The sequence below is a fragment of the Pagrus major genome, chromosome 4 (genome assembly GCF_040436345.1).
Source record: "Pagrus major chromosome 4, Pma_NU_1.0".
Taxonomy (NCBI): domain Eukaryota; kingdom Metazoa; phylum Chordata; class Actinopteri; order Spariformes; family Sparidae; genus Pagrus; species Pagrus major.
Genome location: NC_133218.1, coordinates 21,605,944 through 21,750,122, shown reverse-complemented (window position 1 = coordinate 21,750,122; position 144,179 = coordinate 21,605,944). Strand labels below are relative to the sequence as shown.

The 144,179-nt window shown below is 41.1% G+C and overlaps 6 protein-coding genes across 11 annotated transcripts; 5 read left to right on the top strand and 1 right to left on the bottom strand.

Annotated features, from left to right (window-relative positions):
* The first annotated feature begins 33,520 nt into the window (after positions 1-33,520).
* Positions 33,521-56,886, top strand: fam189a1 (family with sequence similarity 189 member A1). Its single transcript, XM_073464804.1, has 10 exons — positions 33,521-33,631; positions 37,094-37,225; positions 43,979-44,086; positions 46,634-46,794; positions 48,857-48,992; positions 51,449-51,527; positions 51,859-52,626; positions 53,590-53,661; positions 54,093-54,400; positions 56,145-56,886. Exons 1-10 carry the CDS (start codon positions 33,533-33,535, stop codon positions 56,340-56,342), a joined length of 2,061 nt encoding a protein of 686 aa, XP_073320905.1. The 5' UTR covers positions 33,521-33,532; the 3' UTR covers positions 56,343-56,886.
* Positions 56,887-57,957: 1,071 nt separating this feature from the next.
* On the top strand, positions 57,958-71,748 carry golm2 (golgi membrane protein 2). Of its 4 annotated transcripts, none has more exons than XM_073465156.1 (10): positions 57,958-59,059; positions 63,906-63,960; positions 64,117-64,219; positions 64,521-64,611; positions 64,815-64,938; positions 66,083-66,166; positions 66,709-66,987; positions 67,394-67,531; positions 69,514-69,681; positions 70,681-71,748. In XM_073465156.1, exons 1-10 carry the CDS (start codon positions 58,733-58,735, stop codon positions 70,755-70,757), a joined length of 1,446 nt encoding a protein of 481 aa, XP_073321257.1. In that variant the 5' UTR covers positions 57,958-58,732; the 3' UTR covers positions 70,758-71,748. The 4 variants fall into 4 exon arrangements, with proteins under 4 accessions (XP_073321257.1, XP_073321260.1, XP_073321258.1 ...); XM_073465157.1 differs by having other exon boundaries at positions 58,644-59,059; positions 66,086-66,166; positions 70,681-70,855; XM_073465159.1 differs by lacking the exon at positions 69,514-69,681 and having other exon boundaries at positions 57,983-59,059.
* A 58-nt stretch (positions 71,749-71,806) lies between these two features.
* On the top strand, positions 71,807-81,539 carry ctdspl2b (CTD (carboxy-terminal domain, RNA polymerase II, polypeptide A) small phosphatase like 2b). The gene is made up of 13 exons (XM_073464565.1): positions 71,807-72,120; positions 75,383-75,573; positions 76,580-76,718; positions 76,806-76,955; positions 77,233-77,481; positions 77,625-77,721; positions 78,380-78,491; positions 78,623-78,709; positions 78,908-78,970; positions 79,053-79,132; positions 79,324-79,450; positions 80,318-80,413; positions 80,558-81,539. The coding sequence occupies exons 2-13, from the start codon at positions 75,406-75,408 to the stop codon at positions 80,621-80,623; spliced, it is 1,434 nt and encodes a 477-aa protein (XP_073320666.1). The 5' UTR covers positions 71,807-72,120; positions 75,383-75,405; the 3' UTR covers positions 80,624-81,539.
* A 3,157-nt stretch (positions 81,540-84,696) lies between these two features.
* Positions 84,697-108,362, top strand: strc1 (stereocilin 1). The gene is made up of 29 exons (XM_073463842.1): positions 84,697-84,754; positions 87,409-88,101; positions 88,203-88,227; positions 88,764-90,105; positions 90,907-91,735; positions 92,268-92,329; positions 93,412-93,522; positions 93,636-93,790; positions 95,217-95,403; positions 96,210-96,325; positions 97,145-97,274; positions 97,391-97,573; positions 98,183-98,221; positions 98,307-98,477; positions 99,102-99,239; positions 100,639-100,700; positions 100,790-100,925; positions 101,020-101,108; positions 101,286-101,415; positions 101,501-101,697; positions 102,523-102,613; positions 102,917-103,088; positions 104,145-104,320; positions 104,463-104,618; positions 104,966-105,108; positions 105,219-105,367; positions 105,523-105,620; positions 105,750-105,900; positions 107,767-108,362. Exons 1-29 carry the CDS (start codon positions 84,697-84,699, stop codon positions 107,874-107,876), a joined length of 6,099 nt encoding a protein of 2,032 aa, XP_073319943.1. The 3' UTR covers positions 107,877-108,362.
* A 2,302-nt stretch (positions 108,363-110,664) lies between these two features.
* On the top strand, positions 110,665-116,926 carry eif3jb (eukaryotic translation initiation factor 3, subunit Jb). Its single transcript, XM_073464590.1, has 8 exons — positions 110,665-110,785; positions 110,935-111,023; positions 113,412-113,469; positions 113,583-113,686; positions 113,803-113,899; positions 115,172-115,342; positions 115,467-115,540; positions 115,714-116,926. The coding sequence occupies exons 1-8, from the start codon at positions 110,773-110,775 to the stop codon at positions 115,840-115,842; spliced, it is 735 nt and encodes a 244-aa protein (XP_073320691.1). The 5' UTR covers positions 110,665-110,772; the 3' UTR covers positions 115,843-116,926.
* An 85-nt stretch (positions 116,927-117,011) lies between these two features.
* Positions 117,012-130,066, bottom strand: cilp (cartilage intermediate layer protein, nucleotide pyrophosphohydrolase). Of its 3 annotated transcripts, none has more exons than XM_073464587.1 (10): positions 130,011-130,066; positions 129,548-129,637; positions 122,367-122,530; positions 121,634-121,687; positions 121,244-121,513; positions 120,908-121,087; positions 120,504-120,809; positions 120,271-120,379; positions 120,000-120,145; positions 117,012-119,644 (listed from the first exon to the last, which is right to left on the bottom strand). In XM_073464587.1, the coding sequence occupies exons 3-10, from the start codon at positions 122,434-122,436 to the stop codon at positions 117,285-117,287; spliced, it is 3,495 nt and encodes a 1,164-aa protein (XP_073320688.1). In that variant the 5' UTR covers positions 122,437-122,530; positions 129,548-129,637; positions 130,011-130,066; the 3' UTR covers positions 117,012-117,284. The 3 variants fall into 3 exon arrangements, with proteins under 3 accessions (XP_073320688.1, XP_073320690.1, XP_073320689.1); XM_073464589.1 differs by having other exon boundaries at positions 122,367-122,481; XM_073464588.1 differs by having other exon boundaries at positions 129,809-130,048.
* Between the last annotated feature and the right edge of the window lie 14,113 nt (positions 130,067-144,179).

The following is a 144,179-nucleotide window of genomic DNA, read 5'->3' as shown; positions in this document are numbered from 1 at the left end:
TGGTTTGAGGTTTTGGTTTTGTTATTTACCGTTTTATTTTGAAGCTCTGTCCTCATGTGTCATGTTTAGCTTTTCATTTGTTCCCTTTGTCTATTTTTCCCGCCCTTTCTGGTCCTCATCTGTGTGCTATCAGTTAATCACCCCTTGTGTATTTAAGTCCTTGTCTTCCACTTTCTCTTTGTCAGTTTGTCTGTCCTGTTTTGCCCTTGTGTTCCTGTGTCTCCCTGTCACATCTTCCACTCGTGTGTTTCCTGCTTTTCCTTCCTGATTCCCTGCGTTATTCCTGGTTTGTACTTTGCCTTTTGATTTGTACTTTGTTTGCTTTTGCTCTTGGTTTTCAACTGTTTTGTTGTCTTCCTTTTGTTGCTTCAATTTTTGGATTTTGGATAATCAGCTTCATGTTAATAAAGCTCGCTTTGTGTTCAAGTCACCTGCCTACCCGTGTGTCTTGCATTTGGGTTCCCCTTGCTTAATCGTGGCGACAGCTGAAAAAAGTGCCGATAATCGTTAAAATAACCCGGTTTTGTCGGTTGAAGCGTAAAACCAGCAGTGGTGTGTTGCCCTAAGTGTCACGCTGCCATCATCCGCGTCTCCTCCTGAAGATAAAGTCGGCCCATATATATGTAATCTTACATATACATGTAATCTATATGTAAAAATTGAACCTATCTGTGGTTTAAAGAAACAAATATCTGTTAGGATTTTAGAAAAAGCAGGTTGAAAAAACAAAAAGCGAGCTTTAATATAATAAAGCTGAAATTCATCAGTAACATCGGTGAAGTGAACTGTTTACACAGTGGATAATAAAAGATGCTCCACAGCCACAGTCTGTTCACCCTGCTGCCATCTGACAAAAGATACAGAAGTATCCGCTGCCGAACCACCAGACTACCACTAGACTACTGCAGCTTCATTCCCCAGGCCGTGAGACTCCTGAACTCATCTTCAACAACAACTCTAACATTATTTCATTTCAATACCTAAAGTAATAATGTGATCTCAAGTTGCATAATTATGTAAATCTCTGAGACTGTGACTATTCGGACACAATGATGGGAAGAGGTTCCCTCCAGCCTTGATTGTGCGTTGCTGCCTGAAGAGCACCCAGCCGAGGGGAAAGAGAGGCTCGTTATAGTGACACAACATCTCTGGACTCGTTGTCGCAGTGCCTGACACCGGTACAGAGGGGGTGAATGTTACCTGCAGTCACACAGGAGTAACACAAGCCTCTGTCTCCTGCTGCAGTTTTCACCAGCAATGAACAGAGCGGAGACAGCATAGAGACATTATTAGTGTAGCTGGATGTCAACTGCAGCTCTGACAGATCTGTCTCACTTCCTCTGTCCACAGGTGACAGTTTAGAAGTGGAGCTATTTGTTCTTAGGAAGCCACATTTCTATGTTGAGGCTTTTCTTTGCTTGTTTTAATTAACTGTGCAGCATATTATCTTCCTATCTGTATTACCCTAATAGTGCATATTGACAGACTGTATTGCTACACTATATTTAAAGACGACTAATGAAAGGCATCATTTGAAGTCAGTTTGATTTTCCCTGGTGCAGAATCAATAAGCTCTTATCTTTTCTTTCTTGTCGCTTGGTATAGGCATTTACATACAATGACAAGTGAATTTTGCACTTAACAGCCGTGGGCTGCTTCGGCAAAAATAGACCCAGCTTGTCAAGAATCAAGATAGTTGAATAATAAAAGAGACAAGTGATGTTGGACACTGGTTATTATAGCTGCAAATCATCCGGCAGGCACAACAGACAGCAACATAATACATTTCAGGTGTCTACTAGAAAATGTTTACATGCTTTCATGTTCAAAAAACACATTATTTCTCATACTGTCCATTGCTGGAGTACCTCTATTCTCCCTCCGTCTGAACGCTCTGCTTTAGTGCCTGTCTCTTTAAAGACCCCCCTCCTGAAACAACCTAGTTGCGAGAATACCCCAGATTTCTTTAGGTTCAATTTTCATCATTGTGTTGCATCATTTTATCTTGTGACAGCGTTGCACTTTGTTCTGGTTAGGTTTCGGCACTAAAACCATGTGGTTGGTGTGAGGAAAAGATTTCGTTTCGGATTAAAATACCTGTTTCGGTCGTCACAAACACGGCTGGAAATCGTCCTAAAATCACCTTAAAACATCCAGTGGTTCCACACTTACAGATGTTGAAATGCCATGGCAACATATCCTCATACGTAAAGAACAGAATAGGTTCATTCTCTGCGTTTCCAGAAATGACATATCACTGTTTCCATAACAACATGCAGTGTGCACAACGACACACATAGCGGACCCTCATTGTACGTTTTGCCAAGAAAACCAGTCGGTTAAGGTTGGGCAACAAAATTACTTGGTTTTGGTTGAAAGTGAATGAAAGTCCACTCCTTGTTAAAAGGTCCAGCATCCACGACCCATTCTCTATATGGCCTTGCGCCTCTATCACAGCTGTAACACCTAATGAAGCCACTAATTATACTTTGTTTTGACCTGCTTGTTTTTCTGACCTATATGATCGTTTCCCTGAGGAGGGCGCCCTGGCACGATATGAAAGTCAGGTCATAAACATATAATGTGAACCTGAAATGACACGTTTTGTAGAAATGTCAATGTAGTACGTTGTTCTACGTGCTTTATAATAAAAGAGACAGGAAATCTCACTTTCTACAATATGGGACCTTTAAAAGTCTTACTGTTACATGTTAATAAAATGATTTGCTTATTTGACGTTTGGCTTTTATGTATTTTTAATTGTTTTAGGATAACGATGATGGAGCTCTGTGCCCCTTCAAAAGCAATACTTGCCTGTTGGATACAGTTATTGCGGGTTATTAATATTTATGTAGAATTTTCTGCTAATTCTAAAACGACAAAAGAGCACAGGCTCGATCCTTTAATCCCGGTCTCTATCTATCTGGCTCATGTGTGTGTGTGTGTGTGTGTGCATGTGTGTGTGCTCAAATGAAATATTGACATCCCGTTTGCCGGGTCCTGTGAGAATCAAGGTGAGTGAAGAAGTGGAAGATTGACTAGAGAGTGGAAAGAGATGGAGAGGCAAATAGAAACGAGAAGGCTGGATAGCGAGCAGTGAAAGTGAGTGTGAGAGTGCAGAAATACACTGTGACTGTGTGGGCGCAGTGCAGGAGCAAGAAATACAGAGATGGAGTGTGATACGGGGAGAAATTGGAATGGGAAGGATGACAAAATTGCAAGAGAGGGAGTAGATATCAAGAAAGTCAGTGTAGAGAAGGAAGGAGGAGAGCAGGAAATGGGGAGAGCATGTTGGTGTTTAATGGAGGGTGAAAGGCAGAGAGAGACCACGGAGGAATAGAGCGCCGGAGGCTATGAGTACCCTTTGTTCACACACGTTTCGATCATACGCGGATTCACACCTACAGTAGCGAGGACTGTTAAAATGCAACACCACACACGCCCAGAGTGAAACGTGCTGAGAAAACCAATAAGTGCTTTTTTTTCAAAATCTAAATCTGATGTAATCAAGTGTTTTATTTTGTTTTTTAGACAAAAGACAAACACTAGAATTGTTTGGATTTAAATCAAACGGACGGATCGATAACAGGATGGGAGTAATCGATATGAGAGGGAGCCACAGACATCACGACAAGATGGGTCCAGATAGCTTGAATTGTTTCATTACGAGCTGCGGGGGAACTGGTTCCAGGTAGACGGAGCACAAAATCTAAAAGCAAATCAGAGCTAATGGAAAAACCTGGAGCACCACTAAGTCCTGAGAGACAGTCTGATGGAGTCACAATGGTAGTAACACAAGATTTTGTGTTTTCAACGAGTCCTCTAAGATGAACAACGCAACACTTTCTCCTGTAGATGCCCTCGAGAACGACACATCTGTTGCCCTGATCAGTCGAACGTCACCATGTCTCTGTGCCCTCCAGGAAGGTTACAAATCACTGTAGAAAATGACATCTGTTTTATGATGGGACAGCCCTGTGGTTAAGGTTTGGTTAGGTTAAGGTACAAGAGAACGACTTGGTTAGGTTTGGGGAAGATCATGGTTTTGATCAGTCAGTTATGGTAACAGTTGGGCTCTCTTCAGGTTAGAGCTTCCTGTTGTTCACTGGCTCATTTGTCAGCAATTCTCCTTGAAGTCAACACCGAGACCAGACGGTCTACTTTCAGCAGCCTTTGTGTTCGATTTCAGCCACTCGCTGTATGAAAAACTAAATGTGACGTGCTTAGTTTTTCTGTAGGTTGTGTAAGGAGTGAATCACCCTTGCAAGAGGCTGGGAACACGTAAGAATAGCTTGTACAATCCTTATCAACTGTGGAAAAATGTGGCATTGAATTCTCTATAACCACTTAAAACCACAGGATCACGTTGTTCACTTGTTCCCGGCTGAAGGGAAAAGAATCTGTAGACGACTGAGCTTGTGAACACGGAGATCAGTTGACAAAGAAATCCACATCCACGCTGAAACATGGGTGACAAATCTGATGACAGATGGGCTCAGAATTACCAAACAGGAGCGATAACTCCCACCTGATCTCTGCATTAGTCAGCCCATCATGTAGGAGATGATCTTTTCAGGGAGTATTTACCAGAGAAACCAAAGAAGAAGTGAATCCCATATTGAAAGTCTGTGTTTGTGTACCAGACGACAGTTTTGGTTTATCACAGCTTTGATTTTATTTGTATAGAGTTTGCCATCATTTTACTTGGTATTGATGAAACTGCACTGGCCCAAGTAGTTGCAGAGATCTGGGAACGTGGCAACAGATACAGTGAAGTGTGACGGAGCAAGAAACAAGTGGTCAGACAGTCATACTGCACAGACTATAAACAGATCAGCCGGATTATCCAAAACACTTAACTTGGAGGTGAAACTAAAAAGCGAGGTCTCCTGAAATGTTTGTAATGTCTGCTCACATACGGAAAGCATCCAAGATTTGTCTTCTGGATACAGTGAATGTCTGTACAAATGTCATGTCAATCGATCAAAAGGCTGTTTGGATGTTTTAGTCTGACCAAAAGTTTTAAATGACAGATTGACGATGCCGCCATCAGAGCTGAGTCACTAGCATGGCTAAAAATGGAGAAAGGCACATGGGAAATACTTTTAATGTCACGCTAGAACAGTGTACTTGTGTCATTAGATAGTAAGTTGAACATGATTTCAAATATGGATCAAAGGTCAAAGTACACTGTAAAAGAAATCACTCATCATTACCACAAAGGATTTACAACCCTAATCATCATTTCTCAGATCACAGACGTTATCTTGGTGAAGACACTGTCGTCAAAAGTACAATAATAATATCTCTTTAATTCATCATATGAATATGTGTCATATGAACATCTGTCCTTGTTTCCACTTACTTACAGCATCTGTTTTCTCATCCAGGTGCTGCTCTCTGGACTGATCGGAGTGGTGTCATGGAAGAGGCCGCTCTCGCTGGTGGTGAGTGTCCTCTGAACGCCCACACTCAGCTGCTACTCTGAACAAAGCAGTCATACTCAAGAGGGAGTTGTTCATTGTGATGATGGGATTGAGGGAGATGTGACGACGTGCGAGACACATACTTACATACTGAAAACAGATGCTTTTCCTCCGTAGCGTCACCACGTGTAGATTAGCATACACACCACGCGAGAGTACAAACCATGACAAAGACATTGTTAACTACTGTGTATGATTACCTGAGATGAGTACAAGTAGTCCTCAAACTGTCATCTCAGTTTATCGCCACAGTGCCGACAAATCCAAACCTTGTTTTTTGTCACACTGTTACTGTCTGCGAACACAGTCTCAACTTTGGGGCATGTTCAGGTAGTGTTAAAATCTCTGGATCACTGCTGCAGTGTTGTATGTTTTCACAGCCGCTGACCTGGAAACTACAGGAGCAAAGTCAGTTCTGAGTCCTGGCAGTTTTCACTTTTCTTGTGTCTACAAGACACAGATGAATAATTGTTGAGCACATAGCATCATTGTGGATAGAAACCTCTGTGCTGACATGTACACAGTGCATTCTCAACTCAGATCACAGGATGTTGGACCTGCGCCTCATATCTATAGGTTTCTTAAGGTGCAGAAACACTGAAGATATATGTGTAATTCGGAACAGGATACCTTAGCTCAACATTTGCTTTTACTTTTGGTCTTGCAGTGTTGCTTTACATCCAGTCCAGTCCACCCAGAGTCATTGCTCTGCCATAATACAGCCTGAAAACCTTGAATTGACTGTCAGGTAGGGCACGCTGTAGCCCACACTCCTTTTATCTGCACGTTTGATGCGTTGCATTACATAACTCCCTCTTTTTTTTCCTGCTTTACACTACAAAAAGACATACAGTGCATATGCAGTATGGTTGCACTGAAGACGATGATCTCTGCCTACTGATCTTTCAGTCTTTTAAAGCAGAGATCAGGATTGGTGTGCAGCACTAACAAGCTCCTGCCCAATTCTGTTTCAACCTTTCTTAATGCCATAAATAATCTCATCTCGTCTCTGCTGCTATACCACATCATGGTGGATCCTTTCCCTCTCACTGCATATCACTCGTCTCGCTCCCTTTAGTTTTATCACCTTGCTTCTATTCACATTTCCCCTTCCCCCCTTCGTTTCCTCGCCTTTGTGTAATGTTAGACCACAGAAAGAGATCTGAATCATCTCAGCTCTTGAGGATCAAAGGAAATATCCCATTATTGAGGTGTGAGTAGAAATTGGTCACACGTTATGCTCTGTAAAAGATTTAAATCCTCTTACCTCTCTTTCCTTAAAATGCATGACTAAATTACCGGAATAGTCTTCACCTGCCAGCGTGCAGAGATGTCAGTCTGTGGACACTGCTTCCTGTCGTTAGAGGGGTCTAACAGCTAATATCTGGTGGGGTTTTTGTTACTGTAGCATGTAATATTCAAGCTTTTCCATTTCTGGCCTCGACCCAGCGCTGACTGGCAGGTGACTAATACACCGCCTGGACGCTTTAAGTCCCGGTAACCATCTGCTCACTGTGGGTGGCCATCATGATTTGTAATAACTGGAGTTTCTCCAGTTTAAGTAAGCGTGTTGAAGACTTACTTATTTGAGGTTGGTTTCTTATATGATAAAACAAGGTCCAGAGGTTAAATGTATGATCACGGCTGTAAAATGATTTCAGAATTGAATGCTGAAAGGATCGCTCTATAAGTAGGTGGACAAAGGATTAATCTGCAACTATTTATTTTATAATTTTTTAAGTCATTCATCAGGCAAAAATGTGAAAGAAACTAAACAGTAATACAAAATTGGAGGACAAACCATAAAGTCATGGGGGGCAAATCAGGAACACAGGGAACATGAGGAACAGACATGGGATAAAAACAGAGGAACCAAGGAAGAGTAAAGGAAAAGTTGACTTTACTTTTAAAAAAAATGAGGAAACCAATTACCTCAGAATTATCAAGTACAGTAGATGATTAAATTTAAGTTGTACACGCTCAACAGTTTTAACAACTTGAAATTATTACTCTACTTTTGTTGGTAATTTTGAGGTAATTGGTTTCTTCAATTTTTTAAATTAAGATTTTGCAGTGTACCAAAATCTCTGCAGCTCACTAATTGACATGTTATGTCTCATTTGTTTTACCAATTAAGAAAAGTGAAGTGTAAAAACATATAGTGTGTGTGTGTTTTTACACCTCAGACTATTTCTTGGCCCGGTACAGCGACTTCCTGGTGTCACCGCTTGTTGCCTGGCAACCATATGGTGACGACAAGTGTTTAAGCTAATTTGCGGCTGACTGTGTACTGTGACGGGTAGAAGAAAAGGGTATTGGCAAGAAGGCAATGAAAATAAATGTATTTTTTATATTTTCTTTTATGGTTTAGTGCAATTAAATTGTTTTATTATTTCATGACATTTTATAGACTTATGATGATTAATTAAATGATCAAAAAACGCAACAACAGGCAAATCAATCACAAAAATAACCGTTACTTGCAGCCAGAAACCAAAGTATAAAATACTAAGATAGATTTCTGTATCATTCTGACCTCTTTATATGCATACCGTAGTATTAGAGTGGCAGATATGAGTTATAAATAGAAAAAGCGAGACAGGGCATAAAGAGGTGTGCAACATCGCTGGTTCTGACACATTGCAAGCAAGTCAGCGTATGACACCTATCACAGCGTTTGATGGTCGAAGGATGTTTTTAGGGACAAACAGATTGTGGGGAGAGAAGATGTTTTGAATATGAAATTCTGTCTACCTCAAACTCTGCTTGTAAACTCCACATCAAAGATGTGTTGAAGTATTGTGCTCAGCAGGCGAGGAAACACATGTTGAAGCAAGCGTCCACATATCTGAAATAGCTAATAAACATGGCAGTTTTCCATCCAGTCATGTCTGCTGCGTTAATACCACGGCAGATTTACCCGGTATCAGTCAGAGACAGGAGAAAGACAAGACTACCTGCAGTCTTCTGCTGTTTGTGACTGTGATGGATTATGTGTTTAGAGAGAGAGACAGAAAGACAGAGAGCGAGTTAGAGGGCAGTAAATCCTTGTTTGGCCTGTCGGGAAACTAGACGGTGATAGTCTGCAGTATGGAGAATTAGTCTGAGGAAGTCTCCACTGTTGTTATTAGTTTGTTTCTATATTTGTTTCTATAGGGGGAAAGGGAGCAGTTTTACCTGTAGTATCTTCACTCTATAGACAGAAACAACAAGGTAGTACCTGTCCAAAATAATATTATTGGCCAATTTAACTAACCTGTTTCTTCTCAGTCAGAAAAATATTCACACAACCTCAGTATAAGTCAAGTCTCCATTCATTTATTTTCTGTCACTGAAGTTGCAATTCATCAAAACAGTGACTAGAGTGACAACGACTCAAGTCCACATTACTGCTATAGACCCAGTATTTTAGTTTACACATATATCTGTTGGCCAGTTTCATTCATAAAATAAATATACACTCTGTAGTGAAGTGATTCTTCTCTGGACTGAAGTGTTGCACGGAGAGATTTAAATAATGGAGAGGTACAGCAGTCTTGAGGTGAAACGGTCACTGCACATGTGAGGTGTCAGACAGCAAGAGAGTCTAACGTGTGCAGCTATTTTACATTCATGTTTCCACAGGGATGGAGAACAAGTTGTCCTTTAGTGGCAGAGCACAGGGCTCTGTAGCTGAACAATGGTCTGACAGTCACACAGGGCTTCGCTGCACCACTGACTATGTTTGTGGGGACTGCCACTCTTTTTCATCAAGCTTTTCTGGTGGACAGTAGATTTATGTTCCCGTTTATCGAGCATACAGCAATGAGTGCTTCTGTTTATGTTACGTTTTGAGATGCACGTTTAAGCTAGGCTTTCAACATGGCTGTCAGTCAGTCCACCACTTTGACACTCATGGTGCCCAGAGGATGACTCCCACTGACTTTGATGATCCCTTGACTTGCCTTTTGAACATGCACTGTATGATTGCTGACTCAAAGCTCTTCTGTAGACTTTTAGACCAAGATTAGCTTGTATATGCCCTTTATTGAGCTGTGGGTAAACCTACTGGATATAGGCGATTGACTCTTTTCCCATTGCCAGTAGGCAAGTTTGCCTTTTGTTTTTTTTTGTTTTCTGGTGCGTCGCGTCTCGACATCACAGACGCGCCAAAAACAGGTAGCAGTAGAAAGCAGTGTGAAGGCGAGGAACAGTGGTACAATGAGTACTTCTTTTTATCTTTTCACTTCATACTCTCTTTCGAAGTCAATGTCGACTGAACGATGTTCAAGTGCTGCTTGAATGGAGACGGGTGGAAAATGAAGGCGTCCACCACAGCAGTCATATAACCTGGGAATGATTGCAGATCTGGATTTTTTTTTACTTTATTGTCTAAATCAGGTCGCTGTAATTTTTACATATGACAGACTCTATAAATGCATTCACCAGCTGGTTAGAGCTTGTGTAACAAGCAGAGGAAACATTGTCTTTACCATACTCTCTATACTCTAGACGTGTCAGAAAATTAATTCAAGTTCATTGCTGCTCTTGCCTTCCACCATAATGCATTAATCACCTGAGCTGCAAAGGTTTATCTCGACGCCAGCGAGTGTTCGACCTATACAGTACGCCCCGAGAATATTAAACCTGCTTCTCAGCTGGGAAAATCTCTTTTCAGTGCTCGCTTCTTTTTGCTCATTGTTTTCAATGGAATCGAGACCCTGATGTACGTTCCCAGGAGTGCTCCAAGCAAAGCACGTTTTCAGCTCTCATAACACCGTGGACTCCTTGACAATACCTTAATTATCGTAAACAATAGCCATGACCGGCGATTCTTGAACTGAGAACTGTCGGCTAAAACAGAAGCTTTCAGTTGTCAGAGAGGGAACATTTTTCATCTCTCCCAAAACAGCCACTTCGGTGTGGCGCGCTGATTTATCCATTAACCTTTTGATTGGCAGGTTGGACCCAGAGCATGTTTCTGACCTGATGCGAGGGATGTACACATCCTTCTGCTCATCCAGGCTTAGGACACTAAAACCAATCATTCATGTTTGATCTGTAAAGATTAGAGGCTGCCAACATGTGTTGTCACCCCCATATTTCTCACGCCATTTATCAATATTCCTGCAGCATTCTCCCATACTGCGCTCCTAGACTGGATAACATGCACATACTGTACATAAAGGACTGTTGCTATCAAAGTATATTTCAAATTATGAGCAAATATCAGTATATCTTATAATTTCTCTAAAAAAATTTAACTACTTTTGGTGTAGAAACAGCAGGTAAACCTTTATAAGCACAATCATACGCATTTAAAGGGGCAATATGTCAGAATTTCATTTTAAAAAAATATTAAAAAATTAACTAAATTATCAGCAGAATGTAAAGAAATCATTTTGATGTCACGATGTCTATGCATAGTGCAGAGATATACTGAAGTTAGCATGCTAACCAGCTAGCCCTGGCCCTAAGATCAAGTGTCACTTTAAGCTCCAAGTCCAGGCTGAGCTAACCAGCAGTTAGCTTTGTGACATACTGCCCCCTATTTGTTTGACAGGTTTGCCAATTCTTACACATTGCTCCTTTAATCACTAAAAAGGAGCAAAAACAGATGTTACCAGCCCTTTTCTGAGGAAAAATCAAAAATAGCATCATGCATATCCTGCCAGTCTTTACTAAATATTTTCTCTAAGTAAGGAAATCACTGCTGCAGGGTAACCAAGGCAACCCTGAGGCAACGCGTTATGCAAAGGGTTTTGATACAAATGTGAGGCTCTTAAGAATAATGCCTGAGTCTTTCAATTTGACGCACAGCCAGAGAAAGAAACAGTGATGTGGACACAGAGGGAGGTCATGATTGGTTTGCTGAGTTTAAAAATTGATCAAAACAAATACGTTGTGATAAAGATTTGAGTTCTAGGAGTAGGCGTAAAAACACAGGTTTTTTTTTAATGAATCGATTCTGGAATAAATGCTTGAAGATTGCAGATATAAATGAACGGCTGTAGAGAAATATTATGCGTGTGTGAGGACTGAGCAGTGCCAGGAGTGTTGACCCTTCTGGCATAAACGTGTGTGTGCGCATGTTTATCTCAGATCAGCGACCGAAAGAGGGTGTGTGATTTACAGTACCATTCCAGTGACATGCGGATGGCTGAAGATTTCCTGAGGATAAATCCCCCACAAACACACACACACAACTCGTGCCCACTGTATTGTCAAGAGAGCAGCAGCTTGCCTCTTCTTTTAAACAATCAAGACACCCCCCCCCCCCACACACACACACACATGCTCCCCACATCTCCAAATATCTAGCTAACGATACACACAAATCACATCACGTACACATCGTAACCGTAGACTTTCCATTACGATCACATAACTGCAGAAGGGCCAGCAGGACATCGGTGAAAGGTTTTATGAGGGGCTCTCTGTGACAGCCTGTGACCCTGACAGGCCATAAATATTACTGTAGCTGATGAAAGAGGGAGAGAAAGAGAGAGAGGGGGAGATGGCACACTGACTGATTGCGATGAGGAAACAGACGTCTCTACATACACTGGTGGAATAAAGATTTATAGTCAGACATCACAATAACAAAAAAAAAACAAGCGACACAGTTTGTGAGTGCCATTTTTTATCTTTCATTTAATGAAATGATTAACAGGATGTGCATCAGACCAGTATAGGTGGAGACAGTCCAACCCAGTTTTGCCCTCCAATACTTTTGCAGCATTTTTCATACAGACCTAAATGGACAAATTAATCCTCTAAGTAGGAGTGAAATTAGCCCATTAGCAGCCTCTCTTCCTGGCTCCGTGGCCTGCAGGGATTGGCTTGTGTGCATTTTTTTTCCCTGAGCCTGCCTAAGCTATAAGTGGTCTAACTTATTGCTCTGGGCCCCTGGTTTTTGGCCCCAGACAGACAATGTTGGACTCCTCCTTAATCCTAAATCATTTAGATGTTCCCCTCCCCTTGTTTGTTGGCTATTTCCATGAAAGCACACAGTCAGTTTAGTCGTGTGCGACTTCTAGAAAATTCATCGATACAAAACTGGGACTAGTGCTTTGTGCAAATAGATATGACTCAGTCACATGATAAAAGGGAGTATTTTAAAGAAGATGTTTGTGAACATGCAGTAAACAAGGGATGTTCCCTGGTTTATACGCCCACCACTATCATGCCCTCTGAGACTAGTATTATATCTTTAATTCATGAATAGCTTATGAGAAACAGAAGCTCTGTGATAAGAAGCTGCAGCTTTTAGTCTTTAGCGGTTTGGTTGTCTTTTGATCTTAATGATCCCACAGCGGATTATTTATAGTAGTGTTGTTCATATTACACTGTAAATATAAATTCAGAGGCGGGTGGTGACGTGATTGTACGGCTGTGCACGTGTGAGAAAATTATAGTTTGCAGCTGTATTTCTATTTTTTGCAAGTGTAGGAATATGATTTGCATGGAAAGATGATTATTAGTGTGGCGTTGTATTTTTTCTCTGAACATAAAGAGCACCGGTTTCATACAGTACATTCACACTTTATTATTGTACCTGCTTGCTGTCTTTAATAAAAAAAATACTTAAAAATATAGAAAAATATACATCAGCTGTTACCTTTTATCAATTTGAAAGTAAAAGATATGTAAATAAAGAAGGAGAGGAGCCAGTTTTTTTGTTTTTTTTATCAGTAATGACCATCGATAGCCTAGCAACTGTAATTGGGAACACCGGCTTGTCATGTTTTCAGCCTCTCCTGAGCCTGAAAAAGGAGCATAGATGAAAGAAAGAGATTAAAGTGATTCAAAATGAATGATTCAGAATTTGATCCATTCAGTTTAATAACATTTGGAAAGTCTAAAAGACTAAATTATTTTGTTCAATTTTAGTTAGTAGAGGGCTAATCAGAAGTTAGCCAGCTCGGCCGGTGGAAGTCTCTGATGGTCGTTATTATGGATCCCACCAGACTTCTTGTAAGACCCGCCCTACTCCACCTATGAATGTTTTCCTTCATTACACTTCTCTACACTTGACTAAAAGTTATTAACTCACACAGTAGTTGTTCTGATACAGTGGTGTATCTGTAGTTTCCCCAGTAAACGCACCAACTGGTTGTCCAATGGACTACAGGGCACGCACAGATGTGTGGTCATGGGAGAACAGCTGAGAACAGGCACTCGACGCGCTCCATCGATCTCCCTCCCTCTTGTTGTCCAGTGGACTGCCAGGGTCATCAAAATCTGTCAGACTTATTCAGTTTCGCGAAGTTATTGTGGTTTTTGTCACAAGAAAAAGACAGTAGGGCAGGTCTTACAAGAAGTCTGGTAGGATATATAATCATACCTCTGGTGCATTTGACTTTGAAAACCCAACTCACTTTGGTGAGTGACTCATACAAACCATGTGTCAGGATGCTCAATTTTTGCGTGGGATGTGTTAGCTTAAGCCTCCATCTTTCAGCAAAATTATAATACAGCGAGTGCTTATTTAAGACCTCTTTACACAGTTCTCTATTGAAATGGAGTGGACTGTCAATGGAGTCCATTATCCACCAACTTATGAAGCTAACCAACGCTAGCTTCACTTCGTCATTTCAGCTAGCAAAAATGAGAGGCTGCTATTGCCTGGTACTGTCTGAAATAAAGGACAATTTTTTTGAAACAATAATTTTATAAATTGATCACTGTAAACTGCTTGTATTTTTGGCTAGAAAGCAAGATAAATCCTATCCTAGCATATGTGGGCATGAGTGTCAGAATATGTCCCGAAATCCAATGCATTACTGTGGGTGAATCCAACAAAACACAAGGTAAATGTATACACATTATGTGTCAGTACCCGGCCAAAGCATCCAGTTTGTTATACACACACAAACTCACGTAAAGGAGTTCACACATCTATTGTACAGTGAAAAAGACAAGGATGAAAAGACTTGTTTTTCTACTCAGTCCAAAATATAACTCTTCTAAAATTTCAAATGCCATATTGACAGCATACGATTATAAAAATATCACAGCCGATGATAAATTCATTGCAGCCATTCAAAGCAGAGGCACACATACAAAATGATGCTTGTGCTCTCCGTTCAGCTTTTGTTAACCAGCACAAATAGTTCCCACTTGCTTCTCCCTCCCGTCACACTGGTGCCAATCTCTTTCTCCAGCAAACGCTTAGAACAGTGTGTGACATCGCAGTGATTGTGTTTTGGGCAAATAGAGGCATTAGAGGCAGGGTCCACCAGTTTATTCTCCACAGTTGACTGAACAACTAGTGCTCTGTGGTCACTTGTCAGGGACTCTAGACGTAATTGTGGTTTGCACACAATCATGTCAGCCATATTTCACAGCTGAGTGAGTTGATACTGCGGCATTACTGCAGCCACTACTTCACAGCCCTGGCAGGCCCGGCTTATAGCTCACCCAGTGCTTGGAGTCTGGGTACAGGAAGCCACCTTTCACAGACTTGTGACCTTTGGTGTCAGCAGGAAGCACATGGATGAAGCAAGGGCTGAGACAGTATAATGTAGGTATGCTTTAATCACAATAACCTGCACTGATTTTGGCTTGATCCAGACCTTACCCTGCAGATACCTTTATGCCAGCACTGTTTGATGGTGCAGCTCCCTCCAAAACCCCAAACTCCTCCTTATGTGCAAACATTTTTGGTATCATTGAAAATTCAGTCATTATCGACTCACCCTGATGCAGATGGAAAGTCTGGTGTAATTTTGTAGTAAAAAATCGGCTCCATATTAATCTGCCGTATTCCTCCGGAAGCCCCAAGATCCCAAGTTGATTTGAAAACACCCACGGTCAAGCTTGTGCACCCACTTCAGACAATGTGTGCAGTCACGCTTTGAGCTCAGCAGCTACAGTGAAGATTTTGGCTTTAAAAAGGGTGTAAATATTGTCAGGGTTGGATAGCACAAGAATACATTATACAGCTGTTCCTGCAGGCTAATAATTGAGGAGCAAACAACACTAACTACTGTTACTCTGGGAGGGCGGCTCACTATGATAAACCACATCAATCTTCATTGCCTCTTGATCACTGACAGGGGGAAATGAAAGCTGAAAGCCTGCGTGTGAATAAATATTAGAGCTGAGGTTTGTTTTTATCTGCCATGAATTGATTGTTCATGAAGAGTAAAGAAGAGCTCCCGTGAGACTGGTAAAAGCAGTACAGCAAACCTTCAAGCAATCCTGAAGCCATTGATTTCTATGACAAGTTAAAGTGTACAGTGATATCAGAGCAACTCGTATATCCTGAAATGGTTGATGCAATATACAATATATCATTATGATGTAGTTTTTAACCCCATTATTTTTAGAAAAGACAGCATACCTTGTTTTAAAACCTCCTCCAGGAGGGTTTTGCTTCATGTACTGCATGTGTCAGGCCTGTGCGTGTTCACATGTGGTTGTTAGAATGAACTAGAACAAAGATGGTGTGGAGGGAGCTCTCATCCTCTCTTTGGCATAACTGCTTACTGATGCTACTATTTGCTGCAGCTATCTTTGGCTGAAGCGATTAGCTGCCGTCATCAGCAGCAGGCGAAAATGTCTTACTCGGTGCATTGAGGATATATTTCAACCAAACCAGAGGTGGTTGCGTAAAGACAAATACGCCTTTTTTTGATGACGTGTTTTATGGCGAGTAAATGAGGCAGTTAAGCTCTTCTTAGTTTGGTAAAAGAGAGAAACTTTGATTCAGAAGGTGCACGTTTGTATTGTTCTGTTTGTAAGGAAAATGAATATAAAATATCCTTTTTCTTGATGTTGTTTACTTATTAGACAAAGTTGCAAACTCACCACTTTAACATCTCCCAGCTGAAAATGCAGGATCACCTCTTGAGGTACAAGGTAGTTTTATGGGACGGGACAGGCCAGGGCTAGCTGGTTAGCATGCTAACTTCAGTAGACATCTCTGCAACACAATACACAGATGTCTTTGACATAACAACACTGTTGTTTTTTCACACTCTGTTGATAATGTTAGTTTTATATATATATATATGTAGCATCTGTTATGGAGTTTCCTCGTAATTTAAACCATGTAAACTGTCAGGTATTGTGCAGCCAGCTTCCCATGTCAAAATATGTCCCCATAAGGGCAAAATCAAGTCTTAGCCCCAAAGAGCAAAAAGGGAATACCAGACTGAATCACAAAGTAATAACAAAATAGCCATCCAGTCTGAATTAGACAAAAGCACAAAATTACTTTGACCTATTGGGCAGGAACAGTCTCTTTCCTTTTGTAATTATTATCTTGAAATTATCAGGGGTGCAAACAGCAAGAGCAAAAGTCCATGGAATTTGCATATTAGGCGAGCACACGTTTCCTTCATCCTACATTTTGTATATAATCTAACATGTGAATCCCTTTAATAGACCGACGGTCTGAAAGCTGCCACCTCTACCAGCCATTCTGTGTAATTAGGGAGCTGTGAAGAGGCTCTGCTGTTGTTCCAGGCTCGAGGTTTCAGTCCCACAAAGGCGCAGCACGTGCAGACATACAGTACAGCCAGAGACATAAAGCCAGCACGCAGACATATGCCGTGATGTGCACATGCATCCACACATGAAGAATTCAGTCGCACTGACACACACAATTTCGGATCACCCTCTGTGTTTGCATTATGTGTGTGTGTGTGTGTCTGTCTGTGTGTCTGTGTGTGCGTCTTCTGTCTCCCGCTTCCTTAGAGGCCTGTTATCCTCTGACTTGACCCAGATGGAGAGGCTTTTGACGGAGATATAGCTTACTGCCAACAGAGATGGGCCCCGCAGGACCACCTGTCAGAAGCTGCTAAAGGAAAACAGAGGGACAGGAAGTGTGTGTAGCAGACAGACAGAGAGAGAGAGGGAGAGAGAGAGAAAGAGAGAGAGAGAGAGAGAGAGAGAGAGAGAGGGAGAGATGAAAACAAAAGTGCATACGTGTGTGAATGTGTGAGCGGAGTGTGAGGTGGTGTTTTGGGGTGGAGCGGCAGGGAACAAAGAACAAATCTGCAGGAGACTTTATTATACTTCCAACAGAAGGAAAACACTCAAAAATAGCGTTGGGACTGTATCACTCCCATTCACAGGTTCTCTGTAGGATTTTATGAGTTTTTTGTTAGATTTTCTTTCCTTTTGGTTTGTTTAACTGAGCTGACAGGAGACCAGAAGGAGGAGAAGCCCTGCAATGAGAGCCAGCCTGATGTGCTAAATCATGATTTTGTTTTTGTGCTCACGGGGAAAGTTTCATCCGTGCTAGTTTTAATAACTGCTCATTGGTATTTTATCTACACCACACTGTAGATAAAAGTGTCCTTGTTTCATCTGTGGTACAGTTTAACTGAATTGATATAGAAACATTAAAGGGACTTGGGGCAGGATCAAGAAATAAGACTCAATAGTGACTCGCCGGCCGTTGCGGCCGTTATTGTAACTGCAGCCATCAGCCGAGCCGCGTGGGAGCGCGCACGAGCTCTTCACAGCAGTGCAGCTGATGCCGTCTCAGCCCTGTTCGTCAGACGCTTGACGCTTGGTCAAGTGCCTTAATGTGATGCCAGACTTGTTTTGTATTTTCCAAGTCAATGTTATGACTGTAACTGAAAGTTGTTCAATAAAGTTTTTATAAAAAAAAAAAAAAAAGCTTGGTCAAGTGCCCCTCGCGTCGATACCTGACGCAGGAGGCTTCCCCCTTTGCGTTGGTCTTATCCGCTACACATGAAGCAGCCGGGAAGCTGCTCGCTGTGTGTAGCGACACACAAGCGCAGCGATTTACAGTCACGGTTGATGCAGTCTGAAGGCACGGGCGAAAGCAAAGACATATCGGAACCTCCCGGATAACAGGTTGGGCTTTCGGTCCCGTATATAAAAGGGATATATTTCTAAGTATTCGGTTTCGGACTAATTGACCATGGAAAATGCGCAGTCTGTAACTATTCAGTGTTACACAGTGGTGGACTAAGTTACATGTTAGCAGCTAACGCTACTTTGCACGTTAGGGCACCCCGAGTCCTCGGTGATCTCATATGATTTTCAAATCAAGCTCTAAACATGACCTGTACTGTTTTCTTACCTGGTTACTAGGAAATGAGCCATGTCGGCATCTGTTTTCAGTCCCAATTCAAGTTGAAGCTGCCTCCATGAGTCCAACACGTATCCGATGTGTATTCGGGTGCCAGCCCGGCTTTGCTCGTAATTTTGTTTCGACTCACGACATGCCGCTGATAAAACCTTTGTTTTCCTCTTAGTGCGACTTTTTAGTGGACTTTGTGTGATGGTGGGTCGTTTGCTGGCTGTAGCAGAATCCATTACTACCCAGACACTAGTTTGGGTCCGCTGCGTTTGTTTACTTCCTGTATCCAAGTCGAAAGCCGGTCGAGGACGCGCATTCAGTGTCATCCGACGTCACGTCCGCAGGACTGCGCGGGAAATTCGGGCCCGAATTGCAGTACATTATGCAGCACACAGCCTGTTCAGGGCAATGGAGAGATGCGAGGGTGGGCTCATTCTTTTTGGTTTTGAACGCTTCATCACCCATTAGTATTAAAAATCTTAAAATGCATGTTTACAATTTCACAGATCCTGCCCCAAGTTCCTTTAAATGTACAATATGTAACTTCTGCTGCTAGGGGGCTCTTTATCAAAACAAAAGAAAAGCTGTTGTGTGGAGGGCCGAGCGGAGCAGGAGGCACGAGAGTCTGGATTAGAGCCAGTCATGTTTAGCGACTTGACTGCAGCAGCAATCCGCAAAGCTGATCGGGTGTTTATCGACTATGACCGCACACACACACTCTTGGTGTGTGTCGTTCTCGCTTATGTTAGCTTAAGGCTAGTGTACAGTAAAGTAAACTGGCTGTTTGGGGCAGATAAACACTGCATGAGTAAAACAAATAAACACATGTGATGTGATGTGACTCGGGCAGAAATGTTAACAGATGAGGTAAAGTTTTATTCATCTTAAATTTCGTGTCATGCGCTGACTTCTAATACAGAATTGATGCATATTGTACTTTTCAGTAAAGAAAAAGCGTTCTCTTGTGGCAGGTTTCCATCTGAATGTAGCACAAACTTTAACCCTAATTTCAGAAAATGTTCAAAAGGCACTATCTCATCCGCTATTATGCATGATTATTATTATATCATAAAATTAATTTTGTAAATGATTTGCAGCACTAATTTTCAGTGTTTATTCACATTATTTTATAAATATCTGAATCATACCAAACAGAAAGCTGAAAGACAGTTTATTTCAATAAATCAGCATTACTGTGGAATTGTGGTAGAAAAGACTGAAGACCTCACGCTCCCTCCCTCGACATAAAGGCCCTTATTTCACTCAAGTTTCAACAGCAAGCTCACCCAGAGCTGTGTAATTAGGCATTTCCATGTCTCATCTTAAATGGTTTGGGGAAAAAAACTAGAAAGTAACATCTAAAAAGAAGATTTCTACCGTGAGAAAGTGGCACTTCTGTGATGTGTCCGTAGGCACAGAAACAAAAGCAGAGACAGAAGCTTTTGGGTTTGTTTTGATACATTTTCTTTGGTCCGTGGCCAAGAAAAAATATTTTTCCCATTGCTAGGCAACATCCTTCTTCATCTTTTCAACATCCTTTGTTAAAAATTAAATTTTTTTTTTTTTTGCTCAGTGTGGATGTTTTTCTGAATGTGCTCAAGTTGACTCTGTGTTTCTAGTAACGGAAATGTTAGAAGTTGACTGCAGACAAATGATTCTTAGTCGGGGTTTCTTTGTTGCAATGACAGCAAGTGTAGAGAGTTTCTCATCCAATCACAATGCAGCATCAGCAGGAAATATTGTATAATGACCTATGAACGTGTCTTGCTCAGGGACACTTCAGCAGGGTGGATGTCAGCCAACACGGAGGCGTCACCCCTCGTGCTCCTGTTGATGAGTGACCTCTCTAAGCCACCTCGCTGCCAGTCTGAATAAAGAGTGTGTGTTATTTCTTTGTGCAGCAGGCGAGCTGAAAGAGAGAGTATGTATGTGTGTGTGTGTGTGTGTGTGTGTGCTCCAGGAGTGTTTTCCCCTCTGGTCGCAGTTTGCCTGTCACCACTGGTCAGCTTGCATTAGCACTGCCACTCTTCGTCTCCCACTGCTCCTCAGATCAACTCCTCTCTTCTCTCACACCGTGTATCTGCCAAGAAGGCATTCGAATGAGAAAAAGAGTCTTTGCTAATAACCCGCTTAAAAAGCTGAAAGAGGGAAGAAGGGTGTGAATAAAGAAGCATCTTCGGAGCAGTGATTCTCAGCTCCCAGGGAAGTTTGCTGACATCACCCTCCAGTAGTTTTACTGTATTGTGTGAACTGTGTCAGATAAGAGGCTCGTCCTCAGGCGACGCGCTGCCGCTGATGCTGAGACTATGCTGGATTGTTACGATCTGTTATATCCTGATTGGATCATTCAGAAGTTGCTGGATTGCTGCAGGAGTTCATAACTTGGTTTACCATTTTATTGTTCCTCATTTTTGTGTTTGTCTACACGGTGTGGTTTGTGAAGTTCACTAATCCTCAACCAATCTTCTTTAGATCTAGAAACCTCCATTAAAGGGGCTCTGTGGAGCTTCTCTGTTGTGCTGGGAGGAGGTCGTTAGTTTAGATCAGTGGACTCCATTTCTAACATTAGCTACTGTTGCTCTCTGTTAACGAAGCCGAGGGGCACTGAGACGAGGCACATCCTTTGGACTGTCGTGGAAAATCCGACCCGAGTCCTTCACAAAGAAAAACACAGTCCAGCAGCAGTAAACAACTGTCGTCCACAGGCTCATACATGTAAATTGGTACAAACTGTTAGATAATGCCACTTTAAGTACTCATTTCAACCCAAACCATAATATTTTCCTCAACATAACCAAGTAGTTTTAGTGCCTCAACCGAACAAAAACATATTATATCTTTCACATCATAAAACTGAGTTTCATCAGTGATTCATAATGGGGCATCAAATCAGAAAACCCCTCCTTTTGTTTCTAGATGCCGTTTACAAACTACTTATTTTGTGATTTAGTTTGTCAGACGTATTGGTCATGGAAGGTGGATGGTTTTTAAAATGTTAGTAAGCTTTAAAAAATGTCATAGCATGCATCATACACAACCCAAGTAAAGTAAGTAAGTAAATTTCATAGATATGTTAAAATTATAGGTTTCTTTACGTTGCAACTTTGTGTTTCTTTAGGTTCAAAGTTCCCTTTTGCTTTTTTTAATGCTCTAGTTAGGTTTAGGCAAAAACAAACCCACTTGGTTTGAGTATGGAAAACATATTGTGTTGATTGCCACAGACACGGCTGGAGATGTCCCAAGTTCTTGTAAAAACTCAGATTTTGTCGCCACAAACACCGCAGGTAATTCTCTCCTTTTCCCTTAAAAATATCCAGTTGTGTCACACTTACAAATGTTGAAACACTGTGGTGCTTCGCCAAACTTATCCTGCGGTGTCACACTCGAACAAGGACTGCGGTCACTGGCTTAGAAGCCTTGTTGCCTGTAGCTCCACTAGTGGGGGAGGGAAGGGTAGTGGAGGATATGGAGGTTTCTACAAAACACGATATGATATGTTTGCAGTAATGTCAATAAGGTGCATAGCCTTTTATAGATAGAGATTTGAACGAATCTGTGGTTTGCAGAAACCTTAACTGCCAATGTTTTATCTTGGCAAATGGGCTGTCATACAGGAAGTCACATGTGAACCTGTTTTGTCCTCAGATCTACAGTAATACACCTTTGTTAAACAGGAAGCCTCACTTCGGCAGAGTTTTCAGTTACAGACAAAATCATTTCACAAAGAACAAGTTGTTGAATATCAGTGGTAATAACCCTGAGGTTTCACAGGGCACATTTTCACTTTGGAGCTGCTGCCCACATTTCTCTTTCTTCCTAAGTTTGCACTTCTTAGTCTGAAGTTTTAATCATTTTGTCCTACATGCTGAGAGTGGCAGTACAAATGTTTAGCACTTTTGTTATGCGAATATCAAATTTCACATTCTTATTTATACTTTGCCACTCTGTTTAGTACATTTATTGTATTGTTAGACCACATCTTAGAGTCTACAAGGCTATTTCTTTTTAAGCATCACATGTCCTTGTACAAAAGTGGATTTAGCTTAACTTTAAACCTGCAGGCAACTTCAAACTCTCCTATCTTGAATGTGAATCTTTTACTGACACAAGGAGAAGAACAATAATTTTATGATAATTGCAAATCATAAAAGAAATCTGGTTTATTTCTTGTGGTTATAACTTGAACTATATATACAGATGGCTTTTTATGGAGGCCCAATGATTTTAAACAATTTACAAATCCAATTATTATGTAATCACATAGATTAATTTGATAGGATTTCATTCCACCTTTCTGAATAAGGAAGCTATTTACTCCCCAAAATGATGAGATACAGTTCATTATTACTACTATTCTCATCACCGCCTGTACCTCCACTAAATCTAGTGTACACCTCTGCCTTAGCTTTGTTTTGTGTTTATCTTATTGTCCGTCAAAGTCGGGCTGTTGAGATGTATTCATTCTGCTCATGCAGTGACATTAAAGGAGCTGAATTGAATATGAATAAAAAGAAACAATATGAGATGCGGTTTTCTCCTCACTGTGAAAAAAAATGATGATCTACTCTGCTGCTCCCCCACACAGACTAAATGATGTCCCTCTTGAGGCAAATTGGGAAGCTTTTTGAATCCTGTTGTCTCCTTTTTCCCTCTTGATTCCTCTCCCCTGCATTTATATCTCTCTGCATATGAAAGCGCACACCTACGGTAACCATCTTTGATTCTGTATTTCTATCATCCACCTGCTCTTATTATGTGTAAAATGACAGGAAGTGACAGGTAAGGGATCGGACAAAGGGATGAGCGTGAGAGAGAGCCAAGCAGAGTGTGAAAGAGCACGGCTGGCTGGGTGAACAGGAACCTTTCGACTCGAGATAATGCCTGATGAATGATGTCCTCCCCTAAGGCCCTGAGAAGCAGGAAGTGTGGCTCCATATTAATTAGAATATGAATTGGATAGACCCCGTTATCTGATGGCTCATAGCAGTGAGAGCAGCATAATCCAGGCAGCAGCAGCAGTGGTATCAGAGGTGTTTCAGCAAATAGTCACAGCGCGGGTCACGTTGCTCTTCTTCAGTCATTGTGACCTTTTGCTGCTTAAAATAAAAAGCGAGACTTGTTGGATGTCAGTAGCTCGGCTTCTATATTTGCTTTTACAGATACAGATTTATTATATTTATGCAGAAAGACTCAAAAGATAACAGATACATACTACTGAAGCCTTCAGTAGAAGCCTGTATCTCAGTTCAATGCTGTTGACCCACAGATTACAAAACTGACTATTTCAATTTTATTTGAAATGTGCAAAACAGCGTGCAAAATACAGCATGTCTCAGGGGGTCTTTGACCCTTTAATAAATATTAAGCTGCACTGGAAATTTTATTTGAGTGTTGAAATGCTGAAAGATGAAGAGAAGCACAAGAACTGCCACTGACAGTGAGCAGCCAGCTAACATATCATATCTTACTGGTGCTACAGCTGCTGGCATAACTCTGGCTTAGACACTTATTTAATCACCCTTCTTTAAAAGTCTATGTGGTCTCATTTAGCCACTTGTTCGTGACTTTTTCTCAGGCACGGAAGCGCTTTATAATTCACGCCACTCACACATTTCCTGACTTATTTCATATCATGGAACAAAACTTGAAAATCGCATACCGTAATTCAGACATGTAATCGAAAACCCATGAAAAAAAGCTAATGACCTCAAGACGAGGGACCTGGAAGTGCAAAAATGTCATTAACAAACAAAAATTTGTTCATGTTTTAAAATTTTGACCAGATGATGGTGCTCGATGAGAAGTTGAGAGATCACTTGAGTTATTACAATTCATCCCGAGGGGGGCGTGAGTCTCTGTACTAAATGTTGTGGCAATCCATCAGCCATATCCAAGTCAACCTGCAGGTGGCGTTAGAGGAAACATCAGTAGACTTCATCATCTGGGAACCATGAATGTTTGTACAACATTTCATGGCAATTCATGCAATGTTGATTGTTTGGGGGATATTTCAGTTTGGAGCAAAGTGGTGGACCAACTGACCAACCGTCACTGCCACAGAGCCATAGTGCTGTGTGGCAGTGTGTCATGTATCAGATTTGACAGTGTTTTTACAATCGTTATCACTCACTTACAGAAACGTCATCCTTGATTTTCAATGAACTGTCATTCCTGCAGTCCTTTTGTGTGGCATGAGAGCCTGCTGGGACCAGGTTCATTATAGCCTGTCTCATTACAGCAGCCCCCACAGCCAAGAGCCCGGGGAGGTGGTGGTGGCAGTGAAGACAGAGCTCCTTGTTTTAGCTCTTAAGAAGTCACTGGTTGATTAAAACGTTGAGAAGTGGAGGTTAATCAGCCACTGACCCTCAGGGTGATACTGTCTTTCATGGTCTGTTTTAATCAATAAGTGTGAGCACTGGCACAGAGATGAACTCCTCCACCTCCTCAGTCAGAGCACCTCTACTTCCTTTATACATACTCCCTTTCTGGTTACCTATTATCTATCCTCTCCTCGTGGATGTCTAGGAGTCGAGGGCTAAAAGGGCAAAAGGTTGAATTCAAAAAAGTACTCTGACATGTACCTTGTAGTTCAACACGCCTGATGTAGGTCTCACATCTCATCTGCCAGGAAGAAGTGTTAGACTGCAACTTCCACATGATGTGTCTAACCACAGGAACTAATCCATCACATCCTGTAGAGATGCAGGCTGACATGCTGTCAACATGACTACACATCAAAGTCAAGAGGCGAGGTGTTTTTTTACACTTACAGTCAACTAAAAAACTAGAAATAACATCTGGTATTCTCTCCTGACCAACAATTAGATTTAGCCAGCAGCAAAACATTTTACGGCTACTTTTAAAGGGACAGTTCACTCAAAAGGACAGTTCCTCTGACCTGTGGTGCTATTTTTCCATCTGGATTGTTTCCGTGTCGTAGAGATATCTGCCTTCTCAGCACCGTCTCGTCTTAGAAATCATGATCCAGTTACAAGTACAAGCACGTCTCATCTCCACGGTCGATATCTCGAAAAGATGGCAACTCACAGTAAAACAATCTAGATGGATAAATAAGAGTAAAGGTAGGATGAGAAATGTGTGTTTTTGTTTTTTGCGTGATCTCTGCGAATGAAATTTGGAAGCGTTTTTTACTTCTAGGGACTTGTTTCTTCCTTCATCAGCGGCATACTGAGCAGAGCGGAGGGCTTGAGCAAGTGGAGGAACAAGTGACACACGTCAGGCAGGGTGTTTGCATGCGCTCACCTCTTCCTCTGGGTTGGGTTTTCAGGTACCATGACGCACATCCCACAAGAAACGTAGACACTGCCATTTCATTAGTGAACTATGAAATTGAGAGTTGGGGTGTTTGGGTTTCTGAATGCAGGTTGAAAGGGGATGTGTGCTCCTGTGATGAAGCTATTCCCCGGCAGGATTAGAGGTCTGTGGAAGTCGTTACGTCTGGTTTAGTGTGACGTCCCCTGGGTTCTGCTGCTGAGAGTTAGTATCAACACCTCCATTGTTTATTTGGACCGCCACTGAACTCCGGGTCACTCAACCTCGATCACAACTAATCCTGGTGATGTGGTCTGAAGACACACACACACACACACACACGCACACACTCACATTCATGCATAAATATACACCAGGGCCCGAGGAGGGAGCGGAGAGGTGGAAACTACCTCAGTTAGGGGAGGGAGCCAATGAGAAGCAGCTGTTACGGCGATGGATTTGCTTTCTCTCGAGTGTTTGTAATGTCAGCAGGAGGGACAACATTGTTATCTTTACTGATTGTGGCTTAATCCCCACCTTGTGTGCAATTTAACATTTTTACAGTCTGTTAAGTAGCGGAACAATTTAACAGACCTGTTTCTTCTTGATCAATATTCAGTAATGTTATTCTCATTGCCCTAAAAGTGTCTTTTGTTCACCGATGTTTCTGAGCTCTGCAGAGGCCTGAGGATTGATGTACAACAGTGGTTGAAACAGAATCGGAGGGTTTGTGATCTGCTGAGCGCAAGCGAAAACAAAACATTGCTTCCGACTCTCGTGGCTCAGGGATAATTGAAAATAAACAGCCTTGTGTGTCGCAGTGCTGCTGCAGACTAAATACTAATTTGTGCTGCAGACAAAAGGAACTAACAGTGTCTCAAATTCTGCTTTTGTGCAACTCCCCTCTGATAAAAACTGCCCAAAGGGTTAAACCCCAGCTGGATGTCATGATTTCTTCTCAAAGAGGCTTATTTGAATGTATCCCACAGAGCACTTACGGTTTACTACTTGGGTACTCTTCATTGTGAGTCCATATCTCATTGTCAGACCACATTAGCATTAACTACTGCTGCTGAACTGGACTTCTCCCCGACTGTAAAGTGATCTGCACCTGCCTGGTACCTGGTTTGGCAGAGTAGAAACAAAAGAGCTTCTTGATTTTGATTGCGGAGGAGTTGAGTTTTATATGCGCGCAACTAACAATGATTTTCTCGATTCTCTGGAGTCTGTTTTAGGTGAATACACTGAGCATGTTTCACTTATTGTGACATGACTTTATTTATGTAGAGACACGCTGAAAACCCACTGAAAGTGCAGATGTAGGGTTTTTACAAAGAATCACAATCATTAACATAATATTTCAGAGATTTAAAGGTGTGTATAGACCTTCAACTGAAAGGACACAAATTAGTTTGGGATAAAATCTTTTTACATGTAAATAGAGTGAATTATAGTTTTATTTCTTACATTTCTACCATGAACTCTTCCATAGTAATATTTTTGAGTGATTAAAAGTCATTATTAGCAAATGTTAAAGTCCCTGTTTCATGCCCTTTAGTGTTCTTTTATATTAATAAAAGCTTTATACTTTGTTAAAACAATATAATGCAACTTTTTCACTTGAAATATCAGCTTCAGAATCATGTTGATGGTACAGTGTCTTGTAATAGGGTGAATGGTGTCTCTATCACTTGTTTCTGCACTATGTAACTTCAGTGAGAGGGTAGGATCACAGCGTTACATACAAGTTTTCAACACATAACACTGTTATGACGTAATTTGTTTTGTTTGTATTTACATCTGACAAATTGTTACAGACCTGAGATTTGTATTTACGACAGTGGTGTTGCACTCAGAAACTGCGGGGGGCGCCAAATCGCACAAAATGCCAATGTCTACATAATGTTGCTTTAGATTCACAGCATAATAAGCTGAGTTTTCACTGACAAAGGATGCACGTGGGGTAAATACAGTATGCAGTATACAGTAAAACTGAATACAAAGGAAATCAGTAAAAATGTATCAAAGTAACCTTGACTCCAGAGAGATAAAGACCAAAGTGACATCTTTAAACGTCTTATTTTGTCAGACCAAAACCTAAATGTTTTTTACAATATCAAAGAGAATATTTGGTGATTTTGCTTAAAAACTGAACAGATTATTTAAATAGTTGCCAGTTTTCCATAAATATTCTAACGATGTAACTGTTCTGCTCTTGAACACCTTGTTTCTATTAAGTTAACTGGGAACGTAATTGTCCACATGATGAAAAATTAGCTTCATCACTCAACATTAAAAACAATATAAACGATTAATGAGCACAAACTACATCAACAAACAATATAACCCCAAATTTGTCTCAAGGAGCCGTACGATCTGTACAGCATACAAGACCTATCATTAGGAATACGCTGTTTTTGGTCCGGATATCCAACAGATTTCCTGGTTGTCACGCATGCTAAAAATGCACCACATCCACTTTAGAAGTAGCGATGTTTATGTGCTGTCTACGCTGCATATCATGCTGTGGCTTGCACGTTCGATGCATCTTTAATAAGCCTTTACCCTGTTGGAATTTCATCGTCTGCTTTACTCAGAGGCAGATAATCAGGGGAACTAATACATACGTGAAGGTTGTTACGCACAAGGTTATTTTTATCCATCTGTATTTTACTGAGTGCCTGAGTTTGTGATGCCGACAGCATCATAAAGTTTACTGTTAACACTGAATTAATGGACAAGGCTGCGTTGCATTGTGTTTTTGCTTTAAGCAGCTGAGTGCATGAATGTATCTTTTCTGCACATACACTTGAACTGTCATCCGCAAATATATTATCACCATAAGACTAGCGGACATATTGAGTGGATTTGCATATTGTCAGATTTGCACCACATATGATGCCTCCAGCACATGACATTTGTTTAATGTCTTGTTCTCGCCGACTACATGGCAGTTTCTGGCATATGTGCAAGCTTCAGACCAAATACTCCAAATAAAATATTCATACATGTCGGCTTAAAAACACTGCAGAAACTGTCAGCTGATGATAAATGAGCCAGACTTCTGTTCTTATTTCTCTTTAATATCTTTGTATTTCTTATTAGTTGGCTTATAATGAAACAACTAAAGTCTGTTGCTGTCGGCAGCTGCATCTGTCCAGTTTCCCCACTAAGATGCTTATCTTATCTCTGATTCTCTGAATAAACAAAAGGTGATGAATGAGCTTGGTTTTTTGTTGTTGTTGGTGGTGGCAGCACAGACAGATGGGGAGAGCTTAACAAAAGAAAGATGTGTTTGAATTACAGGCGTGCCAACATCTGTTTTGCTTGAGACTTTTTGTTTAGACAAATGTATTGAAAGTGAGCCGTGAATGTTGATGTTTAGAGTTTGTGTGAATTGTTGAATCGACATTGTTTTACATAGATTTTACAAATTCATTGAAACCAAAAAGAAAAGTTTGACAGATTACAGCTTTTTACATGAGATGACTGATACAGCTAGTAGCTGGTTAGCTCACCTGAGCTCAAAGACTGGAAACAGGAGGCAACATTCAGCCTGGCTATTTCCAAAATTAACTAAATCCAACTCTCAAGCTCAGTACTTGAAACTAGTTCAGATACCTTGTTTGTTTGATAAGACAAAGTGGTATAAATCCTCCAATCTAACTCGCTACCAGTGAGTTAAGGCTCATTTCCCAAAATTAATTACCCTGTGGAGTTTGCCTGTAAACAAAGTTGACATTTGCTTTCATAGAAAATGCCATTATTCGAATCCTTGGCACCTAAAAAGTATTTTAAATCCTGCATTGTTTACAACCCTGATTGCAAAGGGTCTTCGCTGTTCTTCTCAAAAGGCTGTAGGCAGGTAACTGTTCCCTGTCTACTGCTGCCAGCTGATTTTTAAATCCCCCGGCTGTGGGTCGACCACTTGACACGTCATCAGAATGTCAAGCTCCTGCTCTGCGCCGCCGGCTTCTCCATTCACACAAGCCCTTTTCACACAGAGACTCCGCATTATCTCCGCAGCGACGGCTTGCCAATTCTCCGCATTTGTTTGTTCACACAGAACCAAGCAGCTCCGGCGTAAAGCCGCACCAGTGTGTCAATTTATACAGCACTCAGGCGCTGCGGATCCAAAAGAGGCGTGGCGGTACACACCATGGCGTTGAGATCTGTGTGGTTTTTTCAACGCGTTTCCCCCGGTGTCCACCTGTTAATCTAAACATGTACCCGCTGACTGTTTATAATCATAAGGCTGCTGTTATAATGTGTTGTGATTGACACCATGCACACTGGAAAGTGACAAAGTTACGTTTGCTGCTCTAAATTACATAATCTACTGCTGTAGTCCTGCACTCTGTCAGTTCAAAACACAGTCCGCCTGTCGAGTGCAACAGCTTGATCCAGCATGTTGTGGTGGAGACAGGGCTCTATAAAGATGGGGGCACAACATCTCTCACATCTCTGATTTCCGGCTGCTTGGCGAGCTGAGTTCTACCTCGTCTATGTCACCTCCCTGCGACGGACATTAACCAGGAACAGCCTTAAATCCAAACTGGATCAGCAAGACTTGTATCCTGACTCCTGCTGCTCATAAACCAAACCCAATGCTGATTAAGTTATTTCTGCCACAGGCAATATGTGTCATGTGAAACCAGCCAAAAAATATTGCCCCTATAGCGCTACTGGTGGTCAAAAACACCACAGGGCACCTTTAATATTACACCCCCGTACATGTAGCCCACCTCTTCGGGGCACACAAGAACAAAATTCTCACCAGTCTGGTTTTTGTACTGTATACTGTATATGGCTCATCCAAAAATCATCCATTTTCTCTGCAGTTTGAAGAGGTACTGAGGCCGGATGAATAATAGGAAGAGGCAAAGCTAAAGCCAAATGATTTCCACCTCAGTGACAGTTATGGAGAATTACAGTGATCCACCTGAACCTTGGGTCTGCTATTGTAATCTATGAGTGTTTGTCATGGAGATGAATGCTGATTGTATTGTCCTCCACAGCGAGCGCTAAACGATGTGATGATGACATGCAGCGTAAATCTGCCTCGGCTGTTATAGCGACAGAGTGGCGTCACATGCGTGGCTTCTCGTGTGTGTGTGTGTGTGTTTTCCTCTTTGACATGCAGAGGGCAGCGCAGCAGTAATTAATGACTAGCTGCTAAATGGTGCTATGTGATCCTACATGGTAATGAGAAGGCATTGGTGCGGGGCCAGCCGTGACAATCAGCTCAGCAGGGAGAAAGCGTAGGGGACATCCGGCTTAACGCGGGCCTGAGGAGGACTGTTTGGGTATCGAGAGAATTTATTGTGTGACTGTTTCACCGTTGGTCTATAAAAACACAATTTAGTCAGAGTGTCTCTCTGAGTCAGCAGGCTAGTGGGGGCATCATCTCTGTTGTTTCATGGCTGTACACTTTTTATTGTAGCTGTAGTTTAGGGTAATTGGAAGATCTGACACAGATTTATGTGAGACTTATGCAAATTCACACACAAGAAAAAAATTAAATATCCCTTTAAAGCGGTGTGATATCATGGCAGAGCTCTCCGGCAGTCGCTGGAGCTGTGATGAAGAGAGATTGTTTTCTGCAGCTGGTTATTGTTTGAGATGCAGCATTGTGTCCGACTGGCTCATCTGGCAGAGAGGCTTCATTAAAATACAACTTATGGTCTTCGTGTCAGGGAAGCTTTTACTGTCATTGGTTTGTGCATTACAATATCCTCGCAGTGATAGTGATTGTGAGGGCATCATTTGTGTAACACGCTCCTGAAGAACTAATGAAGATGCTTTCCGCTTGTACACTTCAGCAGAGCAGCACTCTGAAAATGTTAACGAATGCTGACACACGGTGTAATCAATCGATGTTATTACAAAGTTCTGTTGCCCTCACAGATATATCAAGAGGTTACAGCGTTCCTCTGCAAACTCATCTTCACATTGAAGTGCACTCAGATTTGGTTGTTTCTTCCTGCATGAAAAGAAATAAATTCAAGTTGGCCGTAGAAACTTGTCTGAACAAGTGTAAAGAGATCTTTAAAGAGGATAGTTAAACACTGTCTTGAACTGTGATCACCGGCGTGGCAGCCTTCTCACCCGTAACTCATTTTGTGATGCAGTTTGAGAAAACGGGTGAATTTTTTGTAAAATCCTGCCAGATGAATCTATTTCTGGATCATGTGTTTCTGGACGTCATCTGTCATTGGTCAATGGGAAACATGAGGCAGGAAACATCTTCAGGCTTTTGAATATCTGTACTCGTAGTACATTAATACACAGGTCCTTCTCTAAATGAGTGTTGTTGAACTTGGACTTATGTCCCTTATACATTTTTGCAAAAATAGTAATGTCATGATGTTCCTGCAGTTTCGTCTGTGGCCACTATATGAAACCACTGAGTTCTCTTCCCGGATGCTTGATTACATTCTCATGCAGCGGATCAACCAGAGAAGCAGACAGCTCATATCACATTCAAATGAAATGCTAATTAATCAGATCTACACGTCTTCACCCCCAATGCACCATGGGACTACAGAGTCTTGTTCTGTCTGTCTCGCTGTCTATCTCCTCTCCTCCTCTGTCAATGTCTATTAATGACTGTCTCGTTCCCTTTTTTCTTCCCTTCATTTGTTGTCTGCATTTTTACTGTTTTCTTCTGCATTTCCTCGCTGCCATCCGAGCAGGTGCTCCTCAGGCTCGCCCATCAGCCTCTCAATCTTTCAATTTTCTGCCATGGTGAAAAGCACTTAAACTTATCGCTCCATCTGTTTATTACATGCCACCTCCACTACCTTCTCCACCCCCTTTTCCTTCTCTCCTCCTCTCCATCTGTGTATTTGTGTTCTCAACAACCTTTATATCCGTCAAACTCCGCCTGCTAGTGCCCTTTATGTCCTCTACCAACACTCCCCCGGGGTTTTTCTTTAACACTTTATAAATGCAAACTTTAAAAAATAGGCTATTATTGCAGTTCTTAATTAAATGGAGCCATTATGAGCTTGTGAAACTTGTTATGTCTCCACAAAACCAGGAGTGAGTTCAGAAAACGCCGGCGACTGGTTTGCAGCTTCCTGGATGGCTGGTTGTCCGTTTGAAATTCTATTTAAACTCTTTCTGTTACGCTTGACCTGTAAATGAAAGTACTGGAAATGGTAGCCATATTTCTGCTAACGGGATTGATATCCACGGGGCTGTCAGCTAGAAAAGAAAAAGACTCCTTTTCCCCGAGGAGAAGGGGGCTAAGGGAATATCTGGAGTGGAAGTGTATTAGGCCTAACCTGCCAGCTCTCTCAGCTTGAAGCAAAGAGAAATATAAGTCTCTGTTGAGACGAGTGTGTGTTCACGTGTGTGTTTCATACTGACTGAAAGACGTTAGCTGCTGTTCAGATGTCGAGGAAGATAGAAAATATTCACCACGGGTGGGGAGTTTCCCTCCATAGTTACTTGTGTCATCGGGTGAAAAGCTTCTGTGTAATTATGATTTCTCTCTCCTTCACACTCTGGAGGTCTGAGGAGAAACGGGTTATTGATTCCTCTTGACATCAGCGCTAATTTCCTCTTTGGTGATCTGTTGAAATCACTTTGAGTGACGAGTCATTAGCAAAGTACGCCCTGCCTCTGGTATCACAGCTGCTTTCAAAGATGTAAGAGTTGAAGCAGCTACATTTTCTCATGATCTTGTCCTTTTTCTTCTTCTCTGCCACAGATCACATTCTTCATGCTCCTGTCTGCAGTGTGTGTGATGCTCAACCTGGCGGGCTCCATCCTGTCCTGCCAGAACGCTCAGCTAGTCAACTCCCTAGAAGACTGTCAGCTGGTGAGACCAACACATGCACTCTCCACCTCTGTGCTGCACAGTCGAAAAAGCATGGACGAAATGATGCCAATCTAAAGTCATTCAGGCTGTCATTTTTTTGCGAACTTCCTATATCTCTCTGGCAGTGCAGTTGGCCGAAGTACAAAGGTTTTCTTGAATTGAATGTCTGAACCTGATGGATGCAATATGCCTCAGAAAACACATCCTTTTTCCCAGGAATAACTCAACGCCACACAGACTCTTCCCAGTCATATTATTGACTTTCCATGGGGCAGATTTACTTAAAGCTAATAAAATAAAGGGTAGAAAGAAGAAAAAGCATTGGAGCTAGCAATAATAATTGGATAGATTCAGAAACATGGTTTGGGTTAAAACGACTCTTTCACACCATTAGACATGTACTTTTTTCCCTGAGTCGCAAAGCTATGGCATTACAACATGTGATTGGTCAGTTTAAATTATGGCCCTGGAGCAACTTTAATGATGACGTACCAGTAAGTACTAACACGGCGATATCAGATGATGCTTCCCATTACTTATGAAGAGTTCATTTCCAAACACGTAAAAGCCACACTTACCTCAAAACCAGTTTGACTGATATTCCCTCAAGTGCACAAAAGAAATGAATTGGGAAAATAAATCAAAATGGTTGTTTTTACAAACCAATCCTGCATATATAATGAATAATATATAAAAAAAATCCTTTATGTTGAAAATACGTGGACATAAAGTCCAAAAAATCTGCAACAAAAACTTTTTTTTCCTGGTAATGTTGTTTTTATTTTTTGATGGCATGTCTGAGCAGCCTAACACGATATATATCATATCAGTAACAGATCATCAGTTACTCATGAAATGAGTCATAAGACCGTAAACAAAGACGAAAACAGCCAAAGGTCTGAAGTGTTTGTGGTTAATGAGTCGGATCACTTCAGAAGCTGTTGAAGACTTGTGTTGAATTGTTGTTGCAGTTTGATTTAACTGTGAAGCCAGTAACTTTGAAGTCAGTGAGTAATAGGCATGTGCTCATTATTGTCTGCATGCGAGTCCACATTTAAATTCATGAAGGTCGGCACATGTCAGACAGCACTTCTGTTCTGAGCAGCCTGTAGAACTGAGTCAACATCAAGAAGTAAACTGAACTATTTGTCTGTTGGTGACTAATGGCTCATGATTATCACATCCATCTCTGCCAGAATCAAAGATAGCTAAAACACAGATAAACAACTTTGAAAGAGTACTTCAGCTCCACTCCATAATGTTTGGAGACTCAAAAGAGACGGTTTTAAAAAAAAGAAGTGTGGTCAAAATCATCCATCATCAAAGCAGCAGAGACCGAGACTTCGACTGATGCAGCTTTCACACGTACAGGCTCATTAAAGGGGCCGGTTTATTTCAGAAGAAGTGCTTGTTTGATGGGCGAAAGTGCTTGTTCGCTGTCTGAATGCAGGGGGGGCTGTGTTCAAACACTTCGGTAACTTTCTGGAACAATTTGACATTCACAGCGACTTCACAGAACGACTGGGCGGTTGTGCTGAGGTGAGAGAGTTATCAGGGTTTGAACCTCTCTATCAAGCTCTTTGTTTATTCTTTACTCTTTCTGTCACTTTGCTTGTAGAATCAAGTGCAACACCCTGAGTAACTTTGAGGAAAGTGCTTCAAACGCCTTCATCCCGATATTTATAAGATATTAAATCTCGCCCCTCTCTGTGATGTGATTTGAAACAACTATAAACACTTTCACCTTTCTTTTCTCACATGAAACGACCGTTACTTTGAAGTACTCTTTCATAGTTGAGTGGAGTAGAAAACAACCATGTGCTTTGATTTCACAAGGTTATAATAGCCGGCGCAAATGTCAGATCCATTTACAGGTACATAAAGTTTAACCTTTCTTAACTTCACATTGTACCGCAGGGCAACTTTTGAGTTTTTGAGTAATTGTTTTTTGAGGTTCAATTCATGATGAATGGCAACCTGTCACAGTGTCCTTATGTGTAAACTTTGTCCCCTCAGTTACAAAATGCAACCAAAATGTCTATTTGTTAGACTGCCTTTTTCCTTGTAAATGGCCCTGTATTTCAAACATTATAACCCTAATTAACCCTAACCAGAAACGCCTCGTTAGTAGTCCCGCCTTTAATTGTGTGACCTTGTGACATCACCATGTCACACATTTGCATAATTTATGTCTGTATTCACGGTAGACGTGAAGCTAACTGGAGGCTCAAAACACAACAGAGCTGATAGGAGACACGGTGAGCGGTGCTGGCTCAAGTGTGTGTGAGCTGACCAATCAGAGCCGACCCAGGTACTCGGGAGGGGGGCCTTAAAGAGACAGGAGCTAAAACAGAGCGTTTCAGACAGAGGGGGAATACAGTGCTGCAGCACTGGACAGTATGAGAAAACGGATGTGTTTTTTATGCATTTAAGCATGTAAACCTGTTGTACTAGTAACCCAAAATAAAATTAATTAATATGTCTCCTTTAACTCTTCTAGCCAAAATCAATATAACTCCTGATGACACGAGGGTTGTTGTCTTAGATGTAATAGAGCTCCTCACGACCGAAAAGGACATTACGCAACTGTTTTCACAAGTTGAGTTGAATGCAATTGTGGAACTCATTGCTCTAACTGGGGCTTGAAACTGTTTTTCTCAAGTGCTTTCCATGAGATAGTTACATGCTCTCTACACTGGCATTTTCAGCAGCAGTATTAACATCCTGAAAAATAGGAGAATCCAGCACACTTCAAAAATAAGTGTATTAAGCGTTTCCTCCTTGCAGCTGGTGATCAGAGGTAGTTGGACACAGAACACTCGGTCTTCACATTTTCATAATGAGATGCTAAGCTGATTTTTTAAGCTGAATTTATATTGCCAGAGGTTTCTGTCTTTTTCATGACTGAAGAAGTCCCTTGTGATTCATCCAGTACCCAACCCACTAACCCGAACACTTCCACATTAGAAGCAGCTTTTCTCCCCACGCACGTGGGACCAGCCGAGTAGACCAACTTGCTTTATGCGGCTCCCCAGAGAGCCTCCCCCAGTCGTGACTGAAACGTTGGCGTTCCTCATCTCCTCTCCCCAATGTAATTAACCCATACTTGTTGGGTTCATGTCCTGCTTTCTCTCAATCTGGGACACATAGCAGAGGTATACTCTACCTCGATCCCTCCCTTGGAAGCTCCTCATGTCTCACAGCCTCTCTTCTTTTGTTGTACACTTACCATCAGCCATGTACATCTATTCGAATGTAACTCCTCACTGTGTCTCTTAAAAATATAGTTTATGTCAGCAATAAATGTTTCTATTTAGGACAATACATCAGTACACCAAGCTCAGGTCTGATCTGTGCGTGTGTCTTTGTGTCTGTGTGTGTGCGTGATGTGCGTGTGTTTTTTTTGTGTACGTGGCGTGCATGCATGAGTGTGGATGTGTGTTCCCCCCTCCTCCCCCCCAGCTCAAGTTTGACAGCGATGGAGTGTGTGTGTGCTGTGAGCTCCAACAGCAGAGTTCGAGCTGCAACAACCTGGGAGAGACGCTGAAACTGAATCCACTGAGGGACTGCAACACCATACGCCTCCGTCTCAAGGTGAGTGGGAGGAAGCGTGTATTTGTATTTTGAAGATAGAAGTTGGACTTAAGTTCAGACTGCAGCTAAAATTGGAATAATTTGTCAAATCCAGTCTTCAGAACTCTGACTTCTGTTACTGGTAGATGGTGCGTCGTGGTGAACCATATGTTCTGATCCCAAGAAAACAGCAGAGATGCCTCCTCTTGCTTTTTAGATCGCAGCAATATTTCATCGCTGTTCAAAAAGTTTCTGTTGTGGTAGACGTTGACTCATGCAGCCATGTTTCATGCTGCCGTCACTGCTGGTTTTAAACTTGCTCGCCAAGCAAGTGTTTCAAATCCATTAGAGAGCCAAGACTGAGAGACAACTTCAGAATATCAATTAACACAATTTACTGGCAGATTTTAACTTTCTGTCTTCTTAAACAAGCTACAGGCAACGTCAATTGGTCGGTGGACCCACTTCTTTGGTCCCTACTGAAATATCTCAACAAGTATTAGACGGATTGCCATCAAATTTTGTACAGACATATGAAAAGTCCAATTGGATGAACCCTAATGACTTTGGTTATCCCCTGACTTTTTTTTAGCCCTACCATGAAGCTGACTGCTGTTTCTCTGTTAAATATCTCAAAAACTATATGGTGGATTGTCGTGAACATTGGGGCCGACACTCATGTCCTCCTTACACCGTGTCCTAACTGCATGCAGGTGTGACGCGATGTAAACAACTCACGTAAAGCATGGGCAGGTTTGCTGAGCTGGCCTATATTTCTACATTTTTTTTTACATCAGCAAGTAGAGATGGTGTGTTTTCTAACCAGAAACTTTCAGCTCCCTGGCAATCTCCAGCCAGCCAGCCAGCACCTTATTGAAGGTTTCGTAGCAAAAGGAGATGAACTAGATATCTCATTTCAACTTCATGCATCAACTCTTCCTCATCCACGATGCTCTTTCAACATGAGTGAAAGTAAAGTCAGTAAAATCGAAATAGGGTGGCACGCTCAAAACAGTGCTTCATGCCGCGCTGCATCGTTCGCAGCCAGGTGGATAATCCAACAGGAAACAATGAAATCAAGCTGATTTTTTGCAGTTAAAACACGGTGTCTGGATGAATTTCTTCTAGTCATAAGGTCAAGTTCTAGGTTTGTCCAATTATGAGCAAACACCTGCAAAACATGGCATTCCCTTGACCCCCAGCTACACTTTGTTTTTAGTACTAATTAGCAAATGTTAGCATCCTGTTAGGAGTTGGGCTCAAACAATGGTCACCTTGAAAGCTTTTTATTTGGTCAAACTATAGATTAACATGGAAACCATGAGCTAATCATGGGGTGTGTGTAAAAGTTTATATGTGGATAACTGAAGTGTCCGCAGTGTGTGGCGTGATGAGAGAGAGAACCAAAGCATGGTCAGCAGCCATCTTAACACAGATGAGCCAGACAGTACAGGTGTGCCACATCTCCTCTGGTGACCCTGGTTTTCACTCCGCCTGAGGGCGTCCTCGGACATAACCTGACATAACCTGACATAAGTAAAAAAGACACACTCCACTAAAACAGAGGACAACCCCTGGGTCGTCACAATGCTAACACATTAAAAGTAGATGGTTAACATAGTAAACACTATACCTGCTTCACATCAGCATGTCAGATTTGTCGTCCTGACGTGCCTACAGCCTCAGAGAGCCGCTAGCACAGCTACAGACTCGAGCAGACTAGTCCTCTATCATCTCCAATGAGAATGAAAACCATTAACTTGAGTAACAGTCAGTAGTCATTAAAGAATAATTATCTTTAAATTGCTAAAATCATCATGTCTAAACTGATGTCGCCCGGTTTCCTCTCTCGCTGTGTAACATAACCCATGTGAGAACAGTCAAACGACGCAGAAAACACAGAAAAAAAGAGAAAGTGTTCAGTCTCAGATTAATTGGGCAGGAAGTGCAGAATGGCAACAGCATTTGTCTTTCCCCAAGAGGCAGACCTCTTAGTATGCAGTGTGTATCTAGCCTGGGCTGGCTGTAGTTTGCGAGTGCATGATCTCCGTAGATTATCTTGACTCAGAGTGTCAGCAGGAATGATGTACAGCCTGTGCTACTGTGCCTTTATTGGATAACGACAATCATATCCATTCATTTTATGTCCCTGATTGATTATAAAACATTGATAACCAAATAAAAGACTTCGCCGGATGAAGCATGCTCATGAAAGGAGGAAAGATCAAGCACATTTGTCATTTTGATCATGGCTCATTAAAAGAGATATGGGAATTGGTGCTGTAAACCTTTATTAAGAGCCAAAGTGGTCAGATGTGTTGAATTATGTCTAAGAGGAAGCTGTCACGCCCGAGTCTCCAGAGTCCTCGGCCATTTCAGATGGCTGTTAGGCTGTCGCTGGTCCTAATGAACTCATGATGCAGCTGCACATATAACGTCTCCGTCGCTGAAGCACTGGACGCAGTAATAGACCACCTTGAGTTCTTATTCACACTTTCTTTTAGGTAAAAAGTTTTGTTTTTAGCAAGCAATCAGCTCTTTCCTGGTTGCCGCCGATGTGTGCCTTCACTCCTTGCAGACACATTTAATTTCCATCCCGTTTCTCTCTTCATTTCAATGCGCACTGCCTGGGGGTGTAAACTATCACTGAGAGGGAGGATTCAGATAATTTGTGATTTCCTGTATAACCTTGCTGTGTAACTCACTAACCTGATTGGCTTGAGGCGAGGTATCTTTTAGAGGTTAAATATCTGGTGAACAGGCATGTTAAACAGTTTCCTTGGAGGTGTTATTACATTTCTTCTTGCCTTGTTGGATTTATTATGTCATTATGTACGTTGTCGTCACGAGGGAAATCAGAGAAATGCACCGTCTCACATCTGCACGACAGATGCATTCCCATAACAGTAGTGAGCTCAAATGAAGCCATCATTAATACTTCTTGTCTCACTTGAAGCTTTCAGTTTGACTTTGTGAACAGTTGCACACAGGTTGGTTTCTGTGTACTGCTGTGTGCAGTAATCTCAGACTTAACTCAGGAATAAGTCCTCACACTCTAACCTGCACAGCTGGATAGATAAATGATCGACTGTGAGCAAATTTCAGCTAGACAGCTCACATTATGTGTATGTAGTAAATGTACAGAGTTGATGTTTGGCGTCTAGTTCCTGATTTCTTCACTCCATCTAGTCACTTGTTATAAATCAATCGCTGCCTGTAGTTTGTGTGGAGTGTTTGGCATCTTTTGCTCCATCATCCCACATCAGAAGCTGTTCTGCCGATTGATTTTATTGAATTTGTGCGAAAAAATGTCTTACTGGTTGTTCAGCCTTGAGAATCTGTGATTCCCTCCATTTCATTGCATTTTCTGCTTATTTTTCTCCTCTCTCTCGTCCACACAGACTGACAATATCTTTCAACAGCGAATCAAGGACACACAAACAAATAATATATAAGTTAAATTTCCTATGTTATTTCGTGACAACACTGTGCTTATATTCAGGACAGGTTAAGGCAGAGAAACCACTTGGTTATGGTGAGGAAAAGATCATTTTTTTGCTTATCTGGCTGGAAAATGTCCCAACATCTCGTTAAAAATATTGACTTTTGCTGCCACAAGCATGGCTGGAAAATGTCCGGTATCCCACTTAAAATGTCCGGCAGTTTCATGCTTACAAATGATGAAGCACAGCGGTCTCTCACTTGGCGGCTATCTCGCCATCACCATCTCCTCCTCCTGCTGACTTCAGAGTCAGTCTCTACACATGTAATCTGAACGTGATGTGACGTGTTATGTAGAAATACACGTATGAAATGTACAAATTTAACATATCCATGGTTCACAGAAACAAACAATGCCAACATTGTACTGTGCTTGATCCACCTGGACAGCAGAACATAATTTTTCCAGCTCCAGGCTGTGAAGAAAAAGCATCATTTTTGCATATACTGTGATTGGACTATTTAAGTTCTGTAGGTATTAAGTGAAATTGTATGTATTAGAAAACCTTTTCCTTTACTCTTCATTTAATGCTTTATAGGGAGTGGCATCACAGAGCTACAACATCTGCTGCTTCCTGTCATTGGAAGTGAGAAAATCTCTGAAGGGCTTTGCCAACAGTCTGTACTGACCCCCTCGAAACTGCCGCAGGGCTTCCTGAGGGAAGTTTTGGCTTTTCTGTCAGATGCTGTAAAGAGCTGCTTGGGGATGCCAAAGAGAGCGGAGATGAGTACTGAGACCTGCACCGAGACTATCAACAGAAACTCAGGAGAAAAAAAAGGGTGCTGCCCTCTGCTTCTCCGAGCCTGTCGTACTTTAAGAAGCTGGAAGGAGCAGCTAGTGTGTAGTTTGTAGAACTTCACGGTTCGAGAGGCCAATTAAATCCTTTGCCCAGAGTGTTACACAATCTGCCTCTTTAAGGTTGTGGTCTGACTTGGCAGCAGGTGTCACTTCCCCGCCCGGTGCCACTATACTGTAGCATTCTTAACAGCAAAGGAGGAATCAAATAGCAGCTACTTGACGTAATGTTGACCATTTTTCAATGCACAACAGAGAATTTGAGTTTTATCACTTTGTTTCTCTTATCTTTAAGGCTTAACTGCGGTATAAAAAATGACTTGCAGAGGCCTCTGACTTTGGGTGAGGTATTTCATTACAGTGAACATCATAACTGCTTTTATTGGGACATTATGAATCTTTTATTGTGATCAACGTTATGTCGTAATTGCCTGGTAATAAACGTGTCTGTGCACACTGATTTGTCCATGTTGGATTTCTTTTCTTAAGTAGATTTCAAGCCTCCTCTAGTCAATTTCACCAAAGGCAATGATTTAATTTTATCAATATAAACCTGGCAATCAAGTGGCATAACTCTTCTCCAACAGAAGATGATTCATTCCCTTCATTTTTCCCAGATGTTGTGTCTTTACTATACTGCAATTCCCACTAAGCTAAAAGTAGTTACAATCTCCTTTCACTACTTCTTTTTAATGGCTGGTTGTGATTTTCTGTTTAAAAATGTCCTCCAGACTTTCCTCCTACACAAAACATGTTCCAAAACCGTTAGCTTCCAAGGCAAACATGTATTAGATGTATTTTATAATTGGCACTGCTCTACTTCAGCTTCACTGGTTCCAACTCATCTCTTCTTTAACTTCCAGCTCACACAGACTTGATCTCTGGCAGCTAGTTACTGGACATCAAACATGTTTGAAAAACAGCTGCAGGGCTGAACGTCTCAGATGCCAACTTGATCCATTTTATGTATCACAGACTTCAAAAGGAATGGAAGTGCGTAATGGGATCTGGTTGGCAAAAAAAAGTCAGCGCTTGCTTCGCATGAGGCTTCTGTATAAAGTCAACAAGTCTGACAACAACCTGCTTCCTGGTTGATCTGCGAGGGAGCGACGGCTGTCTTCTCCGCAGATGATCAGCAGACTAATACAAGTGGGGATTTGTAATGTCACTGGTAATCATGTGCCTCCTGAATCTGGTGAATAATCTGTGCGACAGGCTGGAAAACACTTGGTGTGGCAACTGGGGAGCTTCATTCATGAGCCTGTGTCCACAAAACAAAAAAGAGGTGCGGTGAGGTTTTGATTCCTCGGCTGAAAGCCTCTCCTGTTCTTGTCTTTGAGGAACATTTCACAGATATTTTGGGGGCAGCTCTGTGAATGCTGGTGTCATTTTGTTTTTGAGCGCCTGTGAGCATGTATAGTAGGTTTCTGTTTTGTAGATGGAGAATTTGGAAGGCGATTTGTTTCACGTCCTTTTGTTTTGCCATTTTTTGACAGTCTCACACTCTTTAATAACAATAGTTATGAAATGAAAACAAAAAGAAACCTATGAATTTTATAAAGAAAATAACCAGTATATATATTGTGATTATGTTCAAACATCAGAAGCCACTTTCTCACCAGATTAGCTGTGGTTCTTGGACTGATTTTCGTTCAGATGATGGCTACGGTCACACATACGCCAATATTCGCCTCCCCTTCACTTCTATTCTGTGCCAGTGAATGAAAACATTTGAATCCCGTGGTGAAGCAAATTCACATCAGAACAGTGTTGTGGTATCACTGATCCTGTGCTCTTCTTCTGGACAATTAATTCATCTAATACCGTAGCTTCATTTGTTAGATCACACAAAACTCTCACTTAAAGATGAGAAGAATAGCCCAAACAGCAGCATTGATGAGACTGCAGTCATCAGTCTTTTCTCTGATTCAGGATGCTTGGCTTGTATTTCACCAGCATGCACATTTATTTCTGCTGACAGATTCAATACCGGTTCGTCCTCTCTCTCTGTTCACTGCATTGCCAGAGTGTGACTGTGTATACAGTATGCCAGTGCTAAACCTTGGATGTTTATGAGGTTGTTTGCTGGGCTTGCACAGACATAATATTTCTTTTTATCAGCATTTAATGTCTTCAAATGTATTGTAGAAATGTTACCACTGCAGACTCTTCTGGGTGGAGGTATTTGTAGAAGTGTTCTCTCACTGCAGTAACATCCTGCCAGCTCTGCTAAACTTGGTTACCTTACTGGTGACGTCAGCGCTGTTTGTGTCACCTTCTTTTCTTTCTTTGTTTTCTCCTCTTTTTGTTCTCATAACACTCATCTTTAATGATCATAATATAAACTCTCCTCTCCTCCTCTGTCCTCTCCTCACCTTTTCTCCCCACCTTTGTCATTTCTCATATTTTTCCTCCTCCTTCCATCTTTTGTTCCCCGTTCCTCTAACAGTCTCCCCCTCTCCCCCTCTCTCCTTTAGGAGTTGCTGTTCAGCGTATGTGCCCTTAACGTCATCTCCACCATTGTGTGTGCTCTGGCCACGGCCATGTGCTGTATGCAGATGGTCTCAACTGATGTGCTGCAGATGGTGAGCGTGATGGAACAACAATAACTGACTTTATTTGCTTTTCAGTGACCAAAAAACCCAATTTCTCAGTCTGAAATGACTACCATCGGGTTAGATAAAGACCTGCTGCTCAGGAATTATGTGCCAACCTTTACCCGTTCTGAGATAGAGGAGAATAATGTTTGTATTTTTGGTTGAATCATCCTGCTTTGTAAACACACACAGTGAAGGTCAATTGCCACAGGACCTCTCCCCGTCTTCTGCTTCTCAAAAATATGTTGGATTTGAAGAAAACAGCTTCACAGCTCATTGGATTTTTTCCTCGAAGGTACACCATCCTCAGCCTGACCCTCTTTTGTCTTCTTATGTGGAACAATGAGACTATTACCAACAGCTAAATGCTTTCAGTCATGAGGGAAATTAACATGGCCAGGCTCCCTCTGTGTTTCACACCAACAATAGTTATTTCATGCCTCTAAACACATCAACAACTGGAAAGGTATGGAGCAATACTGCCAACACGATGCCAAATAGGAAATAGCTTTGCAGTAATACTTGATGCAGGAACCATTTACACATTTTATGGACTGTGCTGTGAGTGGTGTGCTTGATGAAACAAGTCTGGATATTGAAACTGGTGCTCTGGGCTGAATGTGAAGCTTGGTTTGAGAACATGTTACAGTGGCAGGACCTCAGCAGTAATTCATTTTGTAGCAAGTAGAATAAATTAAGTTGAACGCAGAGTGAAAATAGAAATATTACTTTAGTTTCATCTCCACTGAGTCATGAGTCAACAAAGTTTCACTCGTAAATCCAAGATGACCAGATGACTGCTGCAGATAATAATATGAGCTTTGGCTTTTCTTAACTCTCTTATATTTGAGTCAACTGGAAAAGTTCAACTTCTAAACCCTTTCATGCATCTTTTCCGCGGCAGTGGAAAGACATTTAGAAGTCATTTTTAAACATTTAAGCTGGAGAACCACGTCCCACCCGCCAGGTGGGGGAAACTAAAGCCATGTTCAAAATACCAGTCAAATTTGTATCCCTTTGTTATTTTAAGATATGGCATCAAATTCAAAATGGCAGAGGAAAGAGGAGATACCTCCTCAAGTACCTCTGGAATAACTGTAAAATCCTCTTATTCTGAGAAAACCAGTCAGGTAAAATGTATTTCCAAACTAAATAAGATATTAGAAATACCCTGACCCTTCTGTGACTGAGAAAATACATCTGTCTACTCCAGTTCAATCAATCAATCAAACTTTATTTATATAGCACCATTCAAATAAATCAAAATGCTTTTCAAAGTGCTTTTTACGTGATTGAAAAAAGATGTGATAATAAGAAAAGACTAATGCACACCAACTGCAATAAAATGAGTTCAATAATACTAAAAGATAAAAACAAATAATGATGCAGGGCATCTTCAGACAGTTTAGATCCACCTCATTTTGTATGTTTTATTTAAAAGTATGATATAATTTACACTTGAATAGTTTTAACTAAACAGCAATAATAAAGTTGTACAAGAAAAACATTATTAAAATCCACATAAAGGTATTTCTAACATCTCATTCAATTAATCATGAATGAAAAAGGAGATACCATGCCAGTGTTGTGTTTCAACTTCCCCGGTTAGCAGACAAAAAAAGTTAATACAGCCTATGTTTAAACAGCAATAACTACATAAATGAATACTGCTCTGACCTCTGGGACAGGACCAGAAGAATTAGATGATTAAGAAAGCAAAAATAAGTTCATCTGAAGCCGTTTGAATTATACTGCAATTAAAAATGACACATCATTCTCACGTTGGCATTAGGACTTAATTCACAGTGGTCCCTGCTTCAGTGGCCCACTTTCAGATTATCAGATATTATTCTCGGACTATCTTACTGTCTGGACCTGTAGATATAAATGCTCTTAATTTTTGGAATTGGGGGCAGGTGTATAGCACCTTTTAACAAAAAGGTAATTCAACGTGCTTGACATTAAGATAAACAGATAGAAAAGACAACGTAAAAAGACACATATAGGATTTTATAAAGGGTGGAAGAACATAGGACATGAAAATAAGTTGAAAAAGAATGAGAGAAATCAAACAGAACGAAATAAAAGGACAAAAGCACTGTGTCTTATCTCCAGCAGTTTCATATAGTTTCCGAGAGTGGCCTCGTTTCCCATTTACCACACGGGGTGTTAACCTTTTATTTAGCTCAGTAAATTTAGCCAAGTCAATAGCAGCCGTGGCAGCCTGGAGATTAAAAAGCAGGCTGGCTGGGACTGGAAAGTTGTCCCACTTAGAAAAGTCTGAGTGAGGAAAGCCTTCAAGAACTACTGGACGAGGTACCTCTGAGCAAGGCCCTCGACCTGCTGCAGTGAAGCCTCTTCAGTGACCAACAGCACTGATATGAATACATGTAACAGCTTGAAATAACAGCCTAGAGGTGTTCTGAGAAGACTAAATTTGCTGTCATGTCTCCCTGGGTAAATTATGATGAATAAACAACTACACACCGTGTGTACTAACGGCCTGATAACGACTGTGTTTGTGCTGTGTTTCAGTTTATGCCGCACAGAGCGCGAGCCCTAAATGCTGACTGCATGACCCCCCATGGAACCATCCTCCACCAAACACTGGACTTTGATGAGTTTATTCCTCCCATCCCCCCACCGCCGTACTACCCCCCAGAGTACACCTGCACCCCCTCAATGGATGGACAGAGGTGAGAGGCAAAACACTAAACTCATCAGCATCACATCTTTGCTCACCGCTACCAATGCATCATCTGGGATATGTGGATACTTTCAGGGAATACACAAATGCAAGTGTCATTTGCTAATTTGCTAAAAAATATAGTTATACAGCTTAAAATACCTTGTATTGTAGCCCAAAAGACTTTGGAAAGCCACTATTTCATGAATTTTTAATGACATTTCAGAGGAAAAGTCACAGCTGCTTATTACAGTATAATGCAAAATGATACAGTTCAGCTCTATTGTCTAGCATGTTGTATATTCAGCTTGTTATCAAGCTTGTAATTCCTCTATAGTCTCTTCAGGGCTGCTCTATGTGCCTTTACTGCTGTCGTCACTGTTGTTGCTGCTGTCACAATAATGCTGGCAAGATATTATCAATAATTAAATCAGGGCCATTGTAGTTTTTATTAATGCTGTTATGATCACAGTAATGATATATTATTATTGCTGTTATTTATTTTATTATTATTATTATTGTATCTTTGGCTAATTTCCTTTCCTCTCTTGTGTTTGTCGTCTCCTCTTGTTTCATTTTTGTTTTCTTCTGTGTGCTGTAAGGCACTTTGGATCGAGTGTTTTATAAATAATGTTGAGTCGAGTATATTTTCATATTGAAGGATAAGTTGACGCAAAAATGATAATTCGGTCATTATATCACCCCCATGCCGATGGAAAGTCAGGTGAATTTTCGTAGTCGAGAAAACATTTCTGGAGCTTCATAGCAGAACAGCGTTGCAGCATTCTCCTGAACAACGATTATAATAATGACTGAATTTTTATTTTTGGCTGAACATATCCTTTAATGACTAATGATGATGAATATCTGTGAGCACAGCCAAGCAACTATCAACAATCAATTATATGCAAACTGCAGTGCAAGAAAATCACAATATTGATTATGTTAAGTGAAGTTTGGTGAGTGCGAGACCGATCAAAGCACAACATGTTCTCCTTAAAACTACATCGTATCTGATATTTTATTCTTGTTAAATACATTTAGGGAACTTATTGGCGATCTACCTCACAGTTTTCTGCAATATGTTTTAAAAATAGAAGTCTTCCGGTTGCTGCAAGTGATCAGTAGATCAGGATGCTGTGCCTGCCTCCGTGCCGTCTCCTTGAACTGCATATATTCCTGCAAGAGGGATGAGTGGGAACTGACAGTCAGACTTGAGCTTGTATTGCAGTTTTTAGAGGCACATCGACCAAAGAAAAGAAACAAGACTTGGAGGAGCTGAAAGTATGAGGATTGTTGAGGATGTTTTTATTCGATCCTTCAACCAGATGTTGAATATACCGATGCCAAAAGTAACATTCGCATCCAAAGACAAATCCACATCCATCATACTAAGCAGCAGTGGCATGTGTCTGTTTGACTGTGACCATCACATGTGGTATTATCATCGACGGTCAGCTCAGAGCTTTTCCCTTTCGTTAAGCAGCTGTGGCAGCCCTGTTCTCAGCTGCTGTGAAAAGATCGGCTGACCCCTCCCTCATCGCTACCTCCATTTTCTTGCCAGAGAGAGGGCTGCTGATTTAGCCATTTGGCAGGAAGCCACATCTGTTTGTCAATTACGCCATAAATATATACAAGGCAGAGGAAGCATTTATGGCGTCCATGCCCGGGGCCAGGGATGTGTCATGACATCATCATGCCTCGGATGATTGGTGGAAACTCTCAGGCTGTATTTCATGCTCCGCCACTTTAGAGGAGAATGGGGTTGTAATTAAAAGATATGACCGCACGCATGGCTGCTTATTCTTAATTGGCACCATATGAAACAGTGGTGGTGCATGTGGAATAACACTCTACTCATACATATCGTCTGGAGTGGAGTGTTGGAGACAAGACGATACTTTTCAGGACTTCTTTCCTAATGTTATTAAAAGAAAATATATTGTATTTTTGACTCAGATATGATGGATTCTGTGACTGGCTCAGTGGAGAATCCACTTTTTCTATTCTAAAGATGTTTGGATTTTTTTGTTTTTTGATTCATTGAAACTTTTATGTTATGTCCCTGACAGAGGCCTGCACCTGGACTTCCCCCATTCTCCCTTCAGTGCCATCTATGGGGTACCCATCAACAGCCCAGGGACTCTGTACCCGACTGACCTGCCTCCTCCGTATGAGTCTGTGGTGGGTCAGACTCCTGCCAGCCAGGTGAGAAGAATCAGCAGGATCTGACTTTAAAACAACAGTTTCCACATGCCTTCTCTATGGACATCTGGGCGTTGACATTACATTAATTTCTTGAGACAGGAAGAGAGCAGGTCATTATGATTTTATGATTATGTGCAGTAGAATAATAATACTAAGAGTCTACAACCATGCCAGCAGCTTTTGTTGTGGTGATTTTCTTTTTTCCTTTGATCGGCCTTCAGTAACTTTAAATAAATAACCACTGTGGAAGCCGTGAGCAGCTCTTTCAGCAGCAGACTCTTACACCCACTGTGTAAGAAGGAGCGCTTCCGCAGATCATTTATCCCCACAGCCATCAGACTGTTCAACTCAAGCACTACATGAACAGTCACTTTCCACCCACTTGTTTGCTTTTGTAAATATCTTATTGTTTTTTGTAAATATCTTGTGTTTTTTTCTGTTTATTTTCTATTTAATATTTAATATTTCTATGCATATTTTTTTGATTCTACTTGTACTGTTGCACCTCGAGCTGTTGTAACATGTGAATTTCCCCGTTGTGGGATAAATAAAGACAATCTTATCTTATCTCATCTAACAAGCTCGTAGGAACCAAACACTGAGACACAGAAGAACCAAACTGACCACGTCATCAAGTAGTTTATTATTGGGATTGCAGAAAAGTAAAAGAACATTTTACAGGTCCACAAATTTCCTGGTAATTATATCAAATAATTAACGCATTTTTAAATGTCAATGTCAGTATTGACCTCAAAATTAACAAGAGCTTATTGGAAAATAGCAGAATATTATTATTTAATAATGTTGGGGTTATTTTCAAAGATGTTACTTACCATGTGATTACCATGAAATTTGTGGAAGTGTTGGACTGAGATGTTTCTGATTGGTTATGAATTTAAAACATGATCACATGCCATTACAATCTTACCAACTTGGAGGCGCTCTTGCACAGGGAGACTTTCTCATACAGAGTCATAGGATGCAATAATTATTTTCCCTGCCTCCGTTTGGCATACGCTGATGTTATTTCACTAACCCTAACCAATCATCTGTTCTCGTGCCTAAACCTAACTAACCTAACTAACCTAACCAACGAAGGCAACGAGTACTAGCCAATCAGAAGCAGAGCAGTCAGTCCTTTGCAGTCCTTGGGAAAAAAATTGGCTTATTGGACGCACTTGTCTGCCTAAAACTTTACACATACATACAACTCCTGAGAAGAAGGAAGCAAACTTCCCACCCTCTTTATTAAAATAAGCTAATCCTGCATCTAAATGGAAATAACACGGTGGCTCTGAGTAAGATCAACTCATTTAGGATATAAGATAAAAAACACAACTTCCTTAAACACTCTGTGAGATTGTACTTGTATACATCACTGCTTTGATCAAATGGTTATATCAGCATGCGTCACCTTTATAGTTCAAAGTGAAGGCAAAACTATGATTCTCTAATTAGCAGTGAAGTACAGCTGATGCTGATGTTCTTAGTTTTGCAGGTATTTGGTCACAAATCAAAGCAATGGAGAAGTTTTGATGAGATGGCCTTAAAAACAGGTGATTAAGGTTAAGCCCGAGTTACTTTAAAGTCTTAAATGTGAAGATTATATTATAGACCACAGGTTTTCAAATTAAACCAACTGTACCCATTCGTCAGATGTTCCTCTCTAAATGGTTTGCATTTCTTTTCACCTGTGTCAAAAGGGAATTGCTTCTGTGTTTGATTCTGCTTTTGTGTCTTTATGTTGAGATGTTGCCTCCAAAAGGCAAAAAAAAAAAAATCACAGCAGCATCATCAGACTTACTGAGGCGGTCTCCCTCGACTGTCATGTCGAGCTGATCGGAGCTTTTTTCTCAGGCTGAGGCTTTGCTGCATCGCATTGTTCAAAGCTAAAAATAACTTTATAATGTGCAAAGCAAATCCTTTTATCTTCCGTTATATTCTCAGCATCATTTAACACCTTAGGCTTTTCATCCATTATTTCCATTATACATGTTAAATCCATAGTCTTCTTTATATCCACTCTGAACAGCGACCTTCAGATTGCAAACAGCTGAAGGTTTTCTCAGTAATTGATTAGCAGCTGTAAATAACATGATGGAAGCCGGCATTGATCGATGGATTGGCTGAGAGAACAGTCAGAGGCCTGAAGAAACTCAGCTGGTGACCCTGCACAACGTGATATGAACATGTATATACCTTTAAAAGCACATTAGTAGCTCAAATTAACATTCTTAGTCATCTTTAAATTATTGTTTTCTCGCCCTCTATACCTGCCGTTCAAGCTGAGAGATGTTTATGAGTGTGCTGTGGTCTTATAGAGCCCTCTACAGACCAAACTGTGGTGTTGAAGGATTAGAGGCACACAGCAGCTTTAATGCAGCACTTCTTTATCTGCTCAATTCACCTTATTCTAACAGTCCTCTACCCCTCTGCTAATACTTGTCTCTTTACAGGTCACCACCAGCATAGAGCAACAGGCCACTGAATCCAGTCTGTGTGAGAGAAACACTACTGCAGGACTCAGCACTCAGGGTAAAGATAATTGGAGCGAGAGCTGCAACGATCGATTAGTTAGTTAGTTTTCATGAAACGATGGCAGAAATATAGAGAGATGTCCTGCCTTTTTTCTGTTTTATATCGTATTAAAATGAAAATCTTTTGGTTTTAGACTGTCACGTCATGACTTTAGACAACATATGACATTTAAAGACTTTACTCTCAATTTTAGAAAATTGGATAGACAATTTGTATTATTTTTTGACCAAATGATAAAACGATAAAACTGGAAGATTCATCAATAATGAAAGTAATTTTAAGTTGTAGCCCTGGCATCCTTCTGATGATACTCTTTCCCTATTTTCAGCCTCAGTGGACAGTGCGTCACTGATGGTGTCCGAGGTGGCTGATCAGGACCAGACTTGCTCCTCAGAGGACTTGTGCTCCCTGGAGGTCCAGGGCTCTGACTCCTCTCCCTATGGCACGCCCCACACAGCCCCCATCGATGGAAGCTGCACCAGCCTGGAACTTTGTACACGCCGCCGTGGCCTGCCTAACACTGACGCTCGGCCCAGTGATACAGGATACAGCGAGTCCTCGCACACCCAGGAGTCTCTGGAACGCTCTCCGGACTGGTCCTCAGAAAACTATAGCAATCTGGACCAGGAGGACTCCACGGACAACATACATCCATGCGAGGAACTCAGGGCTTCAATGCACATATGTGACGAGCTCGCATCAGCCAAACATTTACCAGAGGAGCCGCCTAAAGCATCAACACACTCCCTCATTAAGGCACGAATGATGAGCCGGAAGCTCACTCTCCCAGTCACTCTCCCCCCGCCGCCTCAGCCTTGCTCCCCCACCTCTGTGGCCTCCTCTGGTGGAACTTCAGCCATCAGCCCTTTGGCTCCTTCTCCTTCCCCTTCCCCTCCCAGCAGGCCACGCGGCCCCAGGCTGTGCTTCAGTGTTTGGTCACCCTCCTCCACATCACATCCCACCTCTACCTCAGCCCAAAGTGGCTGCTCGCCCTCAGAGAGGCCACGGGGCCTCCGAGCAGCCAGGAGGTACCGCAAACTGGCACGCATTGTCCGCTCCACCAGTGACCCGATCTCCTGCTCCTCTACGACAGGAAGTGAGTGTTACACAAGACTTATACTGCCACTTAAATACTAGGAGTGCCATAATTTCAATTGTAAATCAGAAATAATAAAAATTAGCATTTAGTTTAAGTTATCCAAATCAAAAGCAGGGTTGGCGAGTCTCCTAGTTTTTTTTCTCTCCGCTCCTATTTGCGTGCATCCGGTGTGGGATGTGTGGATTTTGCAGGTGAGGCAACTCGAGCTATGTGATATTGTTATTACATCTTAAATACATTACTTCAATTTGACCAAATGGCCTTAATGTGGTACATTCCCCCCAAATATAGAGGTTGTGTCACACCCACCATGATACCATGAAGCCTATCTTTGTAAAGAATAATTTGAAAATAACAGTTTTCAGTGCATAAAACCAATTAGCTGCTGATCTTTACAAATCCATGTGTGATAGTCTAACAATGGCAGAGCCATCAGTGCTGAAAACAACTGTTTAAATAGAAAACTAAATCAAGTTGTGACCTTAACATTCAAAGTCAAATTGAATTGTGGATTTGGAGAATCGTGACACCCTTATTAAATACTCTTGACTGTTCAGCCTTTTAGAGTTTAACTAATCCATCATTCTTTTAGTCATTTTTAAAGCAAAGGGTCCAAACATCCTTTGCTTCCAGATTCTTCATTTTTTAACATAACTAAAAAGTGATGGGGACAAAAGCAGTCACTTTAGAAAGAAATGTTGGAGACGTGTCCCCAGCGTCCCCGTGTAAATGACACCTATGATAATATGACTTCTGAAAACATGACTCTGAGATGGAAAATGTGTACTATTTCTGACATTTTATGCACTAAACAAGAGAAAATAATCCACAGGTTTACTGATAATGAAGTTGATAATTACTGGCAGCCTTACAGCCTTTCATTTTCAATAAGCAGTGGATCAATAACCAGCCTGTGTCTTCTTTGTTGCTCCACACTAAGTTTCTTGTCTCCCTCTACAGGAGAACATTTAAGCTGCGCCTCTGCAAACAACACTGCTGCTGCAGATTCGACTCATACATCACCAGAGCAAGGTACTTTTAAAGAAACTGAATTCATGTAATGGTGGATATCTACTGTAAACAGCATTCACCATTGTGCTTTGTAAAAACCATTAGGCCTGAAGGACAAAATGTAAATCTGGAAGCATGGAGAGCTAATTTAACAACAACAAGGTTATTGAAACAAATGTTTTTTTGTTAGCTAAAAAGCTCTCCATATTTGGTGACTTTTCTTTCTTTTTTTCAAAATAAACTGGAGGATTATTGTTTAAGAAAATTCTTATACATCATAAACTAAATTCAAATTCAAATCCCCACTGAGCCCATTGGATTATCTCAAAAACTGCATTGTCACAACGTTGGAAACTAAAAAGTTGTAAGCCAATTTTAACTGAGCTGAAGATGAGAACATATTTCCATAACCTAATGTGTTTTCACAATTCTTCTCTGCTTTTTCTCCTCAGAGCCAACAGACGTAGTTGGAGCTAAGCCCAGTCACATATCTGTCAGGAAGCAGCAAAAGGAGGGCAGAAAAGTTGACATCCACCTGAAACCCCGAGCCCTGCACACACACTCCAATGAACGCCCGCACTCCCTGGCTGACCTCAAGATGTACAAAGACACCAAAATATTGGTGGCGAAATTCCTGGAGCATTCGAGCTGCAGTCTACCTCCTGAAGTCCAGCAGGTTGTCAACAACATCAAGTGTGTCATCAAGTCGGATGAGAAACACATGGAGGAGGCCATTTTTAGTGCCAATGTCATAGATCAGGTAACTCAATGAGACTAATGTCCGATGAGAGCAGTTTGTTGCACTATTTCTGGATTTATTGGTGAGCATCAAGTAAAGACTAAAAGTAGATATCAGGCTCACAGCCCTGTGAGGCAGTTATGCATTATACAACAGAAAACAAACATGTTGTTGAAAACAGAGTGACAACTTTGCTGTTAAACTTTACCATTAGTGAGATAAAAAGGGTCAGAGTGGTGGCATCTATAAAAAAGCCATGTTGCTACCTAAATCAAAATGGTTTATACTCGCTAACACTTTGAACGTAGTGTTATGATAGTTTTGTACTTTTCACTCTTTGTATTTTTATGTAGTTTTAATTTTTTGATTCAGTTCAATCTCAGTAAACATTTACACTAATGCCTCCTCATGCCTGCTGTTCACAAATTTGACCAAACTAAAGACATTTTCTGTATTTTTTCTGTATTTATTTTTATTTTAACATTTCAGTTACTTGTCGTATTTTCTTAAGTCGAGTTTTAATTTCTATTTCAGGTAACTTAAATGTTTTTTGCACCTGCTCTTGGTTTTTTATAGTTCAGTTTTAGTATAGCCTCCACTTACTTTGAATGCAGCAGAAGCTCGGTCTGTGGGGACTTAGGACGTGAGGGTGGCTGGTTCAAGACCAGTCAATACCGACATGGATTAGTAGCTGGACAGCGCACTGCCAAGGTGCCCTTGGGCAAGGCACCAAACCTCTAACAGCTCAGGGTGCCTTGCTACATAGCAGCCCCCTCACTCTGACATCTATCAATACATAAATGCATGTGCATAAAATAACCCGAAGAGGATTAATAAAATATATCTTCTTCTTTTTCTTCTTATGAAGTGAGTTAGCCTGAAAACTACAGTTGTCAATGACAGTTCATTATTTTTAAGAACTCATATGTAGACAATGCATTTTACAAGTTATCTCCCATTCATATTCACACATGCACACATGATTAAAGAGTAACACCACCAATTTAACACATAAAGGTGTGTTTACTTAGGGAATACTTTTCATATGTGAAAAAGCAGTGCAAACCCTTTTGTGGCTCCAGAAGAAGCTGAATATGATCTAAAATTGCTTCCAGTGGCTAAGTTACATTGTGGGTAATATAGGCACCAGGTTTTGATAAGGAAGAAGAATGTGTGGAATAAAAAAGTTGGTATCTCTGGTTCTGCTGTATTGATTTTAATAATATGTTTATAACTCCCCATAGTGAATTCAACATGTTACAGGAGTGCAATGCTAGAACAGTGGACTGCTTTTCAAAACCTGCCGCCTACATTACCCACAATGCAACTTAGCCACTGAGTGACATCACTGGAGGCAGTTTATCAGATTACATGCAGCTTTTTCTAGACCAACAAAAAGCTTTATACTGCTTTTTGCACTTATACAGCAGTACTCCCCAAGACCTGTTAACACACTTTAATGTGTAAAATTGAAAATACTTTTTAGTGTCTTGCACAAGGACATGTGGACAGGTGAAGCTGGGAATCAAACTGCCAACCCTGCCATTAGGGTGAAACCTAATCACATATTGTGAAATGCAGCTTGATTCATTAAATTTTCCGCAAAAGTGTTGCTGACATTTGTTGGGTAGTTGTTTTGGCTCAAGCAGTATGTTCTAGCTCAGTCGAATCACACGATTGTTTTTTAAGAGCATAAACAAAACCTCAAATATCTATTATTGTGTTTCTTTCTTTCATTCTTGGCTGTTTTGTTGTTGTTGCACAGATGATGACCCAGCGCATCATTGGCAGTCCCAGGAAGCGTAGCCATGAGGATCTCCACCTTCAGAGCTGTGGCGCGCTGAGTTCATCTCCTTCCATGCGCCGTCCAAAACACCTCCCACAAACAACCAGCGCCTCCACCAACCCACTGGACTCCCCTTCCTCTGAACAAAGCCTTGAGTGCAAAGAAACTATTCTCTGACCACTCTCCCAACAAAGACTTGGATCAGAACTCTGAGGGCATTTCAGGCTGCGGGTGTTGCAGCCACTCTGTGCTGTGCAGCAGATGTCTGTAGAGTCATTAATCCAGCATTGAAAGATGATTTATTTTCACAGTGTGACTGCAGCAAAGGCAAACTGAAATGGTCTGTATCTCCTAGTGCCCTGTGAGACCGTGCCAAGTCATCAGCAGAAATGGTAGCAAACTCAGACTGAGCCTGCCAGTGTCTGTAGTGGCTTCTTTCTCATCCGAAAAACAAAAGAATGTTTCTCCCTCAGGGGATCTTTTCTACTGAGTTTCATCTCTGAAAAAAGTACTCCGCTTGGTAAGTTTGGATCTGTGGCTGAAAGACAAAGGAGATTGTGTTATCAGTATTCCTCTTGTCCTCATAAGAAACAAGAAGAAATATGTTTGTATTAAACTGTGAACTGAACCGACTGGGCATTACTAGCCATTGTTTGCAGGCTTCGTGGAACTGTAACTGATGGGGTGGTGAATATTTTGTGGTGCCGCTGGTTCAAGAACATCGCAGATGTGGATTATTTAACTTACCTCATTGTGTTACAATTCTTATCAGTGTTACAATAAAATATGAGTTTGTATCTTGTGGTTCGTGTTGTTATTTCAATGAATGCATCAGGATCATGTCAGCCTGCAGGCTGGTCACCTGGCTGGCCAGAATTACAGAAACACTGGACAATAAATACCAATCTGGTAAAGTTGATGATTTTTTTTTTTTTAAATTCAAATTAGCAATGTTGTAGATGGTGAGGTTGTTTAATTACACACCCAGTGATGAAGAACACAACTCAGAGAGGTGGAAAGAATCAAGGCAAACCTGGTGCATACTTTACATAGCTATGGTAAATGGCTACTTTTCTCCATTTACAATGGTATTCACCACCTGGATTTTCTAGTAAGTAAGTGGAGACAATGCCACCAGGCTGCTGTCAGTAGTTTGGGGAGAGGTTTAGTCATTTTAAAAGACATGAGACATCAGGCTGCTCGAAATGTTTACGTAAATGACATAAGATTGCATGAAGGTAGACTTTATAATTAAATTAGGCCCCTGAAAGTTGATTCCTCTAGATGTCACAATTAGAAAACACCTTTTATCTCCATTAATTAGATAATCAGAGGGAAGTTGTTTGAGTTTACACATTTTTTTTCTTTAAAAGGCTGTTTTCAGTGAGAATACTGTCATAGAAATGGATATGAAGGCCTTTGTTGTCAAGACCGACACGCAACACTTCCTGAACATGGAAAAATATGAATAAATAATTAAATCCTTATTTCATTATATCTGTAAAGTATTTTCTCATTCGGCCATGTGCTTCCGGTCTTGTGGCGTCAGAGTCGAAATGTAAGTCGCCATGTTTTCACACAATTTTATTACTGATCGATAATTCTCCTCCATCATTCATACCACGAGTGTGAACCTTAAGCCTCAAGCCTATAAACTGGCTCACAGGCGTCGACTAAACGTTGAATCGATGCACTCAAAAGACAAAAAGCCTCGATTTATTTGCGCTGCCTCGGGCTTTTATTTTGAAACGGCGGCAGAGCGGAAGCCACGCAGACTGTCTATAGCTAGCTTAACGCGGCGCAGGGATCATGTTTGGTCGGCAGCAGCAGCGAGTTGAGGAGAGTGTGACACAAAGCCCGTGTCCTTAGTGTCTGCTAGGGTTTGGTCAGTTGTGTCACCGGGGTCATACCCGTCCCTCGCAAGAAAAGACGACACCTCCGTCGTCTGACAGGCAGCAGCTGATTGTGTTGTCGCACCTTCCGTCGCTAGCTGGTGTGAAGCGGTTAGCTGGACATCGGTAACGTCAATGGGAGCTAACGTTATCGCCAGGTCGGCATCGAAAATCATCACTGGTCCTGTTTGACGGCGATTCTGCGATTAAAGGAGGCTTCGGACGTCAGTGCGCGAAGTCCCGAGACAGAAAAGAGGAGCGTGAAAACGAAGTAGCTGGAGGCTAATGGTGTATAGCTAGCTGTGTGGTGTGTAGTCGCTCTCCTCGGTGCCACGGAGCCGTGTAGCTGTCCACGTCTCGTCTCGTCTGCTGTGTTTAACGTTGCCAGCTGAGCTAGGCCACGTCCCTGCGGGCGTATTTCATCCAACCCACTGACATTGGACGAGTTGCGGAGAAGATGCCTAGTGTGCGGAAGGAGGAAGGAGAGTAAAAAAGATCAGAAGAAATGTGAAGAAGTCTTGAACATTCATGACTGTCTGTCTGTGTGGTGTTTGCGTTTCCGAGCGGTTGCCGCATATACGCGGCATGTCACGTAGACGGATGTGTTTTACAGCGGGAGGATACTCTCACTGAGCTCTGTGAGGTTGAAGTAAAGATACACTTTGTTTTTTTGAAATGGTTGGGTTTGGTGCAAACCGACGGGGAGGCCGCCTCCCGTCCTTCATCCTCATCTTCTTGATGGTGATCATCGCCATACTGTCTTTCAACTACTGGACAGTGTCCAACAGGCACGGCCGCTTGCTGGATGAGCTGGCGGAGGTGCAGACGCAGGTGAAGCGCACGGACGCGGCGCGGAGCCGGCTGGAGAAGCGCAACTCGGAGCTGATGGTGCAGGTGGACACGCACAGGAAGCAGATCGACCAGAAGGATGGAGACTACAGCGTGCTGGAGGGCAAGCTGCAGGCCCGAGAGGCGCTCATCAAAAAGTGCACTGATGATAAGGTAATTTGTCTAATCCCCACTCCAGCTCTGGTGCAATTAAAGCTTAATTATTACAGGTTAATTTCACTGGAGCTGTGTTTACTGACATCTGGCACGTCCAGGAACCAAAGTTTTCACAGCCCAGGAAAAAAAAACATGATCAGACAAAGCTGGGTGATGGTGACAGAGCCAAGCATCATTAGTAGCTTGAGCCTCAGTACCAGGGGTAGACCGATTATCAGGGCCGATATTCAGCATTTTCCGATTATCGGTATCTGATTTTTCCGTCAGATTGCCAATAAAATAAACTAATTTAAAAATGTGCTACCTTGGCTCTGATGCCACATCCTCTCACACAATGTTCAGCCCACAACAACTACTGGTTGGTAACACGTCACAATTAATAACCTATAAACACTGAATAATCTGAATCTGCAAAGTAACTAGTAACTATATTCATAAAATAAATGTCGTGGAGAGGAAGTGTGAATTTGTAGAAAAAGGAAATACTCAAGTAAAGTTCCTCAAATTTGTGCTTAAGAAGTTAAAGCTACATAAAGCCATTTTGGTTGAACACTACTCAATACCTCTATTAACTACGTGTCTACATTTTAGAAAGGGCTGTTCATGCTCTCGTACAGTATTTAACAAAGGTGTGGGCGGGGAACGCAAATAATAATGGGAGCAGAATGAGAAAGCAGGATCCGTGTTGATTTCACTGAGCTCGTCAGACAAGTTTAGATAAGTATCACTTAACTGTAATAAAGCGAGGAACACTAGCACTGCTATCTCATATTATCTTATCTCATCATTATCAGTATTATAGTAGCCGAAATCAATCGCATCATCACAATATTTACTTTATGTTGCTGTAATTTCCCTATTCTTTTGTCAGATGGAGCCTGTACTTGAAAACGTTGGCAGCTCATGATGGGTGGGTTGGGGTGGCAAAGCTGTATCTGCTTTTAAAGAGGCAAGAAGTCAATATGAAGACGACATCGTCTTGAGTGGCAAGTGGCAGATGATACATGAAAAATTGATAGGCATTCCTGTCTGTTTTGCTCCACCAACATAGTTGTTTTCCTGGAAATTCACAGCTAAAAGCTCTCCAAAGTGCACTAATATCCAGACTAACTTCTTACACTGGTTGCACCGGCACATAATTTAGGTGCACCCGATAATGCATTTTAATTTAATTTCTTAACACATTATGTAAATTATTGTAAACAGGAATAAAGAACGTGTTTTTCCTTCACGTTTTTCTTAATCACAGCACACACAACAAGAAATGGCGATAACCTCAATTGTTTAAAAAATTAAACTGCTAAATTGCTGATTTTAGGGTGCAAGTGCGACCAAAATAGTTGCAACCTGCTGTTAGGTTTTTGAGGGGAAAAAAGTGTAATGGTGTTGTTTCACTGTGCCTTTTGCTTTTTAGCCACTTATAATGTATTTAAGTGTGGATAACATTATCCTTAAAGTAATGGATTTTAGGATGTATCGTAAATGCAACACGATTTATACTGTACATCCACTTTTAGATGAATGTGCTATCAGTTGACACTCTTTTCTAATTTATGAGAAGAGATGAGTCCACACAGTACCGATTTTTGGTAGACTAAAAATGAGTCGGTTTGTTTCGTGAGCGTAGTTGTTTAAAGTCCACACCTTTCCCCAAATACTTAATAAAAGACATAATCACATTCACAAAGAAAAACAATTTGAAGTCAACTTCCATATACTATATTGATATTTTATCGATTCATTTAACCAGCACATTTTGAAGCAGTTGTGAGGCTCTAATTTATTCTCTTTGAGTGGCCCGTTTGTATGCTCCACAAGGCTATTTCCACCTTTTGTCCTGCACAGTGGCCCAGCCAGCAGTTCACTGTGTTGTGTGTCCAGCTGCCCCGGGAGACGTTGAGACAACAGATGGGTGGGAGGTTTTCCTGTAATTTGCATCCCGTCTGATGTGCTTATTTCTCATAGACATGGACACATTTGTTTAGCTTATGTTTATCTTATATGTGATGTAATGCCACAGTCATATCAGTAGAGCTAAACTAGGACACATTAAACTTGACGTCTCATTTGAATAGAAGCAGAAGATGACTTAATGACTGTCTGATCCTGAAGCGGCAAACTTCTCACTACTCATTGGTAATCAGTGAAATGTATATTAAAGAAACACTTAAGTATATTTGGAGGGTAATCTGCAGGACTATCAGGCTGAGAGCAATTATCTTGCTCATCATTTGCTGACAAGCTGTCCTTGACCACAACACATCAAACCTCTTCCTCTTAGCTTCTTGAGTGCAGTTACTCAGTGACCAGCAAGATAATGCTGCTAGTAATAGGCAACCTATTTGTTTAAAATGAATCTTAGATTTTTAAGGCCTTCTGAAACGTTTCTCCTGCCGACCTTTGCACGCTGTGTTTGTGTGCCAGATCCGTTATACTGTGGCCAAATCAAATTATAGCACAACAATGGCCCTGTAACAGTTAGCCTTCTGTTTGGTGCCTGTTGTGCTGGCACCGTCTGATCATCTGCAAACTGACAATTTTATGTTTTTATGCAATACTTAAACCCCTCTTGGCAGCCAAGTTGTTTGACAGTGTTGAAAAACTGTCTTTGTATAAGAGATTTAAAAAGCCAGAGCTTCAATTTTTGAGCCGAGTTCAGTTAGTGAAGTGTAGAAAAACTGTGTAGAGTCAGAGCGCCCTAATTTCTTGATTGTCACTTCAGTATCCTGATTCCTGTTTCCGTAATCCCGATAAAGGCAGGTGCTGAATAGCAGTCGTTCCACTCCTTTCTTTAGTCAACAGCCCAACCCTGTTTCAACAGGCGTGTTTGCTACATACAGTGAGAGGCCTGCAATGCAGAGAAAAAACTACTGACAGTTTAGTCTCAGTGAGCTGCCATACAGTATATTATATATAGTCCCGTTCCCTTTAGGTGCAAGAATGAGTTACGCAAGCTTATAGTTGGTCATCGAGTCTGTAAACAGACGGCCATGTTGTTGTGTATACAACCTGTTTCAGCTGGCTGCAAAAGGAAGCCATTAAACACCAGTGAGAGTGGCAGGAAGAGGCTTTAGTCTCGACACTGATGCTGCATTTCCTGTCCTCTTTCCCCTCAATGCCCTCAGTCTCAGTCAGTTGTAACTCATTCAAGAAACCAGACAATCACAGTGGATTCAAAAGGGGAACGTTTCTGGCAAAAGGAAAAAACGTATATCCATAGAAATCTCTCGAACCCCTCCTGTTGCATTACTTACTTCACCACTGTCAATTAATATGCTCAGTGTGTGTTACAAACAGTTATTAGCTGAGGTTATATTGATAATATTTCTTCAATCTGATTGAAATTCATCTGATAAGAGATTCCAACTTAATTGTTTACATGGACGTTTAATAGTGATCTGATAAGATGTGGGTGCACACGCCCCAAAGCATTTAATCTGCTGTGAAGCATCAAATCTGACGGAGCTGAGAACAATATTTGCGTTTCTGGTTCAGGCGAATTGCGGCTTCGATCAGCTTTTCAAACACTTTTTCCAACAAATTGTTGTTTCGAGCCTTTTATAAATCAAGGTGTTAAACAATCCTTAAATCTTTTAAGCTCTGTAACAAGAAAGTTGTCAGCCACAGACCAGTTCTGTTTTGCTACTGCCTTGTTTCTGTCCCTCTTGGAAGCAAAATCACCAAATGTTAGCCCCACGGGAGGCGAACATGCGCCAACTGGAGAGAAACAATTGGATTAAGCATTTACATGGTTTGTTAGGCACTGGTATTTTCCTATTGAACGGACGATTGCCTCTCAATCTGAATGAAAATACATTCAGAATGAAAATTAATTCAGATTGGACTGAATTGGATCAGTCTCTTCTGATTTAGGTGGTCACGTGAGGCATTTTCAATCTGATTGTGCTATTATTCTAATTATTAGTGGAATATTAGGGTCCAAATTTTGATTAATGTACTTTCTCTCCATGAAATTTTCCCTCGAAGCTCTGCCAGAAATTGTGTCAAGGCTGCAAGCTTTAGTGGACTGTTTGATACGCTGTCTGCTCTAAAACTTGTCACTGTTGTATTATAAAAGTATAATCATATTAGAGAGAACAGCAGCTGCTGGTTTTTGTCAAGGACAGAACTACAACTTTATACCAGCTGTGTTTCAAACCTGTAGATTTTGAGCGTTTGATACTCTGAAAATACATGTTGGGTATCATTTTAAGTCCAAGGTCGAGGTTTCCCTCCCCTCTACAGCCCCTCTTAATCTTCAAGCCAGCTCCCTCCATCCCTTCAACAGTCTATGATATGAGTTTTATCAAAGCACAAAATAAAGAACAGCCAACAGTTTCATTTAATATCACAGTGAGCGTCAGTGTGGGCTGCAGGTAGAGTTTCACATCTTGAGCTGTTGTATTGGACTTCATTACAGTTTTATTGTCCTTGGCACTTTACTTACTTATGTATAAGCTATCTGTTTCAGTACAAGTGTTTTTCAGCATGTTACAAAGGCACTTATTCAGTGAAGTTGAATGAGATTCCTCATTTTTCAACCATCGGGTTAACGTTTAATACCCCATGTTGGTTTTGATAGGCACGATCTTATTGCCTTGTGGCAGTAACTGAATAAAATGTCACACTGGCTGCCATCTGTTGGTGCTGTGGTGCCTCATACACAGAAGAACAAGACAAACCTGTTCCTCTGCATTCATGTGTAAATGGTGACGTTGCCTGCTAATTAGAGAACCTGTCGCACAGTTTAGACATCTGTAGCTTAACAGGTCAACTCTTAATAGATTAGAGTCAAAACGTAGATACGTAAGATTCCTCAACATGTTTTCTCTCTTCTGTCCAGATGAAGGTGCAAAATGATGTCACAGCCCAAATGACAGAAATCCAGAGGCTTAAAGGTAGGACTTTATCCATATCTGACCAGCAGGGGGCATTCTCAAACACAAAAATGTATCCGTAAGGAAATTGAAATTGTTGAGGAAGTGTTTATTATTCATTCAACACATAATATATTGTGTTTATGTGTTTATGCATGTTTGTGTTGCTGCAAACAGAGCAGCTAAAGGAGCTGAAGCAGGAGTTCATGAAGCAGGAAGAGCAGCTAAGGGAAGTGAAGAAAAACAGCACTACGTTAGAGAGAAAACTGGAGTATGAGAGGTAAGTTAAATCTTCTCCACTTGTCCATTATCATGACATGTAATGGCTTTTCAGTTGACTATTCCCTATAATAAGGTGATATTAGGTCATCGGTTATCCTAATTTCCTATTTTTTGTTAATCTAAGTGATATTTCACTGATATTGGGTGTTCAATATAATAGTAAAATACCTTTATACCTACTCAGTTCTGCTATTTCTCAAAAAAATTATCTTTTCTTTTTTGCATAAACCAATTTTATAATATAATGAAGAAATCCCAGACTATGTGGGTGAAATTCACAAGGAATATGTCTTAACCAGTTTACAGTGTGGACGTCAAATTGCACAACTGAAAGACGAATATGAAGAAACAAAAAAGACCCTGGAGGAGGAAGCAACAAAGCTAAGACAGGTTAGTGTCGTTTGTACTCCAGACCAACAAGATAGTTGTCATTCTTTAGTACATAATACACATACATTTATTCAGCACTGTAGGATTAATTCATTTTTAACACCGATGTACTGACAGTATACAGTTAAACTCTCTAAGTGTCTCCTCCTCTTCATTTTCAATATGCTCCTTTGTCTCTGATGTACCTTTTAACAATTCATCAGAGTTTGATGGACGGCCAAAAGGGCGTAGTGGCAGGTAGACGTGCAGAGGGAGCACCTGGCGTGGAGATGGTCGGAGAGCGCCATACAGTGGCCACTCGCCGACATGACAGTCCGGATTTAAAAGGTACGGTAGACGAGACAGTGTCGACCAAAGCTTATGCTGTTATGACCCTTTCTTCCTTGTATTGCTGTGTACGTACATGCTAAATGTAGTATTTTATTTACTATAATGAAGTTTAGATGCACCAATCTCTGATATAATGAAGAAATTGAAGGGCGGGTCCATTATTTTTGGGGGTTTTTGAGTCTTATTTATCGTTTTGTGGTGCTCTTTTTGTATTAATATCTGAAACTTCTTTGAAGTTTGAGTCAAAATGCCATTATCCTAACCCTTCCAAAACTTTTCCCCATGTGACGTAGGATTCTGCATGATGACGATGCTACAAATAAGCCCCTTAGCCTAACAATGTGCCTCTCCTCAGTGACTTGAGAGCTACAGATCTGTGTCTCTTTGAACATGGTGGGGGTGTGGTTGAACTACACACAGAGTCACAGGGCTGGTCAGTGGCCACACAGTTGACAGGATGAGGCGTTCACTTTGGCAGAACATAACCACCATGACACAATCAGAAAATAACGTTTAATCTGTGTCAACTTCTCAGTGTTTTTACAAGCAGCAACCGGCAAATCCTGCATAGATGCAATTAGGCAAAGGAAGGCAAGGCAAATGTATTTGTATAGCACCTTTCATACGCAAGGCAATTCAAAGTGCTTTACATGTACAATACAAACGATAGCAATAAAACAAAAATACTAAAAACAGATGATAAAAACAGAAATTGCAGGCAAGCAGCCGAAAGGACACAGAATAAAAACAAGAAAACAGCAATCAAGACATACAAAGTAAAAGCAATAAAACTAACAAAGACATTTGATTTAAGTTAAGGTCTAATTTTAATTTTAAAAAGCATCATCTTCTACCTCTAAGATCAAATCTTCCGAGCTAACCCTTTGAGAGGGGAGGCAAGGGCATCAGCACTGTGACCCACATCACATCACTGCCTTTAGTAACAGCTGAGTGGGAGTTTCCATTTCAAAGACCTAGAAGAGAAACGCGTCTGGACCCGCTCTTTAAATATGATAATTACACTCTTGTTTGTTTCCTGCATATCTCGTTCCTCTCATAAGTGACAGATTAAAAGGGAAATCATCAAACATTTTCAATGTCAAACCGTGTACTAACAAATACTCCCTCTGCTCTGTTACAGAAGAGATGGGTAAGCCTGGCAGCGACGCTGGCATGCCCGGTATTGAAGACAGTGAGGTGGGAAAAATCGATGATGTGCAGTTTGGTAAGCAATGGACCTAAACTCATAAAGCCATTTTCAGATTTACAAGGGAATTAATGAGTGAGGAAAATTATGTTAAAAGTATAAACATTGACATTTTAACTCGTTTGTAAGGCAGTATGGGCAGAGCAAGGTCACGTAAAACGATAAAAAAGATGATCCCAGTGTTCAGTGTTTGGACAGATCAGATTGTAAATATGGATTTACACACATTTATGATTTTGAACCTGTGACTTGTGTAGGGGGCTGAGTAAATAAACTCAGCCTGTGCAAACACAAACACATCAGTTTACCAGTTAAGAAATGCAACATCGAAAACAAAACTGGAGAAGAATTACTAACCACTGGACTACAGACAGACGTGAATAGCTCTGTGGCAGGGTCAGGAAATGCCACTCCCTTATGTCACCAAACGTGTCATCAAGAAAACAGCTTGTTTGGGGTCATGGCTCTAAATACGTACTGTGTATCTGTTCCTTGTGGCGAGTCAAACACGAAAAATTCACCACAGTGTGTCTTTACATTTCCAATCTGTTTATCCACAGCCTTGAAGAAACCAGCCATCACTCAGAAGCACGATGAGGCCCCAGATGTGGTTGTGGGAGCCGGTGCTGGACCTGGAGTCGGGGCAGCTGATGGCCCCGGGGGCCAGGGCCTGTCACTGGACGAGCCCAGGCTCCAGCAGGACAGAGTGGAGGGCCGAGCAGCAGTGATCGCACCTCAGGGCATCGTCAAACAGGCGGAGAAAGCGGTAGTGTTCGAAGAAGACAACAAGGCAGGTATCAAGGCGGATGAGCTGGGAGAACAACAAAGACAACTTCAAGGTACAGAATGCACCACATCCATGTAATTTGTATTAATTATGATAGTCAGTCTTTCGAGGCATGTGATTATTTGTTCTCAGGCTTCATTGATATGTAGCTTCTGACTGAATCTTTAGTTAATTAAAAGGCAGCAGAGAATAGCTGTTATCTTTCATTGCCAGTTTCTACATTTTAATGAGTTTTCCCAGTCTTGTGTGACATCTTTCACAACTTAAGGTGCAACATTAAAGCATACAGACGCAGTAGTTTTTACCACTCTAATAACAAGGCATTTATTTGCTCGGGACATTTAGTCGTAGCAGACGAGGAGGAAGTTTGACGCTTTGATGAGGTGTAACAGTGAACATGTTTGACCTTTTTGATATTTTATTCATACATGTAACACAAGTGTCTTTGTCATTCCCAGCTCCTGATAATGTAAAGGGTGACAGCGAACACCTGAAGGGGATTGCTCTGCCCCCCAACCCTGCCCAGGTACCCAACCCCATCCAGCCTCACCGCGCCAAAGACCAAGTTCAAGCAGAGCCAGTACACCACCGCCAAAGTGAGTTCCTCCACGGCAATTTGAAAAAGGGAAGACTGTCATTTGCAAGGGCGGCTTTAGTTGGTGGTTTTTATTAACCTATTGATTGGTGATTTATTTTGAAGGGGTGTGTGGGGGGGTAATATTACAAATACAAATAATAACTATAATCACAGCTGTTGCTTGCTAGTGCTTAGCTGCTGCCTCCAGCTCTCTGTGATGAGTGTCAACGCAGAGAGTAAAATACTTGTTGGTGTCATGCCTTCGGTGTGAATTTTCCCCATTGCTAACTGGTTACAGCCCTACTTCTATATAACACACTTTCATCTGTTTGAATGTTAGTCATGTCTGATGGGTAGGAGCTCTGTCAGGGAGTAGAGCGAGGGCTCAGTTGCAGAGGAGAGGAGACAAATGACACACACCTGGCTCCCAGATGATCCTTTCCTGCTGCCTGGCTTCTGCTCTGCTCTGCTGCCTTTCCTCCCTCCTTCTCTTCAGTTTTCATACGTTCGTCTCTTTTATCTCCCTTATACATCAGCCTCACCCTCTGCAGCATCCACTGCTTTAAACACTTGACTGTATTCAGTTCACGTCTTTATTTTGTTTTTCCTCCTAATCCTCTCATCTCTTTATACTTGCATCCTATTATGGCAAATTAACACCCGACACCCACCAGATGTCTCGTTTTTTTGGCAGTGTCTGGTGCTCACTAGACACTAGCAGCCCAGAGACACTGCCTCAGTGCATCTCGAGTCCCCACCCTGTCCTGTCGTGATCACCAGAGCAATCTCAAACCTGCAGGAAGCGAGAGAGGGACATAAACCGCCTCAGATGTTTGTGCGATAGAGGTCGGTAATATATTGTACGTATGTTATGATCAGTTTCTCTGATTGGCAATTTTATAGGGCTGCATAATTAATCAAAAATGACAGAACTGGAAATATGACAGTGCAATATCCAATCTGCAGAAGCTGCAGTTTTTTGATAAAGGTCAAATGTGTGACAAAAACGCATAATAAGGAAGAATATTGCAATATATGTGAAAATAATCGCAATATGATTTTTTTTCTTCTCCATAACGTGCAACCCTACAATTTTATAAACCTCTGGACTTTATAAAGTCCTTTTGGATCTTTAACGTGGCCGTCTGACACACGGAAAATACTGACTTCCTGTTCAGTGTTAAAGCAGGTTAAAAATTGTAAAATGTTACAAGATTAGATGATAAATGTCGCTGTTCCACTGCCACATGTTCATAAGATGGGATGAGGTGCAATGTACCTTTACTGATCGCCCATAGGAGAAACTCACATTGACACGGCAGTGTGAGGGGAAAAGAAGAAAGAAATGTACGAAACAAATCAAATAAAAATAGACTCAAAATGAAAAAGATAAAATAGAAATACTATATAAAATAGATGGTTGTGTTCACAGTATCCAGTAAAAAGACTTCAGCCTGACGTATTTCAACACACGTCAAATACTGATTTATCGCATAAAGAACAATTTTCATCCTCTTCCGACGATCACAGTTAAGATGGCTTCTGCATGCGAAGCTGCTCTTTTAGAAACGTCACACTTTCAGTATCTTCGGCCTCGACTTGAATCAAATCAATCAATGGAAGCGTAAGATGGGATTTACAGCAGGACTATTGTGTTTGATTGATTGGATCGTACAGATGATTAAACCCGTAACACAATTAGCACTCGGTGCTCCCCGCACTTTAAACCTCCCTCATTACAAGAGAACCACATTTGTTTCCACTCAACACTCTGCTTTCAAGTCCATGATTGACTCTCCCTGCTCCTCTGAAACACTTGTCTTCTAATTAACATCTGCCACCCTGTATCCATTCACCTCATCCCCTTTATCTTCTGTCACCCTCTTCATGTGATCACCGATTTCCTTCATGCATTCATTATGCAGTATTTTCACCCATTCCTCCCTACAACTGCCTTCGCTTCCCTCCCTTCCTGATGAGGCCCTTCTCTGCCTCCTGCAGGCCGGTTCTTTGATGAGAACGAGTCCCCAGTAGATCCGCAACACGGCTCTAAGCTAGCGGACTACAATGGGGACGATGGGAACGTTGGTGAGTATGAGGCCGACAAGCAGGCCGAGCTGGCCTACAATGAGGAAGAGGATGGTGATGGTGGGGAGGAAGACGTTCAAGGTGAGCCAGGTCGGGGGACTGGATTACCTGTCCAGATGTGTATCCACCATTCCTCCCTTGCTCCCTCCCTCCACCCCTGTCCTGCTGCCAACCCTCCCCTGCATTTGTCCCGACAGTTAGAGTAGCTCACAGTACCCCGAGTTTGCTCCTGAGATCCTCCATTAACAAAAAAAAAACACCTTCAGGGTCAAAGCAGGACTGCTGTGCGCGCAGTTCAGGATGAGTAACATTGTGTTACTGTATAGACACAGCAACAGTCTTGACCCCCAGGAAACTTGCGGTTCTGTGAGAGTAATTCAGTCGCCATGTAGTATTTTCTCTCCTGCCTGTGCTTCATTTTAGCTTCACCACCTGTCTGTGCCCACCAAACATCTGACCCACATCTAGACCAGTAGATAAATATAGCTCACTGTGTTCGTGAATGTGTCTGTGTTTCTCCTTTTGAAATATCAAAACGCATGCCCGTGTTTTTTTTCTCTTTGTTGTTTCTTTCCTGCCATGAATTTCTGATTCGCCTGCTAGATTAGAGTTTTAATATTTGATGAGAGTGTAACAATGCTGCATTTTGAGAACGATGTTTTTGTTTTCATCCTCCTGAAACATTTTTTAAGTCATGTCAGCGTCATTTCTGTCTATTACATCTTTGTCGAACTGTTTGAACTGTATGCAGTCTCTTATAACGGCCTACAAGGAAGCTAATAATAAGTGAGGTAGATGTAGGAAGTTAGATGTTTCCTCTCAATTCATTTATTTTACATTAAAGGTGCAATAATGTGAGAATTGTAATTGTTGACGCGCCGACGTTAATCCAAACCATAAAAAACAAATCCTGATATTTCTCGACTGTTCACTGTAACAGAGCGGAGTCGAGCTTGTGATGTGATCGTAGTTAAGATAAATGATAAGCGATAACTTGTTGTGTGGTTACAACACATCACTGAGCGTACCGTCTTTAACTTTGACCTCTAACGTTTGTGTCGCTTTCTGTTTTCCCCCCAGACGACGACGATCGAGACATGCAGGGAGAGCGCGCCGTGGATTACGGGAAAAGACACCAAGCCATTGACATTCTCTGAGCGGGGAGTCGTTCAGCCGTAGCTCATTTAAAAACATTCAGACCTTTTCTCTACGACCACGGTCCTTCTTGACAAAATAGTTTGAGCATCGACATGTTTAAGAGTTTATAGGGTGCATCCTCATCGTCACGGACTATTTTGAAGAACAGGACTTTGCAACTAATGAATTAATTCTGAATAACATAATACGAAGAGAAAAACAGTCCCGGCGTTGTCCTGAGCTGCTGTTGATCTGCTCGTGGTTCTCAGTCATGACAGTAGAGATGACATCATGTATACTGACTGTTGACTTGTGTTATTTGATAACTGCCTCAGTTCATAAAGGAGCCGTCTGAAAAGAGCCCTGTCGACTCGTACCTGAACTTCAAGGTCCAAATGTGTTTGGTTTTTTTTGCTACTTTCCTTTTCAGGTCGCTCGACACAAACAAACTCTTCACCTGAGATGTTCATCAGAGAGACTAATTCAGCGTTCTGCCTTCCTAACATCACTTTTGGACTCGGACACGGAGGGGATTTTTCTTTTTCTTTCACTTACAGGAGTGGGAATGTGTTACAAATGCCAAGGACTCTGCTTACGGCCTATTAAATCAATTTCTTTTCTTGGTGACAGACACTCGGAAGTGCTCCTCGCTCTGTTTTCTTTCTTCAGCGATGCCCTTGCATGCATTTGAACCTTTTTATTAATCAAAAACTGAGCAAAATACTGATGCTTAAGCAATACTTAGAGCGACTTTAGTATCCTCCAGGGTGTGCGGAGATCAACCGAGCACACGGAGCTGACCTTACTGTACACATGCTTCCATTAATGAGGTCTCTTGTACATAATGTAGTTGAACTGTTACCGTTTGTACTGAGGGAAACTTAAATCCTCACCTTTAGGGAAATCCATGAACATGAAACCAGTTGTGTTTGTGCAGGATTTCCCATGGGGGAGGGGGGGAAAGGCACAGTGAATGTAATTTAATTTTATTAAAGGTGATGCTTCATGTCATTTCTCTCAGTTGTGGAAGTGCACTTGCAAGAAAATCCTAAACGTCCAGCGGATTGTTGACATTTTAAACAGTGTGTTTGTAAGAGGAGGACGCGCAGAGGCGGGCGGGCTGCTCGCTGCAGACTGGCTGCTGTTGTTGAGAGGTAAGGGGGTGTGTCTGTGTCCCATACGGGTATCTGCCTCGGAGAGACTGAGCAGAGGCGGGAAATGGCGCCTGGTAACACAACGATGTGTCATTTCGGAGACGGACCTTGAGTAGATGTACACAGAAGGAAAAAGTCGGACCAGATCAAGAAAAACACCCGCCGCCTCTCGTTGTGATGGTCGATCGGCGTTGAGTCGTTATCTCCAGATACTGCGGATCACCGTAAAGTAAGTCGATAACGTTAACCAGCCGTGTTCCGTGTATTGTTACAGTTCGGCTTGCGGTTTATGTAATGTTGGCTAACGACAGGATAAATATTTCCCTTCCTTGCCTGTGCACATCTGTTAGCCCGAAGCAGTTTTTTCCAAGAAGGCTAGGTAGGGTTAACGCTAAGCTAGCTGTGCTATGCTAAGTTAAATAGCTGAGGGGGAGCTAAAACACGGCCTACCGTGGACATGACTAATTCCCGGTTGACTCGACGCCTTAGCTAATTTTCGCTTCATTCTCCTCTTTGTACTCAGACCATTCAACAAATTCCTACTCGCGTATTAAACATTCAAAGTGCAATTGTTTGTATCTTGTTTAAATAATGAGCGCCCAGCTAACTGCCGTCAGGTAGCTAGCCGCTATGTGCTAGCTTGCACTGAGGCTAATGTCTTCCCAATTGGCATTCCACAACAGAACTTTGCTAGGCTTACATTAGCTAGCCAACTCAGATTTACCATTTAATTACTACACAATAGGTACGGCGCCAGATTAGTTTATATAACCGAACCACAGCCGATGAATGAAATCCCGCTATCTACATTGTTAGATTAAGATATCGTTGACTGGATCAACAGATCATTTGGATGCCGTTACCATGTATCGATAGATAGCTGTTGTGATTAACGATGTCTGACGAGTTTCACTCACAAACAACGCAAACATTAACAATGCAACGTTGAACAGTTTGAGGAGACAGTCGAGTCACACCACTCAGCAATCTTCACGGCATGTAGCTAAATAATGTTCCGCACCTAAGTTCATCATTGTATTGTTATTTTGCTCAACTTACGATGCCGCACTGGTTTGCTAGCGGTAAGTTAGCCTGCTCGGGCTTGTCGTGTTGAAAAGCTAACGTGAACGTTTACAGACTAACATAAATACTGACTTGTATTAACAATCTAACGTTCACTATTTGTACAGTATGACAGTGTTAAAATAACTTTACTCGAACAAAGCAATGTTGCACACATCCATAACCCCTAGCGCCTAGCACACGACCTCCTGTAGTTCGTAATGCTAGCATTAGCTTCATCTGGCTAGCTGCTCGTTTAGCAGGGAAGCTTGGTTGTCGTGATTATGTAGTGCAACTTCTGCAAACGCTGATTTGGCCATGAGTGAGACAACCGGACTAGTTGTGTCCTCTAACTTAATTTATTTTTTAACTTAATTTTGTATATATATAATACATGCTTCAGCCACTTCTGGTGCCAGTCGGCTAACGTTAGCCTGGGAGTAAATTTTAGAGCGGACAGGCTGCCGAGGGGCCTCGCTGGCTTCCTCACTGTTTCCGCGGCTAGCGTCTGCTAGCTCGCTCATACAGTCTCAGTGGCATGCATGTTCTTATTTCCCGCTCAGTGGCTCGTACCTAGCTGTGTGCAGGATCCTTGGTTAGTGGGCGATTGCCTGGAAAGGAGGATGTTTAGGAGCTGTGGTGTTGTTGCCATGCGAGCCGCGGCGAAGTTTGATCACACAGTGGCTAAATATAACAGACACTTCATTTTGATTTGTGTTTAGCAGCAACAGGGAAAAAAAACCCTGATGTGTTGTAGTAACACATGCATTGCATATGAGCAGGCGTGGGAAGAAAGTTAAGACTGAAAGTAGCTCTAGGGGAAAAAAATTGTAATAATAAAGAAGTGTTTATTGGCGCAACGCCTCTAAAAATATATGATGAGTTAAGTTAATGACAGTGGATCTCATGGTGGAGGATGTTTCCACATGAGATTTCAGGGTACATTTCTGGTGACGTCTTGAGCTCTTGGGGCATCAGGTACAAAGAGGGGGGATTGTTATACATCATGAGGATGTTTACCAAATATACACAGACATTGCATCAGCAGAGACAACCAGCGGTAACAAGGGGAACATCAGCAGCACTGACTTAGTGATCGGTGCAACCCTGAGCTGTAAAACTAATATAATCTCGTCAGCGTTACTTCACACAGGCATGATTAATCCATTTATGAAGCACACTGTCAGCACTGTGATGACTACATCCACACTGTAGGCTAAGTGTTTTCATCGTATGTTGTCCTGTGTGATGCTACACGAGCATTCACTGATAGTTCGTCGACTTAATCTTTAAATCTCAGGAGTGCACGTGAAATCTTTGCGTTTTCTAAAACCATCCCAGAAATTGTGACTATTTAGAAACTGGATTATCGTTTTGTAAACTCTTTCCTAGCAGGTGTTGGAGTGTCGCTGACACTTTTTAAAAGCAGCCTCTATGTTCGACATGATGATAACGTCAGGAAGCGAATCCTCCTCGAACTAGCACGTTGAAATTCATGCAAATTGGCCGCCTTAGATCTGCTGGTTTATTTGATACTCCAAGCCGTCACAACTTTGAGGCTTGTCCCACTTTCTCCCGCCCGCCTCTTACTTTAATGTTACCATGTAGTCTGACGCTCTTCAGGCGCCTGTTGGGTTTTTCGTGTGAGCACGATTGAGCAACAGCACGTACACCTCTGGTGCGTTCATGGATACACCCCCTGTGTGAATGTACAGCAGATGTAGTGGAAGAGATGTACGGTGTGTTTTGAGAGGGAGCTATTGTGCGTTCAGGGATCCTGACAGGTTGTGGATATGTCCGGACACATTTTCAGCCAGCTGCCATTACGTAAGCGCAAAGGGGGCTGGCACGCTCGACTGACAATCCATGTTCACTGTGAAGAGTTTGTGCGTTCACGATGGCAAACAATGAAATCCCTCATTTTTAGAGAATAGGGAATTATTTCCTTCAGAGTTCAGATCGGTCACATTTGAAAATCTTTGTCAGCGTCCAGGTTTTTTTTTTCCAGTTACTGTACTTTGTTGTCTTGACTGAAACACTGATCTCATGTGCACACAGCTAATAACAGGGAGTACTTGAGAGTGAGTGTGTATAGTAACATCCTGGGCAATGTTTTTTTTCCTTTACTGTACGACTAGAAGTAAAGCCAGCTGTGGCTGCCGGGATCCACTGTGATGTAAGTGAAATGGGATCTTGAATGCATCCAGATGTTGGCAGAAAATGCACCAGTATTACCCGACTACAGATAGATACAACCCACAGACGTATCCATTGTACAAGTGAGACCAGTGGAGACTGTAACAACAACCTGTTCGTCCGCCTCAACAGTTAAATATTTGCTTTGTGTTTCCTCGACTGTGCAGTCATACTGACTCTTTCTTTCTCTCTGTTTCTGTCATCTCTCCCCACGTCTGATTTGTGTGAAACAGCCTTACATGTGACTGCTCAAACAATGAGGCTGAGAATGCGTAAAGCGTCTCAGCAGCCGAACCCGAGCCTGGCGAGCCGCCCATCCCGTACCAAGCGGAGGCATTCAGAAGTAGAAGAGGACACTCCTACTAGCGGCGGGCGGGGCTTGTTCTCGACCATCAAGAAGTTCATCAGAGGAAATGCTGTCAAGGTAACCGACTCCTGTGATCACATCAGATGACCCTGCTTTTTAATTCATTTGAGAGTGCGGTGCCCCTTCTGGGAGCACTGATGTATTGTAGCTGAGCTTCTTCCTCTCGGTGTGTTTTGGTTTAACAGTCTCACCTCGACTTGTTTGCACCTCTCTGTTTTTAAAACGGTTTTTAGCCCTGTGCTCTCCAGGTTGCTGAGTTAAATACAGTGTTTCTTGGTGCAGAGTGTCATGTTTCCCAAGAAATGTCTGCTGGAATGCAGCAGCTTGTCTGAGAAGTCGGACTCGGCTCTAATTTTAGCTACTGGCTCACAGAGCTGGTGTGCTGGGACAGGACGTAGTAACAAGTGGAAAAGTCAACTCTGCTCAGAGAAGGTTTTCCTCTACAAAGACACAAGCTGTTTGATGTTTTTAGATAACGTAGTCATTTCGTCTTACTCTTTAAGTCCCGGTTTAACACTTGGAGCTTAAACCTCGAGTTTCTTTCCCCATGTCGATCTGTAGCTTTAGTTTAAGTCCTTAACAAACTGAGTAAAATTCTGATTACATCGTCTTTAATTCAAATATTTTCGTGTGTCTTTACTCCTCTATGGAAGTAAACCAAATATTTTTGGTTTATGGTCAAAACAAAACCTTTGACTACGACATCTTGGTCTTTGGGAAACACTGAGCGCCATTTTTTGTAATTTATAGAGCGAACAACTGACAAAATAATTGAGAAAATACTCAACATTGAAAGTAATCATTAGTTGTAGCCCTACCATGTTCCAGTTGGTTCATCTGTAGATAAAAGTTATGTGTGAATTTAGTCCTAAATGTGTTGTCCTTTTCAGCTTTTTGACACGGCCTGTCTTTGTCACTTAAGTTTTAAATCTTCTGCTGGTGGATATGTCTTCCTTCATCTGAGAGAGCCCCAAATCACACAGACTTTAGAGGCTTTTTTTTGTTTAGGTTGACTGTTTTTTATTGTTTAACAATTGTTTGCCTGATGTCTTGTCTCCTTAAGGTGCCGCAGGAGAGCCCAGCCAAGAAGACACGCCTCCACTGTGATGTGGACAACAACCTGATCACCTCCACCACCCCAAACACCAACACCCCTCGCAAGACTATCAGCAGGGTTGGCAGGAGAGGCTCACTTAATGGACGTGAGTGGTACTCAATGAAACAAGAAAAAAAGTTGGTCTTAATTATTTATTTCTCTGGCAACTAAACGTGTTCCTTCACCGCTGCAGAGGCAACCAATCATGACAGGAGTAAGGAGAAGCCCAATGGCAGCCTGGAGGAGACGACGGCTGTCGATGTGCCCACCAGCCCGCCCAGAACCACCCTTCTCGGGACCATCTTCTCCCCTGTTTTCAACTTCTTCTCACCAGCTAAAAATGGTAAGCACACCTGGAAGAAGCTAGTACCCATGATTCATGAGTAGCACCGTAAACAGAGACCAGGTTCAAGCCTACAGTGTGTCTGTGCTGTTAAAATACAGCGTATATTAGTGAAATCTGCATTAAAAAAGCCCCAGCAGCGTGTTTCACTTCATAATAATCTGTTGTTCCACTGTATGCTGTGCGCTTTGTTTCACCGTGGCAGTGATGTCTTTTGTGTCAGTTGTTACAGGATGATGCTGAACTCTGATGACCCCTCTTTGCATTTGTTTTTCAGCCTCTTCTGGTTCAGACTCTCCAGACCAGGCATTGGAGGCTGAGGAGATAGTCAAGCAGCTGGAGATGGAGCAGCCTGTAGAGACGCCCACCAGCACAGCCACATCCACACAGGAAGTGTGTGCCCCCACTAACTTCTACTCTAGTGTATCACAGCTGCCACCTCTGCGACCTCCGCACATCCCCGAGGTGTCGCCCGCCGTAGTGGAAGGAGGCCTCGCGGCCGATCCTGACCTGCCGCCCCTCACAGGTAGATAACGCAGCTGAGAGCACGTGGTTCTGAAACATTACGAGTCTTACTTCATGTGTAGGTAATCATGAAGTAAGTGACAATTGCTGGCTCTGCTTATAGTGCTACTTCTGTTTCTCATCTTGTTCTTGTTGTGGTTCAAGCTCCAGGCTCCAGTCCAGAGATGACGTACGTTGACGCTCCCCCCACCACAGTACCACCAGAGGCGTCCTATGAGGAAGACTGGGAAGTGTTTGACCCGTGAGTAAAACACGACAGTCATAAAAGGCTTAGTCTTATAGCCAGACGCCACTGAAGAGACAGCAGAACCAGACTGTTGATGATGTGGAAAGCTTTTGCAAAATGAGGGCATTGTTTTTAGCACGATGAGACATTTGATTCAATAAGGTCAAAACTTAAGTTAAGGCCGATGATATCCAGACCACCGATCTGACATCTGAACCTACAACAATGGACGCTCTTATATAATAGCTGATAAATCCTCCTTGCTGTTGTCTCGTGTGGCTGCATATCCTAAAAGCACCATTTATGATCTTGAGAAGTAAAGTTGAATAATTGTTGTGATTTCTTTCTTGGATATTTGTGATCCTGTGCGGCTTCCATAGCCTACCCTTAGACGAACATGAAGTAGAGATTTATTGCGAAACTTTCTGTAGCGTGAATAAACAAGCGGACAGCAGAGCAACACAGTTGTTTTACGATTATTGTTGATATTGCCAAGCCGCACTCAATGCACCATCTACGTATCTCATACGTGGTTATAATGGCAAGAGAGTTCAGATAAAGGTACCGAAGACTTAAGACGGCCTCTACACAACCAATTTGTCAGTTTTCCACTTTGCGTAGAATATTGGTGTTTAACTTGACTTAAAGTACGTGTGGTGTTTTTGATTTGTAGGTATTTCTTCATCAAGCACGTCCCTCCACTGACAGAAGAGCAGCTCACACGTAAGCCGGCGCTGCCGCTGAAGACACGCAGCACGCCTGAGTTCTCTCTGGTCCTAGACCTGGTCAGTCTGAACATTTAACAACACATTGTTTTTTCCCTTCCTTATTTTTTAATGATTATTTAAACTCTCTTATTAAAAGTTTTGAAAGATATCACACAGTTTCTTACCATTTTCTCTGTTTGGGTCATTAGGATGAAACTTTGGTTCACTGCAGTTTAAATGAGCTGGAGGATGCAGCACTTACCTTCCCTGTCCTCTTTCAAGATGTCATTTACCAGGTAAGTTCTGACTGAGAGGAACGTTTTCCCTTGTTTGCTCCATGACGCCACTAGAGGGCGATATTGTCCTATTTGTACAGGAAAGGTGTCAAACAGTTGAAGAAATGTTCAGTTCAGTGGACAAAATAACTTATGATGTGTGATCAAGATGTCTGCGTGGTGAATATTTACTTACCAGTGGTGTGTTGTCGTGTGCAGGTGTATGTGCGCCTGAGGCCGTTCTTCAGAGAGTTTCTGGAACGTATGTCTCAAATCTACGAGGTAAATATAAACCCGCCTACTCCGATAATTCATCTTCATGGCATCAGATTTGAAAGTTAACCTTATTGTCTCTCTTTCCCAGATCATCCTATTCACAGCCTCTAAAAAGGTGTATGCAGACAAACTGCTCAACATCTTGGATCCTAAAAAGCAGCTAGTGAGGTACGGTGTGTTTCCTGTTACAATTACACAACAAACTCAGAAGCTGTATCTAGCATTAGTGTTGACGTGTGCTGCTGTTGAGGTGTCAGTGTTGTGTTTTTTCTGAATTATTGATTGCTCTGACCTTGTCACTGATTGATTTTTCTCTCTCTCTCGTCCCTCTTTCCTCTCATTCCCTGCTGTAACTTTAGACACAGGTTGTTTCGTGAGCATTGTGTCTGTGTCCAGGGAAACTACATCAAAGACCTCAACATCTTGGGCAGAGATCTGTCAAAGACCATCATCATCGACAATTCACCACAAGCCTTTGCATATCAGGTGAAAACCAAACGCTAAACCAGCAGTGTTATGTTTTCTGCAGCTGGTTATCAACAAGCGTCAGTTTCATCAACAAAGGAAAACTTGTTTCAGTTTCAGAGCAAAAGTGTCTTTTTTATTTTAAATAACTTAAATAACACGATGTTTTCACACATCACAACTTGATTGTGACTGACTGAACCTTTTGGCTGTAATGTCTCTCAAATGGAGCTAAAACAAGTAGGCAGTTAACTGATAGAAAGGAAATAAGTTACCAACTATTTCGATATTTTGGTGGTTTCACCCTCTTAAATGTGAGGATTTTCGTCTTTTTTGATGTCATTTCTGATTTTAAATGAAGAGTCTTTGGGTTTTAGCCTGTAGGTTGGACAAAAGAAGCAATTTAAAGACGTCAGTAATTGACTAACTGATTAATTTTGAAAATAATTGTTGGTCACAGCTGTAATCTCAATGTAAAATAGTCCAAGATTTCATCTTTCCTGACTGCAGCGTGTGGCTCCTGATTAATCATAGGATATGATTGATAAATCATTGTAACCTGCTGAGCTGAATCAGGCAGATGCTGACACATCTCATCTGTCATCAGTTTGTTTACCAGACGAGTCTTTAAACAACCCCTTCACTCATTAGATATGCAACAGTCACTGTCTGCCATAGCTCATCTACTTTTCTACCAGATTTCATTAAGGTGATAATAATTTCTTCTGACACTCGTGTTATTTCAAGCAGCTACACTGTCTCACGCTGTGGGAAACCCTGGTTTATTAATAATTCTGAGGAGTTTTGATTTCACTTCTTTCATTACGGCACATTTGAGTTTAGTTAAAAATACAATATGTGGTAACTAATGTTTTTTTATCCCAACAGTTGTCCAATGGGATTCCCATAGAGAGCTGGTTCATGGACAAGAATGACAACGAGCTGCTGAAGCTGGTGCCCTTCCTGGAGAAGTTGGTTGAGATGGTAAGATGTCTTTACCTGCTATTGTAGGATCTTTTACAACAGCCACGCATGTTGTAAGCATGATATTTAACTTTCTTCAGTAAATCTAATTTATCCTTTTATTCTCCTCCTGTCCTGGTTTCTCCTGCCCGCTGAACTCATCAGAACGAGGATGTGCGGCCGCACGTTCGGGAGAGGTTCCGACTTCACGACCTGTTGCCCCCCGATTGAACTGGACCGCAGTCTCTCAGAACGGGACGACGGGAAAAGACTGAAAACAACAAGCGTGTAAAAAGCCCCTCTTTGGATTACAAACTACAACATTGCCATTACTGTTAAAGTTTTAGCCTTTTTTTCCCTCTTTCTTTTTGTTTTTTAATCCACCGTTGCTTTTTAAAAAAGAAAAACTTCAAAAGAAAAACGTTTTTAAAGATCTGGGCGAAATTTTCTAAAAATCTACTATATAAAGATGAAATCACACACACTATGAACAAGCCCAGGTAAACTCCTCTTTTTGAGTGACTCTCCCGCTGTGGAGCCGGATATCGTCTCCGCACTAAATTCTGAAGTCTTGGTGCTGGTTTAGTGGATATGAAAACGCCACCTGGTAAAGAGGAACTCCATCCCCGACCGAGTCCCTGAACCCAAACCATCCCCCTGGTGCTCACGCTGTTGACACTGATGAATAACGACACTCTGTGGCTACAGACCATTTTCAGCAGGAATGACTGGCCTGTAAATCAATCTGTGCATGTGTGTATGTTTACTCCTAGCCACACACACACACACACACACACTCACTGATTTGGTGTTTGGCAAACCTACAATCTGTAGCCTTTGAAATCATATGCATTCCTCCGTAGCCTAGTCAAGTTTCTATTGTTGGTTGCAGTTTTTTTCTGGTAAAACTGGTGTTTCATTGTTTTAAAAAAAAAAAGGAAAAAAAATATAGCGTTTCAAAATGTTTTACTTCTGTTTGTAAGATATGATATTTTAAAAGGGGTCATGTAAGTTTTATTGTAAGCCTTTTTCCTATTATGAGAACATGGGTGCATATTAATGATGACAGTCCACCGCGTAGTCATGAAATGGAATTAATCCAGGACTTTAAGTATAGTTTGTTCTAACAAATAAAGGTTTAAATCGGTGTGTTGGCTTCACTGTGGACACAACGTGGCTCCTTAATTAAATGTTAGGATTAAGAATCTTCTTACTTGTAAATCTGACATATTGTAAAGGTTTGAGGGCATTCATTTTCAAAGTGACACGTGTCAACGTTAGCCTTTCTTTAATAATGGTATTTGATTTGTCATTTGTCTCTAATCAGTATTGTCTTTTACTCCTAATCAAGTATTCTGGCTAAATCAGAGCTCTGTTTCTTTTAGTTGTGTAAGTTGATGGCTATGTCGGTAGCATTATGACTAATGTAGCACATCTCTGCCAGTGTGTCATGAAGTCTGCCCGTGGTAGAAATTTATGGCCAGACCCTGTACCAGCCATATCTGGCACCAGCAACATACTGTTTTAACAGTCACAGCTCCACTGACTGCTCCTCTTCCTGTTTCATACGTTTTACTTTTTACTTTTTTTTTTTGTCTTTTATATGTTTAAAGCATTGTGTTAAAGAATGGTAACTATATGAATGTGTATCTGCCCGGACACTCAAGCCAAACATTTTACTCCTCTGTTGTTTCAACTTGATTTGAGACAAATAGTTGGCAGAAATATAGATGTTGTGTCGGCATCATTTACAAGACAGAAAGCTCAAAATCAGCCATACACTGCTGTCTTCTGTCCCAAACCCAAACTCCCCAAGAGTTGACTTGAATCTCCGTGATAATTTGGCATGCGTCGTTGAACTCATTTCAGTTCGGTTTTAAATCAGAAGTGCATTTTATGTTGAAGATGTTAAAGCAAATGTGTTTGGATTTGTCTGGGTTGCCTGTACAGTGCCATATGATTCCTCTCCCCACAAGTCCACTCCCACTCCCCTCCCCACTCTTGCCCCCACCAAAATGCTGATGGAAAAAGACAATCAGACCTCAAAGCTCTGCAGATACTGAAACCTGGAGACACCCGCCCCTCCCTTCTTACTTTCAGTGTGCCGTATGTGTCGTGTACTGTGATTCCTTTGAGTTGTACTCCCCCCTCATGAATAAATTTGCCAGGTGATTCCTGCTGTTCCCAGCCCAAACAATCCCCGCTGCTCACTTTAACGCAGGTCCTGTTCAGCGTCTGCCTGTCTTTGCCTTTGTTCACCAGAAGTTGGGAGCTCTCCAGAAATATGAATTAGTTTGTATCCAAGTAAAATTGTTACAGGGCACAATGGTGTTTACTCAGACATAATGTTATGAGTACACATGTCCAGACTATGAATGTAAAATTGTACATGGGGCGACGTCTTAAGTGTCTTTCCGAATTCCTTGTTGTGTTCTCGATCAAATCGATGAGGAGGGACGGCAGCTCGCTGTCTGCCGTTCACATGTCGAGGAGGAGGCAAGAACAATGTGCATGGAAGAGGAAACATGTCTTGAGGTCCCACCATGGTAGCTCCCTCCCTACCCCCCTCCCCATGACCTCTCACCATCCTGACTGCCAGCTATTAGTATGCAAGCCTCACCTTTTAGAGTGTGATGTAGCCCAGGTGTGCTCGTCTCCTCAGAGGGCTGTGTGATTATGTATAATGATCAGTCGTGGCTCGTTTCTGAAGGATCGGTGGGAGGCATTTGATACTTTTCATCCAGCTCATTTTTATGTGCATTACCAGTTTATTGTACACTGAGTGTTGTACAATACATGCAGCTTCATGTTTAAAAAATCCTTAAAGTAAGGAAAATCTTTTGTATTTTTGATTTCAAAAGGCATGTCATATCTACTTTTTAAATGTATTAATGAAGATTTAACTTTACTTCAGATGGAGTGTTTTTTTTTTCTTACAAATATCTGTATGTTTAGTTTAGCGCAATGTTACTGAACTGTTAAACTTAGCATGTAGAGAATACAGCTTGCTTTGTGGGAAAGTCCTGAATTAAATTTTAATCATGGCACTTTTTCTGCAGAAAAGAGCAATCGTGTTAATGATTTTTTTTTTCAATATCCGTTAAGCCATTTTACTTGCAAGAATTGCTATTTGTGCTGAAGATGTATTTAAAATGTTTTAAGACATCTTTGTTAGCCGTCAGGCTACATGCTATTGTAAAGTGTATATACAGTTACATTGAATTTCTGAAACAAAGTTTTAAAGTTAAAAACCTCCTGCATGCCCTTTGTTTTTATTTCTCTTTACTGTTGGATGATGTCGGAGATGTGGGACAGGTACAGGGAGAAAAGAGGACAAGTACCATGTAATTTTACAGTTACATTACACTGAGATTCATGAGTTAAAGGTCAAATTTGTAAGAGAGTTTATTTTTGAGTCTCATTTCAACTTGGCCGACCTGACCTACAATCCCAAAGCGTCAGTATTTGACGAGATGAACTGAGACTCAAATCAACTCTCTTACAAATTGGACCTTTTTTAGGACAGCAGTGAAAATATTTCCCCATCTTTGGCAAAAATAACCGAAACAGACTCACTTTAAAGGTTGTAATAATATTAAAACCAAGGCTACAAAATTGAGGCCATATGCCTTTAAAAGATCTAATTGTTTTGTTTTTGTGATTTACATTTTTTACAGTTTTTCTCCGTTGCATACACACAGAGAAACTGGAACTATGCACACAGTTCTGAAAACCAGACGCTCGTGTATCAAAACAAAACTCCAGACTGCCGAACTGTTTAAACTCTTAAGCACAAATGACATTATTTAGCTTTGTTCACCTGGAAAACACTGGCCTTGTAAATGCCACACCCTACCTACCAGTTGGTCAAACTCAATTGGCAAAACACTTGCATCACCTGTCAGCATAAAAGAGACCTCAGGTGGCCTCTACTTGTGGTAAAAACGGACCAGCATGAACAGAGAGGAGGAGTGAGAGGAGAAAGAAAATGAGAGTGAAACTTGGGTCTGAGCTATAACAGTGCTGCAGTATGAGCTATAAGTTTACAGCAGGACTCTGGGAAGCTGGTTTATGAGTTTAGCCCAATTTGAGATCACTGGATAGACGAATGTGAATTGTATCCTGTTCTGATACAATGATTGTATCGATGTCATAGTAATGTGATATATTTACAGTATTGTATTACAATATGGCAACAGTCTTCATAGAGTCGTGGTCAACATTTCTTCCTCTTGACAATACCCCATACTGCATAGAGATGCTGGTTTCCTTTTCCAGCAGGACCAGTAACGGGTTTGCTAACCATGGTATTACTGCGCTTGATTGGCCAGCCTGACCTGAACCCCATAGGGAATCTCTGGGGTATTGTCAAGAGGAAGATGGGAGACACCAGACCCAACAAAAACATGTATATCATGGCAGTCTTGAGCTCTACAGCTCTCATGTTTCTGTGATGGGATGAGAGGAACACAAACTACTTTGTCACAAAACACATTCGTGTTCGTGTTCCAACAGGACAATGATCCCAAACACACATCAAAAGTGGTAAAGAAATGGCTAAATCAGGCTAGAATTGAGGTCTTTGAATGGTCTTCCCAAAGTCCTGACTTGAACAACATCGAGAACATGTGGACTATGCTGAAGAAACAAGTCCAAGTCTAGTAACTTCACCGATTCTGTCAAGAGGAGCAGTTAAAACTTCAGCCAGAGGACGGCCAGAAGCTTGTGGCTGGCTATAAAAAGCACCTAACTGAGATGAAAATGGGAGAGGGACAATTAACCAATTATCAGATTTGGTCACGTTTACAGAAGACCTATAATTATTATTTCTAAAGGTTAGGGCTTAAAGCCTTGCTCTTTGTCCATCTCGATACATCAGCTGCATTATGTGAGTCAGAAGTCGTCCTTGCAGCAGATGTCATGTAAATCCTCCAGCAGTCAGTCTGGTGTCTCCTGGCTCCTCTGACAGGACTCAGGTTTCACTTAATCAACACACTCCGTTAATAATTCAGCACAGACGGCCGGGCTTGTTGCCGAAATCCCTTCTGCGTTTCACAGCCCTCATTTCGCACCTACTTTTTTCCTTTACCGGTGTCCTTAATTACGCTGCTTTGAGGGCAGGTGTAGAGTTGCAGGTGGACACAAGTGGAGGTGAGGAGGCTGCAGCGCCATGTAACAGGGAGCATCACCTCCAACTGCAGAGCACACATGAAGTTTGATGGGTGAGCTTGTTGAATGTTTTGTTTCCCCTCTGCAAAGACTGAGTAGTTCAAAAATATGAAGTCTGTTGTCAGTCTGCTCCTCCTGCCTCAGATGAACATCCCCTCTGCATCCACAGGATAAAACTAAGTGGATTTATTGTGTTATTATCTTTGTCTGGATCGGTTACCTGCTCGTTTTTAGACTGAGGACAGTGACAATGTGGTCCACACCAGCTGCCTGCATGATGTGCATCCTGTTTGGTAAGTGCACAACAAGATTTGAGAAAGCTTTGAGGCTAGTCTTGATTAAAAACCACCAAGCATGCGTGACCTTTACAACATAATGTCAGTAATGTGGCAACATCATGTGATAGATATTTGATATGCAAAGCTGAATTAGCTAAATTCTTCAGTATAAACTTTTAGTAAAGCTTCATTAACGTGTTAAAAAGTTAAAGACGTTTAAGCGCCTAAGTAAAAAAGTATAACAGCTAATTTAATATTTGTCAGTTAAATGTATTTATTTATTTTATTATAACAAGAAGAGGAGATGTGTTGATGCTAGAGCCTGATTGATATTTCAAATTCTGATGTTGATAAATTGCTGATGCACACTTCTTTTTTGCAATGATCCTTTAAAAGTGGTTATCAGAGACTGGTGACAGACTACAGTATGTAACGGAAAGTTTACAGTTTGACAGCAAACTTTATCACCTAAAATGACCTCAGTGCACTGAAACAATAAACTTGCTGGGAATTAATTCAATATAAATGAACCCAAAGTATTTTTTTCTGCATTATAATCTCTACATTTTGACATAAATTATTATTTCTTCTTTAATTTGCTTTTGTATTTATTTAACTTTTATTAATCCCCCTATTCATTTATTTCCCATTTAATTTTCTACTTTATTTTTTCATTTATCCATTTGTAAGTTTTTTTTATTCACGTATTTATGTCTGTATTTATCTTTGTATTTTTTTCTATTTGCATAGATAATCCATAAATAGGATTGCAAATAAATATATTCATATTTTTTTTTATAAATGAATAAATAAATGTTCAATGTTCAACAAATTAAAATAATGGGGGAATTAAAGAAAGGTAAACATTAACTAACTCATTTATGAAATGAGACATACAATTATATTTCTGTTTTAATTTGCTTTTATTTACCTCTGCATTAATTCCTTTATTTATTTACTCTTCTATTTAATTTTCCATTTTATTTACTTATTGATTGATTTGCGCATTCATTTCTATATACTTTTCTTTTTGCATTTCACAAGATAATACATAAGTAAAAACGTAACTAAATAAATACATTAAAAAATGAATAAAACAAAGTGGTTAAACAAATGAGAAAGTAAGTAAATAGGGAAATTAATACAGAAGCAAGATAAAACAGAAATATCAATTTATGTCACATTTTACACATTAAGGAATGCCTGAATTTATTTTTAGTATTATTTTTTCTTAATTTAATGACATTTGTACTACTTACTTTATTTTTGATTTTGGCAGTATCAGTCCTCCATAACATATACGCCAATACCGATATATCTGTGATAGGCCAGTAACAGCCAATAATATCGGCCAATCAATATATCGATCAGGCTCTAATTGTTTACTTATTAATCTTGTGAACAGAAAGAAAAATTGATTTCTTTGTCATACATGTTTTTCAGGTCAATCCTTGATATGTTGTATAAGTTGTGACTAGAATTTTCACAACAGCGAAGAGTAGATAAACCTTGAAGTGTCACTGTGGGCCAACAGAAATCCATATTTTTGTGTTTTCTTCATGTCTGCAGGGATCACATACGAAGTCAAGCGAGTGTCTTCACAACCTAATTTTATCCAAAGACAGACTGACCAGACTCCTGACGAGGCTGCACAGTTAGAGGAAGACATCCACAAAGTTATAAATCAAATCCACTCTTTGTCCGGTGGAAATGAAGACAAACGCAGCTTCAGCACCTCAACTCCAGCAGAGGGTTTCGACTTAGAGGCATATTACAATGCCATGAGTAACGTGTACGCTGTCTTTCAACCGCTGCTGAGAGAAGGATTCATAGATGACCTCCCCAGAACTGTCGTCTGTATTCTGTCTGGGAGACAGGACTGTGGGCTGGAGGCAGAACTGACAAAGACCGTGTCTCTGGAGGTTGTACAGCCGCTGCTGACGTTTGTGTCGTCCCTGAGATCCCAGACGTGCACTCCTCTGAACGGAGACTCAAACAGCTTCCTCAGGGCCTACCTCAGGATGGGAGACTCAACGTCAGCAGCATTTAATGGTTTCCAGGAGACGTTTATAAATATGCTGTCCAGTCTCCCTCTCTCGGGGAGTTTGATGAATGTCATCAGCGGCCTCGTGGACTCGGCTGTGACGTATGTCTCAAAGTTCATGGCATCGTTTCTCCAAGTACCGATGGACTACATCAAAATAGCTTTACAGTTTGGAATCAGAATACCGTCTTTAGATGGAATAGATGTCTGTGAGCAAGGTAAACATTACTCTTTAACATTTTTTTAAACTGTCCTGTATAATACACAGTTTATTACATATTTTTATGCTAATTACATTTTTTTACCACTTGTTCTGCAGGAGATCTCAAGCAGCTCATTATGTGGTGAGTCATTGGTTAAATTCACATAACCCCCCTTTTTTTCTTTACATATTAAAGCTGCTCTGTGGACTCTCTGACCACCAGTGGCGCTATAGAGCAATGTTTTTATGAGTGTGGTTGCACTTCAAGTCTCATAGTATGTAAGCTTATGAGAAAATAACCCTACTTCTCACTAGATTTATTACCTCAATAAACAGTTTCCTAATGAGTTTATGGTCTCAATCATTAGTTTCAGACCGTGATGCTAATTTAGTAAATTATGGTCCCATTTAGAGCAAAACAGACAACAAAGAGGGGTATGCTTTAGGGTGTGGCTACCTTGTGATCGACAAGTTGCTATCATGGTCTTTCCTCGGGTTCTTACTCAGGACCAATCAAGCTATCCTCTCATCCAAATATAGTCACTTCTGGCCCCCAAAAACCGAGATGGCGACGGCCGTAAACTCAAGATCCTTTAATACCATCTTCTCCGTCTGTATGCATGTTTGTAAATGTTATAGAAGAATCTGTAATAATGATCAAATGTCCGTTTTGTTTAGGGGGGTGAACCACAATGTGAGCTGGTCCTTTGGTGCCTCCATCATTGACATCCTGCTGGAAATCTTCCTGTCTCCTGAACAGTCTCATTGCACATATCCAGGGCCAGAGTGCCAGACTCCCACCTTCCCTTTCCAACGCAGCGTCTCAGAGGACGCCGATAACGACCACGACATCATGCTAAAGTGTGATCGCAACAACCTGGCCAGGTTCAATGACACACTGTGTGCTGACATGGGTTCAGGAGCTGGGCACTCTCCGGCTGTGCACACCCTTTGCGAGGCACTTAAGTCCCTCAGCCCTAACCAGATAGAGCAGGTGTGGAGCAACATGTGTTATGTTATTCAAGCACTGGTGTCTCCACTCCTCAGCAGGTCATCTGACTGCAGTGTCGGGCTCACACATCCTTCCTTCACCCCTTCCTCTGAGAGCCGCCCTCATCGAGCAGCCAGAGAGGCCTCCAACCTCAAACAGCTCGCCTGCAACTACAACACCTGGTTAGAAAACGAGGCGGTGGACGCTGTCCTCGTGTCGCTGTGCAGCGATAATGAGCGTGAGGAGTTTGTGAAGCAGGTGTGTAACAATGCTGTATTGATGAGGAGGCTGCTGTCTGATCAGATGAACAGCTGGCTGTATGGATACTGTGGGAACTCCTCGGTAGACCCTGGCTACATGGTGAGTCAGTTCTGCGTCTATGAGCAGTGGCTGGACCAGTCATCAGTCCTGGTAGACCCCGCCTTACTGGAGTTCTGCATGAGTCTGGACAGTCCCAGACTGATCAAACTCATCTGTGAGCACACCAGATTCTTCATGCTTTTATTCTCCAACCCTGAAAATATGCAGTTCATGCCTAACTGCACAGTCTTTCCCCCTCCACCACCGCTCCCTGACATGGGCTCACATATGTTAGAGTCTTGTCGTTACTCAGAGTGGCACGACGTGACGCAGATTACCACCGACGTTTTGTCTCAGTGCATCCACCTCGATAACAGTGGTTTCACTCAAGAGGTTTGCTCTAACAAAACCTTTCTGACTACTCTGCTGCGTAACCAGGCAAATGCCTGGCTTGAAAATCACTGCAACACCTCTCTCAGCCTCCGGCCCCCTGAGCCGACGCAGCCCTTCAGCATCACAGACTGGTGTGACTACCAGACGTGGGGAGAACGGCAGGTGGACAGTTCAGTGGTCGGCCTCTGCTGGCAGTACGATCAGCTCGCGTTTCAGAAGAATGTCTGCTGCAAAGCGTCTGTGTTTGAAAAGCTGTTGCAAGACCCTCAGAACGAATGGCTGACATCAGTCTGCACAGACATTAAAGAAATAGAGGCAACAGCCGTGTTACCACAGGTGGGTATTTTACCTGGATGACATGGATCTGCGCATCCAAAGTCTAATTAACTTGTTTATGGAAGCCAAAATAAAAAATAAATAAAGAAATAGTGGCTCAATAAGTGCACCAAAAATAAAACTAAGAGTAAATGTAGACGTTAAATGTTATTTTAAGTCCCATTTCATAGACAAAACTGAACATTCAGTCAAAGGACCATCACCAGCACTTACCTACTTTCTAGAGACATGAACATGTTGTCGGACTAACAGCAACGACCAATCAGAAGAAGGGAAGTAAGAGGCAAAATGCATTTCACGTGACACATGAGCAGCTACCTGAGTGTGGTCACACAACCTACAAGGAAACCAGATGAACACATGGACAATGCCGCACATACTGAATATCCCAGGATACGAGTCTTGAACACTATTTTCCGAGTATCATAGTTCGATTTTCACAATACAATAACCATCTCAGAAAATATCACAGAATTACACAATTATTATTATTATTATTAATATTATTATTTGGTTGAACAAATGCCTTATTGTTATAATTTTACAAAATATTATGTCCTGACGTGAAACTTGATAAAAAAATGTAATATATATATTTTTAATAACACTAATATGTTAGAATTCAAAACCGTATATAAGCAAACGCACACAGTAAGATAATTGTTCAGTTATAAAATATGCAACAAAATCCTTAAGGCAGCGCTATTAATCACTGGAAGGACGATAGTGAACTGTTACATAAAACAAGTTAAACTGTTATTTTATATTCTGCTGTTGTATTCCCAATCATGTGCTCTCTAGGTGTGTAAGTACTCTGAGTGGACCCGTCGCATCATCGTGGACATGACTGAACTGGCTCTCTGCGCTGAGATCGACCCACTTAACTTTACCTCCAAAGTCTGCGCCAATGATACCGTCCTCCAGAACCTGTTGGCCAATCAGGACAACACCTGGTTAATACAGCACTGTGCCAACTATTCAGATCCAGGGGTATCTCCTGGTGGAGATGGGGGAGAAGGAGGAGACTTGACTGGGTTCGACCCCGCAGAGCAGTGCCAGTACTCCAGCTGGAGCATCTCTGTCCCAGACGCAGCCCTCCTGACCCTCTGCTGGGAGAACGACCAGACCAATTTTGTCTCCTCTGTCTGCCCTAACGCCGGTCTTCTCTTTTTGTTGTCCCGGGAGCCGTCTAGTATGTGGGTGGGCAGCATGTGTACCACCTACACCAACTACACCACCACCATCAACAACAACAGCACCACTGCAGATCCAGATGTGTGCCTGGCCAGAAACCTGGTGAAGCGTTTCAACTGGTCCTGCTCAGCTGACCTCACCCCAGCCTGCCAGCCTGGGGCCAGTCAGAACATGGCCCTGCAGATGATGGTGCGCTGCTGGGTGGAGAGTCTGAGGTCCAGGGTGGAGAATCTGCTGACTCCACCTGTGACCACAGTGTTGGAGCAGACAGTCAGCACCGCTGTGGTGATCCTGTTGGCCCTGGAGGAGGTCCAGAACACCTCGCTGCACGTCACTGAGAACATCAGGCTGAGTGTGTTAACGTCTGTCGTTCAGTATCTCGAGAGGGAAACCAACTTTGACAAAAAGAAGGTCCTGCTGCAGTGCTTTGGGGTAGGTAGTGTGGCTGCACGAGCGGTGTGACTGCACATCGAGGGTGTAAATGACCTCATTTTAAAATCACTTTGCAGTCTCAGGGCTTCTGGATCATGCCAGACTAGCTGTACGGAGCCATTTTATGTTTTTTATTTGGTTGAGTATATTTTATCACATTGTTGTAAATTAATTCTGAAGGTTAATCAGAGCGTCGTGTGAATAGAGATTCTCCCTCATCTTTTATTCATACAGGCTCAATCAGTTTCTGTTCATTCACTGACTTTATAGTTTATCTAATTATTCATCCATATCAGTTACCATGACTGTCACTGTATAGCCGTTGACCTCCAGTGTACAGCCGGCCTACAGCTGGTGTACAGTTACACTCCTGTCATCGATATCAACGTAATGGATGTCTTCCTCTCTGTGTAATCTCCACTGGCTTACACTTGATTTGACAATTACAATAATGTGTCAAAAGAGACGACCAGATTACATAATCCGTCTGTTAACAACCCTGTGTGTGTATGTGTGTGTGTTTCTCCTGTAGAGAGTCTTAACCAGCTTGATGCAGACAGCAAGAGATGTGACCAGCGATGAATTCTTCGTCATCAAGGTGACTAACACCACAACCTAAACGCACAGCATGTAACTTCTGCCACTAGGGGTCTCTCAGTTAAAACAATGAAAACAGAAAAGAAGCTGTGAGGTACAGTGGGATCATGGGAGTTGTTGTCTTCATTGTTAAAACCACCATTGCCTATGAAAATCTGAAATGTGATAGGAGTCAGACAGAAATCTGGTTCACAGACAAGGTGATGTTTTAAAATTGGATGTTATGCTTTGTCACGTTCACCAACTTCCTTCTTCACTCTCATAGTATTAGGCATAGTATTTAATATTTCCCCGGAAAGGGGAACAGATTTTTGGGTTCATTGTTGGAAACATTTAATATAATGTACACTCCTCAATAAAATATGTAACAGAGGTCTAGCCTTTTTAGACATTTCAGTGCGTAAATGTTACGTTTAAGATCTCAATAAGTTAATGAAACGGGATGGCAACATAAGTTTATCGGCTGATTCAAGGCTTTTGGTTAATGTTGCACAGACATTCATGGTCACGGTTCTGGCACCACCAGTCTGTTAAACATTTCACTTTACCTCTAAAATATTAGCATCTACCAGATTCATTGGCTCAAAATTTGGGTCAGACATTCACGCTCCCCAGACGATGTTTCCTCCTCATTTTGGTGACACCCCAACTTTTCCTCTGGTGCCACCCTGAGGTTCACATTTGAGTATAATTTCCAAACAGCTATTAGATGCATTGTCATGAAATGTGGTACACATGTTCATGTCCCCCTCTGTATGAACTGTAAGTACTGGACAACATGAAAACAAATGGCATTCCCATCACCTCAGCCATATCTTGTGCTGAAATATGCAAGAGGCTCGTACGTCTGCTTCACTCACCAGCAAAAAAATGACTGGCTTGTAAAACATTCACCAGCCATTTGGTGGTGAACAATAAAGTTAATTTTGCACGCTGCTAACAAGTGAATGTACAGTGACGAACAAGGTAGATAATATAACTACCTGCTCGGCATAAGCAAGTTAGCGTGCAGACATTGGTATTCAGCTGAAAGCACGACTGTAGCCTTGAATTATTTGTTTTTAATGTCTTTGTTTTTTCCAGGAGTACTTCAATATACCGCTGAGCAGCCTGGCGTCAGTGCTCAGTCCAGCTCACATCACCACCGTCAGACTCATCCTTCAGTATTACAGCAGGCACAAGGATACGCTGCAGGTGAATATCCATCAGAAACATTTATCTTTTTTTTCTTCTTTCTTCGTGGCATTCTTTGTCCATCATACAATACGCAAGATCGCACAGAACTGCTATCTGCTTCTGCTGTCCAGCTGCCCAATCGGTACCTGTCCACCATGGTGTCGGTGCTGTTCCAGACCCACCTGGTAAAAGATGGCAGTCTCTTCCCGGAGCTGGCTCCTCTGCTGGCTGCAGCCACACCAGGTGACATTCAAGCTTTGCCCTCGCTGCAGAACAACATAAATGTGTAAGTAACAGTCATTTCTATTGACTCAATACTCATTACTAATGAGCACGACACATTTACTAATGATTATCCTGTCACTTAATCGAACAGAAGTAATTCTCTGGTGCACTTGTGTGTGAATGATTAGGATTGTGTATTTGATTTCTAAATGTCGCCCTTTTTAGTTTGTTTTCCTCTCCAAGATTCTGTACGTTACTGATCCACATGTGCCGTTAAAGGTGCACTTTGTAGTTTTGGAGAAGAAGTTTTCATCAGAAGAGAAAGATGTTCATTGACTGATTCTTTTATAACTAAATGAACTGAAGGAACAAAGTGACTTTAAAGGACAACACAATTTCATACTGTTTTACTACAGCTTGTTTATTCAGTTATGGAAAAGATACATATTTCTGAGTTTGTATTATTGACTCATTGATATTTTAAATGTTAAAATTCTGATTCTCCAAAACTACATAGTGCCCCTTTAAGAATACATGTTTAGAGGTGCTATTAAACCTCAGACTAAAAGTTTCCCTTGTTGTGCACAATCATGCAATCTCTCTTTTCTACACACATCATGTTTCCATCTGAACACAGTCCAGGTGTCAGGCTTCTGTGAGAAGTGATGTGTCATTGCACCTTGAAGTGCCAGAATCTGCATTATACATGGAAAGTAAAGGAAACTGGTTCACTGACTAGATTTCAATCTAGAAAGGGCTTCTAATGTGCGTGTGTGAAGGTATTTGCTGTTGATTCAATGAGAATGAGTGAGTAAATGTAGAACGTAATCACAAGACAGTCTGTATTTTAAGCTCTGTCAAGTGTTTTTCTTCTGCAGACAGTGTGTACATGGAAAATAGTACAGACATTTCCACATGTATAAAGTCAAGTCAGGTCACATTTATTTATATAGCCCAAAATCACAAATCACATTGCCTCAGTGGGCTTTACAGTCTGTACAGTGAAGGACATCCTCTCTCTTTAGACGTTGATCTGAGTAAGGAAAACTCCCCAGAAAAAAAGCCCTTGCAGCCGGGAAAAAAAAACCAAGCCCTGGTAAAACCACATACTGTCATCTTCACATTTAGGTTTTGTAAGGGTTATACAAAAGAGATATAACGTGTTGATTTGTGAACTTAAGAGGCATTGTAAGGAAGATTTCTCTCCCTTTAGATGGAGTCAGGCAAGCTGTTCCCCCTGTTTGCAGTCTTAATGCTAAGCTAAGCTTATTGCTGCCTGACAGTTGTGTCAGAGCATCAATCTTCTCTTCTAATGCTCAACAATATCGCAAATCATACATGCATTTTCCAAAATGTCAAAGAGTTCCTGTATTATTTGTACCTGGTTTAGATTTCCCCAATTCTCCTGTTACAAAGCAGCAGTTCCAGTATGTCACACAAATTTAAACAAAATTGTAATATTTAATATTTATTTAATTTTTTTGTAGGAGGGAAACCATTAACACAAACTTGTGGCTCATGACTCTGGACCAGCGGCGGGCATTTGGCTCGTGGTTCAGCAAAGTTCTGCCCCCCTCCAACATCATCAGAGGTCATCAATCACTCGTCAGGGACACTGGAAACCTGATCGCCTACCTGCCCTTCCACAACTTCCAGCACCTCTCACCTGCTCAGGTAACAGCCCTCTGAGCTCTGACACCTGGCCGCGAAACCCGAGAAGCCAGGACTCTGTCAGTTCGATTAGCCACAGCGGAGCTACTCGTCACATACTGGTCAACTGAAAGGACAGACAGCCTCTTCTTTCTCCGTCAGCACCAATGTGTGTCGTATGTGTGTAGCTAATGTTCAATAAGAAAAGATAGGAGCACATGAATTAAGGATGACTTGAAGATGAAGGGGTCACTGACCTTTCAGCGCTCAACCATGAGTTTAAAAAAACAGCTGTTTTAACGCTTTTGTTTTTGTAAGAAGTAGATAAACAAGATTGTATTGATGTATGAGCTTTAGAGGTTTTCTTTTTTGTTTTGTTTTCTTACCTTTGTTTAGAACAAGGCTAGTTGTTTCCCCCTGTTTCCAGTCTTTGCGCTAAGCTAAGCTAAGCTAAGCTAAGCAAACCAGCTGTCTGGGAGTAGCTTCATCTCTAACGTACAGACATAAGAGTGGTATCAATTTTTTTTTAACTCTACAAGAAAGTGAATAAGCATATTCACCAAAATGTCAAACTATCCCTTTAAAGCTTTCCCTCTGCCCGGCTTGCATCAGTAAATGTTGAATATTAACCTCACAGGAGGGCAAATAAGCATTTCTATTCCTTTGCATGAGTTCATGATCCTGGAGGGGGTGAAGACAGATAAATTGTTTCTTCTCTCATATCTTGTGAATACTGGCGAATATCTGTGAGCTTGTTGTTGCCACATTCATTTGATAAAACTCACAGAAATGTTATTATTGCCGTATTCTGTTATTATGGTTATCCACAGCTGTTGGACGGGCTGGATGTGTTGCAGAGAAACACCCTCACCTCCCTCAAGCAGGAATTCATCGCTCACAGCGTGATCGGCACCTACAGAAACCTGACGGCTCAGGATTTTACCAGGTTAGGAATGACTGTGGAGGCCCCTCCTGACCTTCCTGTCCATGTTAACGGTTCATTAGACATTAGGTCAGATATGAGATACATTCTGGCCCTTGGTAGTGTAAAGCAACAATGTCGTATGAACAACAGTCGTTTGTTTGTTGCTTCATTTGCACATTTGCCATAAAGTTACTTGAATGTGTGAGATATTGTGCTATGCAATATACACTATACTACACTATATTGATCTATTCTTTAACTTACAGCGGCATGTAATTAACAGGAATAACAGTCCACAATAATATCTAATTTTTAAAGGTGCAATATGTAAGAATGGTCACTGGTTGAATTTAGACTCCAAACAAAGCAGAGTAACCGCTAACTGCTGCTAACTGTATTCTATACATCAATGAGTGCCGCTAGCTTTTAGCTCAGTTAGCTGTGCAGCTAGTTGGAATGCTGGGGGAGTGTCGGTGCTCCCACCGTTAGCACAGGAGCTTTAGACCACCAGAAGAAAGGGGTTTTGAGTCCCAGTGCTAGCTGGTTAGCATGCTAACTTCGTTAGATATCTCTGCAACACAGTAGTCGTCTTAGACATGTAACATGTAACATCTTCACATTCTGTTGATCATTTTTAGTTAATTTCTGTAGTTTTCAAACTTAAATTCTTACATAAATGTTGAATCTAGAGATCCATCAGCAACATCTACTGAAAAGGTAACATATTACTGTGAAATGTACTGTACCAGTAGAATGGCTTTGTATTTTGCTTTTGTGGACTTTTTTTTACAAAATCAATTTTTTTTGCAAGTTGTTACAACAGTGTTTTTAATTTTTCAGGCTGGGTAATATCTCGTGCCTGGCAGACCCAGAGGACCTGCTTGTGTACAAAGACACTGAGGTCTTCAGCGTCATCAGGGACATCGTCATGGCCTGCGTACATGAGGGACTGAGTCTGCCCAGCAGTCTGGTAGGAGCAGAAACATGTGGTTTCTTCATCGTGTGCTTTCATTTAACAATCACATTGAAGGAGCATTTACAATATATTTATGCCGTCTCTGTGCTTGTTCTGAACCTTTTGTCAAGATTTCCAGTTTGTTACTGAACAACACAGAATTAAAGATCCCCTCCTCGCTCAGTCCTGGTCGACTGGCAGAGTTAGCCCCCCTCCTGCCCGCGCTGGGTGTGCCTTTCCTGCAGGATCTGACGCCGTCGCAGCTGCTCGCCACCCTCCCTGCACTCAGCTCGGTTTCATTCAGCCCTGCACAGGTAGAGGAGCGAACTCCACCTGTCATTTTCAGTGGAAGACGTAGTAGAAATCATCTACAGCTTGATTTATACTGTTATTTAACATGCACAGTTTTTTTTTTTTTTTACAAGTGAGTGAGCAAAATAAATGAGTGAGGGGTGTTTAGTCAGTCCCTTTCACTGCATAAGCACCTATTTGTTGGACATGGTTGGGTTTCCCGGCAGATGGTGCTTGTAGGCCTGAGGAACAGCTGACAGGCAGTCGTTCCTCAGCACACTGATCCCTGAGGTGAGATGGCTCATGAGGTCTTTCTTCACCCTGAGCTATCTGCAGCCTTGTACTTTCACCTCAGCCTCACAGCTGTCGTCTCGCTTTTATACTGCGTCATTCAGAGTCTTGAGAGAGTTCATTTCTTCAGACCTATAGTTGTTTTTCAGGTCCATCATGGCAAAAATGTTGTGTGGACAAGTGTTTTTGAAGCCCAAAGAAGTAAGACAGATTCTTGGATTTGAATATCTCACCTGGTATAAAAGCGCTGGAGCAAGTAGATAAAGAATACATGACATATCAGTCAAAATCACCACTTTATAAGGTCATTTGTTGTTGTTCATTTGCTCTGTGTTTTTCAGGCCGCCGTAATTGTCGAGAAGATGTCCTCAATTAACACCGTGAGTCATTTTATAAACTCATCTCACTGTGAATTCAGTATGGAGATGCTCTGTGTACACTCACACCTTCTTCCCCTCCGCCCAGCTGACCGCTCCAGGCCAGCTGCAGGAGCTCGGCCATCTCATAACGGGAATGAAGACAGAGACCTTGTTGATGTTGACCTCTGACAGGCTGCTGTCATCCCTGCCCACCATGGCCCAACACATGCCTAGCCTCTGCTCGCCACAAGCCAACGCTCTCTCCACCAAATTATGGGTACAACACACACACTGACAGCAGACTAATTGATTAATCAAAATGTAATCTTCAGGATTTGTGCACATGGATACAAATTTTCCATTTTAAACTTGTGCTTGTGTCCCCAAACAAATGGACAATTGGTGCCTGTGTCCACAGATCCTATTGATTTAATTTTGTCATTTATAAATATATATTTAAATTAATCAACTAATCATTTAGTCTATATCATGTAAAACATTTCCCAGAGCCCAAAATGACGGCATCAGATTGCTTCTTTTGTCCAACAGACAGTCCAAAACCCAAAGACTCTTCATTTGCGATCATAAATGACAAAGGAAAGCAGCAAAAGTTGGACATTTTTGCTTGAAAAAAGACGGAAAAGATTAATCCATTATCAAAATAATTGTCAGTTAATTTTCTCTCAATCAGCTAATCGATTAATCAGCCAATCATTGAAGCTCTAGCATTCACTTTTGCTTTGTTAAAGTCAAGAAAAAAGTACAATACAATGCAGAATTTTAGTTTAGAGTTAAAAGAATAATGTTTTTGACATTTTCCGATCAGTTATGTGAGTTTTTTCATCTGTAGTTGACAGCTGTTAGACTTTTCCTTGTGTTATCTTCCCTCTGTTCTGACCAGGGTTTCCCAGAAGTGGTTGGCTGGTTGGATGAAGTGGAGCCTTTGCTCCACTGCACACCTCTACTCAGCGTCAAGCCCAGGACTCGTCTGCTTGTGAACATCACTGCAGCGTTTACAAAACCCTGGAACACTCAGCAGGTATAGCGTCACACAGACCTTCCTCCATCCTGGAGCCCACGGTATTCAAACTCCGAAGACTGCTGTAGTAATGAGTCTTAAAACCCGGATATCAGTTCTTCTGGTCAAAGTCAATGTTTTTTTTTAAATGGGTTTTTGGTTGAAAGCCTGAAATAACGTCTGTGGTTACCACAGACCAAAGAGATTCACAAATTTCATTCTATGACATAAAATACATCCATAAATGTCCTACAATTCAATTATAAAGGACCTACGTGTCTTAAAAAGTGTTGAGTGGCTAAATCAGACAGGAAATTAAACGTCATCACAGCGAACATGGAGACTCATCCACTCACTAGTCCGTCTTTAGTAAGACGCTTAGTGGCAGGGACTTTTATAGCCTTTGCTTATAGCCAAAAGTGGTGTTCATCTGTGAAGATTATCTTGCTGAACAAAACGTGTAAGTATCACCAACTTGTATTTGCCACAGAGATTATTTTTGGCAATAATCCAAAATCCAATTCAAGAAAATTCATGGCTCTTTGTCGAGGGGACCAGGCTGATGCTAACTTCAGGATTAACCTACAAAAATATGTCATCCCTGCAGCAGCCTGTTGCTCATTAGCTCTAAAAATGTGTAACCAGCTCAATAACAACACGCTTCCTGCAAGTTAAGTAGCATTAAAGCAACATTATGTAAGTTTTTTTTACTATCATTTTGATGGTACAGTGTCTTGTAATAGGGTGAATGGTGTCTCTGTCTCTATCACTTGTTTCTGCACTATGTAACTTCAGTGAGAGGGTAGGATCACGGCGTTACATACATGTTTACTTCAACATACAAGTTTTCAACACATCACATTGTTATGACGTAATGAGTTTTGTTTGTTGTCAGCAACTACATACGTCTGACAAACTGTTACAGACCTGGGATCTGTATTTACGACAGTGGTGTTTCACTCAGAAACTGTGGGGGGCGACAAATCGCACAAAATCCCAGTTTCTACATAATTTTGCTTTAATGGTCACAATTATGAAAAGTTAGTAATGTAAGCAAAGAAAAAGGGGAAAAGTGTAAATATACAGATTAGCAGAGACTAAAATAAAATGGAATTTTAAATATGCCATCAACCCCGAGAGCTGTGACTTTTACTTCGTGTCATGATCTCTTTGCACTTCCGCTGATTAAATATGCTTCCTCTGTTTGTCATGAGAAGGTTTGTATGACAGTGTCTTGATTAACTGCTAAATTATTGAGCGGAGAAGCAAAAGCAAGGACGTCATCATCGCCGACACTGTGAATGGACAAAAAAATATCCTCGTATCAGATTGCCCTCGTCTCTGATCACAGAAGGTCCGGCGTAAACCACCATGTTACAACAAAGACATAACACAACGTTTTCACATTATTCTTCTCCAGGCTAAAGCGATTCTCAGAGAGGTTCTTGATGCTAAACCAAACTTAATCACCCAAGATTTTCTGTAAGTACAGTACATGTCTGCGATACATTTGTAATAGTTTTACTTCTTTCTATGTGCATGTATTGACGCTCTTCTCTTCCTGTAATCAGGAGTCTGGGAACTGTGGGTCAGGGTGTGAGCTGCAGAGTGTTACAGGAACGTCTTCGAGTTGATTCATCGCCTTCCTCAGTGAGAGGAATCGTGGCCTTCCTCAGACAGCAGCCTTCTCCTCTTCACACCTCACTTGTAAACCGTTTTGATCAAAGCCATTCTGCTGTCTATGATGCATGTGATATATGTCTGTACGGCTTTTGTCATGTGTCTTTGTTCTTCCGGACAGAAAAAGTGTGTGATCGAGGAGCTGTATCAGTTTGAGTTCTTCTCTGACCTGCTCAAAGATCTCGGAGCTGAGATTGCCCTGTCCATGCCGTAAGTCAGAAGTTGGTCATTACTCCACTATGAGGGAAGTTGTCATTTCATCATGAGTAGAGAAGATTTATTTGTCACTGCTGAAAACAGCATTTTATGAAAAGTGACTTAAAGATGTATTTTATATAGTGAAACACATCGCTCATCATGTTTTTGTTCCTGTGTGGTCGCCTGCAGGGTGAGCACCATTAAGAAGTTTCCCACAGATATGATGGACACTCTGAGGAAGATGATTGTTCTGGACCAGTTTCTCATACTGTCCAGAACAAAACAGGAGCTGCTGGTGGACAAAATGGTGCAGAGGATGGTCAGTTAGAGCGGCACTGTGTTACCTATCTTAAGGCAAAGAAGGCAGAGTTGTCATGTTGGTTTTGTGGATCCTTTCTCTGCAGGGTATGTACACAGGGGTGTTCACGGAGGAGGAGTTTCGCTCACTGGGCATTATGGCGCCGTTTGTGGTGGATGAGGTTTTCATTCAGCTGGACCGCCGCTTCTTCATCGACAACGTGGATTTCCTGCAGGGGCTCTGCTACAGCAGCACGAAGATGGACATTGTAGCTCGTATCCTGGAAGAACCTGCTGTCTTCGGGTAACGTTATTACCTCAAGATGAAGGGTTTAACTGCTGTGGCCGATAAAATCCATTATTTTGATGCTACATCAACAGGACCATGCCATTACACATCCTTGATATGAGTCTGATTCATAGTTCATAGTTACAAACACCAATATCAGGAACAAGAAAGTGTAAGTTAAAGGCATAAAATCAAAATAATAATAAACACACATAATAACAATAATGAAATAATATATAAGAAATAAAAAGAAAATCTTTATTTTAAAGGAATAGGTATCAACAGTTCTTACGTATGAAGGACAAAAAATGAAAAATGAGTTAATGTAAAATAAATAAATAAATAATAAATACATAAATAAACATGTAGAAATGTAGAAATAAATGCAAAAATACATGTAGAAGTACATTTATTTCTGAATGTATTAATTTAATCTATTAAATACATTTATTTATTTATACTTTGCGTTTTAATTTGTAGTTCAACCATAATTTACCCAAAGAAAGGGATTTAAAGGGGGGTGGGTTCATTGTGAATTTGGCATGTACATGATGTTTGTTATAATGAGAACTGAGCAATTCAACAAATGTAACATTTTCTCTTGGAGAAAATCCGCCTCCGAATGATACGTTTCACATTTTAGAGTTTATCCAGCAGGGTTTTAAAAGTGTGGTTGTGGGATTTCCTCAACCTATAGTGAGATCCGTACATGGGAAAACATGAAAATTATAAACAACATTTTTAGAGAGGTTTCATTAGACAAAAGCTCTTTGCATACCAGGTATTCACACAGCAGGAACATGTGGAAAGATGATGAAGTGTTCTTGTGTTTCCTCACAGCCCGGTCCAGAACTGGAACCAGACAACACTCAGCCAGGTGGACCGCTTCCTCCTCTTCCTGCCTAAAGACAGACTGCAGGAGATTTCACCGGTCAGTCAGTTTACTGCTGTGCTTTATCTATTCGGTGTTGTATCTTAATCGCTTCTCAGATTAAACAAGTTAAATTTAGAGCTGTAACAGATTCTAGAAATCCACAGTGAGGTGTTGGGATTGTTACCTGATCCCTCGACAGGTTAGGCCAACAAAGGCTGTAAATAAATCCCTCAGGTGTCACATCTCCAGTAGGTGTCAGGATCAGGTGGTGAAGATCTTGTTTTCCCTAAAACCATGTGTGTGTGTGTTGGTGTCTCTATATGAGCATATTGTATGTGTGTATTGTTTGTACTCCCACAGGCGTTGATGACTGTGGGCCGTATAGAGAAGCTGTTTATGAGCCAGCGACAGTGGGAACGTGGGGATGTGGGGATCCACTGCTCGGACGAGAACGAAAGGAGGAGAATTTTTGAAAAGCAGCAGTTTGTTCTTCAGTTTTTCCTGGGCTTCCTCAAAATATATCCCACATCACGTGAGCATCACTTTGTCCCTAATATCTCTGCATCATCCCCACTGGCTCTCTGTAAAGGAATAGTTTAACATTCAGGGGAATATGCAACATGTCACATAGGAGATCCTTTATGTATGTTATTACAGTAATGGATTGATATTTTGGGAAGTATGCATATCTGTTGTGTTGCAAGTCTACAGCCAAGAGCACACTTGCCAACCCCCCTGATTTTCCTGGGAGACTCCCATTTTTCATTGCCCTCTTGTTAAGATTTGTTAAAATCTGCTATAAGTTTTTCTGTCGATCACAGTGGTCACACCGACATCCATCACCAGCGAGAGGCTAACAAACACAAGGCAGTGGTGAGCACGGGCTCTCAGGGGCAGTGGCAAAAAATAAATAATGAATAAAAACTGATAAATATCAGTTTATGCCAGAGGGGCGAATTATTTTGTATTCTTTCCTGAGAATTAAAAGTAGAACTAAACTTATTTAACATAGAAATGCTGTGTACTTCTTTAAAAGTCACCAGAATGAAGGGCACATGGCCTCTGAAACCCAAATATTTCCAGAGGACCCCCAGAGCCCTGCTGTGGTTTCGAAATCCTCCCTGTTTTTGAGGTTTGAGGTTGGCGAGTACAGCCAAGATTCAGTTAGCTTAGCTCAGCACAAAGACCAGCATCGCCTGGCTCTCCCCAAAAAGGAGATAAAATCCACCTACAGCACCCTTAAAGCTCACTAATCAACATATTATAACTTTTTTGTTTTATCCGTGCAAAAACTAAGGGTAAAAACAAGTTGTGGTTTTGCAGGATGCTCCGTGTCCATTGTCAAAGTATTCCTTTAACGTACAGAATCGTGTCAACGTGATTGTTTCAGAACATTTTTTTGTTCAAATAAAATGTGAACTAGTAGAAGCTATTGATGTTACATGCTTCACACCTCTCTCTCATTCCTTTTCCCGTCACTGTTAAAGCTGTCCTATCAAATAAATAAATGAAAGGCCAAGACAAACCAACATAATAATAATAAATAAAAAGTTGTATGTTAAGACATTTGTGTTTATGTCCTTGCCAGCGACTCCTATGACTCCCACCTGTGAGATTCTACACACAACAGCTCCCTCTGCCTGGACCTCCAGCAGTCTGACAAGCATGTCTTCATCTGCCTTCACCAACTGTCTCGAGCTGATGGGTCGTGACCCGTTCCTCGCTTCCTACCAACGGAGCCAGGTGCTCAACAGAGTCAAACAGGTGAGATTTCAGAGCATTTAACAACCCCATGTGTTTATTTCAAGGCTGCACAGGCTAGTTTGCCCCCCTCAGTCCAGGTCTTAACACTGTGTGTCTGCTCTGTCTTTACTGGGTCCCTCTGGAATAACCTGTGTGCGTGAAGATATATGGTCCCGTCTCGTCCTTCTCCCAGTCGTTGATCTCTCAGCTGGGTGGAATAGCCACAGAGCTGTCACTAGAGGAGCTGAGCAGACTCCGACTGACTGAGCGGAGGAGCGTTGCTGCTTTGGGCACTGTCGGTGCCTGGAGCAACAGACAGGTAACTGCTTTGTAGCAAGTAGTTAAATTTAACTCGACCTTAAACAACCACAGCAAAAGATATGCAACATATTCAATTCAATTCAATTCAGTTTAAAAGAAATGTCCCCGGGGGCCAATTAAAGGCACGTGGAGTAGTTGTACACAGACACAAAACAAGTCAGATAGACTAAAATAGACTAATACACAGTTCAACAGCACAACAAACCAGAGCTTCCAGAAAGACCATAAAGGTGAATCGACTCTTCACTAAACCATATAACCTTCATTAAAGTGGTACTCACTGCAGGGTTGTTGTGTGCATTGGATGAGTTTATATCTGGATCATAACTCTTGTTTTCATCCCAGCTGGCCGCCCTGTTCACCACCATATTAAACTCCACCGAGCTGACTGCGAGCCAGTTCGACTCCAGCATGCTGGAGGCGATGGGATACGTCGTGTGTGGAGCTAAAACCACGGAGATTCGTTTGTTCAATGCCGTAGAGTTCAGGTGAGCAGATGAAAACACTTCTTAATGTTGTCTAGTTGCTCCCTGATGTTTGACACTTGTAATTTCCCCTCCTCCACCCTTGGTGCTGTGTCTCTCCCTGGTGGCTGCAGTAAGGCGGTGCTCTGGCTGGGTCAGCTGAGGCTGTCCTGCTCAGAGGAGCAGCTGCTGGCTCTCGTTGGACTTCTGACCCACAGTCTTGCTTTTGGGCCCATAAGTTCATGGGGAACTGATGTTTTCATTGAGATCGGAGTTCTGGCAGGTATTGTGCATTCCCTCACCAGTTTTCAAGATTTTCACGTCTATAATCACTAATACTTTATTTAAATTTTGTAGCTAATTGCACTGTCGACAGCTGTATTTAATTTCATGATGCCACTCGTTGAGTCAAATGTTGTGTGTGCTCACTCCCTCAAGCTGGTCTCCCAGACATTGCCATGTCAGCCTTGGTTAAAGCACAAATTGAAGGAATCACACCTGAGGCTATCTCAATGATACCACCTGATAAATTTGCTGTAAGACTATTTTTAATTCACATTTTCATAAGCTCATATGAGTCTGATTTCAGTGTTTTTATTCCTCTCGATAACTCTGTATCTTGTCTTATCTGTCCCCGTATCTGTGTGTTGTGTCACTCCCTCCAGGTGGTGTTTGACCAGAGACAGATTAGCGTGTTCTCCTATGAGCAGGCTGCAGCAGTGACTAAGGCGCAGATCGCTGCTATGAACGATCTACAGAAGAGAGCGCTGGCGATGGTGCTGACACCCTGGGAGGACAGGCTTGTAGACTTCAGAGGTGAACCCCTGAAGTCTTCTAAACTCAAACATCAGCGAAAAGATAGACCATTTCTGTATTCTTAATTCCTGTCATCGGTTTGGCTTCAGCACGAAATCATAACATTACTGGGGAATTTCTTTATATTTTTGGCTTTCTAAATTAAAATACTGTTACAGAGCAACTAAGGCAAAGTTTCAACATCGTCATATTACACATAGTTATTAATCTTACATAGCCACAAATAGATAACTTATCTCATTGCTATCCATCCTACAAACAGCTGCGATTGAAAATGAGAAATTGTAATAAAAGATTACCTGAGAGGCATTGTTGCTCATACCACTTTTGTCCACAGGGGCCGCCAGAATCAAGAAAAATGAAATTTTCTTGTAGCGGCTTTAATTTTTCTTGTTAACTCAGGGTTACATGGGGGTTATCTGGTGAAGTTGTGTCCCAATTCCATACTAATACTATACATTTCAGTATGTTAAATACTAATATTCATAATATAGTGTATATGCTTAGATTCCGACTTTAGAAAATTATTGCAAAAAGAAAATGTGCTAAATGTATTTCCAAAGATGTAATTCATTTTTTTTATTGTTCTCTTGTCTGAGATCATCCTGGAGCTGTCCCACAATCATCTGCAATTTGTTTTAATTTTCCCCAGCTGTAAGTAGCTCCTTGTCCTCCGTGCATCTGCAGCATACTCAAAAATCAAGCTAATTAAGAAATCATAGACATGATCTGATGATCATCTATGAGCGCACTGAAATGAGTAATTTGTAAGAAATGGTCAGAATTTTAGTCTAAAACATTAAAAAAATGAACAAACATTATCACCAGAGTGTGAAGACGTTATGTCAAAGACATCTATGTGTATAACTGTGTGAAATTAGCATGCTAACCTGCTAGCCATAGGCCCATCCTGTCTCATTATACCACACTGTGCTGGCAAGAGACGATAGTCAGCTGCCCCAGTATTCAGTAGTTCAAGTTTCTCTCTAAACTAATATGACTCTTCACACCGTTTTCACAAGCCTCTCCAGTACCTGCCTGCCATGTCTTGTCATCCCTGAAGTCATAGTTTTGGTCAGAGCTGTAAATCACCTCCATACTGTATCCCCTGTTGTCAGACTGACCTCAGTCGGTCTTGGAGGCTGTGTTCACACACACATCAGGCTGCCAAATCCAGTTGAGCTAGACCCGTGTGACCCCCTTTTATCTGAGGCCCCGGTCCAGACAAACTCCAGAGCCGCTGGCCCCACAGCTAACTTAGCCATGAGCTAATTAGCTAACAGTAGCTAGCTACAGCCAGGGATAGCTGTCAAAGAGCAGCAGTTGTGGGTTATTTTGGTGATATGCTGCCCCCTGTGTTTTTGGATCTGCCTTCGAATTCTGGCCATATTCTACAAATTACACCTTTTAATCCCCTGTGTAGATTAATCTAAGTAGAGGGGCTCTCATTTTTGTGTAAGAGTGTGAATGCATGTTATAAACAAAAACCCTGGCTTAAGTAGTCTGTAGTTTGGAATTGGGACACACTATGTCACACAATTGGGACATTTATATTCAGGTTTATTAATTCACAATTACATATATCTGTTTGATTTGTGGAAACATTGCCTTTGTAAAAGCCTAATGTTTCCTTTGAATACTTACCCTGAGAGTGATTTTGAACGTCTTATATGTACAGTATTTCTAAAAAGAAACAGACACGGTTCACTTGAGAGATGTATTTTTATTTATGGCTCTGAAACACCACTGGAATAACACTACTAAACAACTCCAGAAAGTGCAATGAAATACATTGTTTTACAGGGTTTTTATTTCAGAGATCATATGACTCTCTTCATTTGAATTGGTTTCACTGTGTTCCTGTAGGGAAGTCACTGGGGATGGCACTGAGCCACAGTCCTCTGTGTCTCTTACTGGGACTGCTGATGTTGCTGATCGTCCTGCCCTCCCCTGACCTGATCTGCCCCGGCACATGACCCCACTCACCCCTGCTGGAGCAGGAGACACCTCCCTGCGCCCACATAATCAAGATAATCTCTGATTTATCTGTGCAATATCATACCTCTTTGAAATAAGCAGCACTTCAGGATTTCTATAAACTGTATTTAATGAGATTGTAATTTATTTTGTGCAACGATCACTTTGACATTTCAACGTTTAGCACTGGAAGAACCAAATATAAAGTTTAATTCAGAAAATCAACATATATCCACCACTCTAACGAACACCAACAGAATTATTTTCATTACACTTAGATTATTTGTTTATTTTTTTGATAAACCTGTATGAACCCCCGCTGTCCCAATATATCCTCCTCAGGGATGTGACGCCATACCCAGCAAATCAACCCAAACACTTAAAAGCTTCTTTTTTTAAAAATATAGTTATTATACAGTTATTACGAGTAAATTAAAAGTGTTGCAAACCTACAAAGTTATTTATTTTTGTGAGATGATATCATATTTTTGTCAGAGTGAGAGCTGTAATGTTTGCTACATTTATACTGTATGTCTTGGTTAGATAATAGTTACATAATGCTCAACTTCAACTACATTTGCTGTGAGTTTTGTATTGTTGTGCACACTCTGGTGTGATAAATACAGTTTAAATTATTAAAGTGAACCAATCTGCCTCTGATTGACTGCTTATGTATTTATTTTTTAATTTAGCACAGTGGAATTGTTTAAAATTATCTTATCAAAGTTATTATTAATACATCACATCTGCATTTAAACTTCGTACAATGTATAATCGTTATAGAGGATTACTTAGAAGAACAGAAAAATATAATGGAGTACTTTCATCCAAGTTGTTGAGAAACTATGTATATTTAAATTTACTTACATTTATTTGGAATTGTAAAAAAAAAAATCCTCATTATTAATACCTCACAAATGAAATTAAAGTGTGTAATATATAAAATGACTTATACATAATAGCCTATGAAGACATACAGCTCCCAAATAGAAGAGAAAAAATATAATGAACTACTTTGATCCATGTTATTAACAGACTATAAATATTTATTTTGACTTTTGAACAATTATGTGATAGTTTAATATTACAATAAACATTTTATCAGTCAACATATATTATGATTATTAGTAGACATTTTGACTTACTATGTAATTTTTTATTTGCCATCTAATCATTTAGACAATTTTTAACTAAAATTCAGACTGATTTTTGGACAAATCATTTTTTTCTTATTCAAGCACTGCAGGTAAGTAAAAAGGTAAGTAGTATATACAGTATGTGGTCCTGTAGAGGTAGGTTTTATGTCTGAATTTGGTTTTTAAAAGTGATTACCGCTGTGTTGTAAAGAAAAAAAACATGTGAGTAAAAGTAAAGATATTGTATTCAAATATTGGTAAAAATGAAAGTCACCCATACGAATAGTAAACGTCTTCAAGTATATTTTATTAAATGTACTTAAGTATCAAAAGTAATTTTTTAGTAAAGTAATTTAATTTTTTGGGCAATATTGGCTTGGATCAAAAATCCAAGTAGTAAAGTAAGTTGTTCATATATTTACAAATATGTATATTCTGTTTAATATGGGTCGGTCAATTATTGGCCTGGTTGATTATCAGATCTGATATTCAGCATTTTTATGATCATCATTTTTTTTTTTTCCCAATTAATAATAAAACAGATGTATTTAACAATGCACTGCTTTGGCTCTGATGCAGCATGCAATTTGCCAAAGTAACTAGTGACTACAGTTATCCAGCCTAATCTACAAACTACAACAGGCAAGTGAAAATATCAAGTAAAGAGACAGTATTAGGTTCAGTGGTAGATTTAAAGGGGCACTCTGTAGTTTTTGGAGAAGAAATTTAAACTTAGAAATTTACAATGATGTTATAATACAAACTCAGGAATATATATATTTTTTTTTCCTGTGACTGAATAAACAAGCTGTTCTCAGAGGAAAATAAGGTTCCCAGAAAGCTAGAAAGGTGGCAGGGTCCGCCACATATAAACAAAGTACAACAGTATGAAATTGCGTTGTCCTTTAAAGTAATAATCTCAAAGATTTTCATGTACATAAATATCTGTTAAGTCAGTATCCATCGCCGAATGAGGTAACACAATGATGATTGAGCCTCTGGCCCACTGATGAATGTTGCATTTGCTGTAATACCAAAGATGTACACTGGGTGTCGGAGGCACAGTTAGCGACGCGCTCACCCAGCAGTGGTTGGTCGGCCAGAGAGAGCAGGCGGTTCGCATCATAATGACCGCAATAAGTTAGCCTAATGTTAGACAATGTATACGTATGTACACGATGCTACTTGTATAGCAGCCGTTTCTCATTCAGTAAATAGCACGACGTGTTATAATTACCTCTCAGAAGACATCTTTCCCTTTTTGGCCTTCATGTGGTGTTGTTAGGTCACACAGGTGACACTCGATCTATGGGAAGCAGTGAGGTCCAAAAATACACCTGCAAGTATACCACTTTAAGGCCATTTTTTAAAATTAGGTTCACGAAAACAAAGAGAGTTTGTTACACAGTGGACCTTTAAATATTTGTATTATCAGAATTTGTAAATTTCAGACATTTTAGGACTTTCTCACAGGCCTAAAAGCGAACATCCTGAATGAAAAACACCATTAAGTGAGCAGTAAATGAGGCTTGTTCTGCCCTGTGGGGTGTCACGTTTAACCCCCGCCACATTATCCTCCTTATGTTTACTATTTAATTAAATAAAAAAAAAAGACCCTGGCTGCCACACCAGTGTCATGTTGCCTCAGTAGATAAGCTGACAGTGACGTCCGGAAGGTGGGAGCTGTTTCTAGACGTGGCCAACGGGCTGCAGCACTGACTTCACTGGGAGCCTGTCAAACACAACCAACACAGCCAACATGGCGGACTGGGGTGAGAAACTAAGTTGGGAAGGATAGCTATCTGCACATCCTTCGCTTGACACAGTCTTTGTTTTTATACGAGCCTAACACTCCGTTATTTGCAAACTCAGTCGTTAGATGTGGACTGGCCTAACACATTTCATGTTGTCGTTTTTACAGACGCTGAAACCTTCGAGCCGGAGGAGCCGATTAAAAAGGCGGCAGCCATCGACAAATGGGAAGGCGAAGACGAAGAGGAAGATGTTAAGGTAAATTAACGCGACCGGCGCTCGTTCGGGGTCCAAAGTCAGCCGTCGTCTGTCGTGTCGGCGTTGAAACAAGCTGTTCGTGTCCAGCTAACGTCGGGTCGAAGCCGCGTCGCCCCCGCCGCGGTGCCATGCTTCAACGCGGTTACAGGCTGCCTGTCAATCCTGCCCTCGGAGCCTGTGTTAGCTTTGTGCTAGCTAGCTGGCGGCTAACTCATGTGGCTCCACCACTTACTCTAATTTAGCCAGCTAACGTTGGGCTACTAACTCTGCTCGGCTTTCAGCTGTCGTAACGCACCGGTGTCCGTGTGAATGTTAACTTGTCAGCGAAATAAACAATGTCTGGACGCTGTTGTGGCTTGTTTTTTTAATGTGTAAGCTGACAGTTGGCGATGTTAATTCCCAGACAGCCGGGCTACACTTGGATAACGTACCTCGAAGCTAACGTCTAACCGGGCCACTTAAGCTAGCTAGCAAACTCGCTAGCTCCCATGGCAGATTGCGTCTGAAAAATACGCTTTAATGTTAGGTAACCTCGACGATTGCGTCGTTAACTTTAGTGGTTTGGAGTACCGGGCTCATGTGTGGTTGATGTAGACTGTTATCCCATCAGTGGCCGAAGTTGGCTGCATTTAAATGATTGTCGGAGATTAGCATTTGTGTCCTGTCCCGGATTCTCATAGATTGGGTTACGTTCAACATGAGGCATCGCTAGCTTGCTAACCAACTTTAGCCACAATCGGATGAAATCATCATCTGGACTGATGACTCGACTCAGCCAAGAACAAGGCCGAGAACTTTCCGATTTCACAACAGGCGTGCAGTAGGAAACTGATGCTCAGTTGATACTGACATACAGGTGGTTATTGACTGAATGTTGACATGGTTGCTGTCCAGAAACCTCAGATAATTGACCCAGCGAAAATGCTGGTAAAAGGCCTTTCCAATTGTTCCGTTTTCTGTCACATATGGTGGCCGGACTAAAGAAACTGATGATTTCAGGTCCTCTGTGGTACAAACCATGGTCTTATTCAGCAAGAGGGGGAAATGTCAGTGACAAAGCATGTGCTAATGCACCAAACTACTGTTCAAAATGAATACATTTATAATATAATAAAGTGGATGGGATTGAGTTATAAAGTAGCTTGCCTGTCAAAGCTCATCAAGAAATGTGTGTGTGTAAAGTTTCATCATTTATTTTACAGTTTGTGAAGCTTGAATTTAGCAGGCTGAGATTATTAATTCAGGTTAATAAATTTAGGTAAATGATGGGATTTAAATTTTTAACAATGTGGATGTTTAATGTGGATTATATTGGAGTGCATACACCACAGACTACTTGGCAGACCTTGGATTGCACGTTTGAACTTGGTGTTTGGACCAGTTCCCAGCACTAGCAGTGCCTTCTTATAGCTGTGTCAAGTCAGACTGGTGTGGTTCATTATCTCAATATTACATCGTATATATTTACAGTAACAATATGTACACTACTCAAAATTAGTATTGGGATATATTGGTGTTTCACTTGATTATCTGTTCTGTGACATATCTGTATTTTTATTTTGTGTTTTGTGAATATTTTTGGTCCCCACAAATAATGTGACACATTTCATTTGACTTTTATTGTATATACATGCACATATGCACACACATCCCAATATCCAGAATTAATTGAGTAGTGTGTATTTCGAGATAGATCAATAGAGATATCACAATTTTGATGGTATACAATCACACACTATAATCAGATCTGTCTCAGCATTGTCCCCCTTTTTAAATATTACACCAGACAAAATTCATTGAATTCAAACAAAACAAACAAAAAGTTAATATCACATTTTGTTGGTTTTAAAAGACAGATTACTAAGATTTATTCAATGGACATTAAACATGTCTAAAACAATAAAATCACATCATTATAATCAGATTTTATGTTAATAGCATAAGTGAAATTAATAGATTAGATATAGAATAGAAATTATATTGAAATATTTACCCATCTTTAGTATCAAGATGTGGATGGACTAGCCATGCATACTTTTGATATTGACTGTTCCTGTTGTTTAGTTGCATTTATTGAGGCTGTCAACCCGTCTGGACACCTCATCATTAGAATTAGGGCAGATTTTTCATCGTAGTGCTCTAATTTGGACAGTGTGTGTTGATATATTAGATACATGTTTGTGTTTGTAAAGTCATGGATGTGTATGGGTAATTTTTTGCAGTGCATCTTATTTGTGAAAGTCTGTTTTTGTGAGTTACATACAGTTAGTGTGTTATGTTTGTGAACATTAATTGACATGTCTCACTCTCAATAAGTGTTTTTTTTACAGTTTGCCTGTGTAGCCTCTATAATAAAATGGCAACTATCCCATCTTTTTAAATTCTCAGGACAATTGGGATGATGAGGATGAAGATGAGGAGAAAAAAAGAGAGATGACAAAATCGGGTACGTTCTAATGAAACAGTAAATATGTTAACCCATTGTATTGTATGTTAATCAGTGGCAAAGTTGCCTGCTTTATCTGCATTTTTTATTTATTCCATTATTTAAATTTTCAGAGGGAAAGGTTTCTGATAAGAAAAAGTTAATGGAGAAGATCAAAGAGAAAGAAAACCGGCTAAAGAAAAAACAGCAGGAGCAGAAGAAAGTGGTGGAGGAAAAAGTGAGTGTTTCTTTTTTCCCCCCTTATGACTTAAATAGTTTCTATATAATGTACACAACGGCTGTCCTCTGTGCCTTCTTCAATAATGTTTAACTCTGTGGCATCTGTTATCACAGCAAGAGGAGCTTACGCCAGAAGAACAACAAGCAGAGAAGTTAAGAGTGAAGAAATTACAGGAAGATGCAGACTTGGAGCTAGCGAAAGATGCTTTTGGTAAGTCAGAATTACACTTCAGATAAGAAATATCAAATGTGAAAGCTCCATGTTCCTTTTTGTCCAGCAAAAACCTAGTTTTCCAAAATATACACCACTTCCCTTTTTGTGTAAATGAAACTGTACAACTACTGCATACCTTTTTTATATGGGGTATGCAACTTATATCCAATATATTTAAGTTAATTTTTTAGCGCTTGGATTGCTAAAGTCTTTGCTTGATTGCTCCCTTGGTTTCTTCTACTTTCCACCATAACACACCTGTTGTTAATACTGTAGGTGCCACTTACAGCAACTCATGATAAACAGAAATGCTAGTCTGTTCATATGCTTGTGTTTAGACGTGTCATGAGTTCAGACTCTGACGCTGTGTGTTTGAACCTTCAGAAAACCTCCACAAAACAATATATGCTTTTGTTCGTGATTACAGGCCATTTGTTTTACCTAGTAAATTCTCTTTGTAGCCATCTTAACCAGTCAGCATTCCTGAACCCTCGCCACTATTTTCTCACACTGTCTCTTCTGAGTGGTTTCAAGACTAATCACTAAAATGTAGGTTGTGTCCAGTCACGGTTAAATATGCTTGAACAAAGCAATGATTTGAAAATGAACTGTTTCTGATGTTTAACAAAATGTATTTTACTCTGTGAATAGTTTTTGTAATCGCTGTATACTTTGAGAAAAATGCTCAATTTTGTGGCATTTTCATTTGAATAAATTGTTCCAGTTGTTGTAAAACCATACCAACTTCAACATGTTCTGAGTGATGGCTATAAACTGTATATACATTACATTGTGTATAGACGGATGGATACAGGATTTTTAATATATACATATTCTCAGGATTTCAAAAATATCTGCCAATGATATATCAACGTATAGTAATTGTTTTAAACATAAACAATTGTGATATGGATCCCTTTATATTTGTTTGAAGAATAGTGACTGAGATACATATTTAATTGGACATTTTACAATTGAAAAATCAGCTTGCTAGTGCTCTCTGGTGGACCAACTATGTAACACTGTTTCTAAATTGCAACAAATCCGGTTTAGCTTTTCTTTATTGCATTTTTTTGTTATTGCTGTCATGTCATGTCATGTCATGTTAGCACCCTCAAAATTCATCCCAGCTTTACACCCTTGAGTTGGATCATTGGTATGAACACTAGTGACACACTGGAGGTCAAATATAAAAGTAGGGCTTTGCGTCTGTGACCTTGTTTCTTCCTCGAAGAAACATGACTTATTTTTTTTTCTATATTTCTTCAGGTGTCAGCAGCACTTCAAACAGTGTCACTGGGATTGATGCCATGTGTCCATCTTCCAAAGAAGACTTCGCAGAGTTTGAAAAATTGCTGAAAGAAAAGTTTTCCCAGTTCGAAAAATCTGTGCATTATTCAAGTTTCTTGGATTCATTGTTTCGGGAACTCTGTATTTCATGTAAGCCCAGTATCTTTTACAATCTTCTTAAATGATCAACATTGGTTTACACTTAATCACTGTATCAGTTCCTTAAATTTCTATCAGAGCTTGACCAACAACTATATTTCTTCTTCTTTTACAGTGGAAGTAGAGGACTTGAAGAAAGTCAGTAATTCCCTTTCAGTCCTACTTAGTGAAAAACAGAAACAAGAAAAAGTAAGTGACCACATGCTTGTTCTGATCTGTTTTTAGTATTCAGAAGGGGGTGCTGTTTACCTAGCCCTGTCACCCAATGTATGCTCTGACGTAGAAATCAAACCAGTTGCTGTAAATGTATAGACGTATATAGGGTACCTTTTTTTTAAAAGTATCTTTGTTTGCACTTACAGCAAAACAAAGGAAAGAAGAAGAAGAAAGGGGTTGTACCTGGAGGCGGTTTGAAAGCACAGATGAGAGATGACCTTGACTATGCAGCGTTTGATGGTGGCTACGCCCAAGACTATGAGGACTTCATGTGACACTGGCTCCATTGCAACTGCCCTTTCCTCCTCTCAACCCTCAGAAATGAAGCTGTACCTTCTCATGCTGTCCAGTGCCATCCTGGAAAATCTGAACTATGTGTTGCCCCCTTCATTTTGCTTCAATGACCAGAGGGACTATACCAGGGAGCATCCGGTTTCACCATCTCTTTATGTTCATACATATGGAATTGCCTTTTCTCTGTCTCATTCAGCCTCGACTCACACACAAATAATCATGTAGTATCTGTTGGTTGACCCAGCTTCAATGGAGAAAACATTGTAACTGCTGTCATCTGAGTTTTGCGGGCTCATTTTTTATTAAATGTTGCTCCTGTCAAAATGGCAGATACAGTATTGCAGTTATAAGAGTAGTGACATAGAAACAAAAGGTTCTATGCAAATTCTATAACCAGAATGTCATGTATATATTATAGGTATCGCTGACCTGTGGATGGTTCTCTTACAGGAAAGTATATAGTATCTATAAGTTGGTTGCCAAATTCAGAACAATTATTCAGTACATTATTCATCTTTATCTCTAGAAAGGTTGCATTGTGGGTGATTTAAGACTGACGCAACATGTAAGTAGTAGTTGTAATTTTACAGAGAGCACATGACATTCACTGTTAAGGTAAAAGGGATAGACAAGTATAATAATTGTGACTTTAAAACCTCACAGCCATTCTCTTGATACATCTCTGGAATATCCTTGAAAATATGGAGCAAAGAGTGCTTATAGGTATTTTTTGTGCATGACAAAACATGTAATTTACTAATTTGATTTCTACTAATGCTGAAAAAGTATGGATCAGGCAAGTGGACTGACTTGCTACGACTGGTCTCCTAATCATTGCTTCTGCAGGCTTGTATCAAGTGTGATGAGGAGCGGGGGCTTATGGGCTTCACCCCACCATGTCTTCATATTGGCTACAGTTAGTTGAAAGGGGCTGTTTCTCCTTTTCTTTTCTAGCAATTGACCAGTTTCAATTTTACATGGACAATTGGATACATACAATGTGGAAGATACAGCATCTGCAGTGTTTTATAAGCATCTAATTTAATAAATCACTGGTCAAAAGTACATGTTGTGTTTCTGTTCCTGTTTACAACATCAGTGATAGAGACTTTAATTTGACAACACAGCACCCAGATCACTGATTACTTATTTTTAAGGCATGTGTAATAAATACTCTATTTACAGTTTCAAGTAAATATATACCACAGTACGAAAATGTAAAGTAAGACAGAAAATCCTTGAAAATACCTCGGGAAGAACCTGCAAGAAATTGGCCTAGCATTGTTTAGTTACATATTCAAATAATTTGAAAAAAGTCAATGTAAAACATTTGTATCAAAACATAAGGTTAATTCTATCCACTCCCATCTACATTGCAAGTGTTGACTTTGGTTCCATGTGGAGCTGTGACATTCAGTGTTGTTTAACTTATGGCGACAGCACGTCTTCCTGTAGGATTCCTGGTGCTACGTCTACGACTGCTGCGCGGCGCATTGGCCCTCTGGCGTCGTCGGTTCTGTCTCCCTTCCCCTCTCACCACACTTGTTAGTGTCTGACCTTGAGGGTTCTGCAGGGCCTGGAAGACACTCTGGCGTGTCACCTCACGATCTCCACAGGTGAACGTCAGTGCAATGCCCTCGTTGCTCTTCATGACACGAGATGTACCGTCAGAAGTGCCATCAAAGCATCGTCCGAGTGCAATCTCTTTGGCTGTGCGGGGATCTTGGTCTGTCACTGTATAAATACCGTAGTTATGGCCAAGAGGGTCAAGAGGTGCAAGCATGGTGAACTCATTGGTGTCATTGTTGACTGCTAGAGGTAGGTGGTTGACGAGATACTCCTGAAGCATTGTGTTGACTTGATCTCTCTTGCAGCTTCCTTGTGGAATCACTTTCACAAGGGTACGATCTACGCGTTCTTGATCATACAGCATCCCACTGCACTTGAATTCGAGGCACACAGCTGAAACAGCTGCCTGGTCCATGTCACGGATGCTCCGAGTGTCTCTGAGACCATACAGCTGGCCTACTGTCTTCGGGTGGGTGCCACCCATGTTGCGGGACCGCACATTGAGCTCATGTGGGCTGTTGACTTTGACTTTAATGTAGCAGGCCCGGTATTCCATGGGCTTGGGCCACCAGCTCAGGTAGTCCTCCGTCCAGCTCATTGGGTCATCTTCATTGAACGGCACTGTGTTGTAATCGTAGCGGTCTCCTTCTACTCTTGAAAAGCGGAAGTGTGACGCACTAAACGGGGCCTCCTCACATTCTTTCAAGTTCTCAAATGTGTACACGGGTCCATTGCCTTCCTCTGCTGTGTTGGCACTTGGTTTTGCCACATTGATGCTGAATGCAGTCTTCTTCACTCTGGGGTCCTCGTGGTCAGTCCGCCTGTAGTTCAGCTTGTTCAGGTAAGGCTGAGGCACTCCAATGAGGTTGGGGTTGAGTTTGGGAGAAGAAGGGACAGCCTCCAGCTCTTCTCCTCCAAGGTTGGCCATGACATATGCAGAGTAGGCATCAGCTTTTTGTTCATCGCAGAAGGCAGGAAGACAGGCACCATTGGGGCCGGTGACGACACTATCAAAACGGCCCCAGGCACGTGGGTTAGAGGAGTAGCCAGCTGTGGGCTCCATGTTTATAAGACTCACAACAACTCCCTCCACCTGCTCACTGGGCATGAAGCGTTCACTGCGGAAGGCCCTCACTTTCACGTAACATCTGCGGTTCTCTGGGACGTCCAAGTTAAATAGACGTCTTTCTCTGATCTCCATGTTTCCAATCAGAAAGGTTCTCTCCTCCCTTTTTCCTCTTCTTTTCTTCTCCACCAGCAGACTTCCTTCTTCCTCCCACAAGCCAGTATCAGGGTTCAGCGACCAAAGCTTCATGGTATTAAGGTGCTCAGACATCTTCACCTGGGCAGAGTCCAGGAACACCTTCACTTCACCTGCGTTCAGGGGCTCATTGTTTTCTTCACCCCTAAAGTCAACCGAGAACATCCCGTAGGTTCTCAGCGGCAGGGTATCTCCCTCATCTCCTACAAAGTTGAGATCGCTTTGAGCTGCAGCAGCTGTGGATACATCTCTAGGGTCGAGGAACGTTACGCTAGCATTTACATTACCCATGAAGACTTCTCCTCTCTCTGTATAGAAGGAATTGGGTGGAATCTGGATTTGAACCATTGCCTCTTGACCCTCCACCTCTCCAAGCTCCAGAGTGTTGAGTTCAGTAGAGCTGATGGTCACGGGAGCTTTCTTTCTTAGAAGTTTGATCTCATGGTAAACAGACCCTCCTTTCGTGTTGAATGGAAGTACCTTTGTGGTGTTGACAAATTTCTGCATGTTGTCCACAAAAGTCAGGACTAGCCTCTCTGTGTCTGGAGGAACCTGGACAGAGAATGTACCTTTGTAGCCTGTGCGGCTGATTCTGACTCCATTCATGAAGATATGGCCAAACCTCATTGGTTCCCCATTGTCTGCAGCAATGGCCCTACCATACACAATGGTCTTGGTATCGACACATTTCTGACAGCCACACTCAGTCACCACCATGGTGGGCAGCTGGTAGCCCTGGCATGTTAGCTGCCTCTCCTCCATCTTTTGCACACCACAGCAGTAAGTCACTTTGTCTTTGCACCTGATGCCATTGTCCAGCTTTCCAGTACATGTACTTGAGGGGCACTTTCCAACATTGTAGTAAAAGGAGTCGGTGCTGTTTTGGTAGCAATCGTGTGGTAGACGGATGAGGTGGGATTCAGGCTTTGGATTACACGAATGTTCATTTCTACCTGTGTAAGACATGAGATAAAAAATGTTGATTGAGTTTGGTCATACTGCCATCTTTCTGAAGTATAACACAATATGTACCCCACAGACATGACTCAGGTCATTCAGTCAAGGTTAAGGTTAGTTGAGGCAAGTTCCCAAGTCCCAAGACAAGTCATTAGAGTCATCATGTCACAAGTCAAGTCATTTATTTCCTGTCTGGGTCATCAAAACAGTGACTTCAGTCGACTCAAGTCCAAATCACTAGGACTCAAATATATCAATGTACCCTAATGACATTACCATACATTACTCTACTAAATGCTCACAAAGTCTGTTCATTTATTTAATATGTTTATCTATTTACTGAGAACACACCTAAGACTTTCAGTGTAGCTGGTTTGGTTTTAATAGCCCCAGATGGACCACTTGCTCTGCAGTGGTACTCTCCACTATGCTCAGGTCGCAGATCTTTCAGGACCAAGGTGCTGTCAGACTTTTCCAGGAGACTGTCGTTATGAAACCTGTTGGTTCACACAGAAGAAAAGAGAAGCAAAGTTGGTGAATATTCCATGCTATTTAATCATTAGATGCATCTATGTGACTCATCAACATTTGTAGGCTGTAGTTCCACTATTACGAGTCCTACCATTGATACTTGTCTGGTTGTGGTGTTCCTGACACTTTGCAGCAGAAGGCGGCAGTTTGTCCCTCCCTCCTGACCTTACTCTCAGGGCTGCTCAACACGTGAAGCTTCTCTGAAAATAAGAGATAAAACACACCTTACCTATTAGTTTCCTTAGATGCTTAACAAAGCTCAAAATGAACTTTTTTGGTTACAAAAGTTAACAAGAACTGCAACACCACAGACATTCACTGCACCTGCTCTTTTCAGCTGGACACTGAGGACAGAAGTGCGTTCAGAACTGTGGGGAACAACAACGTTGAGGGTGGCGTGACCCTGCAGGCTCACTGTCAGGGTGGTGTTGCCATCAGGGCAGATACCGGGGATGCGGAAATGTCCGTTGTGGTCAGTGAGGGTAAGCAGTTTGTCAGAACGAAGGATGGTAGCCCCTTCAGCGGTGAGACCACCAGCACCACGAACAGAACCCAGCAGGATGTGTTCTTCACACATGCATGCGTCACACTCAGCATTCACCCTCCCCAACACACACTGCAGGGAGCAATCTTAAGGGTGGGATTGAACAAGGTTAGCCATTTTGTGAACACTGGGTCTCCCAAATCTGAATTGCAGGAGAATAATCTGTCTGCCAGATGTAGCTCACCTATTTTCGGGCACTCTGGTCCATTGCATGCTTTCCCTTCCAATTTAGGCCCACTGCAAGGTAGAGAGTGAGATTTGCATGTTCTGGAGCGCACTTGGACCCCCACCTGACCACAGAGGGCGGGGCATTGGCTCCAGTCTGACCACGGACCCCAGGTGCCCTGGCTGTTCACACTGGAATCTGTTGGGGAAAAAAAGCGCAAGTGACAGTCAAATAATCACCAGAAAAGACTGATCATCAAAGAGGTCCTCTCTTATTTGTATGCGAGTCACCAACAAAGTCAGAAGAGTTTATGGCTTCGACTTAATGAATAATAAAGATGTTACAAGATTGAACCTTTGGGACAGAGGAAGCGGACTGCGTAGTTGGAGCAGTTGCGATCAGGACCCTGCTCCTCATTCAAGCACCAGAAGCCCACAGTGGGGTCCGCATGGACCTTCTCCCCAGTTTCACGAGCTGAGACCCATTCAGTGGTTCTGGCTTCGATTGCTCGGGGATTCTCACACACCCGGGCACGGTAGTAGAAGCGGATAGCGTCCAGCTGCTCGTAGTCTCCACGGCCTCCGGGGTGATCAACATTAAACCATGTGGTCCACTCAAAGTTGTCTGGACACAAAGTACAACAACAAACATTGCCTGAATACAAGCTCATACTAGCTGTGTTCAATATACTGTAGTTATCACATTAGGAATTTGACTCAAACCATCAGAGAATAAATGACTTACCATCAGAGTTGTACACAGAGGGGCTTGACTCTCTGTTGTCTCTTCTCCATGATCCTACAAGAGAAAAATCCAAACATCAAGATATATTTCAAGGCTGTATCTGACAATTATTATACCATGCACTACATTAATATCTGACAATGTACTTCAATTGTCACTGCTCCAAAGTTAGTGAGTTGTATTCATCTCGAACATGAAATCAAACAATTAAATATATAAATTATCATTATAAGTAACCAAATAGTTTTAGAAGGAAAATATGTTTTTACTGCACTCATATAACTACATTTGAATGCAGTTGTGTGTTTCTGTAACATCTGCAAGCAGTAATTCAGCTGAAGCTGTCTAACACCGACTTACTGCGTTAGACAACTGTCCGGTCTTGACACTGATTGAGAAAACAGTCACGGAAAATTACTGTATGGGAATATACTGATCCAGAAAACATGACTGCCAACAACCAATCGAGTTTAGTTTGTGTATAAATCCACAAATAGGAAAAAAAATTTCAGTTGCAGGCCACACATTATACACTTTTAATTTTCCTTTGTAAAGAGGTAATGGTGGAAAGGTGTGCCTCTCTCATTTTTTTACCGTGTGTCCATATTGTGTATACATTGGTAAGTGTTCCCATCTGACTGTTACTTAAAATGCATGTACATTTGCAGGTAGGGTGCTGTGTTTTTCAGTACATATGTGTCAATAACAAGCAGGATATTTGTGTTTGACCCACCTTGAGCTGCAACTCCTGCAACAGTGGCTGTGGTGATTCCCAGGGTGAAAAGAAGTGGCCACACCGACATTCTCACACACTGCCGTAATGTCCGACCCTCGAACTTTCACCTCTCCTAACGTGCGTTTCACACCAGGAACCAGAGTCCAAGCAGCAGAGCCTCCCTGGCGGGGAGATGAGCCAATCAGACAGTTAGATGTATGAAAATATACTAAAATTGAGTTTTAATATTCAAGTTTACACAAAATGAATAAAACAATAGTTCATATCTAGAACAAGATTGTTTCTTTAAGGATAAATTCCTTCCACTTTTAGGGTGAAAAAATGTGAGTGGAAAGAGCCCCCCACTCAGATTACACATCTGTGTTAGTCATCACCATTTGTCACTGGAGTACTCAAACATTTCTGCATCCACTGACAAAAGGCTGGCTACACAATCCAAACACCCCCCCCCCCACACACACAAGGTTTGCATTTAAGTGCAAGAGAGAAAGGTAAAATTGTATATAACGGACTAATTTGCTTTCAAGTTTAAGGAACATAAAAGATATCGATAAAATAATTAGTGCAAGAGTTCTTTAGGATGTGTTACATGCCATAGATGAGACTGCAGTAATTACAATAAAAGCTTTAAACAGACATGCAAGTAAAGACTAATGAATTAGATAATTAGATAATCATTAAAATTACAAATAACAATATTAGAATAACAGTCTCTGAAATTTAAACTGGCTGTAACTTATTTAAAGTCAAACCACTAAATCAGATACTTTTTCCTGATTACATGTTTAATCAGTTGCATAATGAGTTGCATTTAGATTGTGCTATTCATCTGCCTACATAATTAAAGTACCTGGTTAGCAGATATTTAATATTCTCTTTCTGTCTTACCTTCTTGATGAATGAACTATCCTGTTTCAGGGTTTTGTGTAGGATTGTCCTCTTTTTTTCTCTTTCCCTTTAATTTTCTTTCCTTATATTACTCCCTCACATTTCTCTCCTCCTCCTCTGTTCTTCACTCTGCTTCCACATACTCCTTCACTGTCTCTTTTATACCTCCCTGCCTCCAGCAGCCCTCCCTCCTCTCTCAGCAGCTGCCACAGTGTCTTTTGATTACACTATTATCCTTATAATTCATCACCTTCATTGTACAACCATGACACCCAATGGTTATTATATAGTGTTGCATGCGAAAGGAGGACAGTCAGGGGGTCTGAGTGAAAAATCCTGGTGTTAATAAATTGAAGCTGCCCCATGTTGAAGATCAATGCTGAATGAGTCAAACTGGACGTTTGTCTTCTCCTCTTCTCTCAGTCTCGACTTTGAATGATTTTGCATTCAGAATATAAAGTCTTATTAAATAAAGCCATACATTTGCCGATTAACATTCTGCTCCTGTTCATTTTATCTTCCAGGCATCGACTCCAGTAGTTCACAAATGGTGTGCCCTGATGCAAGTCCAGGTGTGCTGTTGGATTGCTGGGGTTGTTGTTACAACCATATGTTAATGTTACAATATAGAACTATGCAACAAGTAACAAATTTACTGCATCAGTATGTTGTGCACATTCATTTCCCAATACGGACACTAATTCTATACCCTAAAATCCTTTAAAAACCTTCAGGGTATGTTTGTCAAATTTTGTCTGCATTAGCAGATAAAAATAAGCAAGTACAGAGTGATTAGATAACGTGTTATATACTGGAGGCTCATTTGCACACAGGTGTTCCTTGAGATTTTGGCTGGCCCTTTGGTGGTGCCTTGGACACAGAAAGTTTGAAAACCACTGATGTGCTGTATGTTTAAACACTGTTATGTAATATTAACAGACCAGCAACATTCGTCTGGTGGTTTCATTTGAAGCCATTTTTAATGTCTGCAGTCACAGAGGAGAAATTTGACACTGATTTGCGCTGCCAACATCACAAACCCTCAAAACCTCGCAGAGCCGCACTATATGAATATGTACAGTACGTACTAGCAGTGTGGCTGTGGGTTTTCACAGTGGTGTTTCAGTAGCAGAGGGACAGATAACCTAATGTTGAGTCCAAGAGAGTAACATGATGTGGGAGCATAAAGTCAGTTAGTATCCACTATCTTAGTAAAGTTCGCCTTAATAAATAAAATGAATGAATCTGATGTTCAAAGAAACCATTGCAAACACTGCTGCAAAGTTTTATAATTCTAGGTTGAAAGACAATTTTCAGCATGTGTCAGTCTGATTGTTTTTTCGTAGCTGCACAGTGCATGCTTGATTTTCCGTTTAGCCATTTTTAATTTAATTGGTTGAAAGCAGAATGGCTCTTATTTGAGACAATACAACATGCACCACAGGTTTTCTACATTATTTTGTATAGTACTTGTGGAGAGGAGTGTCACTGTAGATGTGCTGTGGCAGGAAGCATTTGAAAACAATTAGACAACCTCTCGTTTTTCTCCAATATGAACAAAATGCTGATGCTCAGGTACAGTTTTCAACCAACAGCAGACATTTGCAGCTATGGTTACCTTAAAAATGTGACCAACACAAAGCATGGGGTCAAAATATCCTTCCTTCTTACTAAAACTAATAATAATTTATAATTAATTTAAATAAAATCCAAAATTATCCAGAATGTTTTTGGTGTTTTGCCCCTGTGTGTTTACATTATTTTGTCTACTGGGTCTGGAGGATGTGGAGCAGCAGATTTAAAAAAAAAAAAAATACACTTGTGTCAGTCATGTCTGTTAAAGATCCTGTGAGGTCGTCGGTCGGTATCTGCTGTTTTTCCAAACAACATTCATTAGCTGACCTCATCATCCCAATTACAAGGCAAAGGAAACCCAGCAGGAGGAAGAACATAACCTGCTCCCTCACTTCAGTCTTTCCAGACTGCGTTCAGGTCCCAGGCCAGGTGAAGGGACTAATGACAGGTGTCACTGGCAGCAAAGTTATGCCAACTGCGGGATCAATAAAGTACATTGTGCTGGTAGTGCGTGGAAGGTCTGAAAACAGTTCTGCTCGGAGGAAAAACAATTCTGTTCAACAAGCACCTCATGTTTACCTTCCACCAATTACTGCGTTTCCTCAGCATGAGGTAGTTCAGTTTGGTGGGAGGAAATAAGAGTCAGTGCGGTGAAATCAGGAGGCAGTTAATGAAGGATCAAAGCAATGCTCCAGGGAAATCACTGCTGGTGAAGACACATGCATCTTCAATTCAGTAATTTGTTCAGTACAGGAGAAGAAGATGGTGGAAAAACACTGCTGTATTCATATTATGAAGGCATATGGGTACAAATGTTTTTCTCAGCACGGCCAATTGAGTTTGGTGTTGATATCTCAATTCAAACAAATCTAGTTACGCCAGCCTCAAACATATCATTTTCCAACATTTATCCACTGGCCTACACTGCACAGGCTCCAGATGTGAGCTTCTTTTCATGTCTCAGCACTCTCAGCCCGAGTGGACAGTAGCCGACCTGCAGCGGTGTGTTTTTCTAACATTTACAAGCCTGAAGACTTTATGGCACATCTTCTAGGGTCCTCAAATGACTTTCTGTCTCTGTAAACAAGGAGGAGAGAGGTGGAGGGTGATGATGTGTGGACAGGAAAGTGAGAGAATGGACACACAAACACACAAAGTTTGGTTGCCGCGCAACAGGAGCAGACGACTTTCTAACGAACTGGATTCCAGACAGGTTGGACGAAGTCTGTGGAATTAAATAAGACGGACTACTTTCATGAAAGAGATTATTAGTTTCCTTTTTTGGGGCTTTAAACAAGCTGCACTATGTCATCCAGAGGGTGAAGGTTGTCTGTCATCAGGCTGGTATTCACTCAAACATCTGTCATTAACATAAATACTTACTTCACCTAACACTTTATGTAACAGACGGAAAGATGTTTCATTGGTTTGTTTTTTCCAACTATTAAAATTCATCTGTTTAATTTTAGTCCTTTAGACACTCCTCTACAGCAGTGTTTCACATCAAAACTGGAGCGCCGAGATTTAAACCTGACGCTGACAGTTTGCTGTATTCAGTGGATGTAGTACTCGAGGTTTTTAATGTGAAAACCTCTTCTGTTTGTAGAAGTTGTCTATTTTCATCAGAGGTAAAATACTTGCTCTTTCACAAAAGTCAAACGCGTTGACTTCTAAATGTCTTGGTCATTTCCTCGAAGCTGAATCTTTTTCCCCTCTGAACTCACCTAAAGGAAGTGGAGTGGGCTTTCTCCCTCTGTGTGATGCTGGGCCCCTAATGACAGTAGCAGAAGTTGCTCTGCATACTTTCACTGTTAGAGTCATTAAAGGGACCAACAACTACCCCCCAACCCCAGTGCTCTTTGCCTAACCTCTGTCTCCTCAATGTCCTGGTCTGCTCTGGAGAAAACATTTCATGAAGCTCAGTCTGTGTCTCTGTGATAAGAATCTTTGACACCGAGATACTGTATGGCTTTTAGCATGCTCCAGGGCGCTACAGGTTAAAGGGTAGGTTCAACACATTTTTCTCATATGGTGCATTGCTGCAGCATCCTCTACACACTCGCTCCATTTTAGCTACGGTGTAAGACATCTCGCCTCTGTTCAATCTTTGATGAGAGTTGCACATGTGCATTACTTAATGGGCAGGATGTAGCCAATCAGAGGCAGAGTAGGGTGGGTAAGCCGAGCAAGGTAGTGTGATAGAAAATAACGCCGTAATAACGTATAAAAATACATAAAGAAAATATATATATATATAAACTTCTCTCTTATATTAAAAGTTGCATAAGGAAACAAGTATTGCTTCCTAAATAACTTACTCCATTATCAAAGTAGTTGCAATGTTCTGTCAAGTTACTAATGGATTCATCAATTGTGCATGTTCTTGTTGTGTCATACTTATCATCTGCTAACAGATCAAAGTAACACTTAAGTTGTAGAACATAGTCAGGCTGCATTACTCACAGTCCAAAGCCAGTAAAATAAAATCGGTTGTGTCTGTGGAAAAATGTTACTGCAGATTAAAGATGGGGCACTTTGTGTCTGGGAGAAAGGTGCTTGTTAAAGTATGAGTAGATAAACCACAGAGGAAGTCACAACACAAACAGACTAAGGTTGACAGACTGTTCTGTGACATGTGATGATTAAAATGTTTCAGGTCAAACACTGTATTTAATTGACGTTATGGTGGAACAATGGTTGTGCCTCAACATGTTCACCTGAAGGCTGGAAGGGATTAAATTAATCAGAGATGTCTGCGCGAGCCTTCTACAAAAGCAATGATAATCTATTTATATTCACTTGGATCTGCTGCCTTTTAACTGGTTAGTGCATTACAGCTAAGGATGAAAGTAAGTGCGTTAGAACAGCTTCTGCAGGGCAGCTGGGTACAAAGTTGGATAGCAAGACTGTGACCGCAGACATAATACATCACTTTAACTCTCTGCCAGGCACCAAAACATCAAGCAGTCGCATGTAATGTGCAAAGTATGATGTAGTTCCAATCCAAATACAAAAATAAGGACATTATAAACTAAGACACATATATCATCACCATCCTTCAGCTATGTCCCTATTCCAGTAAACATCAGTACAGGAAAAGTAAACCAAAAGTAAATATTCTTAAAACTGCAGTAACAGATGTTTTCCGGCCACTTGGGGGCATTGGACATAAGTTGTGAACACAACACTGACACATCATCACCATTTAGCATGATATGTCAAACTTCTTAGCGACTATATTACAAATTCAGCAGTAACAGGGCAACATTATTCATTTAGACTCATTCATGTTTCTCACTATTTGTTGACTGTGAGTCCAATATTCACTCTCACTCTTAGCTCTGTTTCGGTCTCCACCAGCTCACGAGGGAAATATCTGGCCCTTTAGCTGCAAAATACTCCACTGTGTTCACCAGCTTATCACCTACTTTATCTGCTGTTTAGAGCTGAGCGGGTAGTATACAGCAGGTTTTTAGAGGGCAGCAGTCAAAAACTAAGCTATGTTAGCAGTGAGATTGAACCGAAACAGTAAAGTTGCAGTTGGACAGACAAACAATGAGCTGAAACTCACTATAAAGCTTTGCAAAGCCAATTGGAGCTGCAGATTCAGGTCATAATTCTCGGTTTCACGTTGTCATTTATACATTGTTAATCAAAATATTGATTATAGCCGTTTTAAGTTAAATACATTTTACTTAAATATAAAAAAGGTATTATATGTTAGAATTGACCACATGTCAAATTTAAACAACTCCAAACATGGCTGCTAACTGCTGCTAATTGTAGCTGCCATTAGCTCGTGAGCTCAGCTAACCGTGCAGCTAGCGGTCGTGTTTTCTGACTCCGCCTGGACTGAGAGCTCAGAGCATCGGGGGAGTGTTGGTGTTGTTTTCTATTGGACTGTTTCTTGAGGTACAAAATGGCTAGGGGCTAGCTGGTTAGCATGCTGACTTCAATAGATTTCTCTGCAGCACAAACATCAACGTCTCTGACTCAACGTCAGGACTGTTATTCCTTCATTTCCTGTTGATATTTTTAATTTTTTCAACAGTTTTAACTGAGTAAAACTTTTGCACAACAAGGGCCTACAAAATCATGACAAAAACTCCCACACACTGTTCACCTCACTTGCAATCAAGAATGAATTTTAATGACAATGTTTCGGTACAAAACCTTCATCAGGTTCTGAATGTTTTTAACTAAAATTCTTACAAATTGCACCTTTAAATGATTCATCTGTTCATCTGATGCTAATAAAAGATAATAAACCACAATTAGATGATCATGAAATCTCAATTGTATGCCTTTCCTTAGTGCTTAAGCTCTTTGAGGTATGGTAGTGTTTTGAGATGGAAAAAGCTATAAACAAAAACCTTTAAAAAACGCTGCAACACATCTCTAATGATCAACTTCAGGATTCTCAGTCACAGAGGAAAGTAGGACACAGTGAACACATGCCCAATGTCAGACCGACCGATCATCATTTCCAAACACAGCCAAAGTGCAAACCTATTTCCACTTACACGCCTGTAAAGATACAGTACGTTAACCCTGATACAAGCAGAGGGAGAGCACATGTGTTTTTCTGCTGACACATTATGGAGAGCACATGTAAAGGTTACAGCACCTCCTTCATGTTTTCTGGCCGGCTCCTGCCCAGTAAAGCATGAGGACATGCAGAATTAAGGGCCAGATTAGAAACATGTGTGGCTGACCTGGAAGACGGATGGTATGCGTTCAACGAGGTCATCCATTTTCCTCCCGGACCGTTGTTTGGAGACCTCTGGAGACCCCGGTGCTAAGGCCTGGAGGAGGAGGAGGAAGAGGATATTTGGCTTAGAGGAGGCAAAACTGAAAAATCTCCTTCCTTAATGTACTCAAGCATTGAGTACATTAATGCATTAAATCACATTTCATGTCCAGGCCTGCAGAACAAATCTATAGTTCAGTAAAAGTCATCTTAACACGTCTTGTACCATTTTAAACTCTGTGAGCTGAAAACTGATCTGTTCAACAAGTCCCACTTTTCCCTCCATAGCCACCGCTCTACTCAGTGACACAGTAGCAGCTTGTTCAAGCCTCTTCTCTGTTTTTGTATTGCAATGTTTCTGGTAGGTGATGTGTGAACTCAAAGGCAAGACTCAACAACAGAGCATGTAGGGATAAAATGAGCTTCACTTGATTCAAGGCAGAGATCAGCAACATGATGGCAGGCAGAGGCAAACAAATCCAAAAACATGAGCATGGAAAGAACAAACACTGTGCCACTATCTTGCACATCAGAAGACTGGTGTTGGTGGGCAGGTATTCATGTACTGAATGGATGATTGCGCTGAATGAGGAGCAGGTGATCACTTTACGATCAGGTGATTGCGGACAGCCAATTGGCTCGCTCAGTTCTCAAAAGAAGTTCTTGTCACTTGGATTAATCCTTCTGTCAGTATTGTTATCATGTGGTGTGTGTACATTTTGATATTTTAATGAACTGATGGACACTTTACCACTTTTGTTGACAAAAACGTTGTCCTCAATTTGAATCTATCCTGGACAGAAAAGTGCAGACATGTTAGATGAAGCTGTCGCCACAACATGTCTTTAATTTACAACATCCAGCTGTTGTAAATACCTGCTCGAGTACGAAATCTGTGAAATAGTCATTCACTAATTAACATTCACTAAAAAAAAAGAAAATGACCCATTTTAAAGTAATAAAAGTAGAGGTTTTTTTTAAAACGTTGGCAGGAGATTTATGTCCCATAGGAACAAATGGGCAGAGGGTCGCTGGTGAAGTTTATACGGTTCAGAGAAATAAACTTACATATTGTTGTTTTTTGTGTTTTCTTGGGAGTTTTTGACAATGGAAAAATACGTAATAATAATAATAATAACCTTATTTAAATAGCACTTTTCAAAAGCAAGTCACCAGTGTCTTAAGAAATACTCAAATGTATTACTTACTAAAGATATTGTGTTAAAATATTACTTTTAGTGACTAAATATTGTGAGTAAAAAGTACAAAATGTGGTGGAGTCAAAGTATAAAGTAGCAGAAAATGGAGATCCTCAAAGTAAAGTACAAACCTCTCATAATTGTGCTTAAGTGCAGTACTTGAGTAAATGTATTTAGTTACATTCCATGATTAGTAACTGTCTGAAATCTCAGTTTACTGCTCACTCCAAAGTGAGTAATCCACTGAGTGTCCATTAAGAATAAGTGAACAAGAGCCTGTGGTGGAAGTAGTACTCGGATCTTTTGCTCAAGTAAAATTAGTAATCCCACAGTGTAGGAATACTCTGTTACAAGTAAGAGTCCTGCTTTCAAAATCTTACTGAAAAATATAAAATTATTAGCAGCCGATATGGTTGAAGTAACTATATTTTTTTATCTGATTGTTGATAAACCAAATTAATTTAATTAAAATTAGCTAATTTGGCTCTAATGCAGTATGTAATCTGCAAATTAACTAGTAACTTAAGTTACCAAATGAATAATTTAAAATTGATGTAATAATGTAATAGGGTAAAAAGTAGAATTTACATACAGTACTTGAGTAAATGTATTTAGTTACTTTCCATCACTGCAAGTTACAAAGTGCTTCACAAAGACGTAAAACTGGAGAAATACATTATAAACATCAGCGCAATTCATGAAGCAATGACATAATGAAATTAATAAGATACTTTAAAATAATAAGTCACCTTATTCTTCATTGTGAGAAAGTGTGTCTATAAGAGAGATTTAATTGAAGAAACAGAGCTCGCCTGCCAGATCTCCTCCAGCAGCTTGGCAGAATTTCACCAGTCCTTTCATTGAAACATCTTTTTCTGTTCTCTTTATTTTTCAAAGCTGCTGTGTGGTGCTTAATGAATGCTTAAATCATCTTGAAATATCTTTGACATGAATGAAGACAAACGATCGAGCCGCTCAAGGACAGAATACATACTTTGATCCAGATCATGAAGGAGAACATTTATGTGAAGATAATAATTTATTCATGCTTTCAGTCCCAAGATAAAAGGCAGGAAACAGCTTCAACAGCTGGAAGAAGCACACAAGATCATGAGTTTTCATGAGGTTCAAGTCTTTTAAAATCTGGCTTGATTCAGCCGGAGCTTTAACAGGAGAAGAGGGGAAGATGTTTGCACAATGAACTATTCCCCAATCAGATGACTCACTCGTAGGCAGAACGTTCTTGTGAGATCCAGGCAAGACAGAAAATCTCTGAGAACAATAATAAAAAAAACTAAATGTCCATCCCACTGACATGTCTTTTTGATATATGGCCTATACAGACATTAGCACTGATTCGCTGATAGTGAAATAAAATATCTCCGTTTCTGCAAGAGAGTGACTCTTTGGTTGTGTCCCCACCTTCGCCAAATGATGGGAAACCACATCTGTTCCAGTGTGGATGAGATTTTGTTTTTTTGTCTTGTTTGTTCACTGCAACAATGTCAGCCACACTGAGTATTTATGCTGCTTTTAGCCCTGCTAGAGAGCACGTTTGGCTTTAGGGTTGACAATATTGGTCGGTCTGCCCCTTCGGTCCAGATGATCATAACTCAACATTTATACCATCAGCACCACCGTCAGGTCACAGTTTCAATTTGTCCAATAATTTGGTTTCTGATCAAATATCTGCAAAACCTGTGACATTTCCTGCAGCCTGTATTTTGTGTTTTGTACTAATTAGTAAATGTTAGCATCCTGACATGCTAAAGATGATGGTGACAGGAAGATGTTGAACACGGTTACCATTACACATATTTTATATCAGCATGTTAAAGGTGCACTATGCAACTTTTAATCGGTCTATAAACAGAGACGAGGAATAGCAGTTTCCAAGAGCTGCATGAGTTTTAAATGTACTTTAAAGCCATGAGTTTGTAAACATTGGAGCAAAACAGGCTTGTTTTTTTGACGAGGTTGATGAGGTGAGTACAAACAGAGCACTTTGCCCATATAGAAGTCCCAAAACTGTTACTAAAAAGTTACATACTGCAACTTTAACAGTGTCATGTAAGCATGCTGTTGTGAGCATCTAGCTCAAAGTGTTACACGCGTACAGTCTCACAATTGGCTCTTATTCGTTATGTGTTTATAAATGTTGATAGAAACTCACAGGCCTGTTTTTGTTCATCTAGTCACTCATTTCTACGACTGTTTATTTCATATTCTGCATACACAGATCCACCCAATATACTTTATCAAACTGCGGTGTAAATATACTTGTACTTTTGTGAAGTTTCCCAGGCAAATGAGCCAACGGTGCCGTCCCAACATTTTATTTTGAACAAAACACTCTCTGACACACAATGGGCTCCCTGTCCAGCTCCCGTATCACCTGGCACATCAATGAGAGAAAAGAAAAACGGACACAGGAATCACAGAACTCTTCATCATCATCAACCTGGCACGAAACAACAGTAATTGTACTGTACAGGATGTCAGCGTTGCATAATGAGGAAAACTGTTGCAGGTTGTAAAACTGTTCCAGCCAACAACAACAGAGGATGGAGCCAGTCTGAGCCGGAGAGTACAAAGATACCCTGGACCTGGTTATTTATCACAGTCAAACCTACTCATCCAAACTGTGTCACAATGCTGTCTGAAAGTGGAAACAGCACTGTCACTGTAAATTGTTTCAGGAACAACGTGATAGAAAAATACATTCATATTCATCATGTATTTCAACATCTCAAAGGATGACCTCACCCAAAAATACGTATGAGTCATTATCGACTCATGCCGATCCACAAAACATTCATGGAGCTTCACAGCAAAACAGCGCTGCAGCATTCTCCTAAACAACTGAAGTATATGAGGACATGTTTTAAAGCATACAGCTCGTCCGGTACAATCCAACTTCAGTAACGATGGATAAACTGTAAGGAGACATTTTATGTTTGACTGTTCACTGTTTTTCTGTGAAGTCCCAGAAATCACCATCGCCTTTCCATCAGCATTAGAGTGACTACATAATGACTGACTTCTCATTTTTGGTTGAACTTATCCTTTACGGTGATTGTTGGGTAAAAACAAACAGTGTTTATGTTTATTCAGACTGTTACTGAAACACGAGGTACGCTGAAAAGCATAAAAGTCATATTTTTCTGGAGAAACCTTGCGAAGGCAGCAGCGGATATACAACCATACTGACGTAAAAATCAATATCTGCCACAGTGAAGCTCAATCAATACTGTATCAGACAGCTGATGATAAAAATCTTCATATCTCCGTCGATGAAGTAGTTGTCTAACTTCAATTTCTATAAATGTCGGGACTCAATCACCTAAAGGTCCTTCAAAGTAATGATACGACATAAAAAGGACTCGAGTAGATTGACAGATGATATAATAATACAACATTATTGATCACAGGAAGCCATTCATTCATTATCAGATTGCATCATAAAAGTATCACTCACAACCAAACCTCACTGGTGAAATACAGGAGAATAATCTGCCAGTGCCACTCAAAACTCCCAGCGACCTCAGTGAGAAAGAGATTGTGCAATCACTTCTGCTGTTTTTCTGAAATGTATGACATCACCGTCTACAGCTCCTTCAGTTCCTCTCCTCATCACGCTCACTACTTATCAACCCAGCCACAGCAGCAGTGGAAAACTGATATCCCCCCTGTTGATCATCATTCACTCTCACAACACAAACAAGAACTCGATCTGAGGTAGCTTGAAATGTTTAAGATCTGGTAATGGTTAGGAGGTTTTTTTCTCTGATAAAACAGTTATGTCACACAAGTGTCTGGCTGTAATCACTGTGTTAAACCTGCTTTGGATTAGGGTCTTTTGGGAAATTGCATGGTATATTATTGCCATGTTGATCTGCGTGAGCAAGAATGGAAGATTATCTAAGTGTTACATACTGTAGCACGTCGCTAATGTGCACAGATAAAGTCTACTGTTGTGTCCTCTGTGGATCAACATCTGTTTGCAATCTGAGTCTTGGCTACTGGACGGAGACAGTGTGTGGTTTTTAAATCCGGACAAAAGAAATGTCCAAACTAAAGGAAATCTGTTAGGAAGTGATGCAGTTTTATTATTTTATATATGCCACCTGGTTTTATGGAAGGAAATGCATTATAAAATGTGAGTTTACCAGATGTTTCATCATGCAGACAAAACTTCCAAACTCAGATTTGATAGTGAGTATTTTCACTGTTGTCTGCATGTGTTCGATATTATCAGCTGTTACGGTATTTTGGCATGTCGGGGAAAGTTAAAAAACTCTCACATGAGAGGATGTGGCCTCATTCTTGTCTCCTTTTTCCAAACTCTTTCACACCCTCCATGTCTAAAAACTAGAGCCAAAAACATGTAGTCATCCTAGAATCAGTTGTTCATTCATTTAACCATTAATTTACCTCCTAATAACAATTCCTATGAGTTCATTCATTATATAAACTATGAAAATGAACATGAATGTCAGTCTGCTGTTTACTCTGAAAGTAAATACTTAGATTTTGAAATGTGTCCAATTTCTTTATTTTGTTTTTAATTTTTAAAATGACATTTAAACAGTCACTTACGTGAGTGTGTAACAAGGATCAATCTGTTTCTCTGCTTATAATTTAAACAGTCTGCAATTCATTCAAAAGTTCAAGACCTTTCTGTGTAGAGTGTAAAGCCAAGCACTTTAAGTTTTCCTTTTCCTCAGGAAACCCTGAGGCTGGGAAAGCCATCAGGCCTGAATGTGCCAACAAACACAAACGCATCCTTGTCTTCTTCTTTCCACATGAGCGACGTCAGGTATGAACCACCAATACTTCAGATAGTCATAAACAATGAGATGTATGCTCATACTTTTACTCACTTTGTGTGACTGTGTTCAGGCAGCTTCTTTGCTTCACACAGCCAATTAATTTTGTTGAATTGTTGCGATATTTCTCAGTTTTTCTGTCTTTATGTCTGCAGCACAAGTCATGTAAGGGAATTTACAGGTTGTTTGCTTGTAACTTATATAATTTCATGTTTTGTCAAAGCCCTGTTTCTGTCGAGGGCACAAATGGCACTGCTGCTCTCTAGTGGTGGATTGGTTTTGATCCCCCACATACATGAAAATATCTGAAAAGATCTATCACAAATTAGTCCACTGTCATGTTGTAATTATTTGCTTGTCAGTGACTTGTCTGACATGCTCGAGGTAACAAGTGAATGTACAGAGAAACAGTTCTGATGTTGAGCTCATTGAAAAGTCACAGAGCATTTTGTTTGCATACATTAGACACATTATCAGCATGTGAAGAAGTCCATCTCAGGGTTTTTTAATCAACCTCGTCTCCTGGAAATTATATTTTTATGTTGCTAAATTATGTGAACATTGAACAATTATGTTGTGCTTAACAGTGTCATTGCTGCCCGGATGTTCAGTTAAAGGATGTGGTCGGGGTGGACGGTGACTTAGTGCAGGACAGTTACATCAGAGTCGAGGGTTTGCAGACCAGCCTGTGGTTGAGTACAAAAGCACTTTGGTCAGGGAAGGATTGTGATTTTGATTAAATGTTAATAAAAAAATATATTCTGTCTCAAGTCACTGCTAACTTTTTTTGTATTAAAACAGTCCCTAAACCTTAAGTTAGTAACTGAACAACATGTCCTCGTTATGGACACATAATTTGGTCAGCATATAAACATAATTTCTAGAAGACAACAAGTCAATTTAATGTTAGAAGTCACCATTTAACTTTAGTGTAACAGCTGTGAGATTGCTTTATTTTTACTTGAGTTTTTCTGTGAAGCACTTTGAAACTTTGTTAAGAAAAGTGCACACCCAGGATGTTGCTGATATCTACGGAAGCCCTAAAGGGCCATGCATTCATACGTTTTATTTCCTCCATTTTTCCCGTGATAACGAGTTAATTTCATTTGTTTTCTCGAGATTTCGAGTTATTATCTCGAAATAACAACTGCCGTTTTCCCGAGATAACGGGATAATTTTCTCGAGATCTCGAGATAACGAAACTTTGTTTTCCCGAGATAACGATATAATTAATTCGAGATCTCGTCGTTAACTACATAGCTGGTCAGCTATGTAGTTAACGACGACATCAGGCTCACTTAGATTGCGCCGCCGATATAGCTGAAGTCTTTTTAGATTATGCACACTAATGTGTATATTATCTGTAATAGCAAGGCATAATGCTATTTCAGCCTGTCTGAGGCCTTGATTGAAAAGATATGTGACGTGGTGATCGATATGCTCCTGCTCCTCTGACATTGCTACACTGAATGATGTTTCCTGCAATGATTTAATATACTACACTATCGTTTTGTTTTCTCAAGATCTCGAATTAATTATATCGTTATCTTGGGAAAACAAAGTTTCGTTATCTCGAGAAAATTATCCCGTTATCTCGGGAAAACGGCAGTTGTTATTTCGAGATAGTAACTCGAGATCTCGAGAAAACAAAGGAAATTAACTCGTTATCACGGGAAAACGGAGGAAATAAAATGTATGAATTCATGGCCCTTTAGGGCTTCTGTAGATATCATTCAAAGTAAAAACAGGTAGTGATACATTTAATTCTCATCACTGAAAGATTTCTCTATTCAACAGGAAGTCTAAAAATGTTTATTAAATGATTTCTAAGAAACTTTCTGGTTGCTCTTGGTGTAGGTGAGACACATAATTCTGGCCTTTAAAGGGACACTATGTAGTTTTGGAGAGGAAATTCAAAGTCTTTTAGTACTAAAAATATCAATGAGGTAATAATACAAACTCAGAAATATTTATTTTTTCTATAAATGAATGAACAAGCAGTTCTCAGTGGAAAATAGGGTTTGAAGGTTTGAAGCTAGAAAGGTGGCAGGGTCCGCCACATATAAACAAAGTAAAACAGTATGAAACTGTGTTGTCCTTTAAGGTCAGTTTGTTTATTAAGTTTATTCAGTCATGAAAACAAAGAGAGTTTGTTTATTTACACACACACACACACACACACACACACACACACACACACACAGGGTGTTTTTCAGGTAGGATTCCTGTCAAAATGATGATAAGTACCTTCATTTCACCAGTAGGTGTCACTGTTTGGCAGTAGATTTACAACCACACCATCACAACAACACCTACTAAATGACAAATGAGAGTTCATATGAAAACCATCAGTCAAAAAATGAAAAAAAGAAGAAGAAGAAATTCACTCCCAGCAGAGCTTCAGTGTGGAGCTGTGGTGAAAACAAAAGGCTGTACTGAGTGAATCCACACAACCAGGCGGCTGTCTAAAGAAACCAGATTCACATTATACCATGATGGCTTTTTTTAAAGGTTAGCACAGATGACTTTAAAGGTCAGAACCAGCATAACCTATGAGTGGAAAATGTTTTTAGATGAAGAAACGTTTTTGTTTCTTTAAACATTTAACAAACCGGTTTTACTGTCAGCTTATCAATCATTTTATTCTAAAATGGCAGCGATGGTCAGTCTGTGAGGTAAGAAACGACTGAACAGACGCCAGACAAGAACACATGAAGACTGTTCTGTTATGTGTGCGTTCACATGAGAGCCAACGTGATCGTGTGTTCTCTTGCATGTGTGCTCGTTTCTCCAGGTGTGAGCTCGCCATCCAGTCCTGGGTAATGGATGTAATTAACTGGTCACTGTAGCATAGAGTCTTTATATACTATAAGTAATAGTCATGCTCGAGACAATCACCGGGTAATGGGCTATTCTCCTCCCAGCAGGGACACTAAATGTCTCATCTCGCTTTTCCTAATTACCCAATTAAAGCTTATGTGGCAGATTTGTTTTTCCTTATTGTCTTCAGTTTGAAGGTGTGAGGTCCTTTCAGCAGTCGTGTCCTGCGATGTTTACAGTGAAGGGACAAGAACCAGAAGAGCTACACTACACGCCATCATGTATGTGCAAGTACTTGCTGCCATATGACTAAAAGTGTGTTTGGTTTCCTGGGCCTAAGAAGTGAGAATTTATGTCAGATGAAAGAAATGTAAAGCAACAGTTTGACAGTATGGATAGGATCCATATATTATCATGTTATCTTATTTTGATAGAGACAAGTCTAAAGCATTGATGAACACTACAAACTGCAGCATTTCTATATATATATATATATATATATATATATATATATATATATATATTATTATTATTATTATTAAAAAAAAAAAAAACAGAAATTGAATGAACACTGGTGCTGAGCAGTGTTATGTTGTGGAACAGTCCTTGGTTAGGTTTAAAGCCCTTTCACACCAAGTATTGATTTTGTCTATTTTTTGGGGGGAAGGGACGGGGACAAAAAGAGGAACACGGCACAGTGGACATTTTGCACCGGACCCGGTGTTCATACTTTTAATTCAAAAAAATTGCATGCAGATTTTCCATATTGCTGGACCGCGTTTTCACATTTGCATTAGCAGGCACAAAAAGACTGTTTGGTTTTGGAAAAGATGACATATGGGTGGTATTTGGACACATCTGTTTTACACAGAGCTTAACAGGAAGGACTGATGTATCACCTGCACACAAAATTGGACTATGGCGTAAGCACCGCACACAATTTGAAAGTCTAAAGTAGTTTTATCTGTACGCAGACTGAAGAGAATGGGACAATCGTAGGTGTATGACTGTACCACAACCAACAAGTCCTCCAAATTAAGTGATGGACTTAATTATTTGTCAAGGCCATCAAGAATGACATGTAGGACGACATTATTCGTCTGTACTATCTACACCCTGTTACAAATCACTGTTGTATGTATATAACCTGACCAACGCTTTGATTCTTGTATTTTTATATATGAACTGAAGAGAAGAGGGCCGAGGACAGAACCCTGTGGAATCCCTCTTTTAAAAATGATTTCTCATTCATAATAATTACACACTGTACAATATTACAGATAATTGTAATAACTGTACACTGCAGAATAGTACAGACTAGATCATTGGGTGCAAGGAGTGAGTCGTCAAGCATGAAACTTCAGTATATTGAAGAATATTTTGTCCACATCTTCTCTTGGCTGAAATAATAATAGTGAACCACGGCTGAGAATAAATACAAAAATATAAATGTGTCGGGTGTAAGTGTATCTGTGGTGAAGCAAGGTGAAGATGACGACAGAGCACAGAGGTCTCTGAGAGACTGAGCGGATCCCACATGTTGGTGAGAGCTTGTTACTGGTTGTGTAGTGAGGTGTGGTACCTGTCTGTCAGTGATAATAGATGAGCGGAGACTTGCAGGGCAGAGGCTGGTCTGCAGGAGGGCCGAGGTGTTCAGGGGTTAGATGGACTGGATGGCTCCACCGCTGTAGCTGTGAGGAGGGGAGCAGCTGGCAGACTGCAGTTCACGGTCAGGCGGTCAGAGGCTGTAATAATGAAGCTCTCTGTGTCAGCTTGATCATTTCAGGCCTGACAAGATCTGAGTGGCACCTCTTCAAACAACAGTAGGGGCAGATTAAAGAGGATGAAGCAGCTGTGGGTGCAAATTAAAGGAAGATCCAACACAAAATGTTGCAGTGAGCCAGAACAGCTTCAGTGCTCCTTGGCATGAGATTACACACAACTGTGAAACTCTGCTGGAGGCATTGACACAATTTTCTGACAAAAACACGACATTAACTCATCAAACCCTTGTGCCCTTTAATCATTATGTTCCTACACGCTGTTATTCAGATTTTGTGTTAACTTTATTATCCACCTGTATGTGTTGGATAATCTGTGGTTTTAAAGGGGCATTATGTAGTTGTTGAGAAGAAATTCGAACTCAGAATTTTTATATTTACAATGTTAGTGAAGTAATAATACACACTCAGAAATATGTATTGTTCCCATAACTGAATAAACAAGCTGTTCTCAGAGGAAAATAAGGTCCCAGGACATTGTTTGAAGGTAGAAAGGTGGCAGGGTCCGCCACGTATAAACAAAATAAAACAGTATGAAATTGTGTTGTCCTTTAAGGTCAGTTTATTCAGTTTATTCAGTCATGAAAACAAAGAGAGTTTGTTTATTTAGTTTGTTTAGGCATAAACAAATCAATCAATGAAGGTCTACATAGTTCACCTTTAAAGATAATGTGTTTCAACATTCCCTCATTTCTAGAGTGTAATTTAGTCTGGATAGAGCTAAAAAAAATAAATCTGACCTTCAGAAAGGCACCCAGTAAGACGTTTATGGTTGGTTTCTCACTTTTGTAACATATTGACGTTGACATTTCAAAGAGTATATTTAAAGTAACACGCCCACACAAGGGCTGCATGGTGGTGCAGTGCTGTTAGGTTAATTGGCAACTGCAAATGTCAGCTGGGATCAGCTGCAGGAGGACCAAGGTGTCCTACAATGGATTAGTGGGTATAGCTAATGGATGGATGGAGACCTGGAAAGTATAATGTCCATGAGGTACTGTTTGGCACAAGATTGCAATGTTGCAAAGGAGGGGTTTGGACAGTGAAACGGTAATGGATTTTACATTTGTTTTTTTACACATTTTCTTTTCTTTTTTTGTTTTAGATTTTCCACAGCTATACCACAACCACTTACTTTTGCTATTGCTGCATTTCACTGAAGTCTATTTTGTCTGCAGGTTCACAGGCCGGCTACATTAAACATGTAACGTATGTGGACCATTTGCTGAGTATCCGCTGCCATACCACCAGACTAGGGAGCAGCTTCATTGCATAGAGTGTGAGTCTTCTCAATTCATCATCAACTCTCCATTTTATACAGTAGATGTAGCACAAAGGACTCAAACATTTGTTTTTTTAAACCCTTTTGTTATATAAAAAAAAGATTTACCTTGTACCTTGCACTGTAATCAGTAAAAATGGTCACACCAGGCATGAGAGCGTGAAAGTATTCCTGAAATCCGCTTTGAAAAAAAAAAATGGACCAGTCATTGAGGTGTGCGTAGCCCTTTTATACAGAAATTATATTGAATATCCTGTATACAGGAAATAAACCTAGCTGCCTTCCACTCTGTGGTCTTGATCACCCTGTCAACATTTGTAACTAACAGCTGGTGGTTGCTTATTAACTTTATCTGGCTCACTGTAGTCTGTAAATGATAACTCACCCACATTACACAATCTACGTGAAAAGTTTTTCATTTGGCTACACATCACCTCCTCAAACGCTCACATGTTCAATGCCAAAGTGTCAGTATACATGTTGCAGTGCGCTTTAGGGCCCTTCCAGTAGAGAAAACATTCGTTATACAGAGTTTGTAAGAGTTTCACCGTAAATGCATCATGGCTTTTTGCACGCTGGTGCCCCACCACATGCAGCTGGTGCTCTTTTTCATGTGTTGGCCCCTGCAGAGTCCACCACCGCCTGTAGGTGTTCACCTGGTTTAAAATCGGTGACTTGGAAGGCTACAGCGCATGATTCACCATTCATTTGTGCCCGAAATGAAAATATCAGCATTTATTATGTTTCTCGTCTCATTTCCTCCATGTTTCCCTCTCGTTTGTCACTCATCTGTAAATGTGTCAGTTTGTTCTTGCTGGTTTGAAACACCTCTTGTCTCTCTGCCTGCCTGCCTATCTGTCTTTCTATCCTCCCTGTGGGCCGTTAGCTATGCTGTGCGTCTGTCACAGTCCCAGCAGTGTGCTGCAGACACAGAGGAGAAAAAGAGGAGGCCATCTGGACTGGGTCACACTGTAGCAGCGACCACACGGGACGCAGCCAGAACTCCTCTCCAAACCATAATAACCGTCCGGGTGGGAAGAAATAACGACAACAGCTATGGGAACGTTTCCCCTCTCTGCTTACAGTGGCGCTCTTTCTTTCCCTACACCCCCCCCACCTCTCTCTGGATCCTGATCTCACTCTTTCTTCACACCTCTTGAGATAGCTCTGCTTACATGAGTTGATAAATCCTTTTTTGTGTCCCCCCGTTTATTCACGCTTTGTCTTTGCACTACTGGCTTTGCTTCATTCAAGAGGAAAAGCAGTGTATCTGCAGAGAGCGAACATTTGGGAAGGAGCCTTTTGTTGCTTATTTGAAAGAGCAGCTTCCAGTCTGACAATTGGCAGCATACCGATAGGGGACAAACAGCGCTCTGTACACATTCACAGACACACAGTTTCCTCGCAGATACCCATGCTGTAACACTCATCACACACACACACATGCCGAGAGAGATCAACTTTGCTCCTGCTTAGTTTAAGTGTGTGTCAGGGAGGACAAGAAAGCTCCACCACTGGTGACACAAAACCTACAATTCACCTTTTTAAGCGTACATTTCCATAACAGTGGAACAGTTGCTGGTACAATACAGTACACTTCTCTTTCCTCTCTGGCATTGTGGAGGTGTCTGCCTGCTATGAATACTCTGTTGTGTTTTCTGTCTGACACTCTTGACCTGCATTTTTTTTGGACCGGCATTCCCACTGGCCCTCTTTAGAGCTCGGAGAAATTTCCCCACCGTGGATGAGATCCCTAGTGTGTCTCTTCCTCCCTCAGTGTGTGAGATAATCAACTGTAGTAAGGGAGTGTGTGACCCTCTTTCATACACTTTCCATCTATCTTTGCTGTGCGACAGAAAGAGACAGCGTGGAGTAGAGCGAGAGGATGAAGTACAGACTGGCAGTAATATCACTGAGACAAAGATTGAAGCTCTTGGGCCGCGCTGCCCGCCGCTCATCTCGATAATGGACGGGGTTAGACGCAAGTGGCCCCATCTCGAGCAGATGAAGAAGGAAAATGTCTCTCTTCTGGCCTGGCCGGCATTGATCTACCTCTGGACAGAGCAGGAGTCTATTATCTTGGAGATTACTTTCAAAGCTTTTCATTTTGACCCTGTGCCTGTGGATCTGCCAGCACTATAAGGACTGATTGAGTGCCCTGCAGCCAGAAGTCTGACCTGAATCCAGCGTGGACATTGGCCTCAACCAACAACAGCCTCCAATTCTCACTCACTGTCACCTCTCTGACCTCCATTCTCTCCTCTTTTCTTCTCTCATTCACAGAGGCTCCTTCTTCTCCATGTTCACCTCCTCACTCTGACACCGCCCTTTAGCCTCTCAGTGTCTCGTTTTTTTCCCGTCTGAACCCTTTTTTCACTGGAGCAGATCCCCACATCATGAGATAAGTTTGTCTCTTTGATCAAATGGCTTTCAGTGGAGGTCAAAGGTTCTCAAATCACGGCCTGACAAAAGTAAGAAAGCAGCCTGTGTAAAGAAAAACTAAAAGAAATGCTTAGTTAATGTTTCAATAAGCCTATTAACTATGCATTGTTTAGTTTATTTATATTCTTTGATGGCATTTAAAAAAAATTTAAGTTGATTGGCGTCTACAAACAACGTAAACATAAAGACTTTATATTGCAAGCTGATTATGTGAGACTTGTTTTTTTCTTGATTACTGGAACAA

Coding starts and splice junctions, on each gene's coding strand:
- fam189a1 (XM_073464804.1), top strand. CDS start 33,533: ATGCTCCTGTCTGCAGTGTGTGTGATGCTCAACCTGGCGGGCTCCATC. Junction 48,993..51,448: donor GTCAGACTCCTGCCAGCCAG/GTGAGAAGAATC, acceptor GTCTCTTTACAG/GTCACCACCAGCATAGAGCA. Junction 54,401..56,144: donor GTGCCAATGTCATAGATCAG/GTAACTCAATGA, acceptor GTTGTTGCACAG/ATGATGACCCAGCGCATCAT.
- golm2 (XM_073465156.1), top strand. CDS start 58,733: ATGGTTGGGTTTGGTGCAAACCGACGGGGAGGCCGCCTCCCGTCCTTC. Junction 63,961..64,116: donor AGAAATCCAGAGGCTTAAAG/GTAGGACTTTAT, acceptor TGCTGCAAACAG/AGCAGCTAAAGGAGCTGAAG. Junction 66,167..66,708: donor AATCGATGATGTGCAGTTTG/GTAAGCAATGGA, acceptor GTTTATCCACAG/CCTTGAAGAAACCAGCCATC.
- ctdspl2b (XM_073464565.1), top strand. CDS start 75,406: ATGAGGCTGAGAATGCGTAAAGCGTCTCAGCAGCCGAACCCGAGCCTG. Junction 78,492..78,622: donor TCTCTCTGGTCCTAGACCTG/GTCAGTCTGAAC, acceptor TTGGGTCATTAG/GATGAAACTTTGGTTCACTG. Junction 78,710..78,907: donor TTCAAGATGTCATTTACCAG/GTAAGTTCTGAC, acceptor TGTCGTGTGCAG/GTGTATGTGCGCCTGAGGCC.
- strc1 (XM_073463842.1), top strand. CDS start 84,697: ATGGTATTACTGCGCTTGATTGGCCAGCCTGACCTGAACCCCATAGGG. Junction 93,523..93,635: donor GGCACAAGGATACGCTGCAG/GTGAATATCCAT, acceptor TCTGCTGTCCAG/CTGCCCAATCGGTACCTGTC. Junction 93,791..95,216: donor CTGCAGAACAACATAAATGT/GTAAGTAACAGT, acceptor ATTTTTTTGTAG/GAGGGAAACCATTAACACAA.
- eif3jb (XM_073464590.1), top strand. Junction 113,470..113,582: donor AAGAGAGATGACAAAATCGG/GTACGTTCTAAT, acceptor TTAAATTTTCAG/AGGGAAAGGTTTCTGATAAG. Junction 113,687..113,802: donor AGAAAGTGGTGGAGGAAAAA/GTGAGTGTTTCT, acceptor CTGTTATCACAG/CAAGAGGAGCTTACGCCAGA.
- cilp (XM_073464587.1), bottom strand. CDS start 122,436: ATGTCGGTGTGGCCACTTCTTTTCACCCTGGGAATCACCACAGCCACT. Junction 121,688..122,366: donor TGCAGGAGTTGCAGCTCAAG/GTGGGTCAAACA, acceptor TTTCTCTTGTAG/GATCATGGAGAAGAGACAAC. Junction 120,810..120,907: donor ACCAGAGTGCCCGAAAATAG/GTGAGCTACATC, acceptor CCCACCCTTAAG/ATTGCTCCCTGCAGTGTGTG.